This window comes from Piliocolobus tephrosceles, chromosome 6 (assembly GCF_002776525.5).
Source record: "Piliocolobus tephrosceles isolate RC106 chromosome 6, ASM277652v3, whole genome shotgun sequence".
NCBI lineage: Eukaryota > Metazoa > Chordata > Mammalia > Primates > Cercopithecidae > Piliocolobus > Piliocolobus tephrosceles.
This window is the reverse complement of record NC_045439.1, coordinates 31,578,790-31,719,563: the sequence shown is the minus strand read 5'-3', so window position 1 is coordinate 31,719,563 and position 140,774 is coordinate 31,578,790. Positions and strand designations below refer to the sequence as shown.

The following is a 140,774-nucleotide window of genomic DNA, read 5'->3' as shown; positions in this document are numbered from 1 at the left end:
AGATGCAGAATTGAAATCTTTTACTATTGGAGTCTATTCCGAGAGTAAAAGATTCTTGGAGAATATATTAACCAAGGGTTAAGAGCAAGTTTCACACCAACCACTCAGACCATTTAAATGGAATTATCAGTAAACCTTGCATTTTCCACTCTGCACTTATTAATATAGCTGGGTGAAATCCAAAGTTTTGCTGGTAAAGATAATCCTTTGTAGGGGATCATTGGTATGATAGTTTGCCGCCTTTAGTGCTTCAGTGAACCTAAATAGATAAAATTTATAAATATATTATTCCAGCGATGCTTAGTTTTCAGATGATTTTTAAGATGTAACTTGTCTTCGGTACTTTTAGCACTATCACTTCAGCATAGCTTTGTCTTGGTTTGTTCTAAAAAATGTATTTGGAAAATATATAATTTATAATCCAAAATACTACCTAGTAAGTTGAAATTGAATTATTAGTTCTGGCTGATAGACTAGAAATGTATGAAACCCATAGGATTATGCTCTAGTAAACTCTTACACAGAAGCGATCATCATGAAATCTTCAAAATGCTTTGTGACTTACTTGACCTGTGTGTCAGTTTGTTTCATGAACATTACCAACAGTAGAGAGATAGATTGATTCATAAAAGAAGATGCTGACACCTTTGATGAATCTGTCCTATTTACTAGATTCCAATATTAACATTTCTGTATGTTAGATCTAATGGAAAACAATCTAAATGAAGGTAAAGGGGAATCATGATAAATCACATGGTAAAAGCATATACTTGCTAGGTGAATAAACAGAAATGATTACTGCATAGCTCAATAGGCACATTGGGAAATTTGAAAATCTTTTGGGAGTGAGTTCGAAATAAGCCACCCAGTTATCTTATGAAATATAAGATGTAAGTTGCCAGTGTAGATTTCTGGTTTTCCATGTGATAGGATAACATAATTTTTAAAAACATCAGAAATAATAATCTAGTTTTCAACTAATAAAAATGTTCTGAATTTGATTCAGTAAAATTAGCCTTTGTATGCTCTAACTGGTAAATGAATTGAGTCATTTTAAAATGAAGTTGAACTTCCTAATCGGGTAATTGGGTTAAGTGCTACCAATTCTTTTCCTTTCTTTTGAGTACTTGAAATTACTGAAATATAAAGTAACTATCTTGAAGAACACTTTTTGGACCTTATGGCTACTATCAGTTGATAATAGCAGTTATATTTAGAAGATAACCTAGCTAGTATTACAAATTATCTGATACTCTGAATAATATTAATATTAGCACAGTAACTACCTGTACGTTCTTACCATATTTGCTATACAGCTGTTGTTCAGACTACAGTTGTGAGTCCTGAACTGTAGCTGCCTCAGAGCGCCTTCATGATACTATTCTGAAGTGACTACTCTGAAATGTGGACAGTGCAGTTTGGTGAATTTGATCATTTAGTTTCTTCAAAGATAATGAGATTGTGTTTCCCCTAAGGATGTATTTACAGCTAGTCAGTGGAAACTGAATCCATTCCCAGTTTTAATGCTTTTCCAGTTCAAACGTGATATGCATGTATGTGTCTCTTTCTAACCCTTCGAGCTTCTCTCTGTGTACGATTTAGGGTTACATTCCGAAAAGCAAATGGGAGATGGACACATCTGAGGCAAAGCTAGGTGGGTATTTCCTTTTTCCTGTTTTTATATGTGATACCTGATGGTAATGGTCATAGATCTTTTCTGCTATAAGAGGAACAAATTTCCTAAAACTTCTACTTGAACAGAGATTTCTGGCCTACCTTATATCCTCCAATCTATTTTGTTAGCTTTTATATCTTGTGACAAAGTCATAAGTATTTTAAAAGAACTGCTTTCAATACTATTTAAAGTTTTTAGAGTCAACAGAAATATTTGATAATTCAGCAACAAAATATTGTCACTTATAAAATCTATTCTTTTATATTAATCAGAAATGTTGGTGCTGATGAGATTTCTTTTTTAAAGAATATTTAAGTGCAGTCCAAAGTTAAACCTGATGATGAATACTTTAGATAATAAAAATAATATAAAGTTTAAAATTAATTAAAAGGCATTTATTCTCCTTGTATAATAAATGAGAGTTTCTGAGTAGAGAGAAGCAGATATGTAATTCAGGTTTTTGAGGAGCCTGCTTTATAAAATTCAGTTTAAATTTTTCTTCAAATTGTTAATGCCAGATTCCAAGATAAACCAGTTTAAATGATTGTCTAAATCAGAATTTGAAGTTGCTTAATGTGAAGTTATCTGTCAAACAAAAAAGTCATACATACCCAATGGATTCCCTCTAGTATTTGTTGGTGAAAACTGCAAAATATTTTTTCAGTTTTACTTCGTTTAAAGAGAACCATTTAACATGTTGATTAAGATGTATTAATAAAAATCTAAAACAATGTGCTATAAGGACTTTTTGAGATCAGCCTTACTGATGTATGAGGTATGACTGTCAGTTTATGTTTCTTTTCCTGGTATTATACTCCAAAACTAAAGGAACCATCTAAGTATCTTAAATTGATACAGGAAGTTTGAGTCATTTAGCTGCTTCATTGCTTGGGACATGTGTTTCTAACATCAAAGGAGTGCATTTTACATGCAATTACATAAGCTATGCCTTTAATTTGCCCCAACTACTTGTGTTAGCAGTTGGTATTGACCAGGTCCTGTGTTAAAAGACAGTTCCGCGAACTGTATTATTACATTACTGGTATAGGTGCTTTGTTGTCAAGTCTAAAAGATTTTTTTTAGTTTATGTCATGTGAAGATTTTATGTGGTTTTTGACATATTCTTCTAGTCGTCTTCCCTCTGTGGGAAATCTTAATAATAACTAATTGTCATCTTCCAGAGACCCTTAAAGCACTTATGTGTTTAAATGCAATTAAATATGTAGGAAAATAAAAATTACAAAATACTTTAAAAATAATAACAATGCTTTAGTTCTGCTTATTTCGACGTTAGATTAACTCTCTGTGAAGTTCTGTACATTAGAATGACCCATAATATGCTAAGATCTTTTCTCTCTTCTGGTTTCTAAATATTGATTATCTTTTGGGGCAAAGAGAGATCATAAAGACAGTTAAGGGGGATGTAAAAGTGATAAATATTAGCTTAACGTGTAATCTTTAGAGGCCTCATGTAATACATGATCTGGGGTAATGCTGTTTTAAACTCAAACCAGTCCATCTTTTACTTTTCTGTTTTTAAAAGGAAAAGGGAATTTAGTTGTTATGATTATTCAAGCATAGATATTAATATTGGTATTTCTTGGAATTTCTGGAAAAAATTCTGGCCCGTCTACCATTTGCTTCTCAGAAAATACATTTTATACAAATTTTCAGTTTTAAAGACAGAATAGTAGATAATGAATTCCAGAAATGGATTTTTTTAAATAAACCATTTCAATGAAAGGCACTGAAGATCTGGTAATAAATCTAGGAAATAAATTTTAACATATTTGCAGTCGGGTTTTATTTTTTAACAAGTGTGACAGTAATGTTATATATAAGGACTTGTATCTTTGCACCACTGTATTGAGAGCTAATCCTACCACAGAGGAAGGCAAATGAGTGTGCATTCTTGAAAGTGCTTACTACTTCGAGGTTGGTCCATTGACCCAACTGAGAAGATTCTTCTCTAAAACATGAGGATCTTGTGTCAGATCTTGTAGCCTATATATGTTGCCTTCCTTACCATAACAAATTTAATATAATTTGAGTACAATTTATTTGTCTGAGTACTTTACCAACGTTCCCCAATTACTCTTGGAAAATGATTATACTGGGTGGAAATGTATTACGTTTTAGCAGTGTCACATGTTGAGCGAAAACAGTTGAATCTGAAACAGAGGAATTTTGATTCGCAAAATGAGTCTGCCAGTGAGAACATACTTACCTATATAGTCTTTCAAGCAGCTGGTTAGATCTTATTGCAGATTCTTGATCTATGCTCATTAAGTATAGTACACAGTTCAGCCTGTGCCTGAATGTTAAATTGAAAGTGATGTGATTTTAGAACAGTTCACAACAGGCCTGAGCTACCTCTGGCATGGAGTTGTTGAAGGCTGCCTGTGGCCCACCTTCAGTCCCACCAGACTGGTTCTTCCCTGCTGGGACACAGGCATCCTAATGCAAGGGCAGGTTACTTGCCACATCAGGTGCTGGGATTCAGCATTGAAGCTACTTAAACTCCAGTGACATGATTTTAGTTTCTCATACTGTGAAGCTAGAATATTTGAGACTGTTATCATCCTAATTTAGGTTTCTTCATATAAAGTACTTTTGCTTTTCTCATCTCAGTGTCATTTGTCTCTACTCATGAGTTGTATATTGGTTTTCTACGTGTCAGACAGATTCATCTCTTCGGAGTTGGAATATAATTATTATTTGTATAGGTGCGTAATCTTGTATGTTTACTTTGAACAGATTTTCAGAAATACCATTTACATTTAGAAAATACATAGCTGTATCTAAGGAATTTTTCTGTTGTGCTATAATACATACTGTTTCAAATATGTGGTAAAATTCTGTGACCTGCCAAGTTGGATTTAAAACCTCATCTTCATCTTAAAACTTCATCTTTTGAAATCTCTGAAAATCATTAGTGTGCATGGATTGAACACCAGTCTTTCTGTAATTAACAACCCCAGATTTCTCTCCCCTCACCTTATGCCATCCATCTGTGTGTTTGGTTTCCAGTATGCCATGTGGAAGAGGTGTGAGCCTTTCTTCAGCCCAAGAAAGAAACTTTAAACATATTTGCACAATAAAATTTCAAATTAAACATTTCAACAAGGGTGCTCAGACTAGAAATACATGCTCTTCTGAAATTCCATGTTGCAACTGTAACTCCTGTCATATATACCCAGTGTATGAGGAAAATTTCTTGCAGTTTTCACACTGCCCTTCTGTATTGCTGCCTGGCTGTGCTCTGTTGTTGGAATTGAAATATGAAATTTTTACTTTTAAGTATGTTAATGTCAAAGTTGATCGTATTAAGTTTGGAAATCCTTTGAGGTTTATATAATAAGTGTGTTGGAGCTTCTTTCTCTTCTGGTAATACTGTACACTGTTGAACCGAGAACAGTTTTATTGTTTGTGGGACTTTGTTGGTTTTCTAATACCATAACCTGTGTCCCTGTGCAGTCAGGGGGTCACTTCTTTAAGATCATGTATAATATGGCCCATCATATACACGTAGATAGAGCCATTTGGTACAGCATGTGATTCCAGAGATTAGACGACTGGATCTCTTGAATCCATACATGTTAAAATTTTGCCAAAATGAGATGATTAAAATTTTTGTGAGTTTTATAAACTGTTGCAGTTTGCCTTACTGATTTTTCAATGATAATCACTTTTATGGGAAAGGGGCTTAGGAACAAAAAACTTTGCCATGAATGCAAAATCTTACTGGTTTTTAAAGCTTGTAACAGTTAGTTGTGTGTAAAACTTTTATATTTGAAACATAAACTCACCCTTTCTGCCACTGCTTTCATTGCACTTTTCATACCAAGTTCTCTCCAAGGTGGTGTCTAAAAGATTTTTATTATATACACTCTTTATGGAATTCAATGAAGTGTGGTTATGCTGTGTTTCTGAAGTTTTTAGGCTTTTCTTCATTGGCCTGCCTAGTACTAGTGTGTTTATATGACTTCAGATGATTCAGAAGTTTAGTGCTTCATTGTAGCAAAAAATGTATATAACTCATAATATCCTACATGTAGCATTCAAAATCAATTATTAATAACCAATAAAAGACTCAAGACATTTTCATTGTGTGTTCTTCTTTAAGACACCTAAACTCATATCTCATAATTTCTGAATCTGCAATCCCTATTCATTAATTGATTATAGTTTTTGAGTTGTTGGAAAGCCTAGCCCTCTCAGATTCAGGGTTCAGAAAGAATTATCAGGTCTGGTAAAATTGTCTGACTAGCCCTTAGCCTCAGAATGGTCAACTTCATAGTATGAGCAAAGAAAGTGGTGATCTCATATAGTCAGCTTATTCATGAACATTAATTCATGGTGAATGCACTCACAGCAACCAAAAAAAAAAAAACAAAAACAAAAACTGTTCATCTAAAACCTTAAACATTAGCTTGGCTCATTAAGTTCTTGGTACTACCTGCTTTTCATATGACACAGTATCAAACATGATTGCAGATGAAATGGGTGGTGTTAATATTGTGTTAAAGAAAAAAGAATGGAAGACACTGTCTGGAAAAGCCCAACTTTGCATTTGTCATCAGAACATGAGAGCTATGGTGGGTGGGAGGACAAGGAGACCAAGGCCAAGTGCCTTTTCTTGCCTTGCCCATATTTGCTCTTAAACCAACATCATAAACATAATGGCTACCAGAGTGAATACCAAACAATGGAAATTCTGGCACAGAACTTGATATTATCTCAGCCAAGAAGATAGTTTGGATCTGCAAGTGATGCTGCACTCAAAAATGTGGATATGCCCTCTGAAAGTGTTCCAGCCTTCTTTTCCCCTGTGTGTGTGTCGTGTGCAAACTCACACTCTTCCTTAATGCTACGGCTCTGTGTTTGTCCCTCAGACAAGTTGGATGGCTTGAGGACTGGTACTAAAAGGAAACGTGACTGGGAGGCCATTGCCAGCAGAATGGAGGATTATCTTCAGCTCCCCGATGATTATGATACTCGTGCTTCTGAGCCTGGGAAGAAGAGGGTAAGAGACTTTGTCAATAACTGCCAACAAATGAAGGGCCCATTTAGGCATCTGGTTTTAGGAAGTTACAGGCAGATAATCACATGAATGCTATTTTTAAAATGATTTAGTTTACGCTATGTCATGTTACACTTCCCAAAAAGGAGTCATACCTTATAAATTATCTCATCAAAATGTACAAGTAACTTAAAAAATTGGAGAACAGAACCTCACATGGCTAGTGCATTGTCAACCTTAAAGGCATTGGGAGTGGCCAGTCACTTGTGCCATTTTGTCATGGGGCAAAAGAAGCCAAGTACAGAGTAGGGTATTGAAGAGAACCTGTGGAACTTCTTAATAGATGGAGTGTGGAGGGTCCAAAGGTAGATAGAATCAAGGGTGACCCCTTGGTACTCTGGCCATGAGCACTGCGTGTATGTGGTGCCATTTAGTGAGAGAGAGAAAACTGAGGGAGTCATAGGTCATGATTTTTGGAACTGAGAGAAATAATTTAAGTTCTGTGAGAGAAATTTTAATTTTTCTTCTAATTAAGTTAGAAGTGTAAGTGAAAATGTCAAAAAGACTTGGATTTATTAGTACAAAATTCACCAGGGAGATCAGACTGAACTAACAAATTTCAGGAAATGGTATTTAAAAGCATGGGACTGAATGATCTTGCCCAAGGAAAAAGTATAAATGGAAAAGGCAATAGGACGCCAGACTCCAAAATGTAGTTCAGATAGAGCTAAGTGTTTCAAGAAGAAAAGAGTGTAGTCAGTTTTTAAATGATGCAGAAAAGACAAGTAAGTTTGGAACAGATAAATGACTGCTAGATGTGGCAACATGGAGGTCACTGATGATTGTAGTTTGTCATCAGTCTACAGTGATGAGGGGGCAGAAACCAGTTTGGAGCAGATTAAAGAATGAATAAGAAATGATGAAGTACAGTACAGCATATGTAGGCAACTTTTTGAAGTTTTGCTATGAAAAGGAATAGAGAAATGAAGCTAGGGCATTAGATAGGTCTTTACATAAATGTTGAATTCAGTAAAAGTGATAGATGTGTATATCCTTTAAAACAAAATAACAAAGCAAAGGGATCATATATACTGTTCTGTACAAGTCTTTTTCAGCTATTCCATCTTGATCTTTCTATATAAGCATATACAGACCTACCATTCTTTTTAAAGGACTCCTTAGTGTGCCATTCTTTGGTTGTACAATCAGTTATTTAACTAGTCCCTTTGTATTAGTCTGTTTGCGTAGCTATAAAGGAATATGGGAGATTGGGTAATTCATAAAGAAAAAAGATTTATTTTGGCTCATTGTTCTGCAGGCTGTACAGGAAGCTTGGTGCTAGCATCAGCTCCTGGTGAGGCCTCAGGAAATCTTCAATTATGATGGAAGACAAAGGAGGAGCCAGCGTGGCAAGAGAGGAACCAAGGGGAGGGGGTCCCAACTCTTTTTAACAACCAGATCTCATATGAACTCAGAGTGAGAACTCACTCATTACCATTAGGAGGGCACCAAGACGTTCATGAGGGATCCTCCTCCATGACCCAAACACCTTCAGTATTGGGGATTACCATTCAACATGAGATTTGAAGGGGACAAACATCCAAACCATAATATGAGATTTGAAGGGGACAGACATCCAAACCGTAATATCTTTATTGATGGATGCTTACAGTGTTTCCATTTATTGCCAGTACAGACGTGAAGGTTGTGGTGTGTATGTCTCTCTTTAAATACCTACATGCAAGTAATTGCCTGTTTTTCTACACTTCGACCAGCAGTGCTGTTATCAAACTCTTTAACTTTTGATAATCTGATAGGTGAAAAAAAATAGTATCTCATTTTTCATTTATTAAGAATGAGGTTGTGCATCATTTACCTCTATGCATCATTTCTTTGTATTTGTTTCTTAATGAATTTTCTCAGTGCCTTAGTGTACTTAGTGTACTTTGTAATGGACACTATTACAAAGAATCCAGGTTTCAAAACTTTTTAAAATACTGCAGATACTCCAAAGCCTGCCCTTGTCTGTGTAACTTCAAGGGATGGGGAAGGGAGAGCCCACTGCCGTTTGCACCCAGCCTCACCAAAGAACTACTTGTAGTGATACCTCTTACTCAAGTTTTAAGACTGGAGCCAACAGAGGCAGAAGTGGCCCTTCCTTGCAAATAATAAAGTGTAGTTCTGGTAACAATTAGTAATCTAAAATGAGAAATATTTTCTCATTTGTTAGGTTGGGTGACCAAAGAGAACTGAATGGTGCACATTCTAGTTCTTTAAAGTTACTCCTCTTTAACTCTCCTCCCCTGCCTTATACCTTGACTTCAGATAGTTTTTAACTCTTGAACTACTCACCAAAATCAACATTAGGGCACAAGGAGATCCTACAGGTAGTAAAGAATACAGAATGCTGTACATTACTCATTCCTTTTCTGGGTTTTTTTTTGTTTCTGTGATCCAGCTTTTTACAGATACCAGGTGGGTTCTTGGGATTAACTTCTTCTATAACGAAAAGGTGGTTCTGTAGAGTGTTATATTAGAATTTTGCCTAAATGGCTAGGCTTTAAAATATAATTTACTTTTAAAATGTTTGCTTGCTTGGGTATAAAATGGTAGCTTACTTGGACTTTAATTTGTTATTTCTTTGATGACTATGAAAGGCGAACATTTCCCTTGTTTGTTTGCTGAATTTGTGTATTTTAGAAATATTTATAGTGACAGTGGATGAAATATAAGGACCTCAAACCTTTGAGTGCTAGTCGACATTTTTCTGTATTATAACAGTTTTATTTTTACAGGAAAAAACAACAGCAAAAATGTTGTCAGTCTCAAAAGTACCTCTAGGAAAATTAAAAGGGATACTGACATTTAAGAAGCCATTTCAAGCTGAAAGTCATTATTCTGCTTCTTATATTTTTAGTGGTTCGGTAATCATTTATTCATTCCATATGTTGAATGTCTTTGTATGAAGTCTATGAATGAGTCCTGTTAAGGAGCTGACATCCAATGGAGGAATTCAACATGTAAATAAATAATTTTACTATAGCATCAGTATAAATTAGAGATATTAACAAAATACAGTAGTTTCCAAAATATTTTAATTCCAACTTCATTTGTTGTTGGTTTTTTTTTTTTTTTTTTTTTCTGAGACGGGGTCTCACTCTGTTGCCAGGCTGGAGTGCAGTGGCGTGATTTTGGCTCACTGCAAACTCTGCCTCTCAGTTCAAGCCGTTCTCATGCCTCAGCCTCCTGAGTAGCTGGGATTACATACAGGTGCCCACCACCACACCTGGCTAATTTTGTTTGTATTTTTAGTAGAGATGGGGTTTCGCCATGTTGGCCGGGCTGGTCTCAAACTCCTGCCCTCAGGTGATCTGTCTGCCTCAGCTTCCCAAAGTGCTGAGATTACAGGCATGAGCCACTGTGCCTGGCCGAATTCCAATGTTAAAATCTTGGGCATTTATTCGCAAACATACTACTCATTTCAAAAACAACTACACACTTTTTCTTCTAATCCTACCATATAAGGGGCAAACTGTGGCCACTGAACAAAAAAAAGTAACCAGCCCACAGCAAATTTAAATCCATTCCCATGGCATCCTCAGCACAGTAGTGTGTTTTCACATAAATGCCCAAAACTTAGTTCGTAATGACCTTTCGCTAAAATGTGTATCCTTGATCCTAGGTGGAACTGAGAGAGTATATATGAATTTTATTTATTTATTTATGTATTTATTTTTGAGGTAGGGTCTCTCTGTCACCCAGGCTGGAGTGCAGTGGTGTGATCTTGGCTCACTGTCACTTCTGCCTCCCAGGCTCAAGCAATTCTCCCACCTTATCCTTGTTAGTAGCTAGGACTTCAGACACCCACCACACCACCATGCCCAGGAAATTTTTGTATTTTTAGTAGAGACACGGTTTCGCCATGTTACCCATGCTGGTCTCGAACACCTGGGCTGAAGTGATCTGCTGGCCTCGGCCTCCCAAAGTGCTGGAATTACAGGTGTAAGCCACTGTGCCTGGCTGTATATATGAATTAATCAAAATAGGTACTTCAGCGTTGATGGGCAGAATGCCCAAAGATTTTTCTATATGGAAGCCCACATTATTTATTAGGCCCATGAAAGACATTGAGCCATAGGTTTTCTATATACTAAAAACCTACTTTCTGGGAAGTCAGGTGTTATCAGTTTCTTCCTACTGCTATTACTGTGACTCCTCTCTTTGACCAGGTGATACTGTTAGAAGCCTAGTTATTTCATTGCCAGTCATGCAAATAGTAATTTGTGTACGTTAGAGCAATAATGCATTTCCAGGTCCAGTGTGAAGAGCATGGTGTTTCCATGCTCTGGTTCCCTCTCCTTGTCACAGATAATAAATCACAAGCCATGTTTAAAATACATTATCTGCAGACTTTGGTACCATGTAGTGCAAGCAACAGATTCATAGTTTCTTTTTAAGAATCTGAACTTTTACAGAGTATGTATATCTCCATATACTTTTAAAAACATCTTAACATAATATGTGGCTGGGCATGGTGGCTCATGCTTATGATCATAGCACTTTGGGAGGCCAAGGCAGGAGGATTGCTTGAGCCCAGCAGTTTGAGACCAGCCTGGGCAACATAGTGAGACTCTGACTCTAAAAAAAAAAAAAATTACAAAAATTTTTAAAAATCATGTGTAAGAATATATGTATTTTAAAAATCAGAATACCAATAGGAAATATCCCTGATCCATGTATTTGTAGTTGTAATCTTGCCATGGATATCAGCTGAGTCTGTTTCTTGGTCTCTTTATCTCATGAATAAAAGTAGTAATACCAGCTTACTGTTTTCTCTAAGATTAAATTTCAATAAATATTTTTGTGTAGAGATAAATAAAATTCAGTTACTGATCTAGGGTGTTGATAGTCTGTTAGGGAAGACAGATCTATAAGTGGATAATTACAGTACAGTGTGGAAGTTCAAAAGCAGACATATCAAAATCCAGAAGTTAACTGTGGGAAGCAGTGATGATTTGATTGGCAAAGGAAAAAGGGATAAGTCAGGGAGGGATGACTGGACTCATGCCAAGTGGATAAGGTTAGGGAAAAGACATTTCAGGAAGAATGACTAGTACTTATATGCAGAGTTACAGAGACATGAAATGGTGCAATGCGCTCTAAGTGCTAGAAGGAAGTCTGTATTGTTTGTATAAAATGCCATAGGCACTGGCCAGAGATGTTGCAGGAAAGTAGTTGGGGCCAGATCAAGAGGGACCTGAGTTCTTGGACTTTACCTGGTAGGTAGGGGAAGGAGTTAAAGCAAATGAGTCACAACTGTGTGTTTTAGGAAGCTCACTCTGACAGCATGAATCTGGAGGGGGTGAGTACAGACAGGAAGACTAGGTAGAGATTAGTGCTTTGCTTTCAGGTGAAAAAAAAAAAATGAGGTCAGTGAATTATTAAATAAAAAGGAATGGCAGAGGAGAAAGCGAGGACAGGATTGAGCTGAACTGTTCAGGAGCTGGAATGGTTAGGACTTGGATTGGCCAGAGAATTTTCTATCTGTGACTTAAAATATATGACTTTTCCCAATTTTCCTGGGTTAGTTTTTAATTTTTTAAGCTTGCGGTTTCAGATGAGTCATTCTACCCCTTAGACTGTCCAGAGAGGGAGGGGGCTCTTTGCATATTTATTTTTCCTAAAGCTCAGCCTAATGCTGTGTTCTTTTTAGGTCAGATGGGCAGACCTGGAAGAGAAGAAGGATGCAGATAGGAAAAGGGCCATAGGTTTTGTGGTCGGACAGACTGATTGGGAGAAGATCACAGATGAAAGTGGTCACCTGGCTGAAAAAGCCCTCAATCGAACCAAATATATATGAGACTTAGTTTTTGAACGGAGTCATTATTCCTCTAAGGTAAGAGTACACAGTCATATAAATAGCCTACTGTGTGGTTGCTTCAAAGGGTTTGAGATAAAGAAGACAGCATGCTTTGCTAAAAATGCTCTCTTCTTGTGTTATTTTATAGTTCTGAAAGAGTAAGTATGTGCTAGTTGTTAACATTTACAATACTATTAGAAAAGGAAGCCATTTTCTACAACCTGGCTCACTTACAAAAATAAAAACCTTGAGAAAAACTTGAATTCGATAGATTTGGAAAGGAGTGAAATGATGTTATATTAAGGGTTACTGAACCTTTTGCCTGTTCTTTCCAGGTGTGACAGCCTTGTCTTTTCTTTCCAGGTGGTTCGCTTTGAGGTGATCTGAAGCCAAGGCCTCACGGAGCTTCTTTGTGTGTCACCTTGCTTCCACGTTTCAGTTATTGTTTTGTTTCTACTGCTTTAGTTTTTTTAAAGTTCTCCAGTGTCCCCAAGAGGTATTAGAATCTTGCTGTACCCAAGCAAGACGTTAATTTTTCTTTTAACTGTTTTGGGGAGGGAGGGAGTGATAGCTTAACTGCTGAAGCCAGGTGGGGGTCCGCTGGAGGATTCCAACAGAGAATATTTCCTCCACTGTACAATGTCACAGACTATCTCTATCATCATTGCTTTGTGGCTGTTTCTGTTTTTTACTGTATGTAACTGGTAGCTGATTGTACTAGGATTAAAAACAATAAACTTTCATGATAAAGCCAATGAGATTCATGGGCTATACAGCATGGGCCCTCTTGTTTTCTTAATTTTATTTTTATTGCTTTTTAAATATGGTATGTCCTAATTAAATGCTAGCTGAACATCCCAAAACCTCTTTTTAATTGAATATTATGTGGCTCAATGATTCCGTAGCACATGTTGTAAAACACAAGGTTCAAATGATGTTCAGAACACTCATCTTTGTTTTATAGCTGATTTATTTCTCTTTGTGTCTTGAAGACTGATGAACCTTAAGTTCAAATATTCATCAGTTCCCTGGAGCATATCCATTCTGTAACATGATGTTTTATTTAAAAAAATTTTTTTTCCGCTCTGTTCTTCCCTCTCTTCTTTCCTTTCTTCCTTTTTTCACTTTCTCCCTTTACACTCTGTTAGGTTTTTATTTTTTCCTGATCTGGCTTTGAATCCTGGTAGACAGAACTGATGTATTCCATGGAACTCAAGCTTGTTGCCTTACTTTGAACTTGAATTGCAGATTTTTAAATGAAGATTGCAGGGAAAGAGTGATAAAGATGCAGAGCACTCTGGCATGTAACCTTTAAGCCTGTCAGGTTTTCAAGTTCTTGCCAGATTGTTCATTACTGGAAAGCATGGCCTTCTGCACAGAATTTCCTCTCTTGTGGTTAATACCAGGTGGAACCCAGAAACATACAGAGATAAAACCCAAATATTATTTCTATTTAAACATCCTGCAAAGAAAAAAGTCATCTTTTAGCATGAAAGAAGATGAGCCTTCTTCCTCAAGCATCATTTCCATTTTGTAATCCAACTCAGCAATTTGTAAATGTGTTCACTGAATACTTCAATATTTTGAAATATTCTCTTTCAGGCCACAGATGAAAATCCTTTAGTTTTATGACCTACATTAAAGACTGTATGAATAGAGCTAATATTTAGTAGCATTTGAACAGTATCTCTTTGGGTTCAACAAATTGATATTATAGTACTGAATACCCCAATTTAATGGAAATTCTAACAACTTTCTGTACTTTTATCTTCCCTGAAAATCTGAATTTTTAAGCAAAAGAGACTTTAAGTTCATTAAAAGTCAATACTGAATGTATAAATTGCTACATTAAATAACTTCCACTGTTTGCAGTATTTAATAAGCTATTTTGATTGCTTATTGGCCTACAATATATTTCTGTGTACTGACCTTTCTCAACCGCCTTTTTTATGTTGAGTGAAGATATGTCGCAAAATAGCCAAATAGAATTATTGTTTGTACAGAGACTCATTTACTACTTTCTAAAGCCACCCAATGCCTATTCTCATCAAAAACAAAACTTCTAGAATGTGTTCTCTAGTTCAGACGAAATGGAGGCCGATATGTTCTTCTGTAGGATGCTTTATTTCAGTTGTCCTTAACCTTGTGATGTTCTGACAGTAGTCAGAATGCCAGTGAAATGAGTGGTGATTACCCGTGAATCACTTAAGAATCATGGGTAATTTTGCGTGTGTGTGTTTTCACCTTACAGCCATGGCTTTATGTCTGTTCTGTTGTACCAGGGCAGGGTGGGGAGCTGCGGAAGAGTTAACAGAGTCAGAAAGGACCTCTGCCAGTTTTCAGAAGATATCGATTACATGACCTTAGAGAATGAACATAGAGTGCTCCTACTTTAGAAAATAGGTATAACAACCTTCATGCAAGGGGATTAATGAAAAAAGATTTGGCACCAAAAAGAGTAATGGAGACAGCCAGTTGATAATTGATTTTGCTAGTCCAGTGTGGGGCTTAACAAAATTCTTGCACTTACATTACTACTAGAAGCAGAATAGAATAGGAAGTCCAAGGTATCTTGAAGAAGAAATTTGCTGTGGGTAGAAACTGCCTTGATAATACAAATATTATTTTAAGTTTGTTAAGAGGTGCTCTGGAAATGCAGAGGACCAATCTTGGGTTCCATTATTTGCTAGCATTTAATTTTAATTTTATTAACATTGTTTTTCTTCTCTTAGAAAGTTGCTGATTTTAGTCATATGAGTTTTATTTTAAATCTTTTGTGGTGTCATGTTACTTAAAATAATCTTATGTTGGCGAAGGTTTCTGATACCTTGGTGGGTATTTCAGCTTTTTTTTTTTGGTCAGCTCTGTAAAGATGATTTCAGACATTTTAAACTAAAAGTGAAATCTCTTGCTTAAGTAATCCACCTTTACTTGTAAACTTCCTGTATGAGGAAGATGAGACCCAGAAATTTTTCTGTTTGAGAATATTTAGGGTTAAGTGCTGTATTTGAAATATTCAGGGACTGATTACAGAAATCAGAAGCCATTAATAATAATACACAGGTAGTCTATTGACAGCTGATTCATATAATTTTCTAGAAGTTTGAGTTTGATTCAGATATCAGTGTTTAATCCAGAAGTTTATTGACAAAGATAAAATCTTAAATTTTCTGGTTGGATGTATTTTCCTTGTGAAAGAGTTTTGATCATTGAGCAAACCAAAGTAGGTGCCATCTCATCTAGAGATCAACTATTAAATTTTTTATTAGATTGACTAAGAGTCTCAACTTCGGCTTTCTTATTTTGGAGCCCCATCAGTTTTTGTGTTAAGTATTGTATCCTGGCCGGGCGCGGTGGCTCAAGCCTGTAATCCCAGCACTTTGGGAGGCCGAGACGGGCGGATCACGAGGTCAGGAGATCGAGACCATCCTGGCTAACACGGTGAAACCCCGTCTCTACTGAAAAAAAATACAAAAAACTAGCCGGGCGAGGTGGCGGGCGCCTGTAGTCCCCACTACTCAGGAGGCTGAGGCAGGAGAATGGCGTGAACCCGGGAGGCAGAGCTTGCAGTGAGCTGAGATCCGGCCACTGCACTCCAGCCTGGGCGATAGAGCGAGACTCCGTCTCAAAAAAAAAAAAAAAAACAAAAAAAAAAACAGTATTGTATCCTGCTAACTGCAAGTTGCAGATATTTTGATAATAGGTTTCTAGAGCCTAGCTTAATTACTAGGATCATAAAAGCAACAGATTCTTAGCTGAGGTAAGTTTTACTAAGCTATAGAAGGAAAATGATTTCTCATTTTTAGTATTGACAGACCCTAGTACAAGTTCACGTTCTTCTCTTAGAAGCTGTATGACCTTAAGCAACTTTTGTTATTTTTATTTTTATTTTTATTTTTATTTTTTTGGAGACAAGGTCTTACTCTGTTACTCAGGCTGGAGTGCAGTGATGCTAGATATAGCTCACTGCAACTTCAACTTCCCAGGCTCAAGTGATTCTCCCATCTCAGCCTCCCAGGTAGCTGGGACTAGAAGTGTGCACCACCACACCCAGCCTTTTTTTTTTTTTTTTTTTTTTTAAAGACATGGGTTTTTGCCATGTTTCCCAGGCTGGTCTCGAACTCCTGGGTACAAGTGATTGCCCACCTCAGCCTCCCAAAGTGCTGGGATTATAAGTGTGAGCCACCATGCCCAGATGAAGTATGTAACCTATCTGAGCTTCAGTTTCCTGCCTATAAAATGAAAATAACACAACACACCTATTAAACATTGAGATAATGTATGTAAGCTACTTGGCACAGTACTGAGCACATAGTAAAAGCTCAAAAATCAGTAGTCGTCCTCATCGTTACTTTTTGATTTGTTCTCACATGTTCTTTTTGAAATTCAAAATATCCAGCTGGCTCGAAGATAGTTGTCATGTTTTATAGTCAGCTATCATAAACTGAGCTATGTCATGTGTAATAGTACAGTGTGTTGAAAGAGTAATTACTCAGAAGCATTTTCAGATAACCAGTGACATTGATTTTCAGAACTAGTATGGAGGCTTGAGAGGCTTGGGTGCAGAAGGTAATTTAGTACTTACAGGGGGTTGAGTAGTAACAGAAAGCAGTTGCCAGACCACAGGTATGAACAAAGGTGAGGGCACAGAATCGTTGATTTGCCTTGATTTCCACATATGCAAGAAGAAAGTAATTTTGTGAATAAAGGTATAAAATTCAGGAGGTTCAGGCGTCCCATCCATGTTAACCCTCAGCCTCCCATGACTCCATCTGTAGAGGCAACCAGTGTTAATTGAGAAAAATTGTGTGGATAAGCATTAAGTATTAATGTTTTTACCTGGTTTTTGTACACACACAACCTTATTTTTCCTTTACCAGTATGTTTTAGAGTTCATTCAGATCATATATAAAATATTCCCATTTTCTTTCCCCTCCCCACCTCCCTCTTTAGTTTTCCAAAGGTACCTTCATAATAGAAAGAGGTTTACTGAAAATTTTCAGAAATTGTTTCAGGAGCATCTCTGTTCTTTTCATGGCATGGAATATATGGTATGGGTATATTTGTATACAATTCTTTCATATATGTAGGTTGGTGTAACCACCCTCTACCTTTCTCCTATTCCCCCAATCCCACCATCTCTAACCCTTGGCAGCCACTAATCTGTTCTCCATTTTTATAATCTTGTCATTTAAAGAATGTTATAAATATGAAGTCATATAGTATGTAACCTTTTGGGATTGGCATTTTGGTTTTTTTCATTCAGCGTAATTTTCTTGAGATTCATTTAAATTGTTATGTGTGTCAATAGCTTATTCCTTTTTATTGCTGAGTAACTTTCCAGCTCCTTCTTTTTTGCAGCTGCAGAACATTTTATGTCTTTACTATCATTTAACTTACAAGGTCTCTATTAATGGGTATTCATGCTTTCGTTTGCTGTTATAAATTATGAATTTCATATATACTCAATCGTTCTGCGGCTTCCTGTACTTGCCTGATTTCTAGCAATGAAGGAAAATACCAATGGCATCATTTCATAGACATACTGAAAGGATGACAAGCACTTAACGACCAGCACAGCACAATGGTGAACTACTATCAAGACAGTATGACAGTAATGAGATGAAGAAGACACATCTTGTTTCCTGGAAAATCCTGCATGATAGGAGTCTGACAAAGCAAAGAACCATGTGTCTTAGAGAACCAGAATGGCCAGAGACTCTGCTGATCCCCTGGTCCACACATGACTGAGAGTTAATACCTTAGGTCACTGTTCTCAGAACCTGGATATTTATATGCACGTGCACCTCAGTGGCTGATCAGATCTCACTTTTCAGGTCCGTTGCTTTCACGTTTGAAATAATAAAGGAGCATCCTTATGGGGCTGAGTTTCTGCATTCATCAACAGCCTTCTGCCTGCCGGCAGTGCCTTGCATTTGTGATCTACAAAGAGCCTGTGGACTTAATTGTTTATAGGGAAAGGCTTGACTTTGTGTCTTCTACTTAAGAAGCTTGAACTTTTTACCTAATATTCATACTCCTTTTCCTGAAAATACTGATCTAGGCTGCAGATCAATCTCTTACCATATTTGAAAAATTGAAATAATATCTTCTGCCATAACTTGAAATTCCACTCTCAAATCTGTTATTTCTGACAGTGAGTTTGTATTTCTCAAGTAGATATGTCTGATGCTTATTTCTTTTACAGCATCTGGCTCAGTGCGTGGCTCATATAGCTGTAGAGTGAGTAAATACAGGGAATGTTTCCTATGTGTATGGCAAGGGTCACAGACTCAGGCAGGTAACAAATGAGCAAGGCAGAGGGTGGAGACTGATAAACTAGACACTAGATAGGTCAGGTCAGTTGGGGGCAGCACCTGCTCTGCCATAGCAGATTGTGGCCATGTGGGGGTGTAGGTCTCATATTGCCACATTCCCTGGGTTTTCAAGAAAAAGTGAAAAATCTGTATTTTTATGTGAGATCTTTCAGTGTTTCAGCATGAGGTTCTTTTTGTTTGTGAGTGCTTTGGCCCGCACAGCCTGCCTGCCACATCTGACTTGTGGGCTGCCAGCTTGAAACTTTTGATATTTAGGGAAGTGGTTAGACCTTAGAGTTTGTTCTGGTGAGATCCTTCTTGTTTTACAGGTGAGGTTTCTGAGACTGAAAGAAGGGAAGTGACTTACTCAAAGTCTCACTGTTACTCAGTGGCAAAACAAGACTAGAATTTGGGTTTCCTGGTCCATAACCTGGTACTTTCTTTTTTCTTAAATACAATACTTCCTTTATGAAGACCTTCATAAATTCTAGGATGGTGAGTTCTCCTTTATCGTGTGTGTCGTGTGTTAAGTGCCCATATGTGTATTTACTAAACTCTGTGGACCTGGAAATACATTCTGATATGACTATCAGGAACGATGTGATTACTTCTGAACCAACTTCCTTAAACTCTCATAAGTATAAGGTAGCTATATACCTAGGATCCCTCTTAAACGCTTACTGCTTAGTTGAGTAATTCTCATTAATAATAGAAGCTTGAAAATTAACAAAGAATATTGGATTCAATGATCGTACAAGAGCAGTGGAGTTTTCTCCACAAAGTAGAGAAAATCGTGTATTGTTATGCAAATAGCTTACAGAAGTATTAATTATTTTGTTTAATTTGTAATTTCTTATGTAACTAGTCCATTTGCTTTCACTCCAGTGATGAGCATCTTACCTGCTTCACTTGGTAGTGCCCCATTCCTCATCTTTTTAAGAACAAATTCATCAACTTGGTGTTAAAGTCTATCAGTAACATGATCCCAGTTACTTCTCCAGCTTCCTTTTGCCTGTCCTTACTTCATGTGCACTACACTGCAGCTACACTGTGTGACTTATTCCCCAGGGTTTCTGTTGTTTCTGCCTTGCTTTTCTCATCCTTTAGATATTATCACTATCGGCTGGGCACGGTGGCTCACACTTGTAATCCTAGCACTTTGGGAGGCCGAGGCAGGCAGATCGCTTGAGCCCAGGAATTTGAGACCAGCCTGGGCACCAAAAATCTCGGCTGCAGTGAGCCGATACTGCTCTCCAGCCTGGGTGACAGGGTGAGACCCCATCCTAAAAAAAAAAAAAAAAAAAAAAAAGCCAAACATGGTGACTCATGCTTATAATCCCAGCACTTTGGGAGGCCAAGGTAGGTGGATCACTTGAGGTCAGGAGTTTGAGACCAACCTGAACAACATGGTGAAACCCCATCTCTACTAAAGCTATAAAAATTTTCAGCTACTTGGGAGGCCGAGCCAGGAGAATCACTTGAACCCAGGAGGCAGTGACCCAAGATTGTGCCACTGCACTCCAACCTGGGTGACAGAGCAAGACTCCATCTCAAAAAAAATATTGGTGGTGGGGAAAACTATCCCAAGGCCCAGCTCACATGGTGCTGCCTCCCTGAATCTGTTCCTCATCTTGTTCCCTCCCAGCTCTCAGGCGTTGTTTGTGCGTGTCCTATCGTCTTCTCTTAATTTGCCTTTCTAGTAGAGTAACTTATATATCTATCTTTCTCCCCAATCCCTACCCACTTACATGCAAGTTCCTAGAAGGTGAGAACTATGTTTTACTCATCTTCCATCCTTGTAACACATAATATGCAGTGTCTGTTACATATAGTTGCTACTCAATAAGTGTATTTAGAATTGATGACCTGGTGAATTTTAAGTATAAAATTAATGTAGGTTCATATATGTATAATTTATAAAACCAATTCTTGTGTTTGCTTTTTCCCTACCTCTGTATCTTCCAGCTGGTGGCATATCCGTATTTAAGGCATAGCAAATTCCAATCCCTTCAAAGGACAGGAAGATACTGCAAATGAGAGAATTGGCCAGTAATTTCATAATATATTTAGTTGTATTCTTTCAACAGAAACATAGTTTGTTTGCAGATTAGACATGAAATAGTCTTCAGTCTTATGGAAAAATACTCCTTCTCATTCTCGGAACTTCTGGCACTCTCTTAGTTTTCCCGCCTTTGGTAGAGATGTAAGTACAGTATTATTTTTTCTTTATTGTGAGAAAAACAACAGCAGAAGCAGAATAAAACAGGGTACTTGACCCTCTCAGCCTCGGGGTTCAGGAAGCAGTAGGGTATGGTGGAGGCTGGGATGGTGCAGAGTGCTTGTCCTTTCTCAGTGGACAGTTCTCCAACCAGTGGTTGGAATGAAGAAAGGTAGACCCAGTGTTACTAGATGAAGATGAAGTGGAAGTCTGGATTTTTATGTGAAATAGTCACAGTAGAAACATCACATCTGGAAGCCACATGTTACCAATAGGCTGTCATTTTGGGACTTTTCTGACATTAAAGGATGATGACAAGTCTGAAAGACAGTTATGGCAAAGAAGATACAGGAAAGGAAACATCAGGTTATATTACATATAAATATTTTGAGCAGCACCTTTTTACTGGTATTTTGGAAAAGTGTTTCTGTCTTCATTGAGCCAAGTGGCAATACATATGTAATATACTGATGCTGAATTTGCAGTGGGTTGATTTTTGTCCATTGCTGGCTTTCACATGGAAGCATGAATATTGTCTCCGTGCTACCCCTTTTGAGTGACATCCTTCCAGTGCTTCCGTTTCTCAAGTTGCAGGTAAGCACCTTGTGTGTATACAGTTACATAGTGGGCACACACCTATCCCAGGAAAAGAAGACAGTGAGAATTCCCTTTGGTTAAGTGGAACAGCTGAATGGCCATACCTGGATGCAAATTTGATCAGAATTTTCTGCTCTAAACCCTCCACTGCTTTCTACTATTTCCACTGAGGAAAGACGATGTGTGTCACTAAAGCTTTGTTGGCACCTGTCACAGTTAAGGTGGGTATAATTATGTTTAATTTCTTAAAGTGTTTCTGGGCATCATCTTTTTCGGATTCATTTATTCTAGCCAGAAGATGTGAATTCATTTTCATTATTAAAAAATGAAATATTACAGATAAAGCTCAACACTCCCCTCTTCCCTATAAGCACAAATACCTTGAATCTGAGAGGTAATTACTGTTATTATTTTGGAGTGTGGCTTTTTCTAACCTTTTTGTGTGTATTGTATACATATGTACTTGCCTATAAAAATATAGTTTTACTGTTTTTTACATGACCGATATTCTTTACATACTGTTCTGCAGACCCACTGTGTCTTGGATACACACACATATGCAGGTGTGTGTGCGTATATATATCTGTAAATATAGGTAAATATATATACATGCGTACATGTTTGTATATATTCCGTGATATGTGTATAATGGATTACTTTTTCCTTTGTGAGTGTTTCATTGTCATACCAGTGTTGCATTGAACAGCCTTATAAATGCCTTTTTCAGGCTTATTTTCAAAATTTCCCTAGGGAAAATACAGAAGAATTGAATTACTGGGCTACAGAGAAACCATTTCTCCTTTTATGTTCTCCTAATAATTATCTATATGTGTGTTTTAGAAACAGTCTTAATTTAACATTGGGGGTTTCAAAAAAATTTGTTTTCTCATTATTTTAAAATTCCAGCTTTATATGCTGCCCTCATTTGAATTCTGCCTTTTGAATCTAGATTTGGAATTGATATAGCGATAGTTCATAACCAATACGCTTTTGGAATAGATGCTGTTTCAGTCTTGGGGAAAGTAAAATGTCAATTGAGAAAATAATCTTTAATCATGAAGTTCTTTTTTCCAAGTCATTCTCTGCTCCCTTTGGAATTATGACAACTTGGATCCAGAGGTGCTGTGAAAATATTTTCTTACATCATACCTCTTCTTTTCATACAAGTTTGAATGATCCTGGAAAATACAGTTATAGGCTCTGTGCCCCTTTCAAAAAAAAAAAAATGAAGTCTGGAACACCCACTTTTCTTAATAGGATGTAGTTTGTTTGGGTATTAAAGCTTTGATTAAAAAGGACATACTTTGAGGATTTTCTGTTTCTCACCTGAGCCTTCTGTTTTCACTAGATATGAAACTGAGTGCATTGACAGGGCCTCTCCTAGACCTGAAAGGCAGCATTCCCAGTGTTTATTTTCAGGGCCAGAGGGAAGGCTGGCATTAACTCCTGGATTGATAAGGTTCTGGTGGAATAATTGCGTAGATTCCAAAAGACTCGAATAGATGATAACTCCTTTCTCTATGTATGCATTTTTGGAAGAATGATGAAATATGATAAGTGTGAAGAGTTGTGCACTCATGTGGTTGTTTTGACCTGGGGAGATTTTAAAACTCCCAAAGCTCAGGCTACACATCATAGCAATTAAATCAGAATCTAGGAGTGGGACCCAGGCCCTGGTAATTTTTTAAAAGGCCACCACGTCATTCTAATATGCAGCCAACTTTGAGAACTGGTGGGGTAAAGGGGATTTTAAATTTTATTTCATCTCTAGCTGATGATAGGTTCATTACACAAAATTTTCGAACGCCCTGGTCTGTTGGTTAACTTTGCAGGTGTGAAAGATACAGTTGTTGGAAGGATACTTGTTAATAAAACTCTTTAAATGTGCAAAAGAAAATCCACCTAGCCTGAAAGAGTTTATGCAGCTTCCAAAGGTGCTTGATAGCCAAGGGAACAGCTTAGGCATAGGGACAGTTTGGCTTCTTGGGAGCTCATTTAAAGCTTAGATTTAAATGAGATTTAAAATGCCTTTTAATCTAAAACATATGTTTGCCCGTGGGCCTGAAAACAAGCCTAGGCGTTTTCTGTTGTGAAGTTTCCTCACGATAGACAGACATGAGTTGTGGTCCAGTGTTATTTAAACTTGAGAGCTTAGAGGAGAAATCTGGTGTGTGGAGGAGGTTGTAGATGGGAGAAGAGAAGTGCAGTGGGCGGGCAGAACAAATTATTTTTCTGTGGCTTGTCCTTTCTGATTTTAAGGAGAGCAGAACTAGTTTGTAGTTCCAGTTATCAAAGACAAAATGGAACAAACCTCAACAAAATGAGAATTGCTATTTTCAGTAAGCTAGATTGTATCTCTCTAAATTAATCTGCTTTGATACCTAAGATAATTAATCTCTATTTGTGGCGTAAGTGTCCTTATAAATACACTCTATGGTGGTGTGGACTTTTTTGGGTCTTCTTTAGAGTACATCACTCCTTCAGTAGAACTTTTCCCCAAAGATTCTGATTTCTCATTTAAAAAAAAATTTGTTTTGAAATAGTTACAGATTCATAGGAAGTTGCAGAAAAAATGTGCAGAGAAGTCCTAGTGTTTTCTTCAACCAGCCATCTCCAATGATAACATTTTATACAATGAGAAGTATGTGTCAAAACTTTTAAAAGCCAAGAAGTTGATGTTGATACACTCCACAGAGCTTATTCGGATTTTACCAGTTTTACAAGCACTCATGTGTGTGTGTTTTGTTCTGTGCAGTTTTATCTCATGTAGCTTCATGTATTTGTGTTTGGTTCTGTGCAGTTTTATCTCATGTAGCTTCATGTAATCACCGCCACCATAATCAAGATTCAGAACTCCATGTGGGAATGTGAAGAACTGTTAAGAGAATGAGTATAGAATGAGTCACTTTGCTTGTAGTCCCACCATGACTTAAATTCAGACTTTATATAGTTGGGGACTACCTCTTTGAGGGGGTAAGTAGCATAGCTTTTGCAACATGAAGTGGCTTTTTAGTCTTTTTTTTTTTTTTTCATGAGGTCATCAATATTGGTGCTTTTCTCAGTAACTATGCTTTTGAGTAGTTAAAGCATGGTCACTTGCTTTATTTGAAGGGAGTAAAATGAGAAGTATACACCCCAGAGCGTCAGAATCTGTTACTGATCTTAATTTTGGTACAGATTGAATACTAGGAAGTTCTTTTTCTGCCACACTTCAGAACATTTGAGACCTACTCCATAAATAGTCATTATATCTTTTTAGTCCTAAAACAGGAAGAAGACGATTGGCCTCCCAGAGAAATGCCCTGATGTGTTTGAATTGAATAGGCATGGCTTTATAATGAAGAAATAGAAACAGTCACTTTAAATAGCATTTTCTAAGCATTGAGTCAACCTGTCAAACCCTGCCTCACATTTTTTAGGTGATTACTGTCTCCACAGCATAAGGATACATAATCATGTCTACCATTCACATGGCATGAGGATTTAAATTATCTTTGCAACTAGTATATCAAAATTAAAGTGTTTAGGAAAGTCTAGTGTTATTAAACTTTCTGTTCCCAGGACTTGCTGATAAATTACAATCAACAAAACAGTTTGCATTTGTGTTCTGTTCTTGTACCCACATCCCACTGTCTACCTTAGAAATTCTTTTTTGGGGCACCATTTTTGGCAAGAATTCTATAGGAAATAAGAGTTTCTGGAGTTTGTTCTGATTGGTTCAGAGTCAGCAAGCTCAGCTCTAATGAAGTAATAGTATGTGTGAAAAGAAGTATCTAAATGCCAAGATAGGAATCTTGAGCAAAAGCAACTTTGGGGTATTTATCAAAAATGCATTTTGCCTGATGTAATTGTGGTTTTTTGTTAGAAATTTAATACAGTAGAAGTCAGCAAAACTTCATTGACAATCCCATTGTCTCATAAAGCTTGATTTGAAAAAGACAACGTAGAAACAGACTAGCCAGAAGACATTTTAGAGCGTTAAATATTCTGATAATCACCATCCCACACTCATGAAAGAGCAGAGGAGAAGATAATCAACATTAATGACTATAAATGAAAAGAACCAGAAAGGAGGCTGGATTACTTTCATTCAAAAAAAGCAGGTTGGGTGTGGTGCCGCACACCTATAATCCCAGCGCTGGGAGGCTGAGGTGGGTGGATCTCTTGAGCCCAGGAGTTCCACACCAAACTGGGCAATGTGGTGAGACCCCATGTCTACAAAAAATAGCCAGGCGTGGTGGTGCATGCCTGTAGTCTCAGCTACTCAGGAGGTTGAGGTGGGAGGATCCCTTGAGCTCGGGAGGTGGTGGAGGAGCTCAGTGACCCAAGATTTTGCCACCGCACTCCAGCCTGGGTGACAGAGCAAGATCCTGTATCAAAAAAAAAAAAAAAAAAAAAAAACCTGATCTTTTTGAAAAAATAATCCTGAATATAGATTTAACTGTTAAGGGTGGGGGGGAACCAGGATTCCAGTTATGTTTCCCTCCCCACCCCTCACCAAGTCAAGAAAGCAGTGAACCAGCCCCTTTTAACAAGTGGAACAACTACAGAGATGTTTTGAGTAACTGTACAGAAGTTAAGAAAATATTCAAGCCAAAACTAGTCTACTCAGTGGACATAGATACAGCCCCAAGAAGCAGTGGTTAGAGATGGCAAGTTGCATAATTTTAGAAATATCACATTAGTCACTGAGCTTTTAATTAAGAGGATGTCTGCAGTGTAGGCCAGGTGCAGTGGCTCACTCTTGTAATCCCAGCACTTTGGGAGGCAGAGGTGGGTGGATCACAAGGTCAGGAGTTCAAGACCAGCCTGACCAATATGGTGAAACCCCGTCTCTACTAAAAATACAAAAATTAGCCAGGCGTGGTGGCGTGCACCTATAGTCCCAGCTACTCAGGAGGCTGAGCAGAAGAATCACTTGAACCTGGGAGGCAGAGCTTGCAGTGAGCCAAGATTGCACCACTGCACTCCAGCCTGGGCCACAGAGCAAGACTCCGTCTCAAAAAAAAAAAAAAAAAAAAAATGCAGTGTATCCCCCTGTGTAAGGAAAAAGCAGGTCAGTGTCTGAGCAACCAACCAAGAAACAGCAATAGTCGTCATGCCATTTGTCAAGTAAACATGTCAACATGGGGTTGTAGTTAAAAAGTAAATGAGGAAATGCATATAAACTTCATAGCACAAAGCTTTGTAGCTGGGTTTTCTTCTCAAACTATATTAACATAGTTTAAAGCTAAGTTTTATGGTTGCATCAGTGTTACACGTCAGTGATGTTCTTAAGCTAAGAATTCTTTTTCACTGTGAAGCAGTACAAATTCATGACTTTACTAACAATTTATGACTGCTGAGCAGTAATACAGCTAACATTTACTGAGCACATACTATGCTCTAGAAGTGTGTTGAGCATTTCACATGTATTGTTTTACCTGAACCTGAGAACAGTATTATGAGGTAGGTGCTATATTATTATCTCTGTTTTACAGATGACCAAGCTGAGGCCAAGAAGAATAAATAATTTAGAGATCTGTAGCTGATAGGTGGTTGAGCCAGGATGAAAAGACACTCCAAAGCCCGTGCACCTAACAAACTACTCGACTTGGGAAAGGTATTAGGTGAGGTGGAAAGCAAATGGGGTGGGGAAAGCAGCGTCAGGTCAGATACCTGATGATAAAGTGGGGAAAAGGTAAAGGGAGGAAAAACATTCTTGCTGACAGCTGAAGCTCCAGTCCAGAAGCAGTTACTGAGAGCATGGAAGTCAGAGCCACAGAAATCAGTAAGTAGGGGAAAGAGAAAGGTTCTCCTAAGGGAAGAAAAGGAACTGACATTTGTTTGAGGTGTGACTGGAGAATTGGAAATGGCAAAACAAGAGTTTCTGAGTGTGAAGGGGTGAGATGGTGAGAAATGAAATCACCCTGAAAAACTCTTAGTGAAAGAAAAGCAGACCCGTAGTGAGCAGATGGACATGTAAAACTGGTGACGTTTTGGGTTGTTCCTTTACTGTGTTCATTGTCCACCTGCCTTCAGCAGTTCATCAAACACTCCCTTCCTCTGAAGGCTAGCATCTGTTTTGCTTTTTTTTTTTTTTGTTTTAATAGGACTGAGCATTCAACTCTTAGGCAGTTGGTTATATATACTACTTAGGTCATTGCAAAGAAGGCGAGGTGCGGTGGCTCACGCCTGTAATCTCAGCACTTTAGGAGGCAAAGGCGGGCTGATCACCTGAGGTCAGGAGTTCAAGACCAGCCTGCCAACATGGCAAGACCCCGTCTCTACTAAAAATACAAATATTAGCCAGGCATGGTGGCGTGCACCTGTAATCCCAGCTACTCGGGAGACTGAGGCACAAGAATCGCTTGAACCCGGAAGGTAAAGGCTGCAGTGAGCCGAGATCGTGTCACCGCACTCCAGCCTGGGTGACAGAGCAAAACTCCATCTTAAAAAAAAAAAAAAAGCTTTGTGTAGGAATTGTCTAATCCTGAAAAATACTTTTTCATGAATCATCTTCTTCCACAGGTGAGTGCTTAGTAACTCTTTGTAAATGTAGATACCATGATCTACCTCAGAGGTACAGCACGTATTATTAATACTCTCAAGTAGATCATCTGAACTTATACCTTACAGGTGTATATGTGTATATTTGTGGTAAATCTGACCACGAATATTGTATACAATACTTTCATGAAACGCATTATATTTGCCATATTGTCACAAGTTCATTTCCCGCCACCCCAAACCTTCAATCCCTGAAGCAGTTAAGACTTACACAGAACTCAAATTCAAATGTATAAAATCCTCAGCCTGATAGAGCTATATTGTTCTAGCTAAAGTATTCAGTATCTCTTTCGTGCCTGTCACTGTTTCATTATCTTGTCTGATGATGTTGCTTTATGTGAAATTTGTGCAATACTTAACAGTTTGTGTAAAAACATCAAAGGATTTTTTAAATTTCTGTTTTGTTTTGATTGTATATATTATCAAACTATGATCTGCTTTACAGAGCAAAGGATCAAAACTGTAAATAAAAGGACTAGAATCAATTATTATGAAAATCTAGACTATATAGGACTTCAGAAAACTGGTTACCAAAATTTTGGCTAATTTTGTAAGGACTTTTTTCTTTTCTTGAGACAGAGTTTCACTCTTGTTGCCCAGGCTGGAGTGCAATGGCGCAATCTCAGCTCACTGCAACCTCTGCCTCCTGGGCTCAAGCGATTCTCCTGTCTCAGCCTCTGAAGTAGCTGGGATTACAGGCACACACCACCACTTCTGGCTAATTTTGTATTTTTACAAAAAATACAAAATCGGAGAGACGGTGTTTCTCCGTATTGGTCAGGCTAATCTCGAACTCCCAACATCAGGTGATCTACCCGCCTTGGCCTTCCAAAGTGCTGGGATTACAGGCGTGAGCCACTGCGTCCGGCCTTTAGGACTTTTAAAAGAAATAATTTTTATCTTTTCTTTTTCTTTCTTTCTTTTCTTTTGTTTCTTTTTTCTTTCTTTCTTTCTTTTTTTTTAGGCAAGGTCTCACTCTGTTGCCCAGGGCTGTGCAGTAGCATGATTGCCAGCTCACTGCAAGCTCAACCTCCTAGGCTAAAATGATCCTCACCTTAGCCTCCCAAGTAGCTGGGACTACAAGCACACGCCATGATGCTGGCTAATTTTTGTATTTTCTTTTTTGGTAGAGATGGGGTCTCACCACATTGCCCAGGCTGGTCTCAAAACCCTGGGCTCAAGCGATCCTCCCACCTCAGCCTTCCAAAGTGCTGGGATTACAGGAATGAGCTACCGTGTGCAGCCAAAAATATATTTTCAAGACACTTGTAAAATTAGGTTAGGGAAGTGCAATTTTAAATTATTTTCTTCTGAGGATTCTATATTTTGTCATTGAGAGCAAAGACAATCTTTTAAAAGTGGACCTATGTAAGAGGGCTGGGTGTTAGAGCTTTATTAAAGAGTGCTATGCTATCTGTTTGCCGTTTATGCTTTGCTCGTTCTCTGATGGAAAATAAATTGTTTAGGTACGCCTTACATGTCCAGGAGATGCCTTCAGCCTCTCACCGTTTGAGTCTGGTTTGGGATTTGTATACTGTATGAAACCGTGTTTGAAATAAAGGTACCTAATGAACATTTTCCTCCATGGGATACCAATCAACTGCCTGCTTTTAATTGATAATTGGGCATTGACTCCTCAGTAGTGCCATCATCATAAACCACAGTGCAGACCCTGTAGTCCACCATTGAAAAATTAGACAATTATGCAGTATTTGAACATGTCTAATCTAGGAGAGAGTAGCACCCAAAGCTGGGCACGGTGGCTCATGCCTATAATTCTGGCACTTTGGGAGGCTGAGGTGGGAGAATTGCTTGAGTCCAGCAGTTCAAGACTAGCCTGGGTAACATAGTGAGACCCCCATCTCTACAGAAAAATTTTAAAAAATTAGTTGGGCATGGTGACATGTGCTTGTAGTCCTACCTACTTGAGAGGCAGAGGTGGGAGGATCACTTAAACCTGGGAGATCGAGGCTACTGTGATCGTGGCACTGTGCTCCAGCCTGAATGACAGAGTGAGACCCTGTCTCAAAAAAATAAAATAGCGCCCTCATATACCTTAATGGAAAGAATGACCAGATCTTTGGCAAAGTGTGATTGCTAAAAGAACATAATAACCCACTCAGCTTACACTCCATGTGTTTCCAAGAGAGAGGGATACACACTTGGTAGAAACAGAAAATTATAATCAAATAGAATTCTTCTGTTGGCAGAGCATATGTATTTATACATTCTTCTGTGTTTAGCTCAGTGGTTAGAGAACACTTCCTGGAAAGAGTGCAACACACAAATGTTTTCAATTTGAGCTTGTACATTTCATCTAATTGGTCCCTGAGACAACGTTCACTGCCCTGGAGGTGACTTGGCTCAGCCTTTAAACACACACTAATGAATTTCAGGTTTGGGACAGAAGAAGGGCTGCTCTCAGTTGGACAATCATGTGAACTTGTTTCCCCTGTGTGTCTAACTTAGGTATGTAATGTCACTCTGGATAGAGGGTTCTTCTACTGTCTCCAGACACAGAAAACTGATTGCCCGTGCTCAGAGCACTCCATGCTTGCCTGTGTTTAAAACTTAGGTTTGGCAGATTCCTTCATTTTTGTGAAAATAGGGCAAAGATCTTCTGAGTGCAGTTGGATGTATTGGAGGGCACTTAATAACCTTTAGCCTATAAAGACGGGTTTGGGCTAAGTCTGTTTTGTTTTTCCTTTCAGCTGTTTGAAGAGAAAATGTGAAGGAAAATTCATCTTTCATACCTTTTTATGCTGATAGTTCTAGTAATAGTTTAGGGATTTTATCTCATCTGCTCCAGCAGCGCCCCAACAGAAAAATCATGGAAGTTGAGTAGCCAAATATGAAACTTGTTTTATATAGATAGGAAAGAAGCTAATGAACTCACAGACACCCCTAATCAGGACTACAAAGCCCGAGCTATGTATTACCCCCACCCAACCCCGCGTACCTTTGGCAGTGCTTACAAAGACTTGATCCTGACTAGCTTAGAAGACAGATGCAGTTACTCAGCTTTGTACGTGTCTCGCCTGTATGCTCAAGAGTGGGTCACAATTTGTGTTGGGCCAGCAGTGGGGTAAATGTTGATTTCATGAATTCCATCATCAGTGGAAGGTCAGCCATGGACTGTAATTTTGTTACAGAGTGGGAGAATTTCCATTTCTGTGTGATGCTGCATTTGTCCCAGTTATGCCATTTATCATCTGCAAGGCTGTGCACAGCCTGTGCAAGCCTCCTGTCTGGACCACAGTTCTTCCTTCCTAATTTAAGCAGCGTGGGCCAGATGATCTCCTAAGGCCCTTTCTACCTTTCACAGTCTGAAGTTCAGCTTCTGCATATATGAGGTTGGGGCACCAATTGCAATGGTCAACTGGAGACTATTTGCATGATCCAGCTGATAAACTCTTCCAGCAGACAAATGTGAATAAACAGCAACACTGAAGTCCTGCAGAAAGTTTGTCTTGAGTTTGCTGAAATGATCAGCAAAAATCTTGGGCGGTGAAGTGCTCCTAAGTGCTGAGCAGGAGTTGTCAGGTGATGGTGCCCTGTCAGCGCTGGATGCTTACTAGGGGTGGGGTCCTGCCTGAGATCCTGAGTTAACTGCAGGAGATGGGTCCAGCACGCAGTCGGGCATCAGAAAGTCTTGGTTCCTCCAGGCTTCTGACTGTCCCTATCAACCCAGATGCCCTGGCCTCATAGGCTTTGGCGAGTTACTTTGCAGTTCTAAAGTTTCTGTTTGGTCATTTTTTAAATGATGATAATAACTACTTTTCAGGGTGAAAAGCTTAAAGATAAAGTATGTGAAAGCATCTAGCAAATAGATGGCGCTTTATAAGTAGGAGACTAAAAACAGCAATTTGTAAAAACCCCAAATAAGATAACCTTATCTGAAAGAGGGGTTCAAAAAACTAACATTTGTGTGTGAATAACGTTGCATAGGACATACTGTCCTTTAATCCTTAACAACCTCATTTTACAGATGCAGAGATACCAGGAAGTTCCCAGGGTCACAACACCTGGAAACAATGGAGTTGAGCTTCAAGTCTTCTGATTGAAAACTTGTGTTCCTTTTACAATATACTACCAATACAGTTAGTCCATTTTATAGTAAAATTTCAATTTCTGATGATTCTGGAAAGGGAAATAAATGATCAAAATGGTAATAGTACCTATTTTGGTAGAGGAGATTTCCTTGTGCCCTTTTTATATGACTACAGCTATATTGCCATTTAAGACAAACCCAGGAAACGCTAGCCAGTCACTCCTCACATTGTGAGATCTTAACCCCGAAACAGCTACTGGGGATAGCTGGAAGATTTGAATATCTCTGGGATGTCACTGTCCAGTTTAGAAATAATTTTATAAATGGGTTTCTTCCAGGAAGGATCTGAGTCTCTCCCTGCGGAGACAGCCCTGAAGAATTCCTGTAACGTCAAGCTGGCGATTTCCAAGAAGCAATCTGGAACCTGCATTTCCAAAGAGACCCACAAGAAAGAAAAGACGTGAGGTTGGGGAGCACTGGTGCCAGAGCCCTCACTAGCGGACGCTGCCTGTTTCTTGGGAAGTGGGCTAGGAGCATCCCTGCTCTACCGGCCCCTGATTCTGCAACCCTAGGAATCCTCTGCTCCCTCATCAGACACAAACCTTGATATGACAGCTCCAATGAGAAAGTCCTGGGAGAAGGTGAATTAAGGACATTTCCTTTGTAAGAGAAGCTGATCCCGCTAATGGGTGACTTTTTACTAAGTAGGTCAGAAAATCTTACTGAAAGTAAATCTGTGGCTCAAAGAGACTTTGGTATTCTTTTCCCTAGTACTAACTGTGGAAGGAGTGCCCCCAAGCTTCTGACTGTCATACCTCATTCCACTGCCTTTTAGGGCTGGGTCTGAAAAGCTTACACTCCTGCTGTCAGAGCTGGTTGACAGGGGTGCTGTTCTAGAATCCTGACGCAGACTGGCACCATGTATGATCGGTCGCTGCACCGCCAAGCTCCAGACCCAGCTTGGCTTGGGGCTTGCCACCACTGCAGGCCAAATAACCACCCTCTGTGGAAAGATGCGGCAGTGCTGCCTGTCCCATACTGGCCCTGACCCCTTGAGCCTCAGAAAGGGAGACATGGACAATTTTCCCCACAGGTAGCCTTAGCTTTCCAAACGTATTCTGACTGACCAGTCAACCAGTGGATGACCACAGTTCTTGTATTTCTTGGAGGTATCAATAAACCACTCTTGGTGATCACAGTCAAGGGAGAAAGCAAGAAGAGGGAAGTGTAATCTGTGACCAGATATACCCAGCACCTGCAGAATCGGATGCAGCGCAACAGAGCTGTCGGCCGTGCATGAGGCAACACGCGTCTCTTGATTAGGAATGTGCACCACTGACACTAGGCTCACCCTTCACTGATGCTTTACCTCTGAGGTGCCACCAGTGTGCCTTCATAGGGATCCCCGAGGGACTGCGCTTGAGTGTTGTTTATTGTTATTTCCAGAAAGGATTTGAGGTGACTTGAGGGGCCTTCCATAGAAGGCCCACAGATACACTTTCAAGGGAAAATACAGATAAGAACCAAATCCTGAAAAGCATAGAAATTGTTGAAAAAACCTAGGCCAAGACTAGGTGTCACAACTGAGCTCAGGATTCTGTCCTGAGCCTCCTGGCACTAAGGCAAAAAGGTCAGTAAGTGATGTAACTTGATAACGACAGGGTGTTCAGTCTAAGATGGTGTAACACCTGGCATACCTCTCCCTAAGCTTCAGAATGAAGACTGGCTGTAGACTCAGTTTGCTGCTTCCACCTGTTGCCCGAGTGAAGATGTTGAGGCTGTGATCTTTGTGGATGATACAGCGATTGGCCCAGGCTGCCCTGGCTGTCAGTAACTTAAGGAGACACAGAAGGGGGATCTTTCCTAAAACCCGAATCATGTAGGGAAGACACTCATTAGACTTCATGGGACCCCAGTACATGGTCTTACCTCAAAGTCATTTCCCTTGTTATAGTGCATATTGAGAGCTCGAAAAAGTTCTGAATTGCGGAGAACCACCAGCATTTTGGGATTTGTGACACCATCTGAAATTGCTTGCCGGGCAGATTTTTCCATTTGGATGTAATAAAACTCACGAAAGTTGCTGAACCATTTGATCATCTGGGAGGTAATGCAGCGGTTGAACTGTACAAACAAGAGGTCCATCCAGTGAGACATTTGCCATGAGGTGCTCAGAATTAGAACCGTCTGCTTCCAGCTCAGTATAGGGGTTCATATACATGGCTTTAACCAGCATTAACAGGGGCTTCCTTTAAGAAAACAAGTGAAGCCACCGCTGTTTTCCAAGCCTATTCAGTTATACTCAGAAAAATCTAAATTGGCTTCAGTACCCGTTATAACAATTTTTTTTTTTTTTTTTTGATATGCTAGATTCATGAGGGTTGTTTTACCCATTGAAAAGCTTTATGTGGTGTTTGAGTGGGACTTAGGGGTCAAGATCAGTGTGGTGCCAGATTTTGCTGCACCCAGGTGGATTGCATGGCAGGCCTGGGGCCTTCTGCCTAGATAAAGGGCCAAGGGAAGGGCAAGGTATAGGTCAGGGAGCAGTTTATTAGCAACTTTGAATTGTGGAATGAATTGAAATCAAAATCAGAGGTTGCTTCAGGGATCAACCAACTGAATACGAGGGAAAGAAAAGCTTGAATGATGTAGGCCGAAAGTATTAACAGCCCCTAACCCAACACCCAAGGTAAAGGAGGCCCTCAGAAACCTTTTATGGGAAAAGGAGAGGTCTGGTCCCAACAATTAGTTTGATTTTCCTTATTGTCACACTTCATCTGTATGTACTTTCACTCAGTTTTGAACTATAGCAACTTGAACATAAATTTGACAGTGACACACACACACACTCTCTCTCTCCATATATATATATATATATATATAGGTTTTTGTTTTTTGTGTTTTTTTTTGAGATGGAGGCTCGCTCTGTCGCCCAGGCTGGAGTGCAGTGGCGTGATCTCTGTTCACTGCAACCTCTGCCTCCCGGGTTCAAATGCTTCTCCTTCTCCTGCCTCAGCCTCCGAGTAGCTGGGATTACAGGTGCCCACCACCACGCCAGCTAGTTTTTGTGTTTTCAGTAGAGACGGGGTTTCACCATGTTGGTCAGGCTGGTCTCCAACTCCTGACCTCAGGTCATTTGCCCACCTCAGCCTCCCAAAGTGTTGGGATTACAGGCGTGAGCTACTGCACCCAGCCTATTTTTTCTTTTTCATAGTGTCCCCAGCCAAGGCAGAAAACTAGCCAAAAAGGCCACTAACTAGTGTTTCTCTTTCCTGCTACTTTTCCTGCCCATGTGTTTCTGTTTGGGGGGATTATCTACAGCTCAGTAGCTTAAGAATTTAGACAGCCAACCTTTCTAGCCTAAAGTTATTCATGATTATTTGGGTAGAGTCTCAGCCCAGAACTGGACATTGCACCAATTCCATCAACAACACTAAGGGGAGCTTGAAGAGCACATATGATGACTTAGGACTTGCCTCACACCAGGCGAAACACACTGTCACGTGGGAGTTCTGCAGAAGCTGCAATTTAGTTGAGTGACTTTACCTGAACATCAGGAAAATAAGCCTTCAGGAGGTTGGAGCTGGGATATCGTGCAAAGAAAAACATTAGTTTGGCCTTCTTCAAGTGACCAGGGTTTAGACCTTCTTGGATTTATCTCAGTGTCAAGGAAAATGAACACTTTAAAATGCCAGTTTATCAATTAACTAGTGAATTCCTTGTTCCTGTGGTTTCTGTTTGATTTCGTTTTGTTTTTCTGATTGGAATTGTGTATTTCCTCCATTTTTCTGTCTCTGGAAGCTCTGGTCAAATAAGCTGAATGCCATATGTGCACAGTTAAGTCACAGGATGTGAAAACCATCTCGATGTGGAAAAGTTATGTACCATACATGATGTCAAATACAGTTTGGTGTATTTTGTGTATGTGTGTGTGTGTGTGTGGTGTCCCAGTGGGATGGGAAGAGAGGGCAGTTCTGTCCCAGATAAATGATTTCAAAGCCCCAAGCGGAGATTTACTTCCCCCTCTGCCTCAGTTTCCTCAGCTGTAAAACGAGAAGAATAAGCTAGGTGGTCCCCATTCTGGCTGTCACTCTTATCATTGCCTTTGTAGTGTTGCCTTTATAACCAGCAAACATCTAAGCAGGCTTAGTACCAGCTCACATTTTGTTCTTGCTCAAGAAGCTTAAATGGTTGGGCAGCACCCACTCTCCATTTGCCTGGCAGAACTGTCCTTCATCTTTCAGGTCTCAGCTGAGAAGCTCCCGCCTCTGTTAAACCCTTCCTTGCCAAATTAGGCCTTCCTTACCCTGGGCTATGAAGACCCTTTGTACAAACTGTGTCAGCAATGACCTTACTGGAATTTTTACTGCATGTTTGTCTCCTTGTTTAGACTGTGAGCTCCTTGAGAGTGAGGACCTTATCTTTTCATCTTTGTGCCTAGCCCTGTTCTAGGAACGTAGTAGGTGCTCAATAAATATTTGTTGTGTGAAGGAGTGAGTGAACGGTCAACCTTAATCCATACACATATATGGAAATTATATTCCGAACTATACCTTACTTTGGGAACAGACAGATTCCTTCTCCTTTAACAAGAGTTGGAGAATTGTGATGTGACTGCCGAGCACTGGAGCAGGACAGAAATGAAAAAAAGATTCTTACACAAATACATCTTGCATTTTCAGGGACACTCCTTAGGCTAGGTGAGAAGCATTACACAGAGTAACTTGGGATCTCAGATCTGAGAGCTGTAGTTTAAGACAATCAAGACTTCCACATAGGATTAATCTATTTAACCAAAAGAAACCAGACTAACTGACTAGTTATAGGTGGCCCAGGCACCTGGTTGCTGCACAGAAGACCCCTCCCTGCTACCCCATCAGCCCTGCTTATCCTTCCTACAGATCCACAAATGCTGTGGAAAGAATCCTGGATTGGGATTCCAAAGACCCAGTTTCAGACACTGATTTTACCACCTATTAGCTGTGTGACCTTGGGCCAGCCACTTAACTACTCTAAGCCTCATTGCTAAGATGTGCAGTATAGTGGTTAAAGCTTGTACTTGGCCATCAGATCCCGGGTTTGAATCCTGGTTGCTCATTAGTGTGGGGCTTTGGGCAAGTTAGCTCCCTTCTCTGTCTCTGTTTCTTGGATACCCAGTCTTAGAGTGGATGCTTGAGAACAGTGAGATAATACAGGTCTAAACCCCTTATCTGAAATGCTGGGCCAAATGGAGTTCGGGTTTCAGAATTTGTTAGCTTATAAAGATAATAGGATGTGTGTACCACACATTAATATCCACAGCTGAGACAGTCTATAATCCAATACATTCACATTTCTGCAGCAAAATGTATGACTTACTAAGTGGGATAAAATCTATAAATAGCCTCCAGTCAGCGCAGGCCAGGTTTTGCTACCGAAAAAAAGATTGTATCAGTCTTAGGTGGGGGAAAAATCATAGGGCTTTATGGGTTTCAGAATGTAGCTAAGTGGTGGTGGACACATATGTGTGAAATGCTGGTAGCAATGCCTGCCACGGAGAAAGTGTTCTGTCAGTGCTTCCCTCATGATCTTCACATCTGCCCTACCTATGTCACAGGATGTCATGTGAACGTAAACGTTCTTTTTATGCTGTAAAGCAGCTTGCTCTCAGGTGGTTTTCGTGGTCCACAGGAATAAATCTCTGGTCTTGGAATATAGGCAGCAGGAATGGGGGAAGAGTTGAGGGGCCAGGGTGCTGCCAGGTGGCCCCAAGTCATTCCAGAGATAGTCAAGTACTTCACCCATGAAGCCAGTCCTGGCTTAGGTATTTCTTAGGATAGGCCCCAAACCTCCAGAAGCTCTCTGAGCCCAATCCCCAATTTGGGGGACCAGCAACAGGCACATGTAGGTGCTCAACAAATAGCAAATTCTGGGGGACCATCTGCCTGAGGTGTTTTTGCAGCTGTCTGTATTTAATGGAGAGTCAACTAGTGGTTATCAAAGGCCCAGACAGTTAGCCTTTCTTATAAAGAAAATCTGTCTATGGTGGAATCTCTGCCTCCAAGAGTGGTGGCAAGTGAAGTGTTCTCAGCGTTGCTTTTACAGTTGCTCGCTGACTTCCAGGTTAACTTTGGGGTGTTTCCAACAGCTTTGACCGGCAGGGGGCGCTCGTGGCATTTAGGACACAAAGGCAGGTTCTGGCATGGTAATGAGCTGGTCCCACCCCATCCCGCTGCCCGCACAGCAGCTGCCAGACAAAGGACACGACTGTTCCCACCTGGATATGCAACTCCACAGACTCATCAGCCTCTGGAGATTCGCCTCAAAGCTGCCCACGAGAAGCAGCAACGTGAGCACAGCTAGCTTAAAAAGCAACATCCAAAATATATTCTCAAGAACTCAAGTTCTGCAAGACACTTGTTAGAAGTGGATTATTCTATGGGTCATATGGCTTTGGGGCTGTATACATTCTCCTCTTAGAGCTTCCACTTATTCATGTTAAAGGCTCGGAGAATTCCTGCAGAAAATAAACGATCTCAGTATTTCTCCAAGGTACTTTTTCTCCTAACTCAACAATTATTTCTATCCCAAGGGTTACTCTGGGAAATACATTAAGAGAGTAGCGTTTGCTTAGGGGTTGCAAAGATGATGCAATAAGATCCAGACCCCTGCCCATCAGCCTGGGCCACTCAGGCCTCCTCATGGGGAGCCTCCTCTCCCTTCATATGCCCAGCCCCTAGTCTCCAGGCACTCCATTGCAGCTTGGAAGTTGTTCCTTAAACTGAAGACTTCTGGCCATTTCCAGCTGCCTCTCTGGGTTTAATCCCCGAGGAAAACTTTTCCATCTGGCCCAGAAGTGTCTGGTCCCTCATGTGCTCCCCATGAATTATCTACACAATACAGAATTTTTGCTTGTAGAGTTATGGGGTTGGGGAGGCCATACCTCAGATGAGGTCATTCCTTTGACCTTCTCCTCCTGAGTGTATGGGCAGCTGACAACCAAATTATGAGGTTCTTTCTTCCGTTGGGTATTTGTTGTATTTCGGAAGCCTATTTGAGTCTCAAAACAAAACCCTTTACACCCAAAGGAATAAGTCAAGTGGCAGAACCCGATGGGTCATAGAAGAAGGTAAGTAAACCTTCTTCTCAAATCTATTTTTTGAGACATTTTTTCTCTCTGTTGCACAGCTAGAGCGCAGTGGTGCAATCATAGCTCACTGTAACCTCGAACTCCCAAGCTCAAGCAATCCTCCTGCCTCAGCCTCCTGAGTAGCTAGGACTACAGGCATGCACCATCATGTGCAGATAATTTTTTACTTTTAGAGATGGGATCTAGCTATGTTGTCCAGGCTAGTCTTGAATACCTGTCCTCAAGTAATCCTCCCACCTTGGCCTCCCAAAGCACTGGGATTATAAGCATGAGCCACTGCACCTAGCCAACAATGAGAACTTCAATTGCTATTAAAGGATATGTGGACCGAAGAGAAAGGCAGTGCCTCAGTGACGGTATGCAGGCCTCCCTGTTCCATCTTCACCGAGGGAAGAAGGTGCAGACTTTCCAGATGGGCAGAGGTGAAAGGCAGCGGACACTGCTGCTGGCTCAGGACCAATGGTTGCGGTTTAGTAGTTCTCCAAGGTCGTAGGGCGGGCTCTGAGGAGGGGTGCCTCTGGGAAGATGAGTCCTGGGGAGGACTGCTACTCCAATGGCCTTTGTTGCATCCATAACCCAGTAGCTCGCTAAGAATCTGATTTTCCTGGATGTGGGAAGGTGCAGTGAAGGGACAGTTTGCTGGGAGATCCTGACAGCGTTTGGGGATCATTCTTGGAGGGATAGGGTACCTAGGAGAATCTAGAGGCTTGGCCAGTGACAAGTTTCCTACTGGGACCCCAGCTTGTAGCTGGACCCTCCTGGGCAAGGCAGCCAAAGCAAGTGGATCTTCACAGGCCTCTCCCACAGGAGGTGAGGGCTCGCTTCTACCCTCTGGCACCTGCCCCTGGAAACTTCTGCCCAGATGAGTCAGGCGGCCTGGTGGATCCAACAGTACCTTTTGAAATACTGAATCCACAGCCCGGGACACTGCCCTGGTCAGCTCTTTCCTCAGAATCTCCAGTGAATCTGGTGCTCCAGATGGAAGGAACCTGGGCTCCTCAGACTGTTGGTGTTTTTCTGCCCCAGAGAGGTCCTTGCTGGAACCCTGCTGGTGGTCACCATCTGCAGCCCAGGGGCGAGGCCCACAGCCATTCCCCTGCTTTGCACTCAGAGGGCCTTTCCCGGTGCCACAGCCTCCTGACCCCTGAGCTGTGTCCCTGGGCTTGGCGGCCTGTAGGATGTGCTCTTGCAGATGTCTTAGCTGTTGCTTCAGCAGGTGAAGTTGTTCTCTCACACGAGGGCCCCCCTTCCTGTTGCCCTGGTCCCAGGCAGGGGGTGGCATCAGGAGGCCTTGCTGTGTGGGAAGGCTCTGCTTCCTCTTCCTCTCTCGGGCCTTTTCTGGGCAGCGTGGGCTGTCCCCAGCTTGTGCACTGCCTGGTACCAGAGGATTCGGGGAGAGACACATGCCTCGGACGATGGTTTCCACTCTGGCCCTCTTTGCCTGGATGTGCTTATCACCAAACCATTCGGGGTCTGAAGGGCTGCAGCTGGGGACCTGGCTCCAGGGAAACTGGGAGTCTCTACCCAGCTCTGGAGGAGATGAGTTTCTCTCACCTTCCATACAGGCTTCTGCCAGGTGGGAGCAGATCTGGGGCTGAGGAGAAAGCAAGATGGAGTTTGGATCCATCCCAGGCACTTGTTTGGGGCTTCAGGAATTCCTCCTTATTTCCTCAGCTGGAAGTGCACCCAGAATGAGCTGGGCTTCCTCCTCTGCACTTAGAAGGGTGAAGAGCCACTGTCACTAAGGAAGGATTCAGATTCTGGGATGCCACGGCTCATGAACCTTCTGGGCAGACTCCTAAAATTAGAGACAGGAAGAAAACAGTACATGTGACTTTGAACAGTCCTTTTAAAATTTGAATGTGCAAACATTCAATGCGATCTTGTTAAAGTGCAGATTTCAATTCAGTAGATCTGGGGTGGGGCAGAGATTCTCCATTTTAAACCAGCCCTCAGGTAATGCTGATGCTGCTGGTCTCAGAACCCTACTTTAAGGAGATTCTCAGAGTGATCTTACAGGGAGAAAAATCTTCTCCTGCTTGGCATAACAATAAAATAATAATAATAATAATATCATAGTGGCAGCCACCTGAACAAGTGGCATTATGCCAAGAACTCTACATCCATTACTTAATTTAATTAATTTGTCATAACAGCTCCATGAGAATGTGGTCATGCCTATTGTCTACAGATAAGGAAACAAGATCAGAGAAGAAGCTACTTCCCTATGGTCATGCAGTTAGAAGTGACAGACTGGGGTCAAACCAAGCTTTGTTTGATTCGGAGTGACTTTTCTAGTGACTAAGGGCAACAGAATTACCCAAGGCACTTTTTAGAAATAGCAAATTCGGCAGGGCACGGTGGCTCACGCCCGTAATCCCAGCACTTTGGGAGGCCGAGGGGGGCGGATCACCTGAGGTCGGGAGTTTGAGACCAGCCTGACCAACATGGAGAAACCCTGTCTCTACTAAAAGTACAAAATTAGCTGGGCGTGGTGGTGGGTGCCTGTAATCCCAGCTACTTGGGAGGCTGAGGCAGGAGAACCGCTTGATCCCGGGAGGTAGAGATTGCCATGAGCCGAGATCGCCCCACTGCACTCCAGCCTGGGTGTCAGAGCGAGACTCCTTCTCAAAAAAAAAAAAAAAGGCAAATTCTGACCGGGCACGGTATCTCACGCCTGTGATCCCAGCACTTGGGGAGGCCAGGGTGGATGGATCTCCTGAGATCAAGAGTTTGAGACCAGCCTGGCCAACATGGTGAAACCCCATCTCTACTAAAAATACAAAAAATTAGCTGGGCGTGGTGGCACGCACCTGTAGTCCCAGCGACTCGGGAGGCTGAGGCAGGAGAATTGCTTGAACCTGGGAGGCAGAGGTTGCAGTGAGCCGAGATTGCACCATTGCACTCTAGCCTGGGCAACAGAGTGAAACTCTGTCTTAAAAATAAAAAGAAAAAGAAAAAGAAAAAAAAAACCATTGTCGTCCTAACTCTCGGAAAAATCAGATTACGTATTCAATGTTCAACTATTTATTGAACAACTATTTAAAGAGCACCTGCTGTGTGTCGGGCCTTCTTCTGGGCACATGGAGTGAGCAAGATCAGTATAGTCTGCCCTCCTGGAACAGGCCGTCTGGTAGGAAAAGCAGAGAATAAACAAATATATTTTCAGTGTGTGATACCTGCCGTGAAGAGAAAGCACAATAAAGGGTTGGAAACTGGAGAGAGCGGTTGGGGAGAAGGAGGGAGCTATTTCAGGAAAGGCTGCCTAGAGCTGTTTTATTCCCACAAAGCATCAAAGTACACTATACTCCAACTATGTCACTTGCTTTCTAACTAATAATCATCATTAAACTGAGCTGGGCACGGTGGCTCACACCTGTAATCTCAGCACTTTGGGAGGCTGAGTTGGGCGGATCACGAGGTCAGGAGATGGAGACCATCCTGGCCAACACAGTGAAACCCCATCTCTACTAAAAATACAAAAAATGTCCGGGCGCTGTGGCTCAAGCCTGTAATCCCAGCACTTTGGGAGGCTGAGACGGGCGGCTCACGAGGTCAGGAGATTGAGACCATCCTGGCTAACACGGTGAAACCCCGTCTCTACTAAAAAATACAAAAAACTAGCCGAGCGAGGTGGCGGGCGCCTGTAGTCCCAGCTACTAGGGAGGCTGAGGCAGGAGAATGGCGTAAACCCGGGAGGCGGAGCTTGCAGTGAGCTGAGATCCGGCCACTGCGCTCCAGCCTGGGCGACAGAGCCAGACTCCATCTCAAAAAAAAAAAAAAAAAAAAAATACAAAAAATTAGCCGGGCGTGGTGGCGGGTGCCTGTAGTCCCAGCTACTCGGGAGGCTGAGGCAGGAGAATGGGGTGAACTCAGGGGGCGGAGCTTGCAGTGAGCCGAGATCGCACCCCTGCACTCCAGCCTGGGCAGCAGAGGGAGACTCCGTCTAAAAGTAGTCATAATCACAATCATAATCATTAAACTGGCAGAACTGATATTTTAACCAACAGGGACCCTACAACGATACCCTGGACATGTTAAATTTGATATAAGTACTAGACAGACATCTAAATGTCAAGATGTCAAGAAAGCAATTGGAGGCCGGGTGCGGAGGCTCATGCCTGTAATCCCAGCACTTTGGGATGCAGAGGTGGGTGGATCACAAGGTCAGGAGTTCAAGACCAGCCTGGCCAACATAGTGAAACCTTGTCTCTACTAAGAAAAAAAAATACAAAAATTAGCCAGGCGTGGTGGCACTCACCTGTAGTCCCAGCTACTTGGGAGGCTGAGGCAGGAGAACTGCTTGAATCCGGGAGGTGGAGGTTGCAGTGAGCCAAGATCACACCACTGCACTCCATCCTGGGTGACACAGCAAGACTCCATCTCAAAAAAAAAAAAGAAAAGAAAAGAAAAGAAAACCAGAAAACAATTGGAGAAATAAGACTGGGGTTAAGTCGGGGAGCTCTGGGCTAGAAATATAAAATTGTGGGTCAGCCAGGTGCGGTGGCTCATGCCTGTAATCCTAGCACTTTGGGAGGCCAACGTGGGCGGATCACAAGTTTGGAAGATCAAGACCATCATGGCTAACATGGTGAAACTCCGTCTCTACTAAAAATACAAAAAATTAGCCAGGCGTGGTGGCGGGCGCCTGTAGTCCCAGCTATTCCAGAGGCTGAGGCAGGAGAATGGTGTGAACCCAGGAGGCGGAGCTTGCAGTGAGCCGAGATGGCACCACTGCACTCCAGACTGGGCGACAGAGCGAGACTCCGTCTCAAAAAAAAAAATTGAGAGTGGTCAGCATGTGGCTGGATGAGGTCACGAAGGGAGTGAACGTAGACAGAGAAGGGGAGGAGGGCCAAGGTCCAAATCCTGGGACACAGGGACATGAAGAGGCTCGGGGCACGAGCTGGAATCGACAAAGGCAACTGAGAAGGAACAGTCAGAGAGGCAGAAACCTAGGGGTGTGCGAGGTCCTGGGAACCAAGTGAAGTGTTTCTAGGAGGAGGGAGAGGCCAAGTCACAAAGGGATTGTAAATTGACCATTTGAATTAGTAATGTGGAGTCACTGGGAATTTTGATCAACAGTTTTGGTGGAGTACAGGGAGAAAAAGCCTGACTGAAGTGGATTTAAGGGAGAGGACAAGAAGAGGAGTAGGTGACACTGAATTTGACAACTCTTTCGAGGAGTTTTGTAAAGAGGACAGAAATGGGACAGTGCTAGAAGAGAAAATAGGGTCAAGAGAGAGTTTTTCAAGACAGGCAGAATAACAGCATATTTGTAGGCTGATGACAATGATGCTGCAGAAAGATGAAATATGTTAATGTAGGCAAGAGGGGGAGAATTTCTGGAGCCATGTGCTTGAGTAGGAAGGAGGGGAAGAGCTCTAGCGCACACACGGAGAGATTGACTTTAGACAAAGGAACGCTCAGTTCATCCATGCAGCAAGAGGAAGAACAGTGGATGTACACCAGTGCAGGCAGGTGGATAAATGCGATGGGAATTGGTGGAAGTTTTCTTTTTTTTTTTTTTTTTTTGAGACGGAGTCTCGCTCTGTCGCCCAGGCTGGAGTGCAGTGGCCGGATCTCAGCTCACTGCAAACTCCGCCTCCCGGGTTCACGCCATTCTCCTGCCTCAGCCTCCCGAGTAGCTGGGACTACAGGCGCCTGCCACCTCGCCCGGCTAGTTTTTTGTATTTTTAGTAGAGACGGGGTTTCACCGTGTTAGCCAGGATGGTCTCAATCTCCTGACCTCATGATTCGCCCGTCTCGGCCTCCCAAAGTGCTGGGATTACAGGCTTGAGCCACCGCGCCCGGCCGGAAGTTTTCTTTTGATTGTTTCCCTTTTCTCAATGACATTGTCACTGGTATTAATCCTCTAAAATGTAGCTCTGCTTATGCCCCTCTATGGAATCAAAGTCTTTGCTAGCTTCCTGTGGACTAGAAGGTTTAGGTATCTCAGCTCTTCACAAACATGGTCTTGATCTAACTCCTTTTGAGCCACTACCCTCAACACTTGCCTGTGTCCAGCTGTCCCAGACTTTGCGTTCACGGAACAGGCCAAGCTCCTTCCAGCCTCCGTGTCTTTGTGTTTACATTCTCTTGGCCCGACCAGCCCTTCTCCCACTTTTCCACTGACAAACTCGTATTCCTCCTCCAAAATCCAACTGAAATGTCACTTCCTCTCTGAAGTGATCAATGCATCTTCCCCTTCAGACTGTGAGCTCCCTCTTTGCGTCCCCAAGTAGTGCCTGACTGCCAGATGTCACCAAACAGATGTTTGCTAACTTCATTGAATCAATTGTCCTTGAATACTTCATTTATACTGATTTTGTCTCCTCAATAGACAATACTTTATTTCAGATCTCTCCAGCACCTAGCGTGGAGACTTGTGCATGGAACAAAATCAATGCAGACAGAAAGACAGATGGTAGATAGAGTCATTGATTAGAAGAGCATAGAACCACTACCACTGCTGAATCTCCCTTCTGGGTTATTCAAGGTATTGTTTCTGAGGTTCCGTGTAGTCTGTGTGCTCCAGAAGACAGATCTACTAGCATAACAGATGGGACCAGTGTGTTTAATGAAGCAACAATGAACAGAAATATCTTGAGGCCAGAAACTGGAAATCCAGCCAGACTCCACTGTGGTTGGGTGCCCAGAGATGTTTACTCCCATGCAATCATGGAAACTCTGCCTCTGGCTGCTGAGAAACAGGAAACCTCTGTGCTGAGGCCGGCGTGCTGCCCACAGCCCTTTATCTGGGTACGTCTGCATGAAGCAGTGATGCTTTCTGTTTGAAAATTAGCTAGTAGCACTCTCATGTTCACTGATGGAGGTAGCAATTGTCACAATCCTTTAAAAATAGCTTTATTGCACCTCTTAGATGATGAAAGTAGTGTAGGATCATTTTACTTCCCAAATACAGAAATGTATTAAGAGGAAAAGAAAGACACTCTAATGCTGCTCTAAGAGAAAATCAGTTAAAATTTTGGTGTTCATCATTTTTGCCAAACTCTTTTCTCCATGTACAGAGAAGTTTATAATTTCTTGTAGTTATATACATATATAGAAAAAAACAAAAATAGTATTATGTAGTTTTATGCCTCCATTTTTTAATCTTTCATGTGGATGAATATCAATCTACGGCAACATTGTGAAAGCTGATACTATTCCATTGTATGGATGTACCCTAATTTAGTTAACAAGTTCCCTTTTGATAGATTCCTTCTTATATTTTCACTATTATAGAAGCATAGACAAGATAGTACGAAGATGGAGAACATAGACCCACAAGTCAGACTGGCTAGACTTGAATCCCTAGAGCCACTTAGCTAGCTTTGTGACCTCTCTGTACCTCAGTTTTCTCATCAGTAAAATGGGCATAACCATAATATCTATGGTTATTGTGGGATTCATGTCCGGATCCAATAAGTTAACTAATGTTATATTTTTAGAACAGTTCCTGGCACTTAGTTATTGCTGATAAGTTGTAGCTATTGTTATTATGAATAATATTGGGATTAGCACTCCTGCATAGATCTTTGGGAGGCTGGAAGGAGCTTGGCCTGTTCCGTGAACGCAAAGTCCGGGACAGCTGGACACAGGCAAGTGTTGAGGGTAGTGGCTCAAAAGGAGTTAGATCAAGACCATGTTTGTGAAGAGCTGAGACGCCTAAACCTTCTAGTCCACAGGAAGCTAGCAAAGACTTTGATTCCATAGAGGGGCATAAGCAGAGCTACATTTTAGAGGATTAATACCAGTGACAATGTCATTGAGAAAAGGGAAACAATCAAAAGAAAACTTCCACCAATTCCCATCGCATTTATCCACCTTCTAGAAGTGAAAATATCACATCAAAGGCTAAGACTATGTTAAACTGTTCTACTTCTTTTCTAACTGTCCTCCAGAAATGTACCAACTGAATGGGGGTGGAGAGGAGGGACTGAAGGAGAACGTTCAACTTTTTTTTTTTTTTTTTTTTTTTTTGAGATGCAGTTTCGCTTTTGTTGCCCAGGCTGGAGTGCAATGGCATGATCTTGGTTTACTGCAACCTCTGCCTCCCGGGTTCAAGCGATTCTCCTGCCTTAGCCTCTCAAGTAGCTGAGATTACAGGCATGTGCCACCACACCTGGCTAATTTTGTATTTTTAGTAGAGATGGGGTTTCTGCATGGTGGTCAGGCTGGTCTCGAGCTCCCGACCTTAGGTGATCCGCCCACCTTGGCCTCCCAAAGTGCTGGGATTACAAGCGTGAGCCACCATGCCCAGCCTCAACTTTTACTCTGCATATTTCTATATTAATTGAATTTTTATACGAATATATTCACGTGTTACTTGTATATATATACTTTTAAATAGCCAATTTGTGCTCCTACCAATGTATCTATAAAAGGACATAAATCTCCTTATCTTTATCAACACTGGGCATTGTCTTTTAAATCTTTGCCATTATAATAGGTGACAATGTTACCTCATTATGTGTATTTCTTTGATTCTCAGTAATCTTGCTTAGTTTTCATATATTTTTTGGAAACATTCATGGATTATATATTAGGAAACTTAAAAATGTTTATACCATTTGAATCAGTGAGTCTATGTCTATGAAGTTAAGCCAAAAAAATGATGGCTAGACTCATAAATTTATGTCAAAGATGGCCATCCAAGTATTATTAATAAGAGTAGGCACTGGTTAAAGTATGGTATAATCTAAATGATGCCATATTATGCAACCATTTTGAAAAATAGTGTTTAAGTAAAGTTTATGTAACATTATTTTATAAAACTGGAGTGGGGGGTATAAGAGAAAATTAGATATTAAAAATACAAAGAAAAATATGAGGCCAGGTGTGTTGGCCCATGCCTGTAATCCTAGCACTTTGGGAGGCTAAGGTGGGAGGATTGCTTGAGCTCAGGAGTTTGAGAGTAGCTCAGGCAACATGGTGAAACCCTGTCTCTCTGAAAAAAAATCAGCTGCGTGTGGTGGTTTGTGCCTGTAGTCTCATCTACTAGGGAGGCTGAGGCAGGAGGATCACTGAGACCAAGAAGCTGAGGCTGCAGTGAGCTCTGATTGTGCCACTGCACTCTAGGTGGGCAACAGAGTGAAAGCCTGCCAAAAAAAAAAAAAAAAATATATATATATATATATATATATATATATATATATACACACACACACACACATATAAATTATAGAGAAAGAAATATATCAAAATGTTGTTGGCCGGGCGCGGTGGCTCAAGCCTGTAATCCCAGCACTTTGGGAGGCTGAGACGGGCGGATCACGAGGTCAGGAGATCGAGACCATCCTGGCTAACCCGGTGAAACCCCGTCTCTACTAAAAAATACAAAAAACTAGCCGGGTGAGGTGGCGGGGCACCTGTAGTCCCAGCTACTCGGGAGGCTGAGGCAGGAGAATGGCGTAAACCCAGGAGGCGGAGCTTGCAGTGAGCTGAGATCCGGCCACTGCACTCCAGCCTGGGCGACAGAGCGAGACTCTGTCTCAAAAAAAAAAAAAAATGTTGTTTATGGGTGATAGAATCACAGATAATTTTTTTCTCTATTTTTTATTTTTATTTTTCTGTGTTTTCTATATTTTTAATGGATATGTTTTCAGTTTTGTAATGAAAAAAGGCAATCTTGCCTTTGTTAATTAAAATTTTGCATGTATGGAGAAGGCTATGCATGTCGAAGGCAGGGGATATATGGAAAATCTCTGTCTGTACTTTCCATTCAATTTTGCTGTGAACCTAAAACCACTCTAAAAAATAAAGCCTAGGTCAGGCGCGGGGGCTCACGCCTGTAATCCCAGCACTTTGGGAGGCCAAGGGGAGCGGATTGTCTGAGGTCAGGAGTTTGAGACCAGTCTGGCCAACATGGTAAAACCCTGTCTCTACTAAAAATACAAAAAAATTAGCCTGGCATGGTGGTGGGTGCCTGTAATCCCAGCTACTTGGGAGGCTGAGGCAGGGGAATTGCTTGAACCAGTGGGGTGGAGGTTGCCATGAGCCAAGAGCAAGCCACTGCACTCCAGCCTGCGGGACAGAGCGAGACTCCATCTCAAATAAATAAATAAATAAATGAATAAATAAATAAATAAATAAATAAATAAATAAATAAAGTCTAGACAGATGTGGTGGTGCTTGCCTATAGTCTCAGCTACTCAGGAAGCTGAGGTGGGAGGACTGCTTGAGCCCAGGAGTTCAAAGCTGTAGTGTGCTATGATCACACCTGTGAATAGCCACTGCACTCCAGCCTGGGCAACAAAGTGAGACCCTGTCTCTAAAAACATAAAATAAAATAAGTAAAGTCTATTTTTCTAAAAAAACTGCATTTTTTTCTCATTGACTGTTTTCGAGATACATATTCCTGGGTACCAGAAATAAAAAACCCCACTGGAGAAGCAAATTTAGCTACAAACACAAACATAGAACACAGGGCTCATAAGATAACTGTGAAGGTACATAGGATTTTATAGCTGGAAAATGTAAAATGAGGGTGAGTTTGAATTTCAAGTATATAATGGACGACATAAAGCTAGAAGTGGTAGCTCATGCCTGTAATCCCAGCGCTTTGGGAGGCCAAGGCTCAAAGATCGCCTGAGCCCAGGAGTTCGAGACCAGCCTGGACAACATATCAGATCCCATCTCTGCAAAAAATAAAAAAAATTAACAGGTGTGGTGGCACCCGTCTGTGGTTCCAGCTACTTGGGAGGCAGAGGTGGGAGGACCTCTTGAGCCTAGGAGGTCGAGGCTGTAGTGAGCCATGATAGCACCACTGCACTCAGCCTGGGCCACAGAGCAAGACCCTGTCACAAACAAACAAACAAGAACCTACGAGAGAAGTTGTGTGTTGTCTCCTTTCAGCTTTGTGTTAGAGCACCTGGACATGAGCTGAAAAGGAATAGCCAGTGTCTGTGGCATCATCACCTGCACAGATCACCTCCTACATGGCAGCCTTTCTCCCTGTGGATCTGTGCCCTTCCATGGAATATCCCTGGAGAGCTCCCAAAGCTCTGCCCAAGTGGGACAAAGGGGGAAGGGCTGCCTATGGGGCCAGCTGAGGTGAGACTGGCAGCTCACAGGTCATGTCTCCCCTTCTGTAATGTGTACACATTTAGGGAACAGCAAACACCTTTGATGCACTTCAGCTGGGTCATGGGAGAACCAATCAATAAGGCAAGGTGGGCTATGGAGAGTCCTTAGGTAAAAGGTACCTCGTGAAGCCCAAGAGATGCTAACTCATTCTTATCACTGTCATTGAAGCTCAAATCAGATTTATACAAGAAGTTTTATTGTTATTTCCTTGATAAAATTCCTGCGTGGTTTTTGATGGGAAAATACGTTTTTCTTTGCAGGATTTTGTTCATTCATTTCTTAGATTCAGGTGGATTCCAACTAGACCAGCCTTGTGCTTAGTAGATGACCACCCAACATGATTGGAATGGTATGGAGGAAAATGCCTTATCCTGAAACAACTGCTTTTACCTTCATCAACACTTATCATGGGATCTAAGGGCCCACCACTGGCATTTCATAATAATGATGACTTAATCACACCTATATATGAATACATTTTTGCCTTATCCACTGTACTCCTGAACAGCCTCCCATCCAAATACTTGCCAGACAGAGCTAACTTTAGCTACTGATGAAGACTTGTTTAGGGTAGCACATCTCAAAGTCACATAGCGTTTGTATGCTTTACAAAGGCATTTTCACATACAGCCTTGTCCTGTTTCATTCTCTATGATGAGAGGCCCCCTGCACTGTCCCCACTCTGCTGCAGATCGGAGGCCACCCATCCATCTCTGGTCCAGCCCTGAGCAGCTCTGTTCACTGCACTGGCTGATGACAGAAATGAGGAGGGGGATCAGACTGACAGGCCCAGGCCACACAGCCCTGTCCATCACAGACATAGACACAATGGAGTCAGAAGCCCTGGCAGTCTGCATCAATGACGGCTGTGCACTATGGAATGATCTACCAGGTATTAGACCTGGGGGGGAATTGTTACCTATTCTTTTTCTTTTGAGACGGAGTCTCGCTGTGTCACCCAGGCTGGAGTGCAGTGGTGATCTCGACTTACTGCAACCTCCACCTCCTGGGTTCAAGCAATTCTCCTGCCTCAGCCTCCCGAGTAGCTGGGACTACAGGCATGTACCACCACGCCCAGCAACTTTTTTGTATTTTTAGTAGAGGCGGGGTTTCACGATGTTAGCTAGGATGGTCTCGATCTCCTGACCTCATGATCTGCCTGCCTCGGCCTCCCAAAATGCTGGGATTACAGTCGTGATTACCGCATCCGGCCTGTTGTTAGCTCTTATGTGAACTTACACAAATTAACTTTGCCTTTTTCCCTTCAGTTTCTCTGGCCATAAAATGGGGTTGATAACAGCCACTCTCCTAGGATTGTGGTGGGGAGGATCACATGTGATGGGCCCTGCATTCTCTGGTGCTGGAAATAGGCACTCCTTAAACTGGTTTCCTTTCCTCCTAGGGCGGGTTTAGGAGCCCCCACAGCCATAGAACTCTAGAGCTGGAAAGGGCTTAGGAGCATCTGGTACAGTGACTGGTCTCCAGATTTTTATATTTTTAGATTTCAACCATTAATTAAATGAAGAGGTCTTCTGGCTCCGGCCAAGGTGCCGGTCGCCTCCTGAGATTCTGTGCCTTCAAACCCTGAGAGTCCATATTTTTAAAAAAACAGAATGAAGGAATTAAGGCTTAAGGAACTAGAGAATTGCCTGCAATAAGTGGATAGATTCGAAAAGGCCAAGCTACTTCTAAAACAGTATCCCACCAAGCTTCACATTGCAGCATGTATGCTCTATGCAATCCGTAACCCTTACGATGAAAATGAAGTTTTTGCAGATCTAGGGTGTAGTTGTGGAATGCTTAACATCGGAACTGCAGTGTTAGGAGCAAGGTTGTGTGTTGGATTTGACAGAGATGAAGACGTATTGGAAATATTTAACAGGACTGTGGAAGAGCTTGAGTTAACAAATATTGACATGGTTCAATGTGATGTGTGCCTGTTACCTAACAGGATGTCAAGTCATTTGATACAGTAATTATGAATCTTCCTTTTGGGACCAAAAATAATAAAGGGATAGATATGGCTTTTCTAAAGACTGCTTTGGAAATGGCAAGAACAGCAGTATATTCTTTATACAAATCCTCAGAGAACATGTTGAAAAGAAAGCTGCAAAAAGGGAAATCAAGATAGATATGATTTCAGAGCTTCAGGATGACCTGCCAGCATCATACAAGTTTCTTCTTTTTTTTTGAGATGGAGTCTCACTCTATTGCCAGGCTGCAGTGCAGTGGCATGATCTTGGCTCACTGCAACCTCTGCCTCCCGGGTTCAAGCGATTCTTCTGACTCAGCCTCCCACGTAGCTGGGATTACAGGCGCCCACTACCGCACCAGGCTAATTTTTGTATTTGTAGTAGGGACAGGGTTTCACTATCTTGGCAAGGCTGGTCTCGAACTCCTGACCTCGTAATCTACCCGCCTCGGCCTCCCAAAGTGCTGGGATTACAGGCATGAGCCACTGCACCCAGCCCATACAAATTTCATAAAAATAAATCAGTGGACATTGGAGTGGACCTAAATCAGTTTTCATTTTAAAAGCCCCCCCAAAACAAAAGTAGTTTAAAACTTATTTAAAATGAATAAAACATTCGTTTACAAAAAATAAAAAATGAAACGAAGAGGAAAGATATTGGACCAGTTTGAGAGTTACTGACATTTTATTTTGCAGGTAAAGGCACAAAAAATTAGTATACAAAAGACTCTATCTACCATCACTTTTATTTCCTTTTAAAAATTTTTTCATCTCCCTTCACTGACACATGATTTTTAATTCTTAAAGAATCTTGGCCGGGCGGGGTGGCTCACGCCTGTTATCCCAGCACTTTGGGAGGCTGAGGCAGGTGGATCACCTGAGGTCAGGAGTTCAAGACCATCCTGGCCAACATGGTGAAACTCCGTCTCTACTAAAAATACAAAAATTAGCTGGGCATGGTGGCATGTGCCTGTAATCCCAGCTACTCAGGAGGCTGAGGCTGGGAGACTTGCTTGAACCCGGGAGGTTGAGGTTGCAGTGAGCTAAGACGTGCCATTGCACTCCAGCCTGGGCGACAGAGCAAGACTCCATCTCAAAAAAAAAAAAAAAAGAATCTTAACCACCTTGTTTTTAAAAGAATAAAATGGGGAAAGGCATAATATACAAATAAGTTTAGCTTTGTGAAAAACTCTTTACAATGTCTTCTCATTTTTCTAAAAACCAAGGGAAATATCACAGACTAGCGTTAGGGATCCTGGGATCTTCATGACATGCCTTTACTTTATGGATGAGGAACCAGGAGCCCAGAGAGGTAAGGTGACAAGCCCAAGGTCACACAGAGCTGCAATGCCTCCTTGCTCTCTAGGAAAACACCCCTGGGCATTAGAGATCCTTTCATGTGGCTGTCCAAGCACTTGGGCTGGGAGTTAGGAGGTCTGGGCTCTACTCCCAGCGATTGGCCCTAAAGTCGCACTTTCTGCATTCCAGCTTTTATAAAACGGAGATGATAATCACCCCTTCATTCAGAACTTGGGTGAAAATCTAATGAAAGAAGAGCTTCGAAAGGGCTCCGGAGATGCATACACGGTATTATAGAGTGAGGAATTAGGGAGTGAAATGTCTCCATGTCTATAATTTGCCTGAAAGTATTTCAGCCAACAAAAATAAGCAAATACATATGAACAATTGTTAAATCTAGGTGATGAATACAGGGGTGGGTATTGCTATGCTACTCTGTCTACTTCTCTGCATATTTGACAATGTTCATAATCTTCCATAATTTTGTAAAAAGTACTCTGGGAAGGTAAATGGAAAGGATGATGTTACTCACAGGGAAGAGGTCCTCCGGGAGGTCTTTGTCTTGGGCTCTGTGGCCAGCTGGGGCCAACCACCCTAGAAGACGAAGCACTCTTCACCAGCCTTGGACAGACAGAGCCATGGTCAGGAAGTGCTTCTGGTTTCCCTGCTTCCTCTCCAGGCAGGCCGGGTGCCGGTGGCTGAGTAAGGGGAGCCTCTGGTCCCTTCTTAGCACAAGGCACTGTCTGACAGACCCAGTCTGGCTGCAGCCGCTAACTCTGGGGAGAGTGGGGGCTGCTTAGTGCAGCCAACCAGCATGGGGGGCTTATGAATATGCAAATAGAGGCCAGCTGGTTGGCTGCTCCCCATGCCATTTCTCATCGCCACCCCAACTCAGGTGCCCAGAAAAGCCAGCTCAGAGAGGACCTTCCTGAAATTCCATCTCTTCTGTCCTTGCCTATGGACCACAGAGCCCTTTGAAAACTTGGGGACTGAATCACCCAGCTTCTCTCATTGCTCTGGCCTCCAGCGGGAAGCTCCTCACTTCTGCTTTCAAATTCCCCAGAGAGGCAGCTCCAACATGACCATCCTTCTCCCTGTCCCTCAAGCATCCTGAGAAGACTGGAATCAGCCCAACAGCAAACCATGGTATCTCAGATCTGCAGGAAGGAGGGGTTGCGTGGTCCCTCCCTCCCGCAGAGGCCTGAACACTGCTGAGGAAGCTGTCGCTGGGCCAAAAGCACCCATCCCTGACACATCTGGGAGAACTCACTGGCCAAACCCACCTACTCCCGAATGTAACCCAAATTTTGCCATCCCCTCTTCCTTCAGCTTGGGATGTGGAGGGGATGTTGTGAAATATAGCAATGAAAATTAGTAAACTACAGCTCCAGTCATTAACATGGATAAATCCTCAAAATACAGTGTTGACCAAAAGAAGTAAGTCACAGAGGCTGGGCTCGGTGGCTCACGCCTGTCATTCCAGCACTTTGGGAGGCTGAGGCGGCAGATCACTTGAGCCCAGCGTTCAAGACCAACCTGGGCAACCTAGAGAGATCGCATCTCTACCAAAAATATATATATATAAAAAAAGAAAGAAAAAAGAAAAAAGAATCCCAGCACTTTGGGAGGCTGAGAGGGGCAGATCACGAGGTCAGGAGATCCAGACCATCCTGGCTAACACGGTGAAACCCCGTCTCTACTAAAAAATGCAAAAAACTAGCCACGCGACGAGGCGGGCGCCTGTACTCCCAGCTACTCGGGAGGCTGAGGCAGGAGAATGGCCTAAACCCGGGAGGCGGAGCTTGCAGTGAGCTGAGATCCGGCCACTGCACTCCAGCCTGGGCGGCAGAGCGAGACTCCGTCTCAAAAAAAAAAAAAAAAAAAAAAGAAAAAAGAAAAAAGAAAAAAAAATTAGCCAGGTGTAGTGTCATGAGCTTTTGGTCCTAGCTACTCGGGAGGCTGAGGCAGGAGAATGGCGTGAACCCAGGAGGCAGAGCTTGCAGTGAGCCGAGATCGTGCCACTGCACTCCGGCCTGGGCAACAGAGCGAGACTCTGTCTCAAAAAAAAAAAAAACAAAAAAAAGTGAGTTATAGAATGATTCAGGCACTGTGATTCCATTTCTACTAAGTTAAAAAATAGACCAGGGCCAGGCGCGGTGGCTCACGCCTGTAATCCCAGCACTTTGGGAGGCCAAGGTGGGTGGATCACGAGGTCAGGGGTTCGAGACCAGCCTGACCAACATGGTGAAACCCTGTCTCTACTAAAAATACAAAAATTAGCTGGACGTGGTGGTGGGTGCCTGTGATCCCAGCTACTCAGGAGGCTGAGGCAGGAGAACTGCTTGAACCTAGGAGGCGGAAGTTGCAGTGAGCCAACACAGCGAGACTCTGTCTCAAAAAAAAAAAAAAAAAAAAAGGACCAAAAAAATGCCCACACAAAAACATGTCTAGATTTCCATTGTGTATTCATCTGTCCATTATTTTGAATTACAACTGAAAGAAGAGATAGACAGATAGATGGAATCTAGGTATCACAGGTAATATGGAGTGAATATAGGGCATAGTCCCTATTTTAAGGAGCCCAAAGATGGAAGCATAGGCTATAGCCCCATCTACTATCTGGCCAATAATATTCATAAATACGTAGGCAAGGATATGAATGTATGGTTCAGAGCACACATAAGAAAACCAGGGGGCCGGGCGCGGTGGCTCAAGCCTGTAATCCCAGCACTTTGGGAGGCCGAGACGGGCGGATCACGAGGTCAGGAGATCGAGACCATCCTGGCTAATACGGTGAAACCCCGTCTCTACTAAAAATACAAAAAACTAGCCGGGCAAGGTGGCGGGCGCCTGTAGTCCCAAGCTACTTGGGAGGCTGAGGCAGGAGAATGGCGTAAACCTGGGGGACGGAGCTTGCAGTGAGCTGAGATCCAGCCACTGCACTCCAGCCTGGGCGACAGAGCGAGACTCCGTCTCAAAAAAAAAAAAGAAAGAAAAAAAAGAAAACCAGGGGATTTGAGGTAAATGAGCTACTTAATCCTTTCTAAAAACACACCTTTTTTCTTATTTAGTTTGAAAGTAAATACATCTTTCATTTTCATTTTTTATTTTTTTCTATATCAGGCCACAGTGGCTGGAGACATCTTTTTCTTAATTTAAAAACATAGGCAAAAACGTGTATAGTTTAAAACATAAGCATATTGAAGCTATAATGAAAACAAAGGGATGGTTAATATATAATTCAGTATAGTAGTGGCTAACTGGGTGTGATAATGGAGGAGGCCACAGGGAACTTTTTCATTTCTTCAGCTGGGCAGCAAGTATGGGAATTCCTTTTATTATTTTTCTTTTAAACGGAACACATAGATTTTTATATCCTTTTTAGTATGTATTTTATAATGAAAATGTTTTTAAAAATTATCTTTTGGGCCAGGCGTGGCGCCTCACGCCTGTAAGCCCAACACTTTGGGAGGCCAAGGTGGGGGGATCACAAAGTCAAGAGATCAAGACCATCCTGGCCAACATGGTGAAACCCCATCTCTACTAAAAATACAGAAATTAGCCAGGCGTGGTGGTGTGTGCCTGTAGTCCCAGCTACTCATGAGGCTAAGGCAGGAGAATCTCTTGAACCTGGGAGGCGGAGGTTGCAGTGAGCCAAGATGGCGCCACTGCACTCCAGTCCGGCGATAGAGTGAGATTCCATCTCAAAAAAAAAAAAAAAAAAAAATTCTCTTTTGAGCCCTGCCACAATTTATATTCATAAACTCTGGCTCTAGTAGATAGTGCTGTGTCTTAGAAGGCTCTAAATGAAGAAGAGTGCACTAGCTTATTGGGTTGCAGCTTGGAGTCCATGGAAGCTCACATGTTAATCTCAAGGAAATCAATTTCAACTCTTACCCTCTGAAAGGGATTTTGTATGAAACCATGCTCGAGTGTGTGTGTGCATGTGGTGTCTTAAGACAGTAATATCTAAGTATACTAAGTATAAGTAATACTAAGTAAAATCTAAGATTAACTTGGGTGATCACTAAAACTCCAAAAGTGCTTTGCCACATTATAAGCAGGTTTGAAGCCTTGAAGCCTCTACATCTTTTTTTTTTTTTTTTTTTTGAGACGGAGTCTCGCTCTGTCGTCCAGGCTGGAGTGCAGTGACACGATCTTGGCTCACTGCAAGCTCCACCTCCCAGGTTCATGCCATTCTCCTGCCTCAGCCTCCGGAGTAGCTGGGACTACAGGCACTCGCCACCATACCCGGCTAATTTTTTGTATTTTTAGTAGAGACGGGGTTTCACCGTGTTAGTCAGGATGGTCTTGCTCTCTTGACCTCGTGGTCCACCCGCCTTGGCTTCCCAAAGTGCTGGGATTAAAGGCGTGAGCCACCGTGCCTGGCCTGAAGCCTCTACACCTTCTATAAGAATCTCAAAAATTGTTAAAGACCGTGAAAGCCTGTAATCCCAGCACTTTGGGAGGCCAAGGCAGGCGGATCATGAGGTCAAGATATGGAGACCATCCCGGTCAACATGGTGAAACCTCGTCTCTACTAAAAATACAGAAATTAGCTGGGCATGGTAGAACGCGCCTGTAGTCCCAGCTACTTGGGAGGCTGGGGCAGGAGAATCACTTGAACCCCGGTGGCAGAGGTTGCAGTGAGCCAAGACGAGATCACGCCACTGCACTCCAGCCTGGGCAGCTGAGCAAGACTCCGTCTCAAAAAAAAAAAAAAAAAAAAAAAAGACTGTGAAAGAACTGAGTAGTTCTCTAAAAAAAACATTAACAGCAATGCTGGCAAGAAATTGCCATAGCCCCTGACTACTATTCTTGGATTCTTCAGCTGTGTCCACCAATGTTGTAAACATGGAAGTATTTAGTCATTCCACAAATATTTATTGAGTACCTACAGAGTCCCAGGAACTCTGGTGTTCCAGGTGTTGAGTTTGGAGGATTCATCTCTTTCCACCTGCTGCTGTATGCAGCATGGGAGACAGACAGGTAAACAGGCCATAATAATACAATGCAATGTAGAGACCCAGACACAGGGCTTGAAAGCATAGAAAATTTATCTGTTAACTCTGCCAGAGGGGTTAGGAAGGAATTCAGAAGGAGATTCAAAGGATGACTAGGAGTCCCCAGGCAAATAGGAGGAGGGAACAACCCATGCAAATAGCTCAGTGAGGCTATGGCCAGTAGTGTGGTTTGACTAAAGCTCACAATCTGTGAGAATGTGGGGGAGAGAATCAGAATATAATCAGAAGCCTGATTACCAGGTGCCTGGTCAAGTTGAGGAGTTTGTACTTTATCCTCAGTGCAATATCCTTGTGCAATTCTCTTGCCTCAGCCTCCCGAGTAGCTGGGATTACAGGCATTCACTACCACACCCAGCTAATTTTTGTATTTTTAGTAGAGACGGGGTTTCACCATGTTGGCCAGGCAGGTCTCAAACTCCTGATCTCAAGTGATCCACCTGCCTCAGCCTCCCAAAGTGCTGGGATTACAGGTGTGAGCCACCGCACCAGGCTCAGAAGGATCTTTGACACAGATACAAAGGATAATGGGCTAGAGAAAGCGAGAGTGGAGGCTTAGAACTGCTTAGGGAGCTTTTCAAATAATTCAGGTGAAAGCTACTGAGGAGTCAATTGTGAGTAGCAGCAGGGCAGAGCTGTTTTCTCTATTTCTAGTTAGGACTTTGGCCCATCCTTCCAGAATTCTAGTGGCAGTGCTTTCAGGGTTCAGGTGAGTGAAGGCACTGTAAAGGTCCTGATGGAGTTTGAGGCAATATAAGAGATCCCGTCTCAATTTATATTAAAACATAAATTAATTAGAAAAATAAAGGTCCTGAGGGCCAGGCAAAATGCCTCCGATAAAGAAACCATCATGAACAGGCACCAAGTGGTTATTTTTTCATTCGTACATTTATGTGTTACTAATTCAGCCAGAGGTTTAAAGAACATCTTTTTTATTAGGAAGTGAGCCTTAAAGGTGAATACTCATGCTATGTGCTTTCACTTCAAGTCAGCGGGAAGAATGGCACACTTAGAGTGGGGAGGTCACCTTGGCATGGTGGCACCTGTAGTCCCAGCTACTCCAGAGGCTGAGGCAGAGGGATCGCTTGAGCCCAGGGTGTCAAGGCTCCAGTGAACTATGACCTGGTTTCTTTAAAAAAAAAAAAAAAAAAAAAAAAAAAAAAAAAAACCTGGGAGTTTATATTCTAGGGATAGGGTGACAAACGAACAACTTCCAAAATGCACAAGATGTATGGGGAACAATTAGTTTGGCTGGAATTTGCGTAGGGGGAAATCAGAAGCTGTTGAGAAGTAAGGCTATAGTTGGTGAAGATATGCGGCTCGTAAAAAGGCAATGGGAGCCCTTTAGAAATTCCTGGGATTCTGTTTCTTTGACTCGGGGTTAGAAAGACAGGGAAGTAACAAGTGCTTTTTTGTTTTTTTGTTTTTTTTAATAGTTAAGGAACCTGATGCTGGAGGTGGGGGGCAATGTCATCTGCCCGAGGCCACACAAGTGTAAGATCAGGCACGCATGTCTGACAAGGTTTCAATTCAAAGTCTGTGCCTCTCCTTCGCTCTCTTCCCAAGGTACAGAGGAGGAACGGCGCGGTGCCATTGGGTCCCGAAAGAGAAGGGCGCCAAGCTCAGAGCCAGTTCTGTGGAAGGGTAGGGGGAGGCCTGACTCCGGGGGCAATCTGGTGGCGGGACAGTCGTAGACACCTTCAGGAGAACCAGCTCAGGCTGACAGGCAGTGCAGAGGGTCCCGAGAGCGCCTTAGGGTTGCCTGCTCCAGAGAGCAGGACTCCTGGGCTGCAGCGCTGGCAACTGGGCGCAGCCTTGCGCCCTCCCCCTGCCAGTGGTTCGCTCCGAACACCCCTCGTCGGGCAGCGGGTACTGCGGCCCGCCTCACTTCCGGTTGTTGCCGGGCCCTATATCCGGTGTCCGCCCGCCCTCGGCTCCGCCGCCGCGATGCTGTCGCGGTCCCGCTGTGTGTCCCGGGCGTTCAGCCGCTCGCTTTCTGCCTTCCAGAAGGTACGGTCTGGCCGAGCCGGGGCCCCGACGGGTGAGGAGTCTGTTGGCGGGCGGACAGAAGGCCTGGAAGGCAGGGGCGCGGCGCGCCGGCCAGACCGGGCACCAAGGGCACTGGGACGCGGAGGCCGCGCGGGCTGGGCGGCCCGGGGCCGTGGTTACCCTCGGGACCGTTTTGCGGAGCCCAGCGGCCCCCTGCCTTCTCCAGGCAGCCCGCGGGGAACGTTTCCTGCTGTACCCCACCCTCCGCTCTGGAGCTGGGGAGCCGCGCCCGTCCAGTTACTCGACTCAGAGTTAGGGAGGAGGCGCGGCGGAGTCCTTTGGCGGGATTCGGCGCCCGTCTTCTCTTGCTCTGCTAATATCAGTGGGTATTAGTGAGTCCCATTGGGAAGTTGAGATAGTTTGGCAGGCCCAGCGTGTTGATTGGGACTGCCAGCACGGTGTGTTGCATTCACCTTCGGAGTTACGAGATTCACCTGTCACCACCACTGGTACAGCTTTGAGCGTGTACTTTAAAAGCTGGGTGTTTTTTTTTGTTTTTTGTTTTTTTTTTCATCTTGGGTGACGTCGATAATGTCTTCTTTCTCAACAGGGGAACTGCCCTCTAGGGAGACGTTCCCTGCCTGGTAAGTTCTGCCCTTGCCGTCACCTAAAATGCTCTGCTCCTGGACAGAGCAGTTTGTGAGGAACTCGGGAGTGCCTGTGTTTGTCGTAATACCTAAAGACAGTTCGGTTCAGAGAGTAGTGAGACACAATGCTACATAATCATGAGCTATCGTTTATTCATTTAGCTCGTAGTTGTTGAGTTTCTACTGTGTCAGGCACTGTGCTAGACACTAGGGATACAGGAGTGGATACAGAAGTGTACAGTTTTTGCCCTCGTGGAGCTCCTTGGCTAGTTGGATAGTGTCAATTGCTAAACAAGCGAACAAAGGCAAATTTTTGTAACTGCTGAGAAGGAAACATGTGAGGGTGGACAGAAGAGCCCAGAAATTTCTGAGGAGGTGACTTAAAAGTTATGGCCATGGCCGGGCGTGGTGGCTCAGGCCTGTAGTACCAGCACTCTGGGAGGCTGAGGCGGGCGGATCACGAGGTCAGGAGATCGAGACATCTTGGCTTACACGGTGAAACCCCGTCTGTACTAAAAAACACAAAAAATTAGCCGGGCATGGTGGCGGGCGCCTGTAGTCCCAGCTCCTCGGGAGGCAGAGGCAGGAGAATGGTGTGAACCCGGAGGGGCGGAGCTTGCAGTGAGCCGAGATCGCACCATTGCGCTCCAGCCTGGGCAACAGAGCGATACTCTGTCTTAAAAAAAAAAAAAAAAAAAAAGTTATGGCCAGCAGGATGTGACGGAGCTAACCCAGTGAAACCCAGGAGAAAGAGAATGGCATGTACAAAGACCCTGAGGAAGAAAAGAGGTTGGCAGAACTTAAGAACTGGAAAAGTGATTTGGCCAGAGTATTTTGGTTAACGGAGAGAGTGGCATGAGATAGAAGATGGTATAGAGACTTGAAGGAGTTTAGATTTTATCCCACTAGCTAAAAAAAAAAAAGTGTCATCCATAGCTTATTTTCTGTTCTATGCCTAGCCTAAGTATTTGTTGAATGAGTTGATCTTGTGGGCTTTCTTTGTGCCAAGCATTTATATGACTGCTTTCTGTGAATTTTTTGATCATCACAAAACAGTAAAAAGTATTTTTTCTATTTTACAAGTGCATAACCCAAGACGAAAGCTTAAAAGCCTTGGCCATGGTCACACCCGGCTCTCATTTACTCATGGACTCAACAGATATTTATTGAGTGTTTACTATATGCCAGCCACTGTTCTAGGGATACAGATGGACTCTAGCCTCCGGATTTTATGGGCTAGCTGGAGAGAGAGAGCAAGTATACGGTTATGCTCCGACAAGGGCATAATTGTAGTTACTACCAGAGAGGAATAAAGGGTGTGATGAGAGGGTGGGATGATGTAGCCCAGCTTGGGAGGGTTGGAAATGTCAGTAAAGGCTTCCCTGAAGAAGTGACATTTAACTGAGACCTGAGTATAAAAGAGCTAAGAAAATGTATTCCAGGCAAAGAGAATTGCTTGTGCAAAGGTTTTCAGACAGGAAAGGACTTGACCAGTGATAGACATGGGAAGAAATCTGTCTGGCAGGAAAGATAGAGTGGGCTGGACGGTACAGGATCATGTAAAGTGTGTGGACTTTATCCTGAGTTATGAGAACATAAGGCACCTAGCAAAATGTCAGCTTGTAGTGGACTCTCAATAACAAATATATTTTTCGCTGGGCGCGGTGGCTCAAGCCTGTAATCCCAGCACTTAGGGAGGCCAAGGCGGGCGGATCACGAGGTCAGGAGATCAAGACCATCCTGGCTAACACGGTGAAACCCTGTCTCTACTAAAAAATACAAAAAACTAGCCAGGCGCGGTGGCGGGCACCTGTAGTTCCAGCTACTCGGGAGGCTGGGGCAGGAGAATGGCATAAACCCGGGAGGCAGAGCTTGCATTGAGCTGAGATCCGGCCACTGCACTCCAGCCTGGGTGACAGAGCGAGACTCCGTCTCAAAAAAAAAAAAAAAAAAAAGATATATATATGTGTGTGTGTGTGTGTATATATATATATATATATATATATTTTTTTTTTTTTCAAGTGGGAACCCTGAACAATGAGAGTGAACATTTTCTCCACTTTATAGGTGGGCAGGACAATGGAAAGAACCTTGCACTTGGGGATTTGCATTTAGGCTCAGGGATTCACCTTGGGCTAGTCACTTAACCTCCAGAAGTCCTACTTATATGAAATGGGAATAATGGCAGATGGTCGTTCCACTTCAGAGAGTTGTGAGACTGTAAAATCAAAGTGAGGTCATTATGGGAAAGCTTTTTATAAACCCTAAAGCGCTGTACAAATGAAATGTGCTGTAGGATGAACTCTGAATTAGACTCCAGGTTCCCAAAATCAGTGTGGGGCACCAGCTATTCAAGAACATACTATGCTTAGAATTTGCACTGTGTAGTCATTGGCTGCTGGACATAGAGGTGACTGGCTTACCTGTGTTGGGTTGTTTGTGAGGAGGTGGGCATAAGAGAGAGCTAGCTCTCATTTGGTGTCTCTTGAGCCTATGGTTCAGAAAGAATTGTTAATCTGAAAGAAAAAAGATGTAAGAAGGAATTCAGAAGAGGCAGCTGTAGTTACTAGTCATCAGTTGGGGAAATACAGTTAACTATGATAAGGACAGCTGGTGGGCAGAAAGGGGCTTTTACGTTGTTGAGAGTGACCAGGGCGGAAGACTTCAGAATGGCATGGGAAGTCAATACACTGAAAGATGGGGACATGATTCTCTCAGCCCTAGGACAAGCTGGAGACCTTGAACCTAAAGTAGCCAAATCTTTACTACTAGGGTTCGGGTGATAAGATTTCCAACCCAGTCTTTTCAAACCCATACCAAATATCCTCCTTGCTTCTCAAATGGGGTTATGTGTAGTCACAGTATAAGCCATCCCCTGTCTTTCTCAGGCTTCAGTTGTATTTGAAGACTTGGCGAGTAGAGACATTTTATTATGAAAACATACAGGAATAATGAAAAGTTCTGACTTTTTAAGGAAAATGAGATTATATAATTACTTTGGGCTGTGCCATCAAATTTTTTCTCTTTCCTCCCGGGCCAAACACATTCCCACTCAATCTCACATACCCAGTTGCTCTCTGCCACTAAGGCTACTTTGGAAAAGTTTGAGAAGCAGGACTCTGTGATAAAGATTATATCTGTTGCCGTTGATCCTGCTCTGTCTCAGGGTTGGGGGTGAGCAGACCTCTTTTCCATTCCCAGCATGTATCCTTTGTGAGATAAGAGTTGTTGGTTAAGAGTTATTTTGTTTCTTGCAGGGGTCTCCTTATGCCAGGGACCAGGTTACCCTAACAGCAGGAAGCTTGTGTAAGTATCATTGGGGAGTACAGACATGTGGCTACGGGTTATTTATTAAGACATAAAGTTCTAAATTTAACCATCTGAATTCTTCACTGGCCTCCAGACCTAGAAATTGAGGTGATTATGTTGAGTTCTTAGAGTAACCTCGATGTTCACTTTTCCCATGTGATGTTCCTTGAGCATCAGCTCCATGTCAGGTGTTGAACTAGGAGTGTGCCCGCTCTCCACAGGTGTTTAGATTGTAATGAAAGTTAAGTTGGAACCCTCTTTCTATGGGATATAGAAGGGTGCTCCTAGATAATCTATTTGGATGTAAGTGCAGCTGAAAGGCTCGAGGTTACATTTATTGTGGAGATTGAGAGCATCCTCTCAGTAGCATTTTTTAAAAACAGTAAAAGCTTAAAACTAGTTGAGTCCTGGGACTGACTAGTTTGGAGGGAATGCTGTTACTGCATAATGCAGAGTTTGGAGAAAGGCCACCCTAGTGTGTTTTAGATTAACTTCTGCGTATGAATGTTGCTTAAATGCTGCTTTGCATTCCAAATGTTTTCGTGGTAATGCTAAGAGAATGCTCTCTACTTACCTGTTCAACAGCTATCAGGTTGTTTTCTCTACAGGGAGAATCCTCAAAGTGAAGGGGTCAGCGGATGAGCTTCTTACTGTACATCACAATGAGGGTTTTTGTTGTTATTGTTGTTTGTTTTGAGACAGGATCTTGCTCTGCCACTTTGGCTGGAGTGCAGTAGCCTGATCTTGGCTCACGGCATCCTCAGCCTCCTGGGCTCAAGAGATCCTTTCACCTCAGCCTCCTGAGTAGCTGAGACTACAGGCACGTGCCACCATGCCCGGCTGATTTTTGTATGTTTTGTAGAGATGGGATTGTTTCGCCATGATAACCGGGCTGGTGTCAAACTCCTGGGCTCAAGCAATCCATCCACTTGCTTTAGCCTCCCAAAGTGGAGGATACAGGCATGAGCTGCGGTGCCTGGCTGGTTTTTTTAAATTGAGTAAATGTTGCACTCAGTACTAGAAATATGAATTCCTGTGTTATTTTGGAGGACAATTTGATAGTTATAAGTCTTTGAATGTGTGTACCTTTTTTTCTCTTTTTTTTTTTTTTTTTTGAGACGGAGTCTTGCTCTATCGCCCAGGCTGGAGAGCAGTGGCGCGATCTCGGCTCACTGCAGCCTCTGCCTCTCGGATTCCAGCAATTCTCCTGCCTCAGCCTCCTGGGTAGCTGGGATTACAGGCGCACGCCACCACACCTGGCAAATTTTTGTATTTTTACTAGAGACGGGATTTCACCATGTTGGCCAGGCCGGTCTCTAACTCCTGACATCAGGTGATCCGCCCGCCTCAGCCTCCCAAAGTGCTGGGATTACACGTATGAGCCATGGCCTGGCCTGTGTGTACCTTTTCGTCTAGCAATTCCATCTCTAGGAATCTATACTAAAGAACTGGTATAACCAGATTTATCTCAAAATGGCAAAGAGCAAGGGATTGGCTAAACTGTAGCATGTTCACATGTTCACACTATGAAAAGTGGGAAAAAGCAGGTTACAAAATGATTTCATTTTCTACTGTGTGGTATGATCTCATTGTAAGTATTCTTTTTGCTATTTCTAATATTCTGCACTGAACATCTAGTTATTTAGATATTCAAAATGTATTACTCATCTGCAATTAAATGAAAATCGGGACAATCATGAATCTCTACCATAAATACACTAAATATTTGAAAGTAAATAATGAGGAAAAAGTGAACTGTGTGTGGGATCACCCCAATCATGTCACCCTATTCCAGTATCTTTATGTGTGTTGTGCCTTTTCTGTGAATAAGGTACCCACTTTATTTAAGAAATCTTTTATTGTAAAACAATTTTTGGTTTTATGTTTTTACTTAATAGTATTATATTTACATGGTTAAAAATTCAAAAAGTAAAAAGGGTGTCCATGAGAAGACTTTTTTATCCTTGTTCTCTAGCCCCCTGAATGCCTCTTGGTAGTGGTGGCCACCGCTCTGGGTTCCTGGATGACTTGCAGAGCAGTCTCTGCACTTGCATGTTACCCGTTAGTTCTTGCCTGTAGTCATGTACTTTACATGGTCACAAACTATATGTAGAACATTTTGTATTCTGTAGTTTTTAAATATCTTCATTTTTTTCTTGGTTATACATAGATCTTACAGTTATTTTGACATTATGAAAGTAAAAATACCTAAAGGCAACTTAAATCTATTTTACTGTTCTATTATAAAAATGCTTGTTGTAGAATATTCAAACAATCCTGAAGTGTAAAAAGTGAAAGTCCCCATCAATCCAAATCTTTCTCCCAAATGGTGTAAGTGTGCAACACATAACCAGAGATACCATGTATGTCTACATCTCTCACCCCTCAGAGGTAACCACTGTTAATGGCTTTGTGCATACAGGGTGAGTTCATTCTCCAGTTTCTGTTATTTACTGTAAAGGCCATATTAGTAAATGCCTTGGTCTTTGAGGTTCGTTTTGAATGAGTCCAGAATGTATTGATGTGCTGCTTTCTAGCAAGAGAACCGAGTAGGAGATACCATATGGAGTTTGTGGTTTTTTTGTTTTTGGGTTTTTTGTTGTTTTTTTTTTTTTTTTCCGCATAACACCTTGTTTTACTCCTGAGATAGCCTTGTTAATCTTGCTGCCTTATCTGATCTGAATCTGTTATCTTGAAGGCAGAAATTCCATTGTACCTTGCACAATGGCTTGTACCCTGGGCAAGCCATATATCTATCCTGGATTTAGTTAAGAAAGAGACCTGGCTGGACATGGTGACTCACTCTTGTAATCCCAGCACTTTGGGCAGGATCTTGGAGACCCATCTGGGCAATGAAGTCCACAGTCTACAAAGAGTAATTTAAAAAAATTAGCTGGGTGACATGTGCCTGTAGTCCCAGTTACTTGGGAGGCAGAGGTGGGAGGATCCCTTAAGTCCAGGAGTTCGAGGTTACAGTGAACTATTATCATGCCACTGCACTCCAGCTTGGGTGACAGAACAAGTCTCTGTCTCTTAAAAAACAAAAAACCAAATCAAGAATCTAAGTCCTTTTGGTCTACAAAGGACCAAGGTGCTTATTTTTTCTTTAAAGAACCAAATGTAAGTCTGTTTTGTGAGAGCTGGCATTGCATTGCAACACAGGGGCCTGGGCATACTTGGGGAGCTCACCGTCTAAGGTACCTGGGTCATTAGGCTCTACTCCAGACCTGCTGAGTCAGAATCCCTGGGGGAGAGGCCTAGACATGTGAACTTTGAAAAAGTTCCTCCCCAAGTGACACTGATGGACACCCCTGGTCAAGAGTCACTGTTTAAGGGAAAGGTGACCCATGGGGCCTTAACTAAAGTGTGAGTGGTTCACCTGCTAAAGGAGTTAACGTGCGTTTCTTTTGTAGCATTAACAACAACAGTGTCTTCAGTGTTCGCTTCTTCAGAATTACAGCTGTATGCAGTAAGTACCTGCCTTCTTGGGAATGGAATTTTATGGGAAAAGCAACAATTGATTGAGTTTAATTAAAGAAAAATAATGAAAAATGAACTACTTGTGATTTTCTTTTTTGCATTTTTCCTAGAGGATGACTTGGTTACAGTCAAAACCCCAGCATTTGCAGAATCTGTCACAGAGGGAGATGTCAGGTGGGAGAAAGGTGAGATTTAGTTCTTTTTTTCTCTCTTTTTCTCTTTTTGTTTTTTGTTTTTTTTTGGAGACAGAGTCTCACTCTGTTCCCAGCCTGGAGTGCAGTGGTATGATCTTGGCTCACTGCAGCCTCCACCTCCCAGGTTCAAGTGATTCTCCTGCCTCAGCCTCCCGAGTAGCTGGGATTACAGGTGCCCACCACCACGCATGGCCAAGTTTTTTTGTATTTTTAGTAGAGATGGGGTTTCACCATGTTGGTCAGGCTGGTCTCAAACTCCTGACCTCAGGTGATCTGCCCACCTTGGCCTGCCACAAAGTGTTGGCGTGAGCCACTGTGCCTGGCTCCTCTCACTTCTTAAGTTTAAGTGCTTTCTAAAATTCTCCCCTCCCCCAAGGATAGTTGTAGAATTTATAGCTCTGCCCTTTTCTTTACATACGTACTTTCTGCTGGCCCTGTAGGAAAGGGTTCTTGTAACATACTGGAGGCTCCCCGCTAACAGGTAGCCTTTGATTGTCTTTTCAGCTGTTGGAGACACTGTTGCAGAGGATGAAGTGGTTTGTGAGATTGAAACTGACAAGGTAGGCTTATCTTATATTACCAGTTTTTCATGGGCTTCCCTTAGTTAACCTAATGAAAGAAACAGGGACTTAACCGTTGTTTAGAGATAATTTTTAACTAGCTCTAACCAAATTATTGGATTCGTTCAATTAAAAAAAAAACTTTTTACATTTAACTTCCTTTTTTTTTTTTTCTGAGACAGAGTCTTGCTCTGTTGCCCAGACTGGAGTGCAGTGGCCTGATTTCAGCTCACTGCAACCTCCACCTCCCGGGTTCAAGCGATTCTCCTGCCTCAGCCTCCCTAGTAGCTGGGATTATAGGCGCATGCCACCACACCCGGCTAATTTTTGTACTTTTTGTAGAGACACAGTTTCGCCAGGCTGGTCTCAAACTCCTCACCTCAGGTGATCTGCCTGCCTCTGCCTCCCAAAGTGTTGGGATTACAGGTGTGAGCCACCGCGCCTGACCTGCATTTAACTTTAAATTGTTTGCTGTGTGTGTACTATGTACTTCATTTAGTAGCTTTAGTCTTGTAGTGTGTGGTGAGGGGGTGAGGAGGGTAAGTAAGCTGTTTCCAGTTTTTCCTGTATCACTTGGAAACCTATTAACTGAATAGTGCCTGAATGTTTCTGAGAAAGGACAGAAAGAGTGAATTTCACAATAGCGTTGACTTGTCATCACCCTTGCTCTGAAATTGTGGCCTTAGGTGTTTGTGTGCAGGGCCTTATATATTGTGTTGCAATTCTTGTGACTCATTGGAGGTTTTTGTTGTTGTTGTTGTTTTGAGATGGCGTTTTGCTCTGTCACCCAGGCTGGAGTACAATGGCGCGATATTGGCTTCACCTGCCAGGTTCAAGCGATTTTTCCTGCCTCAGCCTCCCAAGTAGCTGGGATTACATTTTTGTAATTTTTAGTGGAGATGGGGTTTCACCATGTCGGCCAGGCTGGTCTTGAACTCCTGACCTCAAGTGATCCACCTGCCTTGGCCTCCCAGTGTACTGGGACTACAGGCATGAACCACCGTGCCCGGCTTCGTTGGAGATTCTATACAGCTAATTTTCTAATGCTGGATAAACATTTGGACTTTCTCCATCTGTCTTCCTCTTCCAGACATCTGTGCAGGTTCCATCACCAGCAAATGGCGTGATTGAAGCTCTTTTGGTACCTGATGGGGGAAAAGTCGAAGGAGGCACTCCACTTTTCACACTCAGGAAAACTGGTGGTAAAGAAGTTCTGCTGGTGGTTAAGGTCTCCAGTGTTCCCTCTTGGGATTGGGACTGAGCATAATGTGCTAATTCCCTGATATGTCAAAGACTCTATCATTCCAGCTGCCCTTAGTTGAGGGAATAAGGGGTAAATTTATATATAGTGTGAACTTTAAATGTCAAATTCTAGAAGAAAAGTTTATTTTAAAAAAAATAAACCTTATACTCTGTTCTTTCCATGGGTGTTTCTTAGCAGGAGCTGAGAAACTGAACCTTTTCTTATAGATATACAGATTGAGCATACCTAATCTGAAAACTCAAAATCTGAAATGCTCCAAAACTGAAAATCCAGAATCTGAAATGCTTCAGAACTTTTTGAGCGCTGATGTAATGCTCAAAGGAAATGCTCGTTGTCTGTTATAGGGAATTCAGTGTTGTTTCTTTTCACATCTATTCTCTCATATCTCTAGGAAGGGTTGGTATTTCTTTTGGGAAGAAATGAGAAACAAAATACTTTGTACTAGACCTGATAGGATTAGAGATTAATAACTGTTTATCTGACTCTTAGTGAAATTTCATAACCACTAAAAACTCTATTTCTTTTTCCTAAGCGAGAATCATACTCGTAGACCAACGAGTCACAAATGTCTATTTCTTTTTCATTGTTACACTAATAAGGCAGATCGACCACATGATTGAGGTTAATCAGGCAAGACCAGAAGCTCGCAGTAGAAACCATATATGGTAGAAGGCTAGGAAATAAGGGTAGTCCTCCTGTTGCAGAAGTTTGCCTTAGCACTAACCCTGGATGTAATGTCCAGATGGGTGAAAAATAGAAACAAACATTTCATTTAAAGTTGTGAGATTATTACTTGTCCTCAGTGATTTATGAGTCATCCTGGATGAAGCACTTTCTTAAGCCTAAGTTAGCCCTCGATGAATTTTTTTTTTTAATTTTTATTTATTTATTATTTTTTTTGAGATGGAGTCTTGCTCTGTTGCCCAGGCAGGAGTGCAGTGGCCTGATCTTGACTCACTGCAACCTCTGCCTCCAGAGTTCAAGTGATTCTCTTGCCTCAGCCTGCTGAGTAGTTGGGACTACAGGTGCGTGCCACCACGCCCAGCTAATTTTTGTATTAGTAGGGACGGGGTTTCACCATGTTGGCCAGGATGGTTTTGATCTGTTGACCTCGTGATCCGCCTGCCTTTGCCTCCCAAAGTGCTGGGATTACAGACATGAGCAACTGCACCCAGCCTATTTTTTGGTAGTAGTCTTGCATATATAGTGTTAGAATAGAGGATGGAGAATATCAGTAATTAGAAATACGTTTAGGTATGCATTTCAATATTTTAAATTGCCTAGACTTTTTTTTTTCTCTTGGAAGTTTACATTTTCTTGGGCTTGGTAGGTGCTTTGAAAGTACTTGCTGAATTTATTTAGTAGAAACCTGTGAAATCGAGAAGGGAGCTAAATTGAGCCAGTTATCTGATGGACATTTAGGGACCCTGAGGAATAGCGAATAGTGCCTTATGTCATTGTGTATGTGTCTCATAGTGCCTTGCATATTGCCGATACCCAGTAGACATTTGTTACTTGATTGGAGCTAGAGTTTTTGCCACTAAATTTGGCTTAGTAGCTGTGATTTGGTTGCTTTCCATTTCAGATAGTGCCAGTGGCATCTACTTTTCTTGTTTTTCAGCTGCTCCTGCTAAGGCCAAACCGGCTGAAGCTCCTGCTGCTGCAGCCCCAAAGGCAGAACCTACAGCAGCACCAGTTCCTCCCCCTGCAGCACCCATACCCACTCAGATGCCACCAGTGCCCTCACCCTCACAACCTCCTTCTAGCAAACCTGGTAGGCTTCCAACTCCCACGTGTCATGTGGGAGAACATCTTGTCTAATATGTTCCCTCACAGGGTAAACTCTAAGACTAATCATGGTTCTGAACAGGCCAGGTTGACTGCTTTGTAGAAAAAATTCTAGACTTTGTATCCGAAGTTCTGTTTTGCATCTCAGCTTTCTGTTACTAGCCGTGTGTCTTTAGGCTAGTCACTTAATTTATCTGAACAGATTGTTCATCTGTGAAGTTGGAGTGATACTAATACACCTCAGAATATCTTGAAGGTTAAGTAACAGTACATATGAAAGCACTGGCACAAACTCAGTAGATGTTTCTTTCTTTGTCTGATGCCACTTTATCCTCTCTTCATTTTCAGTGTCTGCAGTGAAACCCACTGCTGCCCCACCACTAGCTGAACCAGGAGCTGGCAAAGGTCTGCGTTCAGAACATCGGGTAAGCCTCTGCGGACCACTTCCAGGAAAGAGGCAGGGGGAAGTGTTGAGATTAGTGGAGTATGGGTGTGGTGGTGCCTACCTTTGAATGGCTGGCAACTCATTCCCTCAACCTTGACAAAGGGAGTTTAGGATATAACTTCTTCATAGTCACATCACCATCAAATGATAGGACTAGAACCCAAGGTCTTCTGAACGCTTGTTCAGTGGCTTTCCTGCTGTATTATGCTACCATTGAAAGCCTTGGGTAAGTTAAATATTTGTAGGGGATGGTAGCTTAGTAACTCACCCCCTTCCTCCCACGATGTCACACACTTCGAGAGGTGGTTTAGTGAGCTCTATTCCTATACTTCCGGGATACGTAGCTGTAGCTAAGGGATAATACTCAGTAGCAATAGCTGTCAGGTGCAGACATAAAACCTCAAGGAAGTATGGTCAAGAGTGTGGTTCCTCTGCCTGAGAATACTTCCTAAAAATATGATAGCTTCAAAAGTTTGTTGCTTATGAAGTTCCGTTCCACAAATAGCTATTGTCATGCAAGTCTTTAGCAATAGAAAGTGCCCTTTTTCTTATGATTCTTATGTTAGTTAGACTGCACTACACTACATTCTTTCATAAATTGGTTTTGGTTTTTAAATCACCGTTTCTGAGCCTTCATTCTTGGTCAAGCTTCAGGCACATCTTAGTGAGTAGTTTTGGCCTGTGTTTGCATGTTTTTGCTTGGAGGAGAAAGGGCCACCACAGGAAAGGGAAGCCTGGAGCTCTTGTTTTACTTAGATACTATAGCCCTTGGCCATCCACTCGTGGCAAGCCATGTTTTTTCTGACTACATGGGGAATGCTTGACCCAGAGAGATCAGATTGTCAATGCTTGTTCCACTCTCGCTTTCAGGAGAAAATGAACAGGATGCGGCAGCGCATTGCTCAGCGTCTGAAGGAGGCCCAGAATACATGTGCAATGCTGACCACTTTTAACGAGATTGACATGAGGTAGTGTCTCTAGCCCCTCTTATCCCCTAAGCCCTTTTTTGTTAGAGAACACTTGAACTTGCCCCGTCCTTATCTCCTTATGTAGTGCTGATTCTAAAACTAACTTGTCAGGGAAGAGGTATTTCTTTGCTTTGTTTATTGTTTTTTTTGTTGTTGTTTTGTTTTTTGAGACGGAGTCTCGCTGTCTCCCAGGCTAGAGTGCAGTGGGGCGATCTCGTCTCACTGCAAGCTCCACCTCCCGGGTTCACGCCATTGTCCGAGTTCACGCCATTGTCCTGCCTCAGCCTCCTGAGTAGCTGGGACTACAGGCGCCTGCCACCACGCCCGGCTAATTTTTTATATTTTTTTAGTAGAGACGGAATTTCACCATGTTAGCCAGGATAGTCTCAATCTCCTAACCTCGTGATCCACCCGCCTCGGCCTCCCAAAGTGCTGGGATTACAGTTGTGAGCCACTGCGCCCGGCCTGTTTATTGTTAACTTTCACAGAGCAACCCACTGGCTTCTTCTCTAATTGGCTTTCCTGATACTATGCCTGCCTTTTCCATGACCTTAACCTTAGCCTTGGCTAGGTGTAGTGGCTCACACCTATAATCCTGGCACTTTGGGAGGCCAAGGCAGGCAGATTGCTTGAGTCCAGGAGTTCAAGACCAGCTGGGTAACAAGGTGAAACCCCACCTCGACAAAAAATACAAAAATTAGCCAGGTGTGGTGGTGCACACCTGTAGCCCCAGCTACTTGGGAGGCTGAGATGGGAGGATCATTTGAGCCCAGGAGGTTGAGGGTACAGTGAGCTGAGATCATGCCACTGCACCCCAGCCTGGGTGACAGACTGAGACCCTGTCTCAAGAAAAACCCAACAACTTAGCATTTTAGACTTTTAAACCTGAATCTTGTGATTTCTGATAAATGAGAGTAGTCATAGTTGTACACTCTGACTAGTGTCAGGTTGCCAAACAGTGATGGGACAACCAGGCCAACATGGTTTATGCAGAGGTCTCCCACTCGGGGTGAAGAAGCCTTGACAGCATGCCAAGAGCCCGGTCACCACACCCTACTTCTTTCACACAGGGGTTGCTCCTTACATGTTTTCCTAAGTGATTCAGAATCGGGTAGATGAAAAGGCAAAGATAGGCTAGGCTTATCTTTCATTTTACCCAGTTTTGATAGTGAAATGGAAAACAAGTTGTGTTTTTAAATAACCTTAGAATGTTAACTAAAGGTACTAATTCACTGGGTATGCCCATTTCTATAGTGAGCTAATTGTTGACTCACCTGTTTTCGTCAAGATTTTTATGTGTTCAGGTATCAGCACTGTCAGGAAGAGAAATTTGACAAACATGTTTTGAGTGTGTACTGTATATAGAGTACTGTACTGTGGAATTCAGTGGGGTTATAGACTGGGCGCCATGGCTCGTGCCTGTAATCCCAGAGCTTTGGGAGGGCAAGGAAGGAGGATCGCTTGAGCTTAGGAGTTGGAAACCAGCCTGGGCAACATAGTGAGACTGTCTCTACATAAAATTTTAAAATTAGCCAAGTGAGGGCTGGGTGCAGTGGCTCGCACTTGTAATCCCAACACATTGGGAGGCTGAGGTGGTTGGATCACATGAGGCCAGGCCAGGAGTTCGAGACCAGCCTAGCCAACATGGTGAAACTCTGCCTCTAGTAAAAATACAGAAATTACCCAGGCATGGTGGCGCATGCCTATAATCCCAGCTAATGGGAAGGCTGAGGCACGAGAATTGCTTGAACCCAGGAGGAGGTTGCAGTGGCAGAGATTGTGCCACTGCAGTCCAGCCTGGGCAACAGAAGAGACTCTATCTCAAAAAAAAAAAACAATGAAACAATGAGGTATGGTGGCGTGGACCTATAGTCTCAGCTACTTGGGAGGCTCAAGTGATCCTCCTGCCTCAGCCTCCCAAATGACTGGGACCACTGGGAACACAGGCGTGTGCCACCAGGCTTGGCCAATTTTTTTAGTTTTTGTAGAGACAAGATCTTGCTATGTTGCCCAGGCTAGTCTCCTGAACTTCTAGGGTCAGGCCATCCTGCCTTGGTCTCCCACTGGGATTATAGGCATGAGCCACCATGCCTGGCCAGAAAAGAATTTTTAAACAGGTCTTCAAGAATGGCTAGCATTTTGTCAGCCTTGTGGAGAAAGGTCATTCCAGACGATGTTAACAGTGTAGACCATGAGATGGGAAAGTAGAAGACACATTTGAGAAATTGTCAAAAATCATTTCTGTTGTGAGGATTATGTATAGCAAAGAATGGTAAAGAAGGTTGGATCCTTATTTCAGAATGTTTTGAATGCCAGGGGTAGGAGTTTATATTTAAGTCAGGAAGCAAATCAAGTCTCAGGTCATCTCTTTGTTTCTTTTTGTCCTGAGGGTTTAGTCTGCAAATCTACTTTTCATTAGAGAAATTTGCTTTTCTTTGGAAAGAGTTTGAAAAATAGGGAGAAGGGAGTGTTTTCTTGATAGTGTGCTGTGGCATTGTTTAGAGTAGGGCTCTGTGACCTGTTTTACTAGATGTCATCCATTCTATTGGGAAACTTTCTGAAGAGACTGGATGACGTTCAAGCCAAAGATTTCTCTCTTGTTCATAGGATGTAGGGGAAGGACCTTGACTAATGAATCACAAAGGCTGCAGCTTATGTTTCAGTGCATTAGGGCCAAATTGTACACAAATTGAATTGGACTCTGAAATTCTACCCAATTTCTTAAGACAAAACATGTAAATATTTGTGGCCCTGAAAGATGCAGTTGGCCCAACAGCTTTGATTGGAAAGTAAGCATAATAGCTGGATCTCCTTTCAGCAGCTAATCAAGGTGTCACTTAACAATGGCTTGCAGTCTTGCTGCAGCCTAATTTGGTTTAGATCGAGTGCCCTTTGGGTCTTCTGCTGATCAGCTAACCCATAAGGGACCTTTCTGAGACCTTCTCCCTTCCCCTATTGTCCCAGCCTTTCCCTCCAAGGGCAGAGCTCTGAAATAGAAACTACTTAATGACCAGACAATAACATTTGGGCAGGTTTGAGAGCAGAGATGTTTATCACATCTCTTTCCCTCTTCTGCAGCTCTTGTGTCTTGGGAACCAGTAATGTGTTTAGGGTGGTAATCCTAGCACTAAATAAGGTTAGAATCAGGAAAACAAGCATTTTAAACCCAATCAGTCCCCCTTGGAAAAACTTCCTTTTTCAAAAACAAAAGATTTGAAGGGGGCTGTTAAAATTGTACCACATCTTACCTTTCATGCTAATGTCTAATTAGGCCATTAGAGGGAGAAAGGGAGAACTGAGCATTTGGCCCTGAGATAAAGTTAAATTCAATTTTCATCGTAGAACTGCATTATTGCATTCCGATAAATACTGAGGTTTCTGCAGCAAAGTGATGGGAAAGCCATTTCCCACTAACTCTGCAATGTGTCTTTGAAAAAAACCAGTCCCAAAAGAATAAAGGCTGTTCATGTTGTTAAGGCTTTTCAGAAGACTTGCCGCTTCATCTGAAGGGGAGCAGCCTAAACCACAGGTGGCCACTTTTCTAAATATCAAGAAATCACAGCCATTAAACTAATCTTAAGGGCAAGAGCTATGTCTTAATTAGCTTTGTATCTTGGTGCCTGGCCCTGACCCTCACATGTAGTAGGTGTTAGTGCCTGTTTCAAAGAATAAGTGGATGGAACTGCTAACTCTGGAAAGATGAAGAATGAGTATGACTTTCCATGAGTCTGAAAGAACACTGGGTTATACCCTTCGGTGCATAGTCATGACTGCTTTTTCCTACATGGAGCCTCATGTACCTGTGAAGTGTTTATTTTAGTCTCCACTAATCAAGAGATAGGAGGAGTATCACATGGGAGTTATACTCAGATTTGGTGGGTTTTTTTTTTTGTATTCTAACAATAAATAAAAAGAATATTGCTTATTTTGTAGATTTTGTTTATACTTTAAAACAACATCCTTCAGGGGAAGGATGTTGGTGTGCTGTGTGATCTCTTGTTCATATGACGTGTCACTGAAATCTGACTTCTAGACCATGAAGGAGCCCTGTAAAGAGCTCAACCCACCTTAAAGACAGATTGGGCCTGATTCCTTTATATTTCTTTGTAAAAGAACAGAGTTACTGTGTTAACCTCAGGTAGACTATTTCAAAACTTAAACTAAGGTAATGGTCCAGAGTGAGGGAAAAGCTCTCACCTGATTGTGTATATGGAGTGAGAAACCTGTGTGAAAGTCAAAATACAGGCTTTGTGGTCAGTTTGTTTTGTAATGTTTTCACAGTAACATCCAGGAGATGAGGGCTCGGCACAAAGAGGCTTTTTTGAAGAAACATAACCTCAAACTAGGCTTCATGTCGGCATTTGTGAAGGCCTCAGCCTTTGCCTTACAGGAACAGCCTGTTGTAAATGCAGGTGAGTTGCTTGTGGCCATAATTGGAGAGGTCCTGGGAGGTAGATGTATGAGCACAGAACTGCTCCCACATGCAGAGGATCAACAGACCAAGGCTTTTTATTTGCTACCTATAGAAATATGAGTATCTTCCCCAAGGATTTCTTGGTTCACTTCCTTGAAGCAGCATCATGATTACTTTCTCCCCACCAGCTGGGCAGAACAGTTTCTCTTCCCAGTGTACTGCTTGGCAGCTGCTCAGGCAACAGACAGTTCTGGGATAGCCCAGCTCTCCAGGCTGTCTCCTGTCAAGGTGGAAGCTCGTGTTCTGGCTTCCTCCCCTTCCCCAGCTCCACAGGCCCTGTTACCTTGGGGCCTGACTTTCACACTTGGTGTAGGCTCCTGGCTGACCTTCGATCTCAGGTCAATGGGCCTCACTGGGAGCTTGGGCTTGGCCTCTCTTTCATGGACTTGGTGCTCATTTTCTTTCCTTTTTACTCACCGATGTCATTGTAGTGTGGACCTAACAAGCACTTTGCTTTCCTGTTGACACACTTCTCTGTTCCTTGGGAGATTGGAGAGGGGGCAGTGATACTTTTGCCATCCTCAGCAATGTCAGGGGCCCTAAAGGTCTAGAAGCAGAAGCCCTAGTCCCTCCTGTTGAATAGTGTGCTCTAAGGAGGTAGAAGGCCGTCTTTGTTTTGCCCATATGTATACCTCTTCTTGTTTTTCCCATTCTTCTTATGCCTCCCTGACTGATGCTGTCTTTTTCAGTGGCCCCCTTCTGCTTGCCCACACATGTAGGCGGCTCTCAAAAGTTCTCATGGCCTCTTTTTCACGTTACATGCTTCCTCTGGATGTCTTTTTTTTTTTTTTTTTGAGATGGAGTCTTGCTTTGTCGCCCAGGCTGGAGTGCAGTGGCCGGATCTCAGCTCACTGCAAGTTCCGCCTCCCGGGTTCACGCCATTCTTCTGCCTCAGCCTCCCGAGTAACTGGGACTACAGGCGCCCACCACCTCGCCTGGCTAGTTTTTTGTATTTTTTTTAGTAGAGATGGGGTTTCACCGTGTTAGCCAGGATGGTCTCGATCTCCTGACCTCGTGATCCACCCATCTCGGCCTCCCAAAGTGCTGGGATTACAGGCTTGAATCACCGCGCCCGGCCTCCTCTGGATGTCTTATCTAACAATACAACGTGGACTTTCTGTGGAAATGATTCCCAAGCCTTTATTTTCCCATTAGTGCTAGGTGTACATTTTCAGATGCTGGTTTGCCATCTCTCAAGGTAGCATATTTCAAAGCCAGATCACCCCGCTTACTCTTGGATCTCCCCCCTTCCTCTTGTTGAGAGTCGGAAGCAGAGAATGTGTAGCATCTCTGTACCCCTTTTCCTTTCCGAATTTGCCCTTTTTTGGAACATTTGTTAACCTTAGTCATTCTCTGCAAAGGGAGAGCTTGAATAGAGCTACTTAACGAGAATTTAGTGCATACCTATCCTATGTAAGCCAGTGTGTTGAGCCCTTCTTAGGGCTGCCAAAGAAATGGATGCTCCTCTGCCCAGGCTCAGTCAGGGGACTTGGGAGATACTACGCTTGGTTGGGATGGAGTAAGTGGAATGCCAGCTGCCTTGCATAATGCAATGGTGTTCATGGTGGTTGGTCCGCCCACACTGTATCAGGCTCTGCAGATTTTTACTCTGTTAATGCAGATATTACCTCATTAGCCTTGGCCTGCCTGGGGAGTTGTGTGTAACATGTATTTTCTCTCTCATAGTGATTGACGATACAACCAAAGAGGTGGTGTATAGGGATTATATTGACATCAGTGTTGCAGTGGCCACCCCACGGGTATGTTGGGGCAGGAGATGGGGAATGCTGGTCTTAGACCCTCACCTTATCTGTGTGAAGAAGGAGATCACACAAGAGAAATCATTTCTTTAATTCTGTATTTTTAGGAAGGAGTTAGTAACTTTTTTTCTTTTAAACCATGCCACATTCTTTTATCTTAAGACTTTCTGTTAATCACATTGAGTAATGAAGGTATTCTAGGGAGGGGATACCACTGGTTGAATCAAGGGAGTTGTAACTATAAAAGGTAATGTTAATTTGCAACTGAAAACAGTTCTTCACCCTCTTCAGGGTCTAGTGGTTCCAGTCATCAGGAATGTGGAAGCTATGAATTATGCAGATATTGAACGGACCATCACTGAACTGGGAGAGAAGGTAAAGTAGAAAGATGTATACAAGCTGCTGAGCAGGCGAGGGAAGAGAGCCTTCGGAAGGCTGGGCTCGCCAGCGAGCAGTGCTCATGGAACGTCAAGTGCATAGCCCCTGAGAAAAGCAGTGGCCCATGAGAGCTAAGTATTTTATCTATCTGGTGGAGTTCACCGTGCTCTGGTAACTAAAATCTCATCAGATGAGACCTGCTAGAAAAGATCTTCTTTGAAGTCGTCAGCTCTATGAAGTTGTGCCTTTTCTCTGGTGGAGCCCTGGTCATAGACGCCTCAGCCGGACAACTGTCACACGGAAGCTGGCGCTTGTGCCATCAATCTCATGATACAAGCTTTCTGGACTTCCTTCGCTTTTTTGTTTTTAGAGGCAGGGTCTCACTGTGTTGCCCAGGCTGGAGTAGAGTGGTAGAGTCATAGCTTACTGCAGCCTTGCACTCCTGGGCTCAAGCGATTCTCCTGCCCCAGCTTCCTGAGTAGCTGGGACTACAGGTGTGCACCACCACGCCTAGCTAATGAAGTTTTTTGTAGAGGTGGGGTCTCACTGTGTTGCCCAGGTTGACCTTGAACTGGCCTCAAGCAGTCCTCCTGCCTCAGCCTCCCAAAGTGCTGGGATTATGGACTGACTTTAGATGAAGGAAGCTGGGTTGGCTTAATATTTCAATTACGAAATCTGTTTTTAGGCCCGAAAGAATGAACTTGCCATTGAAGATATGGATGGCGGTACCTTCACCATTAGCAATGGAGGCGTTTTTGGCTCGCTCTTTGGAACACCCATTATCAACCCCCCTCAGTCTGCCATCCTGGGGATGCATGCCATCTTTGACAGGCCAGTGGCTGTAGGAGGCAAGGTAGGAACTCACTTCTAAGATCCTAGTGGCTAGGTCTTGATGAAGGGGAAATCCAACTAAATGCTAATTGCAAAACATTAACTATAATTTCAGGCCTAAGTTCCATTTCTTAGTTTCTAATAGCTAAGGCACTGATTATCAAATTGTGGTCTGGATCAGCATCATCTGGGACCTTGTTAGAGATGCATATTCTTAGACCCCATCCCAGACTTAAGAAGTGCAGATGATCCTGATACATATTCAAGTTTGAGAACCACTGAGCTGAGAAGGCTTGTTTGCTTCTATGGAGTGGGAGATATAGTTGGAGACGTGGTCCCTTGCCCCTGGGAAACAGATGACATTTATGCATGTCAGTCTACGAGCTGGCAAGTTGTATGATAAAGCTTGGAAGTTTCCCGGGAGTTCAGAGAATTAAGTATTAAAGGGGCTTGAGCTGGCCCTTAGAAGATATGTTGATATCAAAAAGCTTTCTGGGAGCTCCTGTGTTTAGAATCCTTTTGGGTTACTGACTCCTGTGTGAAACCAAAATCCGTAGCTCTTCCTGGAAAATGTCCATACACCCAACTACACATATAATTCCAGAATTTGTAGACCCCAGCTTATTTTTTTTTTTTTTTAATTCTAACCCCAGAGAAGCAAGTACAGGCAGCCAGAACTGAAGGGAAAACTTTCCTTGTAGGCAGCAGATGCATTAGAGGGCAGAGTATGTTTTTAAAAAATAAAAGACAGTTGTGAGAGGACAGTTTTCTTGGCAAACTTTGTTTCTGAGTGGGGAAGCTTTGCACTGAGGGTAAGGCCTGGTCTTTGAAAATACTGTAAATATGCAGAGGCAACATCAATAGGAAAGGCTCTGGAAATAGGAACTTTCTTATGGGCCGTGCTGAATCTCCTCCTTCAGCAAGGCTGGCTGTGGCTTGCTGGGGACAAACCTATTGACCTTTCCTCTCTGTAGGTGGAGGTGCGGCCCATGATGTACGTGGCACTGACCTACGACCACCGGCTGATTGACGGCAGAGAGGCTGTGACTTTCCTCCGCAAAATCAAGGCAGCGGTAGAGGATCCCAGAGTCCTCCTCCTGGATCTTTAGGAGGAACCCACACACCCTATAAATTGATCATGCAGGAACTGAAAATCAGTCTTCTCCCTGTCCCGTCATGGGTCCCGGGTTAGCCCGGTGACAGGCAGGCACATGCTGTTGGCCTCAAGCAAGGAAGCAGAGCACTATGTAACCAGCAGTCACAGGTCTTTTCTTGGTGTTCCTGCCAGGCTCTCTCCCTCTCTGCACCTGTCTCATACCCTCGAATATCTTAATTCCTTAGGCTTGAGAGAGAGAGCCTTAATGGATGCTCATCCATATTCCTGCCTTTCTTCCATCAACCCTCTGCAGAGATGATTTTGCTTCTCCCTAGTGCTGGTATACTATAGAGAAATCCCTGGGGACCATGTTATTAAGTTCCTATCTTTTGAAAGTTTGTTCTGCAGAGATGTTTAGGAGGATGCTGTGCCTCCCAAGCTCAGAGCAGCCTCTGTCCTGGCTGTGCACATTCTCCCTTGATTCCACTTGTGTGGAGGGATTGAACACAGGCAAAGAGGTGCTGCTTTGCTTCTTCAGTGGCACCTTCATTCTCTGTCGTCATTGACTTCAAGATGCCTCTTCTACCTCTTCCAGGAAGCACAGGCCAGGGGATCTGGGTGTGTGAGTGGGAGGAGAGGGCAGAGGTCCCCTGAGGTCACATGTTGTAATCACCATAGGGGAGCCCGGGCCGACGCTCTCCATCATAGGCTTACACCAGGAAGACTCGTCTTGGCACAATCTCACACAGATGGGGCTGTAGCAACCCTTTCCAAACCCTTTCCTGGTTGCTGGGCCTCATTCTAGCACCTTGTTCTTAGAGCAGATTCTAGCACATCATGGCAGTGGGACCGAGCGTGGTCCCGAGGAAGGGCCGGAGCCTGGTAGAGACTAGGGAAGGGAGGTCTCCTCTAGACTGACTCAGATCGACTTGAGCTTTTCAATTAAGTTGCTGTAAGCACATGGGCTGAGGAGGCAGTTCTTATTCCTTCCTGCGTTATAGTGGGGCCTTGTCTCTTCCTCTGCAGGACACAGATCTGGGGGACATGGACTGGGCTAGGAAACCACCCTGAGGGTGTTAGTACATAGTAGTGAAATGGATGAGGTCATTTCTAAGGTGTGTTGCCCGTGGATCTGGGCACAATCATTGGAATTCCTTGGAGCATGGTTAAATGCGAGTGAAAGCTACTGGGATTCATGGCTATGTATCCAACTGCATCCAGGCCTGAGGCTGCTGACATTTGACACCAGGGCCAGTAGAGAGTGCCCTTTTGTATCTTGAGCCAAGAAGTGGGGGTGGGGGAGGGGGAAGGGGTGGGAGCCAATACTGAGTGCCTGCAGCATCTACTACTCTGTCTTCACTATTCAGAACTTGTAACTAAAGTATTTAAAGAAACTGATTTTAAATGCAAATTAAAGGGCAGATGTTCTCAAACAGGGTTCCTGTATGTGTGTTCCTTTTGGCTACCGAGGTGGTGCAAGTCCCCAGCACTGTTGCACTGACATCATTGAAAACCACTTAAGGTCCTGTTGCTTACCTTGTGGAATCAGAAATCCCTTATGTGGAAGTTAACACTGTCCTAATTTGACAGAAGGTAGAATCCTGACTGCCAGCCAGGAAAGTGTTGCCAAAAAGAGTCAACCTCTGTAAAATATTTGAAGAGATTTATTCTGAGCCAAATGTGAGTGACTGATGGTCTGTGACACAACCTTTAGGAGATCCTGAGAATGTGTTCAAGGTGGTCTGGCTCCAACTTAGTTTTACACATTTAATACATTTTAGTGAGACATGACACCAGTCAATACAGGTAAGATGTACAGTGGTTTGGTCTGTAGAGGGGGGACAGCTCAAGGCCTAGGGGTGTTGTCATAGGCAGAATCAAAGATTTTCTGATTGGCAATTTGTTGAAAGAGTTACTATCTAAAGACCTGGAATCAATAGAAAGTAATGTCTGGGTTACAATAAGGGGTTGTGGAGACCAAGGTTTTACACAGATGAAGCCTCCAGCCAGCAGGCTTCAGAGAAAATAGATTAAATGCTTCTCATCAGACTTAAGGAGCCTGTTACAGGTTATAATGAGGTATGGCTGGCTCCCTCTTCCCAGCATGGCCCAAACTAGCTTTTCAGGTTAACTTGGAATGCCCTTGACTGAGAGGAGGGGTCCATACAGATGGTTGGGGGGCTTAGGATTTTATTTTTTTTTGAAGTTTTCAAAAGCATCATAGTCTCTTAGTGCCCCAGCTTCCTTGAGCCCGTCAAGCCATACTCTAGAGAATTTGGGGTCACCATCTTTGTGAAGCCCTTTCAAAACACCAGTAGACTTGCATTTTTTGTGGGGGCTTACATTATTTCAGTGATGGATTTGGGAGGGGTGGGAGCATCTCATTTCATTTGGATTTGATTACCTCGTGTACCAAGATGCTCAAGGTCAATACACACGAACAGGTGAGCGTTGATGACCTAGGAGCAGTGGTCAGTGAGGGTGAGTATACAGGGTTGGTAGCTAACCTAGACTGCAGGTGGCAGGTGTGATGGATTCCAGGCTTAAACACAGCCTTGCCTTTCCACAGTCCCTGTCTGCTGAGCTCTCTTGCAGGGAGGCCATCCCTCTGTGAAGGTCTCACGGGAGGGAAGTGGGTCCCAGAGGATAAAAACAGAGCTCTAGTAGATAGACAAACAAATTAGGTTGAATGAAAGGAAGAACCGGACTTGGTGTTAGAAGCTTTAATATACCTGGTAAACCTGCAATATAGGCATTGCTTGCCCCATTCTATCGAAAGGAGGTTGACTGTTAAGAGCTGGGACCCACAGTATTCTAAACTCAGGGCCCAACAAGGTAACAGACATGTAGCGTTGGGTGGATGAAGCACAGAAGTTCCAGAAGTGACTTGTGTTTCATGAAGCAGTGGTTGGAAGTGGTCTAGCCTGACTTAGGGAGAGTAGCAGAAGTAACTTGCAACTCTGGCTAGGTTGTGTCCTTAACCTCTTTGAGCTTCAGTTTTCTCATGAGCTACCATCTGTTGCAAGGGGGTCACTGTGAGGATGAAACTGGTATTCCCCCAGGCACCATGAGCCTCTTCCAAGGCTGCTTCATCCTCTTCCCCACAGAGCCTGGTCCTCCTCCTGACCCCACCACTTCCCCTGCGGCCCAGGGCACAGGTGGCATGCTGCTCACCACCAGCCCTGCATCCTACTTCCTGGCAGCCCCCAAGATCACTCTTGACTTCACTCTGGAGGTTCTATGGGGGAGCCTTCCAACCTGCCCCAATGAGCCGCGGTCATTGCATGGAAGAAGAACGAACACCGTAGACCAGAGCAGGCTTTATTGGGGCTAGGTAAACCCCAGGGAGAGGCAGGTTGTGAACCGCGGAGAGTCATATACAGGCTGCGCTTTCGCTTGTCCTCTCTGTCTCAGTCTCCTGAAGAGCCCGAGGAAGTCAGGTCTCCCCATCATGAGTGACAGGAGTCTGGCCTGACAGAGTTGGGCCTTCAGAGCCAGACAGGTGGACCATGTAGGAAGCGCCACCTGGTGGTGACTGGGATGCTGGCGGGGAGGAGCTGGGGGCAAAAGTCTAGTGGAAGTTTCCCAGGTCCCACGCCCCGGTGACAGGGTGAACCCTGAGAGGAGCCCCCAAACTGGGGGCGATTGTCTTTGGGACAACCACTCACTCCAGTTTTTCAGAGACCAGAAGCAAGACGTTTCTGGCTAAGAGCCATGGATAGTTGTTCCATGCGTTTTGTGGTTTCTTATCCCAAAAGGACGTGAAGTCACAGTAGGCAGTGACATGGTAAACAGCCAAAGCCTGAGAGGGGATCCTTATGGGCATATCTTGTCTCAGCTGCTTTGGCCTGGAGGCTGAATTGCTGTCCTCTTGCACCCCTGGGGCAGGCTGCCCCCCTCCCCCCACACAGCTGGCCCCACCGGGGAGGAGGGCTCTTGATTCTGGTTTCAGACTTGCTCTAAGGGGCAGAGCCGTGCATTCCTTCCTCCCCCCATTCCTCTTATTTTCTTCCCCTCCCTTTTGCTCTCCCAAGTCTGAAATCACAAGATGGGGGCATGGTCATGAATGGGGGGGGGTCTTCCTGTCCCGTACCGCATCCCTCCCCACACTACAGATGGCATCCTTGCTTCTGAGCCTCCCCAGCTGCAGTAACAGCTTCTGGTGGAAGAGGCCCACTCGTTGTATGACTAAGAGGACTAGCCAGGACAGTCTGGTTTGGGTCCACTGAGCCAGTGGATCAGTGTCCTGAGATGAGTCTCCAGAGATGTCCTGAGTAGGGCACAACATGGCAGTGAGTGAGTCACAGCACCTCACAGTAGGGTGCAGCAGGTGGTCAAGAGCTCCGCGCCAGTGCCACAGAAGGCAGCCTTTAACATGGCGAGTCCACATGCTCAACAGGTCTGTTGACTGATGGGTGGAAGGTTCAAGCTGCTTAGCAGAGCAAGCCTTGACTGTGCCCACCTCCAGCTTTTCCAGGAGCTGGCCCTTCCTGGGTGGTGGCCATAATTCTGAGGTCCCAGTGGGAGCCCAGTAGGACAGGCAGTGCCCTCCATTCCTCGCCCGAAGCCCGCTGATAGAGGACCAGCCCTGGGTGTCAGGCAAGGAGGAGAGGCGATCCAGACCAGGCCAGCTGCTTCCGTCACCCGCTCTACCCTCTTACCCCACCAGTTTGCTCCACTGGATGGTACTGAAAAAGGGATGGGACTTGAGTTTGCTGACACCACCTTCTCCCACGCCCAGGCGCCGGGTAGGCTCGAACTGCAGCAGCTGCAGAGAGAGGCTCAGTCAGCTGGCCTGCCCCACTCCGGCTGCGAAGGCATGAGGTGACCTCCAGGGACTCCAACCACTATAGCCCCTAGGGGGCCTGCTCCCTGGCAACCTGGCCCGTGGAACCCACATTTTACCCTGGGGACATTAGTGGTGGTTGGCCACCAACATGTAGAAATGTGTTGACCCTACTGTCCTCTGCATCCACATCAGACACTGAGCACGAAGCACACGTGGTGCAGACACAGTTCCGTGCCCCTCCCAGCACCTTCCTCAGGCTAGGCAGCTGCTTCCTCTGGCCGGGCTACACCTCACCTCAGTCAGCAGAGAGGCCGCCGGATGACTGAGCCACTCGGGCAGCTGGAGCTGGGTGTGGGCCTGGATTCCTGAAGGGTGGCTCTGGGACAGTGCCTGGGAGGACACAGGGAAGGGCCTCTGAGGAGGCGACCCCAGGACTGTCTACATTACAGTGGCAGCTAGGATTTTTTTTCCCCATGGCACATCCCATGAGGATGATGACAATAATTATAGTTGCTAGGGCCAGACACTGCCTGATGGCTAAGCAATGCCTTTACGTTATCCACGAAAGGCAAGAGACAGGCCCAGAGAGGTAAAGGGACTTGTGCCGAGTTCAGGGTTTGAACCTAGGTCTTGGCTCCAAGCTTGCTAGAAGCAACTATCTTGGGTTGCAATCAGGGCAGGCACTCTTGAGAACAGTGATGGAACTTTTCTCCTTATTTAAAAAATCCACGGCCGGGATCGGTGGCTCAAGCCTGTAATCCCAGCACTTTGGGAGGCCGAGACGGGCGGATCACGAGGTCAGGAGATCGAGACCATCCTGGCTAACACAGTGAAACCCCGTCTCTACTAAAAAAACAAAAAACTAGCCGGGCGAGGTGGCGGCGCCTGTAATCCCAGCTACTCAGGAGGCTGAGGCAGGAGAATGGTGTAAACCCGGGAGGCGGAGCTTGCAGTGAGCTGAGATCCAGCCGCTGCACTCCAGCCTGGGCGATAGAGCGAGACTCCGTCTCAAAAAAAAAAAAAAAAAAAAAAAAATCCACATGGGCTATTCATTTGGCAGCAGGTCACAGCATGCTATCATCGGGGCCAAGGCAGGGGCGTGGCAATAAAATAAAACAGGACCTCTCCACACCCCAGAAAGGCACAGCTTTGGGGAGCAGAGGGTCTGTCTGGAGGGAAGTATGGACTTCCAGGAACCCCTAGGAGGAAGGCCAGGAGCTCTGGGCTGGAGAAGTGAGAGAAGACAAGAAGGAGAGAGCCACTCTGGGGGAAACTGCAACCAGGACTCTCAGGGGCCCTGCGCCATGGGACGAAAGCAGGAGGGAGCCCGGATGGACTGGTCAGATCTGGACTTCAGTTCACACTGCATCCATTCTGGCTATTTCCTGCTCAAATGCACTCTGGCCTCTCCCTTGTTGCCTATAAAACTGGTCTCCGTTGTAGTGCTGAGCTCATGAGTGAGGAGGATAGAAGGCAGAGCCATCTACTGTTCCCAAGAGTGCCTGCCCTGATTGCAACCTGCAAACACAGGTTCCTGGAGTGTTTGCAGGGGGATCTTTTGAGCTCTTGGCTGACCCAGGCTGGACAGGGCAGCTGCTTGCCTGGGTGAAAGCGCCCCTCTCTCCCATCCTCCAGCTAAGGTCTGGGAGTGACAGCCCACGAGGGCATGGCTGGGAGAAGTGAACAGTGGGCTCAGGAGGATTGAACAGACTTCCAGGGAAGAAGGGCTGTGTCACATTTTGCGCTTCCTCCAAATCTGACACCACCTGGGCCCAGGCTCTCTCTGGCAGAAACCTTCCCTGACCACCCCACTCTACTCTCATTCACAGAAGTTGACAGTCTCCTTAGCTACAGCCAACTAATGTGTTGGGAGTGCTAAGTGTGTCCCCGGCTTTGGGGGCAGCTGTGCTGGCAGGACAGCCAGGCAGTCTCTGCCCAGACTGACTGGACTAAGCCTGGCCCATCCCACACTCAGTCGCACCCACCAGAGCACTACACCCAGCCCAGCCACTCACCATTCCTGTCAGCAGTTCATATAGTAGAGACCCAAAGCTCCACCAGTCACAGGCTTCTGTCAGCTCAGAAATCCCACCCACCTCTGCGGAAACAAGAACACAGGTGTCCCAGCCTCACCCAAGAGGGCCTCTTCCGTTCTCCTCAGCCTACCCAGACACCACCCTCCCCCTCTGTCATTCTCAGACTCTGGGCGCAACCCACACAAAGGCACCCAGGTGCTAGGGCCCACCCCGGCCTCCCCGTTCTTGCCTGGGGCACTGTAGAGATTGTCCACGGCCTCCCCGCAGCACTGGGGCTCCACCTCTGACCACTGGCCAAAATATGTGAGCCGGATGTGACCTCCAGTGTGTAGGAGGAAAAAGGAGGGGACAAAGGAGGGGACAAAGATTGAGGACAGCTGACACAGGGGAGGGGGTTCCAGGACATCCCCCAACAGTCATGCGGTGGGAGCCAATGGCCTTGCTGGGCAGAACCTCTGCAGGGGCACAGCACCCTGAGGCCCACAGAGCCCACAGGGTACTCCCAGGAGCCTCGGCCAACAGACTCCGGCCTAGGCCCACTGAAAGGCTGGCTGGGGCCAGGGAGGAGAAGACAACCTTGGAGGTCCCCTCGCCTTTGGGGATCTCTCGTCCTCTGCCTGAGGAGGCTTTGGGGGCTGCCCCCCTGAGGGGTGGGGAGGGCACCTACCTGCCTGGTCCAGGAGCAGGTTCCCGGGGTGGAGGTCCCGGCACAGCACCCCCTGCTCATGCAGTGCCTCCAGTGCCACCAGCGTCTCCGCCGCCCACTGCTTCACCTGCTCCTGTCTCACACTCCAGGTGGCCCTGCCACAGCCCTGGCTGGCCCCATCTGCTGACAGGCAGCTCTGATCCATGCCTCGGCCACAGCCCCCTAGCACCAGGCCGGCCCCCTCGGGAACCCAAGTGAGCCCCTGAGGGGGCCCAGCGTCTGAGTTCTGGCCAGCCCGCCTAGCTTGAAGGTGCAGGTGGCCACCTGGGGCCTTTGGAAGGTCCGAGGAGCCAGAGGTGCTGGTCCTGGCTGTGGGTTCACCTTCAGCCTCCCTCTGGGGTCCGGTGGATGGGGCCTCCCCGGCTAGGGGAAGGCTCGGAGAAGTCCTAGGAGGCTCCAGGGCGATTCTGTCCTGGCCAGGGGTGTGGCCTGAGGGGAGCCTCGCTGGGGTCAGGAGGTTGAGGTGGGGGTTGAGCTGAGCCTTCATCCTCTCCTGGGTAGAGCCAGAGCTGAGCCCAGAATGTCGGGGGTGCGCCTGGGAGAGCAGGTGGGACCAGAGAGTGCCTCCTGGGCCATGCAGAGGGAGCGGTGAGCGTGGGGACAGGGAGAAAAAGAGCAAGGATGCCAGGGCCCGCTCCCACTCCTGCCTCCCCTGTCTTGGGCACAGACTTTCTGCCTCTGGGTGTCCAGGCCTAGTTCAGCCCCTCACCTCTGCTCCCTCCCACCCCTCAGCTTAGAATGCCCTCTGCCCTCCTCTTGACCCACCTAAAGCGGGCCCAGCCTCACAAACTGGCACACCACCGACAGACGTCCAGTACTGCCAGTGTCTGTGGTTTGGGTGGTGGGTTCACTAATGTGAACACTGTTTTTAGGGAGACTGATATAAAGAAATTTAAAGAAGGCCAGGCACAGACTGATGATGACTATGTATCATGACCCCAGATGTGCACCTCACTTTAAAAAGTCATCAATACAATCATAACTTCAGTCACCACCACCGTCTGGCCACTCCCAGGGGATCGGCACAGTCCAGAAAAATGAAAAGAGCCAACGCGGGAGGAAACAGCGACAGAGGAGACAGCTTCAATTCTCACGCCCACCCACGATGTGGGCGTCCTCCCCAGGATGTCCCCTGTCCCCTTGGCACCGCACACAGGCCCACAACAGCCTGACTGGCCTCCAGAAAGGCCGGGTCCCCTGGTCTGTGCTGTACATCTGGTGCAAGTTCCGCCCCTCCCCAGGTCTCAGCTTTTTTTTTTTTTTTTTTTTGAGGCAGAGTCTTGCTTTGTTGCCCAGGCTAGAGTGCAGTGGCATGATCTTGGCTCACTGCAACCTCCACCTCCTAGGTTCAAGCCATTCTCCTGCCTCCGTCTCCCAAGTAGCTGGGATTACAGGCACGCACAAGCACACCTGGCTAGTTTTTGTATTTTTAGTAAAGACAGGGTTTCACCATGTTGGCCAGGCTGGTTTGGAGCTCCTGACTTCAGCTGATCCGCCTGCCTTGGCCTCCCAAAGTGCTGGGATTATAGGCATGAGCCACCACGCCCTGCCAGGGCTCAGCCTTTTAAGAGTTGACAACATATCCCAAAGGCCTGGGGAGCTGACAGGGGTCCCCAGGCCTGCTCACCTTGCACATGCTCCAGGTGCAGGAAGATAGAGTCCTCGCTCACAAAGTACCTGAGCAGCTTCGTCATGTAGGGGACTCCATGTGGGATGATGGTCAGCCGCTCCCGGCTCACCATGTGGCACCTGGGTAGGCTCTGGGAGGGGCAGAGCAGGCAGATCAGCCAGGGACAGGCCAGAGACTGCTGCTGTTAGGGGACTCCTAGCCCTGGCTTCAGGGCCACCCGAATGAGAGTGAGCAAATGCCTCCCTCAGTTCCTGACCTGTCCTTACCCCCGTTGCCCCTGTAGAATCCAGGTCCTCCACCCTCTAGCCAAAGAGGGGGCAGTGTGTGTGTGTGTGTGTGTGTGTATTTGTGTGTATGTGCACGTGTGTCCATCTGGAAAGCTGGGCATGTTCGGGTAGAACAAGCAGCTTTTGGGGGAGGGAGTGCAGGCTTCTAATGCAGGTTCTGGGTAGGAGTTTCCAAGAGCCCTGAGAACGATCCAAGGGGAATGCAGAGTGGCAGGGGCAGGGTGGCACCTGCCTTCACCACGAAGGTCTCTCCGGTTGCCGGGTCCTGGACCAGCTGCACCTGCCAAAGTCCAAGAGGCACTGGTTAAGGCATGTGCTAGCTCCTGGGGCTCTGTGACCCCAGCCTGACCCTCTCCCAGGTTCCTCCACTGAGGCTGGCTCACTCCAGTGGCAGGGCAGGGAGGGTGGGCTTTGGTGGCACTCCTGAAGCAGACATCGATCCTATCCTGCTTATCCACCCCTGCTAGACCTGTGGTCTCAGATGCTGCCTCCTCCAGGAAGCCTTCAAAAGATTACAGGGGCTGGGGTCCCTAATCAGTCTCCGATGCTCTCTTAGTTCACCCTCAGGAGAGCCTCTTCACACTGTCTAATCTGTCTCCCCACTGGACTGTGGGCTCTGTATTCCTGGAGCCCTGCACAGTGCAGGGATGTAGTAGGTGCTGGACACACACACTGCGAGCAGCCCGAGCCTCGGCTCACTGTGTGTGTGGTGGGCATGCGAGAAGAACGCCCTGCCCTCTCCCTGCCCATGCTGAGCCAAGCCTCACACCGCATAAGGGGAGGGCTGAGAAGCCCTGCTCCACCTGGACCCCCAGAGATCAACCCCTCACCCAAGGCCTTGGCCAGAGCCCCACCATCCTGCAGGGTCTGAGGTGTCACGGCTGGAAGGGACCTCAGAGCCAGTCACTTCCTCTGATCTCTTTTTTTTTTTGGAGGCGGAGTCTCGCTCTGTCGCCTAGGCCGGAGTGCAGTGGCTCAATCTCGGCTCACTGTAAGCTCCGCCTCCTGGGTTCACGCCATTCTCCTGCCTCAGCCTCCCAAGCAGCTGGGACTACAGGCACCTGCCACCACGCCCAGCTAATTTTTTGTATTTTTTAGTAGAGACGGGGTTTCACTGTATTAGCCAGGATGGTCTCGATCTCCTGACTTTGTGATCCGCCGGCCTCGGCCTCCCAAAGTGTTGGGATTACAGACATGAGCCACTGCACCCGGCCTCTGATCTCTTGCTTTACAATTGAGGAAGCCACAGCTCTGAGGTGACTCCAGGTCTCCCCAGCGCAGCCACGTTGTGTGGGCTTGGCATGCTGCGTTCAGGTCTCTTCCCCACTCCACTCCACCCCCTTCATTTACACAGACCCCCACGACGCAAGTTTATCTATGTGAAAACCTGCATATGTACTCCTGACTGCAAATAAAAATTATAAACAAATAAGTAAAGTCCTCTCGGGAGGCTTTCCTTGGAGAGCAGCCTCTCCTTCTTGTGTTGGTCTCCATTAGAGGCAGAGGCTGTCAATTGCAAGGTCAGGGCCGTGTTTGGAGTTGGGCCCTTTTCTCATCTGCGTGGTGGACAGGGGCGGGCCCCAGCAGGAGCAGCAGGCACACAGGTACTTCGAGGGCAGGAACAGAGGATTCAGCCCAGGTGAGGGCGTGTGGAGGCAAGGCCTGCACCCTGGGGTTGTGACTCCTTGGCTGCTGACCTGCCCTGCGGACATTCCCCAGGGAGGCTATGGCCAGCCACGGTGGGGGGTGGGAACTGGGCCCTGAGGCCAGGCTACTGGGCAGTGAGGAAGGCCATAGCTTGGGATCAGGGTAGGGGAAGGGGCACTGGGCTTCGATCTTGGGCAAATTGAATTGATTTTCTCATCTACCAACCAGGAATTCCAAATGCCCACCTTCCCTACATCTCTGGATTGTTGAAGCCATACAGAAAGCCCTTGGTGAGGGCCGGGTGTGGTGGCTCAGGCCTGTAATCCCTGCAATTTGGGAGGCCAAGGCTGGTGGATCACCTGAGGTCAGGAGTTCAAAACCAGTCTGGCCAACATGGTAAAACCCCATCTCTACTAAAAATACAAAAATTAGCTGGGCGTGGTGGTGCCCACCTATAATCCCAGCTACCTGGGAAGCTGAAGTAGGAGAATCACTTGAACTCGGGAGGTGGAGTTGCAGTGAGCCTAGATCATGCCACTGCGCTCTATTCTGGGCAACAGAGAGAGACTCCACCTCAAAAACAAAACAAAACAAAACAAAAAACAAAAAACCAAGAAAGCCCTTGGTGAATGGAAAGGCTGTGAGAATGTCAGGGATCACATGTGCCAAGTCACATGGCCTCTCTGAAACTTGCTCCTTTTAAGTACAAAATGGGGTCATAGCAGCACTTCCTTCAGGGGGTCATGAAGAGGATTCTGTTAAAGCAGGCGATTCAGGCACAGCAGCAGCCTGCGCCTGCCACAGAGCACACTCTTGACAACCTGTCGTGATCATTACCAGTGTCATCTGAGGGGAAGCCCACCCTGGCTATAAAGTGCTTACTCTGTGCCAAGCACTTTACATAGGTTAACTTTATCCCCACAATCCTGCCAAAATTCAGGCCTGAGCCTCAGAGAGGTTATGTGGCCTACTGTCCCACTGCTAAAAAGTAGTCAAGTCAGGACTTGAACCCAGGCAGGTTGATCGCAGAGCCCTGCAGACTTTACTGGAACTGGGGGCACAACCAGGTGACCTTGGCAAGGGCATTCCCTCCTGAGCCTGTTTCTCCACCACCAGTGAAAGGAAGGCAGTGGGCTACATGAGCGCCCAGGATCCTTTTAGCAGCAGGAGCAAGGTGTCCTCTCCGACCACCAGAGGTCTCTCCTCCAACAGCCAGAGACTGAGTCCAGCCTGGGCTTGGCTCCCTGATCAAACTTGTGCAATATTTGAAAAAGCAAGGAAGAAAACTCTGGAGTCATTTAGGAGAACAGAGTTTCCCACAAATCCTGACACCCCGGATAATTCCCCACCGTCCCTTGCCAAGTGGGATTCCCCGCCACCTTGTCCTGGGCAAGAGCCTCTAATTGACAGAGTCCAAAAAAACCAGTGAAGGAGGGAAGGCTGAGGAAGCCAGAAATAAACCTTGATCCATACACTGAAAGATTTCTGCTAAAAACATACTAAAACCAACCTCAGTATCCAGAAAGAATTAGACTAAAACATTAACAGTGATTATCTTGGAGGTAGGTAGGATTCAGGGGATTTTTTTTTCTTCTCCTTTTTCTTTCATTATATTTCAAAAGGGCAGCAAAGTACGGGGCATTTTCCCATTCATTCAACCAAACAAGAAACCCCTTTTACTCAGAGGTTTGGGGGATGGAGGACTGTCTAGTCCCTTGACTTCTTTATTTATTTATTTTTATTTATTTATTTATTTTGAGATGGAGTCTCACTCTGTTGCCCAGGCTGGAGTACAGTGGCATGATCTCAGGTCACTGTAACCTCCACCTCCCAGGTTCAAGCAATTCTCCTGCCTCAGCCCCCTAGTAGCTGGGATTACAGGCATGCACCACCATGCCCAGCTAAATTTTGTAGTTTTAGTAGAGACTAAAAATTCTGTATTTTTAGTAGACAGCCTGCCATGTTGGCCAGGCTGGTCTTGAACTCCTGACCTCAGGTGATCCACCTGCCTCAGCCTCCCAAAGTACTGGGATTACAGGCGTGAGCCACCGCGCCCAGTCTACTTCTTTGTTTGTTTATTTATTTTTGAGACGGAGTCTCACTGTCGTTGCCCAGGCTGGAGTGCAGTGGTATGATCTCAGCTCATTGCAATCTCCGCCTCCCAGGTTCAAGCGATTCTCCTGCCACAGCCTCCCGAGTAGCTGGGATTACAGGCATGTGCCACCACGCCCAGCTAATTTTGTATTTTCAGTAGAGACGGGGTTTCACCATGTTGGTCAGGCTGGTCTCGAACTCCTGACCTCCGGTGATCCACCCACCTTAGCTCCCCAAAGTGTTGGGATTACAGGTGTGTGCCACAGAGCCCAGCCCCGTTCACTTCTTTGAACCTCAGTTTAATTCTCTGTAGGACAATTATTAAAATACAGCACTGTCCAATTGAACTTCTTATCATGATGGCAGGATTATATGTCTGCACTGTCCAATATGGAAGCCAGTAGCCACATGGGGCCATTGAACACTTGAAATGTGACTGGTGCAACTGAGACACAGATGACTTCATTTTAATGAATATGAATGCAGAGAGGCTTATGTGGCTAGTGACTACCGTGTCGAACAGCACCATATAAGGCTTCGCTCCCCCATGGTGACTGTGAGGCCACAGCTCTGTGAATTCACAGAGGCCACAGCTCTGTAAATGAGAAGGTTCCCTACAACTGTTGGGTGAGCCTTCCATTTGGGAAGATGGAAGGCAGTTCTGAGTGCTTTCTCTCACCTTTTAAAAAAGAGCAATTGTTGTAAATAAAGAGACCCACTGAATTCTTGGGACAGAGGGACCATTAAAGTTTGGTGAAACATGGTAAACCTCTTCTTTAAATATGCACAAAGTATCAAAATCCCAGGAGGAATCTCCCATGGAACAAACAAGCCTAAAGATTTCAAACAAGTTCTTAAACTCAAAGGCCCACATGGGCCAGGCATGTGAGCAAATGGGCAGGGTGGAGGCACAGACGGGAGGGCTGGTGCCCCGTCTAAAGCAAGCATATCCTCCTTCATTCCCTGCTGCCACAGGGGAATGGGAGCCCAGCATTTCCAGATCTGATTTTTTCAAGAGAAGCAGGAAATCTGGACTTTTATAAGAATCTGCACATTTTTAAATGTTGGTAACAACTAAAAACAAACAAACAAGAAAACACCCTGTGTTTAAGTCAAATAAAAGAAGTGACTTGGATGACCTTCTTTTTCTTCCTCCACCCCATCTCAGAGCCTGGCTCCTGCACGAGGCTCAGCAAACACTGGTGATGTCTCCCTGGCCCCCAGGCTCTGAGGCCAGGCCCTCGGGTATTCTGGCTGCTTACCAAGTCCAGACCCACCCACCTCACTGCTCCCTGCCACCATCTCTTCAGCCCCTATAGTTATCCCAACAGCCAGACACGTTAGGGGTCACTCAAGCATTATCCCGAGCAAGCCCTTTGCTTCCTCCCTGGGCCTGAGGGCTGCTGCAGGCTGGCACTGCCCACCTCCGTGGATCTGTCTGGGCAGAGCTGTGGAATGGAACAAGGGTGACAGTACATCCAAGTCTGGCTGCAGGGACCCAGGCCCAGGGGCAGTAACACCTTTCCTAATTTGGGGAAAGTGATGGCTTGGGCTTGACACAGGGAAAGGAAGTAGGATCTCAGGAGGGACGTGAAGTCCTTAAGTTGAGTACCTGAGACAGGATAAAAAAGAAAACACAGAAGGGCAGTCCTGAAATAGAATGGGGCTGGCCAGTGGCTCATGCCTGTAATCCCGAGCGCTTTGGGAGGCCTAAACGGAGGTGGAGGATCACCTGAGGCAAGGAGTTTGAGACCAGCCTGGGCAACACAGCGAGATTGCTCTACAAAAAACAGAAGAAATTAGCAGGGCTTGAGATCGTGGTCCCAGCTACTCAGGAGGCTGAGGTGGGAGGATTGCTTGAGCCTGGTAGGTCGAGGCTGCAGTGAGCTCAGATCACACCACTGCACTCCAGCCTGAGCTACAGAGCGAGACCCTCTGTCAAAAAAAAAAAAAAAAAAAAAAGAATGGTTGGGCTTGGCCTTAGTTTGTGCTTTCCATCTGCAGGGGCCTGGAAACACCAGATTCCTAAACCACTTTCCTGAGGCTAAGCAAGTTTGGGGAATTCTGTGTCATAGTGTACATCTGCATCTACAAACTCTAAGAACTCCTATCATTAAAAAAACAAAGCAACATAACTTTAACTCATTGTTTTCCTGTCATACTCAGCTCAGAACCCCTCTTGCCATAACACGTATGGTTCAGCAGGATCTTACTGGGAGGCATGGTGTCAGTCACCTCCCAGCCGGTCCCTGGGAGCGGCTGTGCTCAGCCAAGGTTGGGTCATGGCCACTGACACTCGAGCACTGGGGAGGGGACCGTGGCAGATGGAAGCTGGCAGGGCCTGCGCTGACAGTCTGGGGCCTGCCCCAGGGACCCAGGAGAAGCAGCCGGAGTAAGGCCCGGGAACAGGGGCGTGCGTGCCTCCTAGCTCACTCCTGTCACTTGTATTTAGAGCCATCAAACATGTAATCAGTGTCATAGCATGTGCCAGGTCTGTCCCCAAAATTGTTTTACCTCCCAGATCACCCCATAGACAGAGAATTCTCATCTCACTTTCCAGAGGACGAAACCACAGCTCAGAGAGCAGGGGGCTTGCCTGTGGCCACCCGGGGTGGTGGCCAGCATGGGGCCTTCCCTCAGGCAGCATGTCATCCTCTTGCCTGTGGGAAGCACAGGACTGTCTCCTTTTCTCTGCGGGCCCCTAGATCCACCAAATCACCCAGCGAGTATGTTAAATAACAGATTCTTGGGCATCTGTATTTTTAGGAAGCTCTCCATTTAGCCAGCTTGGTAAAGAACTTCTTGGGTGACTATTCCAGGGTTCAGGGAAGAGGGGAACCTCATGCTGGCTGGACTCTCATTTGACCTCATGCTCTGTCCTTCTGATTTCCTCACTCTAACAATGAGTGTCCCGAGTAAGGGTTGAGACGTCGTCTCCTATCTTCTTGTCTGCCCTGAATAAGGCAAAGCACGCGAGATGGGATTGAGACAGGGTAAAGTTACAGTTAGGTCAGGAGAGTAAAAAAGGGTAGATTTGCCAAGGCCCTGGGCAAGGAAGGGCCAGCGCGGGCCCTCTCTGGACAGGTTTCTGGAGTTGAGCACGTCCCAGCCGCAGGAAGTCCCCAGCTGTGCTCGGTGGAGTGCCTTGGCTGCAGCCCTGGGGTTCAGGGTGAGTGTGGTGGGGGTGCTGTGGGAAGCGGGAAGTGGGCGTGAGCACGGCCTCGAGGGCTGGCAGAGCGCCCTGGGCACAGCTCCTTGCTCCTCCTGCAGTTTCTGTCCCAACTCTCCCAAGGAGCAGGTTTTCTGGGTCTGAGCTGCAGGGCTGTGGAAAGGGCCTGTCTGCCCTCTTTTTACATTTTATTTTATTTTAATTTTATATTTTATTTTATTTGAGATGGGGTCTTGTTATGTTGCCCTGGCTGGCCTCTAACTCCTGGGCTCAAGCAGTCCTCTTGCCTTGGCCTCCCAAAGTGCTGGGATTCAAGGTGTGAGCCACTGTGCCTGGCCAGTTGGCCTCTTCTCGTTCCCTGTATTTTCCTCTCCAGGACCCAGGACCAGAGTCATGTGTGTTGGGGATGGGGGAGAGGTGGGAACTGCTGGACGCAACTGCACTCCCCTCTGACCCTGCCCACCTCCTCTGGAGGAGTGGGGGCCACTGCTACAACCTGCTTTCAGCACGTCACATCTCTCCCCACTACCACCCCAAATTGCATACCCTGTTTCCCTCCTGCAGGGCGAGTGTCCACTCACTCACCTTCTCGATGACCCCGACCACCCTGCAGCCCCTCAGCTGCTCCACAGCAGAGCTCAGCGTGCGGATGGGCCGGAGCCTCAGGCTGCTGAAACCCTGCAGAGGAGGGAGACAGGCCACACGCAGCCTCAGGGCCGAGCCCTCCTTGGCCATGGCCTTCTCACCAGGCATCAAGCAGGAGCTTCTGGATGCAAGGAGAGCAGTAGGGAGGGCAGGGGTACAGGCAGGCCCCACCCCACAGGGGCAGGCTGGGTGGAAAAGCTGGCCTCGACTAACAGGTACCCCTACTGGTCCAGGGTGGTCAAGCCGACTTGCCTGCTCAGCCCGCCCAAGGGCCATGAAGTTCTCTGGGCTTTAGAAGTCCCCTCTCAAAAGCCCCATCTAGGCCAGGTGCAGTGGCTCACAACTGTAATCCCAGCACTTTGGGAGGCCGAGGCGGGCAGATCACTTGAGGTCAGGAGTTTGAGATCGGCCTGGCCAACATGGTGAAACCCCATCTCTACTAAAAATAGAAAAGTTAGCCGGGTGTGGTGGCACCTGCCTGTAATCCCAGCTACTTGGGAGGCTGAGGCAGGAGAATCGCTTGAACCCAGGAGGTGGAGGTTTGCAGTGAGCAAAGATCATGCCACCGTACTACAGCCTGGGTGACAAAGCGAGACTCCATCTCAAAAAATGCAGAAGCTCCCAAGGGGGGGATAGGGAAATAACCTGGGAACTTGTGAGCCTCACAGAACATGCCTTGTAGACCAAGCACCTACTTTGGGGAAAGGCAGCCGTACGAGATGCAGTGAGCCAGGAGGGTTGTGTGAGTGCAAGCGTCCATGGGGTAAGAAGTGCACGTGCATTTTCCACCCTCACTGAGCACTTACTGCTTTAGAGAAAGCCATGTGGGGAGAGTGTGCGTGCACATACACACAACACAGACGTGTGTGTGTGTGCACACGTGGGTGTCAGGGTCTGTTCCAAATTGCACGCCAGTTCACGAGAGACAGAATCAGGAGACTCTGAGTGTGGACACACATAAGCGTGTAAATTGAACTGTGTGCAAGGCTGGCAGATGTATATGTGCACGCATCGCAAGTGCTCTGTGAGGGAGGCAGACTGGACTGGAGATGATTCAGTGAGTTGTTTGAAAATGAATGAGCCATGAGGCACGGGAGAGAGAGGAAGCCAGGAGGAGAAGATGATGGGCCTCCCTGGCGCACTCCAGCCCAACTAACGATCTCCACTGCCAGCCTCTGCCCTGCAGCCCAGGGCGGGCCTGTGGGTGTCGGGGCCTCCGCAGTCTCCTCTCAGAGCCCTTCTCCTGCTCAGGCCTTTGGGCGGGGGGTCTCCTCACCGTGCTGGGGCTGGCTCCACTGCCCAGCGGCCGCTGCAGGTGGCAGTTGAAGATCTCCTCTGCCCGCCGCAGGTACTTGGTAATTTTCAGCTTCACAGCCTCACGTCGCTCCTTGTTGGGGTCAACTGTGGGGGACGAGGGTCACCAGGGTCCCCAGCCACGGCCTCAGAGAACTGGAGTTCCAGCTCCCATTGCCTGCCCTCTGCTCTCCCGAGGAGGGAGCTCCTGTTTCTAAACCTGGTTTGGCAGATTCTGCCCCCAGATTGCTTCGTGAGCCCCTCCTCTGGGGTGGGGGACCAGCCAGGAAGGAGGAAGGGAACTGGCAGGAGGAGGTTAGGAACCAGGGTCACTCCTCAGCAGACAACACTTCACCGTTAGCACCCACCGCCCTGCTGGCAGCTGTCACGCCCTGGAAAGGGACAGGGTGGGGATTTCCCCATCCAGTTTTTTCAGAGGAGGGGACAGAAGATTCCAGAGAACATTGCTTCTTCCATCTCTGATGCCCAGTGTGAAGAAGGCTAGGGTGGGGACCAGGATAAAGGAATTGACTGGACAGACTGGAAGCCCAGGCTGGCCACCAGGGCCCATAGGCGTCTCGAACTGGCCTCAGCACCAGCCTCTCCCCTGGCATGGAAGTTCCTCATGCTGCCCTGGAGGGACCTCCCCTCTCACCTCTAGGCCTTGACTGTTCTCTCTCTGGAACTCTAGCCAGTCCTTCAGCTGGATAATGCACCTACCATTCTCCAGTGCTCAGATTAGAGATCTAACATCTAGAAAATGCTCTAGGCCAGCCCAGTCTGACCTCAGTTTCCCTCTTTCCTCTCTTCACTTCCCCCCTCATCCTCTTCCTACCTGAGACTATAATGATCCAAATCAACTCATCAGTCTCCCCCAACTAGAATGCAAACTCCCAGAGGGCAGGAGCCTAGCCCAGCTCCAGGGACAGACAGGTGTGGAAGGCCAAGTACACAGCCTGTGAAGTCAAACCCCAGCTCTGCCACTTGATAGCTGTGGAAGCTTGAGCGAGCTATTGAACTGCCCCATGCCTCAGCTTCCTCATCTGGAACACGAGAATTTAAAAAATGGCTCCTGGCCGGGCGCGGTGGCTCAAGCCTGTAATCCCAGCACTTTGGGAGGCCGAGACGGGCGGATCACGAGGTCAGGAGATCGAGACCATCCTGGCTAACACGGTGAAACCCCGTCTCTACCAAAAATACAAAAAACTAGCCGGGCGAGGTGGCGGGCGCCTGTAGTCCCAGCTACTCTGGAAGCTGAGGCAGGAGAATGGCGTAAACCCGGGAGGCGGAGCTTGCAGTGAGCTGAGATCTGGCCACTGCACTCCAGCTCGGGTGACAGAGCAAGACTCCGTCTCAAAAAAAAAAACAAAAAAAAAACAAAAAAAAAAAAAAAATGGCTCCGTGTACTTGGAACGACATACAACAACATATACGGTAATTTCTATTACTCTGACGCTCAGATGAATGAATCTACATGAAGCCCCTTAGAATGGTGCCTGGCACGTAGGAACAGCTTAATAAGTGCCAACTATCACTGTCCTTCACGGAGGCCCTGCAGGCCAGCATAGTGCCCTGCTCACCCAGTACAAATGGACAGAGGACAGAACAGATGGATGACAGGAGGACCCCTGCACTGGCCGTTCCCCACTCACCCCAGCCCCGCCCAGCCCCAGTCCTCACCGTGTATGCCACGGAGCAGCACGTCCACGCCATTCTGATAGTGGTTGAAGGCCGCTTCATAGTCCTCACCAACGTCGCGCTCCAGGGCCAGCCGGATCTGCGTGGCCGCATCCACCAGATAGTCACGCTTTGTCATGTCAGGCGCCCCCAGAGCCACCCTGTTGCGAATCTGCTCTAGGTACACGCGAGCCTGGGACCGTGCTCGTGAGCAAGGCTCAGGCTCCAGGCCGGGGCTGGGCAGGCACTCGTAGGCCACCAGGCTCATGGCTGCCCTGCAGCTGGGACCTGGAATGGGCAAATGCATTAGGGAGGACCTAGCTGGGCGCAACACCTCTATCCGCACCCCAGTTTCCTCCACTGAATATCAGGGAGACTAATATTCACCTCCAAAGACTGAAGGGGTCAGAGCTAAAGTGGGTAAGGTCTTTTCATGGATCCAGGTCCTTCATAAGTGGTGGTAATGATAGAATCATAACCAGCTTGGGACTCTGTTTTCTTCCTTTTTTTTTTGAGTCAGAGTCTCGCTTTGTCACCCAGGCTGGATTGCAGTGGTGTGATCTCGGCTCACTGCAACCTCCACTTCCTGGGTTCAAGCAATTCTCCTGCCTCAGCATCCCAAGTAGCTGGGATTACAGGCACTTGCCTACCACGCCCGGTTATTTTTTGTATTTTTAGTAGAGAAAGGGTTTCACCATGTTGGCCAGGCTGATCTTGAACTGACCTCAAGTGATCTGCCTGCCTCAGCCTCCCACTGTGCTGAGATTACAGGCGTGAGCCACTGCGCGGACCTGGGGTTCTGTTTTCCTTTCCAATCAAATTCAGCAAACATTTCTGGAGTATCTGGTACTGTGTTGAGCTCTGGAGAGAGCTGAGGATATCTGTGATCCACAGCCACCTCCACAGGGCCTCCATGCAGCAAGCCTGGTATCTAGTACGCATTCAGCACGTGGAGGCCACACACGCTGATCTCAAATGCTGTTCCTCATGCTGTTCCCTCCACCCTGCCTGTTCTCCCCTCCCTGCTCCTCCTGTGGGAATCTAATTTACCCTTTGGGGTTTAGCACTTCTCCGTGGACAGGACGGATTGCCCCTGCTGTGTTTTTTCCCTTGGTCCTGAGGTCGGTGTGGTCAGCGAGTGAGGACCCCTCCTGGAGCCAGCAGAGAGCTAAGCACAGAGCTGGGCTGTAAGACCTGTTGGCAGACAGAATGACTGAATGGCAGACTCGGTGCCACGCTGGATGGGGATAGAAGAGGGCAGGGTGACCCAGCCCCAGAGAGGGTCTCTCTGTCCTCCTGGCTTTACTTTTGAGAAGGCCATGTGGCCTCCAAGGATCTGACAGCAGCTTCTCCCTGAGCAATGTGTGGCCCAGGCGGCCAAAGGGATGAGAGCCGTGGCTGCGGGAAAGGAATGGGCTCAGAGAGAGGCCCACGAAGCTGCCCCGCCTTTGCTCTCCCAGGTCTCACTGGGAATGGGCAGGGCCCAGAACTTACAACCTGAGGTCTTTTGCAGAGAGAGAGAGAAGGATGGGCGGTGGGGCGGGGAGGGAGACCCACAGCCTCAGCCGGCGGGGAGCTGAACCCGGGCCAGGATGCGGCCAGGAGGCGGAGGGAGGCCGCACCATCCCTGCTCGGCCAAGCCCAGGGGGAACTTGAGGCTATGAGGCCTTGCTTTCGGGAGTGTCCGGGTGGGACTGACTTCAGGGGCCACCCCGCCGGCCCGGGTCCTGCCGGGCAGAGCCGCTGGCCCCGCCTGGACACAGAAAGCGGCGCGTGCAACCCGCGGGGCCTCAGCCGCAAGGTGCACGGTCCCAGGGTGGAGGGACGGCCGAGGGGGCCCCTCGCCTGGGAGGGTAGAGGAGGGGCCGGACAAAACACCGTACCTGCCCGAGCTGGGAGCCCGGTCCGCGGGCCAGGCCTCCCCCTGACGCCACTGGCCCTTCACGCCAGAGCGCGCCGCCGCCGAGGCTTTCCGGCATCCAGCGTGCTGGGCCAGCCGGTGCAGCGCGGCCATTGGCTGCGGATGAGGTCATCCTTGATCCTTAGAATAAACCACCAATCACCGCCCGGCTCGGCTCCTGCCGGCCTTAAAGCCACAGGGTCTGCACTGCGGAGCTGTCGGGGGCGGGGAGGGGGCGGGGAGGGGGCGGGGAGGGGACGGGGAGGGGGCGGGGAGGGGGCGGGGGGGGGGAGGGTAGCCGCGGAGGGGGAGCGGAGGGGGGCGGCGGGGGGGGGGGGGGGGGGGGAGGGGGGGGGGGGGGGGAGAGCAGGTCTAGAATCATCCAGGGATGCGGAAAGGGCTGCTTCAGAAATCTAGACCGTGCCACTTCTAGTACTTTTCTCATTCATTACTTCATTCCTTTATTCAACGATTCAATGCTATGTATTGAGAGTCTGCCATGCATGAGGAGCTGGGTGTTGAGATACAGCCGTGAACTAGACAGCGCTGTTCACATCTGCATGGGGCTTACAGTCTAGTGAGGGCTACCGAGAGTAAAGGATCCAGCAATAGAAGGCTTTTGATGTCGGAACCGAGCTGAAAATTCAAGACATAGGCCGGGTGCGGTGGCTCATGCCTGTAATCTCTGCACTATGGAAGGCTGAGGTGGGAGGATCATTTGAACCCAGGAGTTCAAGACCAGCCTGGGCAACATAGGTAGACCCAATCTCTATACAAATTACAAAATTTAGCCGGGCATGGTGGCGTGTGCCTGTGTTCCCAGTTACTCAGGAGGCTGAGGTGGGAGGATGGATTGAGTTCAGGAGGTTGAGGCTGCAGTGAGCCGAGATCATGCCACAGCACTCCAGGCTGGGTGATGGGGCAAGACCCTGTGACACAGATCTCATCTGCAGGTTCAGTGCTGACTGGTTTCACCCTGTTCCCCGGATGCACTTGCTCTACCCTAGACACCCTTTCATACTTTCCCCCTCTGGCTCCCAACCGTGCCCCCATCCTCACTCTCAGCCAGCGCTGTTGCTTCATCCTTCCCTTGACAACAGTGGCGCACAGATTCCCACAGGCTTGCTCTGGGCTCGCGAGCGGGGCTGTGCCCACACTCTGCTTCCAACCTTTTTCCACAGGTCACTGTCTGTGCCCCATGGAAGGCCACCCTTCCAGGTGGGCATCAGTCCCATGCCATCACCTTAGCGACACCACTCCAGCGATTCTCCCGTCTCTCCCACTAGATCATTCCCTTCTGATACAAACATAATGCTGTTTCTCCCCTCTTAAAAACAAAACAAGAAAACAAATCAAAATACATTCTAGGCCTCACTTCTTCCTTTATCTACCACCCTAGGTTTGCAGTACGCCTAATTTTCTTTCTTTTTTTTTTTTTTTTAGTAGAGATGGGGTTTCACCATATCACCCAAGCTGGTCTCAAACTCCTGAGTTCAGGTGATCCACCCACCTTAGCCTCTCAAAGTGTTGAGATTACAAACGTGAGCCATGACGCCTGGCCCAAAAGTAAACTTTTAAAATATATCCTATAGAATGGGAGAAAAATACTTGGAAATCATATATCTGGTAAGGGTCTAGTATCTAGAATATATAAAGGACTCAAATTCAACAATAAAATGACAACCCATTTTAAAAATGGGCAAGTAATTTGAATAGATATTTCTCCAAAGAAAATATGCAAATGCATGCCATAAGCACATAAGAAGATGCTCTACATCATTAGTTATTACAGGAATACAAATTAAAATCACAAGGAGAGACCACTTCTCACCCACTGGGATGACCACAACAAAAAAAGACAATAATAACAAGTGTTGGCAAGGATCTGGAGAAAATTGCATATTGCTGATGAGAATGTAAAATGGAACAGATGCTTTGGAAAGCAATTTGGCAGTTCCTCAAAAAGTTAAATATAGAGTTACCGCATAACCCAGCAATCTACTTCTAGGTGTATACTTAAGAGTATTGAACACATATGTTCACATAAAAACTTGCATATGAATGTTGATAGCAGCATTATTCATAATAGCCAAAAAGTGGCAGCAACCCAATGTCCATCACCTGATGCATGCATAAAATGTGATGTATCTGTATAATGGAATATTATTCAGTCATAAAAAAGAGTGAAGTGCTGATACATGCTACAACACAGGTGAACCTTTAAAACATTATACTAAATGAAAGAAGCCAATCACAAAAGGACACATATTGTATTCTTCCATTTATGTGAAGTTTCCAGAGACAGAAAATTCACGTCAGGGAGGGGACAATGTATATGGGGTTTCTTTTTGGGGTCATCAAATGTTATACAATTAGACAGTGGTAAGAGTTGTACAACTTAGTGAATAATACTAAGGACCACTAAATTGTATATTTTTAAAAAGTAAATTTTGGCCAGGTGCGGTGGCTCATGCCTGTAATCCCAGCACTTTGGGAGGCTGAGGCGGGTGGATCACCTGAAGTCTCCGGAGCTGGAGACCAGCCTGACCAACATGGATAAATCCTGTCTCTACTAAAAATACAAAAAATTAGCTGGGCGTGGTGGTGCATGCCTATAATCCCAGCTACACAGGAGGCTGAGGCAGGAGAATTGCTTGAACCCGGGAGGTGGAGGTTGCAGTGAGCTGAGATCGCACCCATTGCACTCCAGCCTGGGCAACAAGAGTGAAACTCCATCTCAAAAACAAAAAAATAAAAATAAAAATGAAATGGTAAATTTTATGGTATGTGAATTGTATCTCAATAAAAAAAATTACAATAAAAAAGAAAGAAAAAACAATGCCTGAACTCTTGATCCTGCCCTGAAACCTTTTCCACCTGAAGCCTTTCCCAGCCCATTCTGATGATCTGCCCATCCTGTTGTTGCTCAGGCCAAACATTTTGGAACCATCCCTATTTCTCTTATTTTCTCGCACAGCCCCTTGCCCCTCTCCATTCTTTTTCACCAACCTCACTCACTCCACTGCAACTCCTGGGATACACCAGGCAGCTCTCACCCCAGGGGCTTTGCCCAGCAGCTGCCTTCTGGCTGAAATCGTCTGCCACCAGGTATCTGTCTGGTTTTCCCCGCCCCTGGCTTTTTTTTATGTTGTTCTTTTTTCGAGACCAAGTCTCGCTCTTTTGCCCAGACTGGAGTGCAATGGTGTGATATCGGTTCACTGCAACCTTCACCTGACAGGTTCAAGCGATTCTCCTGCCTCAGCATCCCATGTAGCTGGTATTACAGGTGCCCACCATCACGCCTGGCTAATTCTTGTATTTTTAGTAGAGATGGAGTTTCACCACGTTGGCCAGGCTGGTCTCGAACTCCGACCTCAAGTGATCCACCCGTGTAGGCATCCCAAAGTACTGGGATTACGGGCATGAGCCAGCACACCTGGCCCCTGTTCTGAGGCGTTGCCCTGATGTGACTTTCTTGTGAGACCTACTCTGACCATACATCACCCACAACACCTTCATTCCCCCTCATTCCCTCTGCTCTGCTTCTTTTCCATTGCACTTAACACTGTTAGCTACATAACTTACTATTGATGCTATATAATTTACTTGTTTTTTTCTTTGACATGGTGTCTTACTCTTTTACCCAGCTGGAGTACGGTGGTACAATCACAGCTCACTGCAGTCTCAACCTCCTGGGCTCAAGCAATCCTTCCACCTCAGCCTCTTGAGTAGCTGGGAGTATGGGCACATGCCATCGTGTCAGCTAATTTATTTTTATTTATTTTTATTTTTTGGTAGAGATGGGAGTCTCACTATGTTGCCCAGGCTGGTCTTGAACTCCTGGGCTCAAGCAATCCTCCTGCTTTGGCCTAGATGGTGCTAGGATGACAGGAATGATCCACCACGCCCAGCCTGTTTTTATGTTTCTTTCATTTCCTACCCCCAGTGTAAGATCCACATGGGCAAGGGGTTTTTTTGTCTGCTTTGTTCATCACTGTATCCCAAGTGCCTGGAACAGCATCTGGCACATAGTATTATTCAATAAATATTTGCTGAATGAGTGAGTGAACACTAAAGAATGATAAGGAATTAACCAGGAAAAGTGGTTACAGAGGACAGTGGAAGGAAATGCTCAGGGAGGTGAAACAATATGTATAAATGTTTTAACAAACTAAACGAGAAAAAAAATAACATTTGCTCATCAAACAGATGGCATAAAGTCATTTGATAAAAGTCAACATGCGTTCGTGATAAAGACAACCTCTTAACTTGCTTAACAAACTAAACAAACTCATGAATGTACTTCTTAACTTGATGAAGTGTTATCTACCAGAAACTTAAAGCAAACACCATATGTAATGGTGCAGCATTGGAAACATTGCCACAGTCCAACTATTTTTCTGGTGTCTAGAAGGATCCTGCTCCTCTACCCCTTTAGAAGTTAGGCTTGGCCATGGCCCTTGCTTTGAAATGCTAGTGAACAGAAGAATATGTGTTGCTTTAGGGTGGAAGCTTCCAAAGCCAGTGCATAATTCATCTCGCTCCTTCCTCCTGCCTTAGTGATCCTGGAAGCAGCTGGCCATGGAGGTGCAGAGCCTCAATTAGCCTGGATCCCTGAGAAACAACAATAAGGGGACTCCTCCTCGGCCCTATAACTTATGTTGGACCCGAAATGTGAATGAGAAATAAATTTCTATTGTGTTAAGCCACTAGATTTTGGGATCATTTTTTACTGTAATATACCTTGACCTATTCTGAATGTTACATCTAGTGTAGTCAGAAATGAACCAATGCTTCTACTCTTCTGCAATGTACTGGAAGTTACAACTAATGCAATAAAACTTTAAAGACAAACAAGAGGTTTAAGGATTGGAAAGGAAGAAGCCAAATTGTCATAGCTTCTGGTGATGTGATCATCCACCTGGAAAACTCAACAGCAACAACTGGTGAGGCCAGTGATTCTCTTGCCTTGGCCTCCCAAAGTGCTGGGATTACAGGTGGTCCTTAAGTGTTTTGACTGCAACCCATCACATAAGGTTAAGTGTGGAATTCTTCACTGGTGGTGTCATGTCTGTGCTCAAAATATTTCAGATTTTTGAACATTTTGGGTTTTGGATTTTCAGATTAGGGATGCTCAACCTGTACACATAATCTATCAATTCTATTTCTAGATATTTAATCTAGGAAAATGCTTGTCCAGATACATAAGAATATATGTTGATATTTATGGCAACATTGCTAGCAATATTAAGAAATGGAATAAATTCCTAATACAATACCATAAGTAATATCAATATGAAATGAATAACGTGGGATATTCATATATTAAATTATTATTTTCAGCATTTTAAAAGAATGAAACTGAACCAAATCTATGTGCATGAATATGTACAGATCTCAAAAGCATATTCCCGAGTAAAAACAGTCAGCTCCTAAGTGCCACCTACAATATAATGCCATTTATATTTATATCTATACTTTAAAAATTGTTTTATTCTTTTATGAATCATTATGCCAATGTAAACATCATATTATTATTATTTTTGAGATAGAGTCTTGCTCTTGTCGCCCAGGCTAGAGTGCAATGGCCTGGTCTCAGCTCGCTACAACCTCTGCCTCCCGGGTTCAAGCGATTCTCCTGCCTCAGCCTCCCAAGTAGCTGGGATTACAGGCTCCCACCACCATGCCCAGCTAAGTTTTGTATTATTTTTAGTAGAGATGGGGTTTCACCATATTGGCCAGGCTGGTCTCAAACTCCTGACCTCAGGTGATCCATCCGCCTCGGCCTCCCAAAGTGCTGGGATTACAGACCTGAGCCACCGCACCCGGCCTGTATTATTTTATATATACGAAATATTTCATAACAAAACAAACTAAAAAGGAGAATAAATGTAAGTTAAAAATATCCAGACCCTCTAAAGGGTGTGCAGGAAAGTCTGTATCCTATTCTGTGCCTTCAGGACCCACTACCAGGTGTAGTTATCGGTTTACTGGGGCTCAGTCAATGAATTCTTCCCGTTTTTCCTGGGCATATTATACACTGTGTTGAACCTTGCTTTTTCTCATTAAACAATATATCTACCCAAAGGAAACTTGTATGCTCAATGGCAACAAATCCAAACTGTGTCAGTGAAACATACGATGTGTGTTGAAAACCCAGGAAACCAAACACAGAGATGACAGGAAATAAAGCTGCATCTCATGCCCCAGCACAACTGCAGGGCGTGGAAGCAGCAGGAAGAGCAAATGCCCCGTGTCTGTGGGTGCAGGAAGCGTGTTTGAGCGTGTGGGTGTTAGGTCCAGAAATGCAGGATTTGTGGGTTTTGGTTTTGTTTTGTTTTGTTTTTGAGACAAGTTCTTGCTTTGTCGTCCAGGCTGGAGTGCAATGGCGCAATCTCAGTTCATTGCAGCCTCAACCTCCTGGGCTCAAGTCATCCTCCCACCTCAGCCTCCAGAGTAGCTGGGACTATGCTTAGCTAGTTTTTAAACTTCTTAGTAGAGATGGGGGTCTCATGATGTACCCAAGCTGGTCTCATACTCCCGGGCTCAAGTGTTCCTCCTCACTTTAGAGTTCCACCACTCCTGAAGTGGTGAGATGACAGGCGTGAGCCACTGTACCTGGCCGCCATTCACATTTTCATGTTTCTGATCTGCTGGTTGGACTGGCTGTCAGGACAGTGCAGCACTAATGTCCATGCAGCTGTGTTGCCGCTGCATTTGCATATCCTACTAGAACAGCTGAAATAATTTCACCATTTCTCTTTTCTTTACAAAGTACTTGCTTGACACCAGAATTTTAAACAGACTTTCTGACTAAGTGATCTTAGACATTCCATGGCCCCCTTTCTTAGTGTCCGGGTAATAGAAGAATTGTCAAAATCAAACGAAGTTTAAAATGCTTCATGGTTTTTAGAAAATACTTCAGGAAGGGAAGGCAGAATGTTTAAAAAATCTAATAATTAAATTTGAAGGACAACCTAAAAGGATCTACAAATTCATAGCCTAACTGGCCTAAGACTCAGTGAGCCATCGCACACTGTGGGCACCACGGCACAACCCCGACAACTCACGAGGAATTTCCTTCCCCATGTCACAGAGAGCTTTGTGACAGGGACTGGCAGAAAACCATGGTCCCACCTAGTAAGATTCTGAGACGTTTACCACTCTTTTTTTTTTTTTTTTTGAGACAGAGTCTCGCTCTGTCGCCCAGGCTGGAGTGCAGTGGCGTGATCTCCGTTCACTGCAAGCTCCGCCTCCCGGGTTCCCATCATTCTCCTGCCTCAGTCTCCTGAGCAGCTGGGATTACAGGCGTGGGCCACCACACCCTGCTAAATTTTGTATTTTTAGTATTGATATTTACTGTATTAGAAATTATAAAAGACACTTAAGGGTATTTCGTTATTAAAAAATAACAAGACATCCAACATATGGTAACATAAATGTTTTATAAAAATATTTTAAAAGTATTTGGTGACAGGAGTAGAATTGTTTTCCTTTTTGAAAACCTCTTTAATGCTGACCTTAGGGATAGAAGACCGCTGTGCCCTCATGTCTGCTTCTGTGTTCAGTCTACTATGATGAGTTGTTCTGGTTGAAGCAGGTGAAGAAAATCTGGCCTCACACAGAGATGTGGCTGGATAAGGGAGGAGTTTCTTAACAGCCACTTCAGACGTTCTGGGTGTGTATTTTGTTTTGCTTTGTTTGAGACAGAGTCTGGAGTCTTTGTTTGCCCAGGCTGGAGTGCAGTGGCATGATCTCGGCTCACTGTAACCTCTGCCTCCCAGGTTTAAGAGATTCTCCTGCCTCAGCCTCCTGAGTAGCTGGGATTACAGGCATGTGCCACTACACCCGGCTAATTTTTGTATTTTTAGTAGAGACAGGGTTTTGCCATGTTGCCCAGGCTGGTCTCAAGCTCCTCGCCTCAAGCAATTCACCTGCCTCAGCCCCCTAAACTGCTGGGATTACAGACGTGAGCCACGGTGCCTGGCTTTACTGAAATCCTAAAACCACACTATTAGTTATTATTATTAATGTTTACAGATGATAAAACTGAGGCACTGGGAGATTAAGTAACTAGCTTAAGCTTACACAGCTAGGAATTGGGAGCACTAGGAATCTAACCCTGGCAGTTTGGCTGCGGAACCCAAGTTCGGACCGCTATACTGATTACATTAAGCCCATAACAGTGGAGTTCTGCAGGGAGTAGGGGAAGGGACCTCTTGGGGAAGAGAGTGGGCAGCAGTCAAACAGAGCTTTATAACACCTGTAGTTGTTCTATGCTTTTAAACAAGAAATATATTGGCATGAAATTCATAATGTTAAAATTACTTTAAAAAAATTATACATGGAATAGTTAGGTATGGTGGTGCAAACCTGTAGTCCCAGCTACTTGAGAGGCTGAGGTGAGAGGCTGAGGCGGGAGGACGAGGCAAGAGGCTGAGGTGGGAGGCTGAGGTGGGAGGATCTCTTGAGTCCAGGAGTTTGAATTCAGCTTGGGCAATGTAGCAAGCCCTTGTTTGTCTTTCTTTCTTTCTTTCTTTCTTTCTTTCTTTCTTTCTTTCTTTCTTTCTTTCTTTCTTTCTTTCTTTCTTTTTCTCTCTCTCTCTCTCCCCCCCTTTCTCTCTCTCTCTCTCTTCTTTCTTTCTCTCTTTCTCTTTCTTTTTGACAGAATCTCGCTCTGTCACCCAGGCTGGAGTGCAATGGTGTGATCTCGGCTCACTGGAACCTTTGCTTCCTGAATTCAAGCAATTCTCCTGCCTCAGGCTCCCCAGTAGCTGGGATTACAGGTATGTGACACCACGCCTGGCTGATTTTTGTATTTTTAGTAGAGACAGGATTTTGCCATGTTGGCCAGGCTGGTCTCGAACTCCTGATCTCAAGTGATCCACCCACCTCGGCCTCCCAAAGTGCTGGGTTTATAGGCATGAGCCACCACGCCCAGCCTGTAAAACCTTGTTTTCTTTTTTTAAAAAAATTGAATATATTTTTGGGATTATATACTTATTTTTCATGATATAGTTAAGAGAGCTGTACGGGAGTAGACAGAGTTCCCTGAGTCTCTAGTGGTGGAGCAGACCCACCGTGATGTGGAGGAGTGTTTGGAGGCTTTCCTGGGGAAGCACCTTTTAGTTGAGTTCCAGATGATGTGTGTCTGTTAGTCAACAGAGTTGAGGGATTGGGTGTGGGACGGGGAAGGGATTTCCGGGCAGAGGAAACAGTGTGAGCAAAGGTCCTGAGGGGCACTACAGATTCCAGAAACTGAGAAAAAGACAAGTGTGTTGGCCCTTAGTGAAAGAGGGGGCATGGCAAGAGACGGGGCTGCAAAGGAGGATGGGGACCAGACTTCATGGAGTCTTCCAGGCTGAGGAAAGGACTGGGAGCATATTCGAAGAGCCACACGTGCTGCTGAGTAAGATGAAAACGGAAACTGCTGATCGGCACCAGGGAGGTCCCTAGAGTCACTTTAGCAGGGGCTGTGTTACAGTAGGGACTGGAGCTGCCAACAAAGAGACTGAAAGTGTACACATCTCTTTCAAAACGTGTTGCTCTAAAGCACAAGCTCGGGATAGAGAGGCACCTGGAGGGAGAATGTGTAATTGAAGGATGGGTTTGATTTTTTTGCTACCGTTCCTATTTCTGTGATGGGAAAAACCTCTTCACACAGAGACATATCCACGAGGATGTTTATCACAGCATTATTTATTAAAACAACACAAAAAAAGAGGACCTACATATCCAACAATAGATCCTTTAATCAAATTATGGAATATCCAAATGATGCAGTACAACTCAAGACTTAAAAATCATATTGTAGCAGAAGGGAAATACGACTCCATATGTATGAGACAGAATTTGGCTCTTCTTGCCCAGGCTGGAGTGCAGTGGCGCAATTTCAACTCACTGCAACCTCCGCCTCCCAGGTTCAAGCGACTCTCCTGCCTCAGCCTCCCGAGTAGCTGGGATTACAGGCACCTGCCACCACACCCGGCTAATTTTTTTTTTTTTTTTTTAGTAGAGATTGGGAGGGTCTTACCATGTTGGCCAGGCTGGTCTTGAACTCCTGACCTCAGGTGATCCACCCACCTTGGCCTCCCAAAGTGCTGGGATTACAGGCATGAGCCACCGCACCCGGCCAGTGTACCATATATTAAGTTTAGAAAGCAAGTTATAAAATAACAAATCTATTACGATCTCAATTTGGTATGGGAAGCTGAGTATATGTGACAGGGTGTCTCCTTCACCTCTTCCTTTCTTCCCTGTCCTTATCCCTGGTGGTGATGGTGGTAGTGGGGTCTTTGAAAATAATGCACCGTAATAAAAATTATGCCAAGAGATGTGATCCACTTTATCAAAAGGGAATTGTATTGTTTTTTGGTGCTCCACGTGGGGACACACGAGGGTCCACCACAATCTCCCAGGAGCGAGCTGGGTCCTGGGAGGAGGGCAGAGGGATCAGAGACAGGGAGACCGGGGAAGGAGTTTCCGGCCCCAATTTTGTACCAAAGCTGGAAAAAAGTGTTGCTCATTCTTTGGATTTTGGAAAATTTGTGATAGATTATAAGAAAGTTTTTTGGGGGATATTGAAGAAAGGTGTAACCACTCATTATCCGAAACAAGAGGCTGAATTTATTGCATGCTTAAGCAAGGGACAGCTGTACTTGCAAGGCACAGCATCTCTGAGCAAAGCAGAGGATTGATCCCATATAGGTTTGGGAAGTGTGGGGTTCAAGGATGGGTCAACGTGTGCTGGTTGATCTTTGGCACAGTCATTGATTGGCATGTGGCTGTTGCCGACTGGTTATTTTCAGAAGCGTGGGGCTAGTCCTGACTGAGTGCATGGTTTCAGCAGCATAGTTACTGAAACACATGGCCATATCAACCAGGTTTATAATTGGTTCTAAGAGTCACTTGGTATCACAGCCACATACCAATTAGTCTTTTCCTGAGAGGGTGGGCATGTTTTATTCTAGGGGGAAGAAGGGGAAGTCAGATAGCTCTACACACACACAAAGAGGACGGTCTCAGCAAAGCAGCCTGTGTGTCTCCTCCGCTGCTGGAGCTCACCTTAACTGGCCAGGGCTGGTTCCTAGGAAGGATCCCACAGGCACCCGGAGCCTCCTGGGTTTGGATGTGAGAGGAAAGTCCTGTGACCTGCTTTTCCTCCCCCATGTCTGGAGAGAAGCTATATTTCCAGCTAATCCAGGAGCGACAGCTCCAGGGTGCACCCTGGGTTCTGACTTGGGGACCTGCATGACCCCCTGGGTCGGACCTTGATGTGCCTGACATCACCTGTGAACCCTAGACCTCAACTTCGGCTTCTCTGCACGGCAGCCGTGGCCAGCTGTCAGCCGCCACCTCCTCCCAGACGCTGGAATTCCTCGGGCAGATTTCTCACCCTCGCAGGACTTCCTTCCAGCGGGTCTGGGAAGTGAGAGGGCTTCGCAGGCCCCAGGAGAGGCTTGTGGCAGAGAGGGCTTTGAAAGGGAGAGGAGGAGGGAGAATATCGCTGTTCCAGCCTAAGCCTCAGGCCCCCCGCTGTGGGCGTCAGGTGGCCCATGTCTGGAAACACCCAGCGCTGTGGCCCACGTGGTGACTCCTGGGTGGCCCAGGCTGGGCGTGCGGGGGCAGGGCCTCAGAGAAGAGAGAAGGAGAAGGGGAAGACCGAGGGCTGGGGGTGGCAGTGGAGAGGCCACTGAGGACAGGGAGTGGAACAATCTTGCACAGAGCGGTGCAGGGAGGTTACTAGAATGGCAGCACTCTCTCCCGCCACCCAGGCGACACCTCTCGGGGTACCCACCTGTGCCAGGGAGCCCTCAACTTCCTCCTGGCCTGACCTGCCTGCCTGAGGGTTTCCAAGGTCACAAGGTTACCTCAGGGACTAGAAAAGAACCATCTTTTTGGCCTGGAGCCTCTGAGGTGGGGCATCCTCGGCCTCAGTCACAGCCAAGGTCAGGGGAAGGAGAGCGCCCCAGGCTTCCCTCAGGAAAAGGAAGGGTCCGGCTTCTTTAGGGAAACAGCTGCTGGGATCTGGTGCTGACAGACGGCCATCTTTCCACACCAAGGCTCTGGCCTGTCACCGCCCTGTCTGGAGCCTCGAGTTCCCACCAGAGTTTTCAGAGGGGCCTCTTCTGCTGACCCACCCAATCCACCCGCAGATGGTCTGGCCTGCCTCTCAGACTGGGAGCGGCCCCAGCTCACTTCCCTACCGCCCCAGCTCCGCTTCTCGCCCTCCATCCTCAGGAGGAGGTGAGGTGGTGATGGCGGTGAGCACAGGCTTCGGATTCAATTCCACCCCAGTCACTTGTGGTACATTTTTAAATTCTGACTCACTTAACTTACATGACTTTGGACCAGCCTGGGCCTCAGCTCCTTCATTTGTAAGATGAGAAGGTGGAATGGATTATTTGTAAATTTTCTTTCAACCCTAAATTCCATGATCATATCACATTAATGTTTAATTTCTAATTTTTTTTTTTTTTTGAGAGACAGGGTCTTACTCTGTTGTCCAGGCTGGAGTGCAGTGGCATGATCATAGCTCTCTGCAGCCTCAAATTCCTGGGATCAAGCAATCCTCCTGCCTCAGTCTCCCAAGCAGCTGGGACTACAGGTGTGCACCACCATACCTGGCTAATTTTTTTTTAAATTTTAAGATGGAGTCTCACTCTGTCACCCAAGCCAGAGTGTAGTGGTGTGATCTCAGCTCAGTGCAACCTCCACCTCCCAGGCTCAAGAGATTCTCCAGCCTCAGCCTCCTGAGTAGCTGGGACTACAGGCCTGTGCCACCACACCTAGCTAATGTTTGCATTTCTTGTAGAGAAGGAATTTCACCATGTTCCCCAGGCCGGTCTGAAACTCCGGGGCTCAAGTGATTCACCTGCCTCGGCCTCCCAAAGTGCTGGGATTACAGGTGTGAGCCACCATGCTCAGCCATAATTTTAAATTTTTTTGTAAAGACCTCGATTGCCAAAGCAATCCTCTTGCTTTGGCCTCCCAAAGTGTTGAGATTACAGGCGTGAGCCACTGTGCCCGGCCACATTATTGTTTAAAAAATATGCCTCTTGCAGCCTAGCACAGCCCTAACTCCCCAGCATGGCACCTGGGGCCCAGCCTGCCTCCCAGCCTTAGCCGTCACCCTCTGCTTTGCCTGCCTTAAGCGTCGGCCAAACTGAACCATGGGAGAGTCCCTGTACAGGTTGGGGTTTTGCCAGCTCTGGGGTCTTTGCTAACGGGTTGCCTCCACCTAGAATGGCTTCCCCAGTCATCTTCCCAGACCCAAATCTTGCCTACTCTTCAAGTCACAGCTTAAATACCACCAGCTTTGCAAAGTCAGTTCTGATTTTCCCCAGCTGCAGGTCATCTCAGGTGTCTTTAGCAGCGCTTCAGCTGCATTCGTTTAACTACATGGCCTGCTTTCCTTCTATTCTAATCACCCGTGTATATCTGATTCTGCTGACAAACTTTTTAAGGTCAGCGACAATGTCTTATTTCTCTCTGTGTAACCCTAGCTAATTGAGGTGCTCCCCTGGGTTCAGTCTCTGTCTAGTGTCTCACTGAGTGGGCATATCTCAAAGAACATTCGGGCCTGCAATGTTAGGGAGCATGACAGTGCACCCTCAAAGCCCTTCTTCCACTCCCCAAACTGTCTTATATAGACTCCACAGCAAAACCCCAAACTCCTTCTCTAGTCCCAGCCCCAAGGCCTTTTATTTCTCTCTGCCTGCCTGCTTGCTTTCTCTTTCCTAGCTCTTAGACCAACTTAGCCTCTCCAGCTATGATCTGTCTCCTTATTCTCCTTATTTATTGCAGAATAGAATTTTCTTTAGTAGGTAGGGAAGACTTTTGCATGCTAATATACTTTGCCCTGTCATACATGTGTTTTCTACAAAATACCCAGGCCTTGTAGGCTCAAAAAATGCTCATGAGTGAATAAATGATCAGGGTTACCGGCCCACATGCATAATCAAGACCAAACAATCTTACTTCTCTCTATCCTCATTACTTCTCCCTAGACCAAACCACCATAATTGGTTGCCTGGCTTCTCCACAGCCTTCGAAGTGGTATTTGTACTCTGAGTTTTGCACTCTTAGAGACCATTTTCCACATAGTGGGCAGAGTGATTGTTCAAAAATGTACCTAATGACTGGATGTGGTGGCTCATACCTGTAATCCCAACACTTTGGGAGGCTGAGATGAGCGGATCACTTGAGGTCAGGAGTTCGAGACCAGCCTGGCCAACATGGCAAAACTCTGTCTCTACTAAAAATACAAAAATTAGCCGGGTGTGGTGGTGTGCACCTTTAGTCCCAGCTACTCAGGAGGCTGAGGCATGAGAATTGCTTGAACCCAGCAGGTGGAGGCTGCAGTGAGTGGCGATTGTGCCACTGCACTCCAGCATGGGTGACAGAGTGAGACCCTGGTCTCAAAAAGAAAAAAATGTACCTAATGTCATTTAATTCCCCTGTTTGAAACTCTGCAGTGGTTTATCTCACATTATAACAATATTTGAACTCCTTACTCTGACTTGCAAAAGCCCTTTATGGTCTGGCCCCTGGTTACTTCCAGCATCACATCCCATATCCCCGCTCCCTGCCCATCATGCTCCAGCCACACTGGGGTTCCTTCCAGCACTTTCCACCAACTGTGCCCTCTGGAGTGCTCTTATCCCTGATCTTCACATGATCAACTCCTTCTTGTCCTTCAAACTTTACCATTAATGTCATCTCTACAGATATACCATCCACAACCTCCTGACCTAGAGTACCTTCCCCGCAACGCTCTCTCTTCACCTTTCCTTATTTTCTGTTCTGGTTTCCTATTGCTGCACAACAAACTATCTCAAAACAATTTGTTATTATAGTATTTCATGATTCTGTGCATCAAGGAAATCAAACGGCACAGTGGATACAGCTTATCTTTGCTCCGTAAGATAACTGTAATGACTGGGAGTTGGAATAGCTTGGGGTTGGCCGAGTCTCTCTCTCTTGCTCTCTCTCTTCTTCCACATCTCTATATGACCAGCTTGAGCTTCCTTCCAACATGGTGACCTCAGGGTAGTTGGACTTCTTACATGATAGCATAGGGTTCCAACAGACCAAGGCAGAAGCTGCCAGTCCTCTTGAAAGCCAGACTTGAAACAAGTATAGGATCTCTTCTGCGATAGTCTACTGAGCAAAGCAGACCCAGGCCGATTCAGATTCAAAGAGAGGGAAGAGACTTCACCTCTTAAGGGAAAAAATGTAAAATAATTCAAGAGCATCTCTAATATGAGAGAACACATTTTGGCAGCAAGACATTTTCTTATTATTATTTGTTTATATGGGTGACTTGCTTATTGAGCAAGCTTTTTCCCCCCTTCCATCATTGCTTCTGGATGAACTATGTTGGTTCTCCTTTTTCTGTCCCGTAACAGTATCTTGGGCAGATCTTCTCGTGTTCCTGTTGCTTTAGCTTATTAAAGGCCCAGCCCCATCTAGGCTGGTCCCTCTAACCAAGACTAACCCTTTCCCTTCCCCAGGCAGGGTCTGGATTTGGCCCAGGGGAGTGGGGAGGGGTGCAGTTTGCCCCTGTACCCCCACTCCTCTCTCTTTCCTCCTCCTCCTCTTCTCTCCCCTTTTCTCTTCTTTCACACAGATGGGGAGGGAGAGCTTTCAGGAAAGTCCCTGTCAGCTGTGGCCATTTCTTCTCTGGCTATGAATGTTCCTGACATGATGGTGTTCAGATGCTAACTCTCTTGTGGGTTCACCACAGGGCCACCCCGTACCACTGTTCCCTGATGTGAGAGGTCCCTTCTGCTCTATTGCTCTGTATCTCTCACCCCACCACTCAGCTACCGCCCCAACCTCCACCCCACAGCCTACCGACTGTGGGTGTGCACAGCTGCAGGCCTCCCTCTTGGGAAGACATGGACAAGACAGCTCAAGGACATTCGCCTTCCGCCATGTCCACCTGACCCATGGGCAATGACTGCTGGGTGCCCCAAGGAGTCCCTGCCCTGTCCGTCTCTGCCTCTTCGATCTTGCCCTCCGCCAACCTCCCTGTCCAGACAGCGTGTGGGCTGATCTCAACAGCAAATCCAGATCCAGGGAGAGGAGGGGAGGGAGCCAGCACCCCAGGACTCCAGTGACCCCATCTCCCTCTCTCTTCCTTCCCCTTTCCCAGTCTTCTGCTTACGGAGACTGAGGAAGGGGGCGCTGGGAGATTTGGGGGCATGGCAGAATTGCTTTAACCATCTCTTAATAAATCCTGTAGGCAAATACGCCTAGTCCCAAATGGTTCCTTTGTTTTAGAATATGGGGTACTCAAGGCCCTTTTTCCTTAGCTCTGAGTCTGGCCACCAATGCGAGCAGCAGAAAAGGCCCACCCAGTACCCTCTGGCACTAGAGCATGGACTGTCTCTCCCCTTGCATGTGTGGTCCACGAGAGCAGGGTCCTGTGTGTCTGTCCCCACCGGATCCTCAATGCCTAGGCAGTGTCTAGGACATAGAGGGTGCTCCACAAATAGATGACAAGCAAATCCCTCTAGGACCTAAATGGCTGGAACGGCTGCCAATACAGCCAAGTGGGCCAGCTGGCTCCTTCCTACCCGTTCCTGCTGCGAGGCTCCTGCCCGCGGATGTGGAGTTTTGCTTCAGGTTTCCAGGAGCTTTTCTGGTTTCTGTCTTGCTCTCTACAGGGGTCACTGGCCTGGGTTGGGAGGCTGCCCGCCATGTGGGTGACCTCATGGAGTCAAAAGCCTTGAAGATGCTACCAGGACTGGGTTGGGGTCCTCAGGGCTGAGCTAGAGGCCTGGCCAGTGGGAGGGGATAGGTGCTCTTCTCAGTTCACAGTGGGTCAAAGGCAATAGCTTAGAACAGCTGCAGCCAAAGAGAGGAGAGGCAGGAGAGGAAGTGCATTTCTTTGGCGAAGCATGTCTCTTGGGGCTGACTCACACCCGTCTATGACCACAGCCAGAAGCACATTCTGACCAGCGTGTCCTGCAGGGTTCCCAGGCCTTGGTGAACAGGGCACCAAGGACAGCTGCCTCAGCAGGGCCACCCCACTCTGCTGGACATCCCAGCTCCCCTCCAAGCCCCAGGCAGGCCCCTGTCCCCCTGGGTCCCTGTGGGTTTCTCCTCAGCAGCCTCAGATGAGGAAGTGAGGCTGAGGGGAGAATGGGGGAACTTCTCTTCCCCCAGTACATATAACAACATATAAGATCAAAGACACACACACACACACAATACACACACACACATACATACACATACACACAATACACACACATACACACACACAGATACACACACACAGATACACACACACACCTCTTGCAGGTCAGAAGCAGAGAGAAGTTTGATAGTAAGTGGTTTGGATTTAAAAAAATAGGCCTGACATGGTGGCTCATGCCTGTCATCCCAGCACTTTGGGAGGCTGAGGCGGGCGGGTCACCTGAGGTCAGGAGTTCAAGACCAGTTTGGTCAACATGGTGAAACCCTGTCTTTACTAAAAATACAAAAGTAGCTGGGCATGGTAGCACATGCCTGTAATCCCAGCTACTCAGAAGGCTGAGGCAGGCGAATCACTTGAACCTGGGAGGTGGAGATTGCAGTGAGCTGAGATTGTGGCACTGCACTCCAGCCTGAGTGATAGAAGGAGACTCTGCCTCCAAAAAAAATTAAAAAATAAAAAAAATAAAAAAATAAAAGATTTATTTAAATCTAGGCAGCATCTGCTGGTCCCTGCGTCTGTCAGGCAGCCCGAGCAGGCTGTAGGGGCTGCCGTTCAGAGCCCTGAGACCCAGCCCAGGATGCCTCTCAGGAGGGCCGGAGGAGTTTGGGAGCCCTTGTAGCATTGGGCTGGGGCAGCCCTAAGACCTGGGAGAGAAGGAGGAGATTGTGCTCTTGATGCTGTTAAAAAACGGCTGGGACCACCCTCTCCTCAACTTTGGAACCGAAACTACGTCTTGGGAGCTCCTCGTTAGGGGAGGGTCGACCCCAGGGTGCTGTAGGAGCAGGCTAGGCAACCTCGGGGGCAGCCTTGAAGTGGCCTCCACAGGAACAGTCTCCAGTGACCACCCAGGGCCACTGAGACTTGAGACTGGGCCTCAATAGAAACGTGTCAAAGCCAGAAGAACCACCCAGTCAGGCCCCTCAGGTCAGAGATGAAACGTGAAGGCAGAGGGAAGCCCAGTGCCACTCGGTGAGTTACAAACAAAGCCAGGCCTCTGAACCCCGCTTCAGTCTCAACTTTCTATCAGCCATTTCACCTTCTTGGGCCTAAGTGTCCTCAGCTGTCAAAGGGAGGAAGGAAGGAGCAAGCTATCATGTTGTCGTGAGCTGTGACATGCCCTCTTGTTGCCTGAGCAAGGCTTTTGAGATAAGAAAACTGAGGCTCGGAGAAGGTGCTGTGCTCTTCCTGGTACACCCCCATCCCTGGGTCTGTGTGGCTTCCGTTTCCAGCTGACGCTCACTGCCCCGGCAGACACACCCCCTAGATCAGCGTTTCCACACTAGAATACTTTATTCAAGAGAATCTGGCTTGGCAGTCAGATGACCCTGCAGGGACAGCTTGTGGGGGTGCCAGGGCCCTCGGGAAACCTGCTCCCCTGCCACTGCCTTCAGCTGGGACACACAGGCTCCTCCCCTGGTGACTTCATCCCCACTGACTGAGCTGTTTCTCATCCAGGCAGCTCTTTGTCCAGCCCGGGGCCCACTCTGCATGTGTCTCTTAGAGGGGACAGGGTGGTGGTACCTTGGCTGGAAAGAACAATGTCCCAGCACAAGCAGATGGCAAAGTGTGAGGGGAGATCACGGGGCACCAGGAGTGGCAAAAGTCCCCAGGCAACCACTGTTCTCCAGAGCTGAACGTTCTGATCTTCAGAAGAAGAGAGGGAAGTGGCTGCATCCCCTCCGCCCGCTGCTGGCCTTCCCACCAGCCAGGCCGTGGCGGCCCCAGCAGGCTCCTCATCCCTACTTTGGACAGGAGCTCCGAAAGCAAGGGCTGCTTGTCTGTGCAGAGCCTGAGGCCCAAGAATAGGCGGCAGGGCCCCCTTCTTTCCTTCTCCAGGCCCCTGGAGACCTCCAGGGCCTCTGGGGCCTAGCTTGCCCCTCGCGAGGCCATGTGTCTTGCTTCTTCCGAAGCAGAAGCTCCCAAGGGTCTGTGGCTGGCTTCTCTCTTTCTCTCACGTTGTTGAAGGCACTGAATTCCTGACGGTCCTGTCCCTCCCTGCCCCTCGTCTTGGAGGGAGCGAGGCATTCAGCAGGGAAACAGTTGGCTAATAAATAGAGGGCAGGTACCAGCAGGAGTCACTGAGAGTGTGACGGTAATAAATACACGAGCCGGGGGTGCGGGGTCTCTCTCCTCCAAGGGGCTGGTTACCTCCGGGGAACAGCATCGCCGCACCTGCCAGAGACCAAGCACAGATGGGGCGGGTATCAGCATGCTGTGGAGGGCGCAGTCTCCTCCTATGGAGGAGGGGGCAGGGCCAGAGGAGGAGCTTGGGCAGGGAGCATGGGGAGGGCCCAGCACTCCTGAGTTCCTGCTTGCCCCAAGCTGAGGAGAAGCTGGGAGCTACCCTTCACCAAGCACTTACCCAGGTGCCCAGCCCTGTGCCAAGCACTGTCTTCTTAACCCTCAACAACCTTCCATGAGGAAGGCACCCTGATTATTCTTGCGAAGATTAGGAAACTGAGACCCAGAGAGGTGAAGAAGCTTGCCTGTGGTCACATGGCCAGTTGGTGACAGAGCCACATGTGAACCTAATCACACTCCAAGCAATCATGCCTCTGATTACCCTAAGACAGCAGTCTCCAAACAGGGGAACGGGTAACCACTAGACGCACGTGAGGACTGAGTACCGATGGATTTAAAGAAATCCATTTTCAGCCTCCAGGTCTACATTGCCTTAAAATTATTTTTGTGAGACAGTGGCTGAGATCTGCTTCTCTAGCCACAACACATCTTGCTCAGTGTAAATCCTTATAAAGTGCTTTGCTGCCAGGTAAAAGTATTCTGGGGACATGAAAAAAAGAACGATTTGAGATATTGGTGTAGGTCTTGAGAAAGAAAATATGGCTAATGACTGGGTAATCAAGGCTTTCGACAAAACTGAAGAACAGCTTAACCAAATTGTCAGCCAGGATATCATGAGAAGTAATCTGTTCTTAGCAGAGCACCTTGAGATTTCTGGCAAATAACTTGGAAGGAGTTCAAGTAACTGAGTGACATCTAGTCTCATTTACTTATTTATGTGAACATGGTTTCTCAACCTTCTCATCAATAAAAAAATGATAAACAGGAATTAAATTAATGCAGAATTCTGTCTCAGTCTGGCAGGAAGTAACATTCATTAATGGATTCATTTACTAATTGAAACGAGGTAGCCACATCCATCTCATTGAGATGCATTCCCAATCAAACTGATCGTATTTTTACATTGAGCATTTATTAAAACAGGACATATTTGTGCTGTTTTGACCAAATGGTGCTACTAAGAATTATTTTGATAATTTATTTCAGGAGAAAATTTAATTTAGGTTTATGCTCACAGGAAATTTAAAATAATTCAAACTCATATATCATTTTTTGTGGCAGAGAAATATGACAAGGTAATCAATAAAAGCCTTCTGAAAATTAAAAGTACTATTACACTAGGCTGAAATTCTGGGGAGTGGGGAGTGAAATGGAAATACAAGTTCCAGGAAAAAAGAAACAATGTAAATATACAAAGGGTTATGAAAGGAGGTGTTCGTGTATTTTTTTTTTTTTTTTTTGCTTGTTCATTTTCTTAAAAGTGGATGATGGTAAGTATAACATTAAAATGGCATATTTAATAGGATACACCTGGAGAGTGTTATATAATAGCTTTGTATTAAAATATTGATATTTATAATATGCCAGAGAGTGTATCCTTTGTAATGACTTATACTTTTTTTTTTTTTTTTTTGAGACAGGTTCTTGCTCTGTCACCCAGGCTGAAGTGCAGTGGATCGATCCCAGCTCACTGCAGCCTTGACCTCCCAGGCTCAGGTGATCCTCCCACCTCAGCCTCCTGAGTAGTTGGGACTACAGGCACATGGCACCACGTCCATTTAGTTTTTTGTATTTTTTTGTAGAGACGAGGTTTCACCATGTTGCCCAGGCTGGTCTTGAATTCCTGGCCTCAAGCAATCCACTTGCCTTGGCCTCCCAAACTGCTGGAATTACAGGCATGAGCTACTGAGCCTGGCTTGACTTACAATTCTGATGAAAATGTTCAATGTCAACTTAAAAATGGGCAAGGGAGCACATGAGCTTTTGGAATTCTTTTTTTTGAGATGGAGTCTCACTCTGTCACCCAGCCTGGAGTGCAGTGGCATGATCTCGGCTCACTGCAACCTCCGCCTCCTGGGTTCAAGCGATTCTCCTGCCTCAGCCTCACAAGTAGCTGAGATTACAGACGTGCACCAACACATCCAGCTAATTTTGTAGTTTTAGTAGAGATGGGGTTTCACCATGTTGGTCAGGCTGGTCTCAAACTCCTGACCTCAAGTGATCCACCTACCTTGGCCTCCCAAAGTGCTGGGATTACAGGCATGAGCCACCGCGCCCGGCCACTTTTGAAATTCTTTCAGGAGATTCCCTATTGAAATGTCTGAAGACTGCTGCCTTGGGAATTGGAGCCATGGGACACTTTCTACCTCGGGGTGCCAGCTGGTAACGCGGACCTGGATGGACTTCACTGCCAGCTTGTTCCCCAAATTGCTGCATGAGCCCAGAAAAGAGAGGAGAGCATACACCCTAGGGGGCACATTCCCCAGGATCCCTGTCTTCATGGAGTGGGGCTCATGGGGTCAGGACTTGGGTCAACTCCACTCCATAGCACGAAATAACTTCCTGGAGGCATGTGCGTGGGGGAGGCTTAGCCCCTAGAGGAGAGCCCCCGTGTGACTAATGGACTATGCATGTGAAATATTTTATTTTTTCTATTTACTGTCACAGATTTGGGTTTTCCTTTCTCTTATCCTTCTCTCCCAGCCACACGCAGGCCTGGGGTTCCATTCTGCTGCCCACCAGGTATGAAGTGGGTTAGAAGAATCAAGGGGACCCGAAGGCCGCAATACTCCCGGGAGCCAGTGGCAAGGGGCACATGTTCCCCAGGGCTACTAGGAAGTCGCCCCAGATAACATCTCAGCTGATGACAGACTTCTCATCACTAGAAGGGAAACTCTAAAGTGCAGGAATCCTGTTTGTTTGCTCACAGATGTACCTGACACACAGGAAGTGCTCAGTAAATGTTTGTAGAGTGACTAAATGTTTGCTGGACCTCCTGCCCCTCATTCTACACAGAGAAAAGCTAGGCTCACAAAGGTGAAATGATTTGTCCAAGGTCAATGGAAACCTAGGGCTAAGCCGGGACAAAAACCAAGGTCCACTGATGCTTCCTGGGCCCTAGAGTCTGGAAGAGGTGAGGCTCCCTGTCCTGCCCCCAAGACTGGCCTCAGTCCTGCCTCTCCCGCTCCCCAGCCTGACCCTGGCGGCAGGGCGGGGCTCCCCTCGGGCCCAGCCTCCTTGCCATCCCTGGGACCCCGCGCACTCACAGGTGGCAGTCTGTGGGCCTCTGCTTCTCTCTCCTCCTCTTCCCCCTGCCCTTGGGTCTCCTCCTGCAATAAGCCAAGCGTCAGGACAAGGTGGCTGGGGACCCCGATGCTAGGACAGAGGCTGGCAGGCCCGAGAATAGCCCCGAGCCCCAGCCAAACCACTTACCTTTCTGGCTTCATCTTCTCCCGCAGAGGCCTAGGGAAACAGACAGAGAGAGGGGCAGAGGACCGTTAGGAAAGCAGTAAGTGGGGCTCCCTGCCCCCCGGGATAGGTCCCCTCTGACATCCCAAGTCCTGGTCCTGCAGCTGACACTGAGGCCACTAGGGGGTAGCATGGAGCTGGCAAGGGAGAGGTGGCCAGAGCCCGGGGCTTCGCTCCCACTCCAGGCTCCAGTGACCTCACCACGAGAGGGACAAATCAACCTCCTGGGGACCCCTGCCACCCGCTTCTGCACTTCTCAGCCTCTTGGCATCAAATGTGGGGTCGTTTCTGTCTGTTCTCTGCTGCTTTTTCTTTCTCACTTTCTTTGTCTGCTTTTTTCCCTTCCTTCCAGGGTGCATTCTGGGAATTTCCTCAGGGACAGGACATGATGGCCAGGCAGTGGACTGGTTGCCTGTCAGGGCACAGCCCCCACTCCACCCGGAACAACATGGGGAGTGAGCGACGGGGTGGGAGGGAGGGAGGGGGCATCAGTCCTGAAGTCACCAGGCATGTCTGGGCTCTGCCTCCCAGGGCTATGGCTGTTGGCCCAGAAGCAAGAAGAAAGGTGTCCCTGTTGCCTGGCTCCTGGCAGGGGACAGGGCCTCAGTCTTTCCTGGGAACAGTCTTTCCATGGGCCAGCATGGTAGTAGTCAGCTTTGGGGCCAGGACATGCTATCCTCAGCTGGTTCCTCCCTTGGGAGCCACGGCAAGGTACCAGGGCCTCTTGGGACTGTCTGGTTGTACCTCTCCATATTGGGCAAGTGAGAGACACTCTTGGAACCTCAGTCTCTTCCTCTGCCTGTCCCAAAAGAGTGGCTGTCAGGGTAAAGGGGATGTAGAAGGTGACTTTGGGTCACCAGCCAGCATTGCACCCAGGAGGGTTCATTACCGAGCTATTATATGGATAAGCTCTGGCTCGGAGGGACGGGTGGAAACAAGTTGAGGCAGGGCCTCCAACACTCCAACAAAAGGGGCAGCCATAACCCTGCCCAGGAGGCAAGGTTAAGCCTGGGGGCTATTAGAAAAGTGGTCACGGCCATGAGAGGCAGCACGAAGGCTTAGGATTTAGGTCAGGGCTCAGAATCCCTCCTCCCACACTCACTAGCTGTGATAAATCATGAAACTGTATTGAGCCTTGATTTTCTCATCTATAAAACGGGGATGACAATAGGATCTACCTCCTAGGGTTGCTATGAGAGCAGGGACCTTGCCCACCACTGCATCCCATCTAGGACAATGCCCGGCACGCAGTAGGTGCTCAATAAATGTATGTGACTAAATGAGAAACATTCAAGTGCCTCCTGCAGGGCTAGGCACAAAATGGGTACACAATAAGTGGCAGTCTTCCCTCCTCCTGCCCCTGGCTAGGGCTCTGGACTTCTAGTCTGGTGCCTTCATCCATGGCTCAGTGGTACCAGGAGCAACAGCTCAGCCCATTTCTCTCTTCCCTGAACCTCGTTGGCAGTGCCAGGCCTGTTGCTCCTGCTAACCAATGTTCCAAGTGCCCCGGCACAGGCAGCAAGACTGGTGCTGGTCAGAGGCTCTGCGGATTGGGAGGGACTGTAGCGGGGTGCTGTATCATCAAGGAAGCCACAGTGCCACCCTTCTTCTGCCCCCATTCTCCTACCCGAGCTTTTCCTTCTTGCTGCTTCTCAGCCCGGTTTGCCCCCTCCTGTGGGCATGCAGCTTGGCCCAGAACTAAGTTCAGACTTGCAATGTCTTTGCCTCCAGGCACCTCTTTCAGAGGCCCGTGGCAGCTGCCTCCTGTCCCAGAGAAGGGGAATGACACACACCAAACCCCAGCGAGGCTGGGAGGGACCCACGCGCTCTCTTCCCTTGCAGTATGTCAACAGCTGTACCCCAGCTGCTGGGACCAGCTCCCTCGGCAAAACTGGCTGGTAGGGGGACAAAATGAATGGCAGCCACCCCTGCCTGGTTCTGCCCTCTTGGTCTCCCTCAGCCTGGAAAAAAGTACAGCCTGCAGCAAGGATGGGCAGCCTTTGCCTCCGCCCTGGGACCCATCTTTGCTGAGGGTGCCAAGAGCACGGGGGCCTTTCCCTGCTACCCGCCCCACCCCGGAGACCTACCGGCACTCGCAACGCACGTGCTGAGAGAACGTCAGCTCCACGTAGGAGGGCCGGTCCCCAGAGCGGATCTTTAGGAGCTGAAGGAAGAAAGAGTTGATGCCTGGATTGGGGAGTGGCCCATGAGTTTCCCGTACTCTTCTCTCTCTCTTTGTAAGGAGAACCCGACTCTGTTTCCTGTAGCCTGTGGACTATAGGCCCTCACTCCACTCTCAGCGTGAGGCAAATAGCTCTCTCAGCTGCGTGGGGACCTGAGGGAGGCCCCTGTCCCTCCCTACCCAGGGGGCACTAGCACAGCAATAGCGCAGGAAGGGGGCCCATGTTTTGGAGTCAGAGAGACCCGTGTTCAGATCTTGACTCTTTTACCTGCTGAACAAGTGAAATAACATCTCTGAACCTCGAGTTCCCCATCTGTGAAATGGGAATGACACCAGCCTTGAAGGACTGAATGATGTACCACTTGTGGCACGCCTAGGACAGGCTTGACATTACTCAGTAAGTGCTCAATAAACCACTGCGTGTGTGACATGTAAGCTGCACTTGCTTGAAAAGGCACTAAATGCTCCTGGTGTCAACACGGACTTTAATACAAGCAGATTTCTTTCCAGCTTTAACTAGACACCCTGAGTCTTGGGATAGGGCTCAGCATAAGGCTGAGAAAACTGGTGGGGGTGGAGGTGAGTGGTCTCAGAGCCATCGGGGGGCTCAGGAAGGAGGGGCCCTGGGCTGGGGTAGCAGAAGCACCGGCCTGGGAGTCAGGCTCCAGTCCTGGGACCTGGGCCTATCTTCTTCCCTCTCCAGGTCCCTTCTAGTGGACAGATTCGGTGGCCCCCTGGGCTGGGTGTGGACCTACCTGCATGGTGACATTGACCGTCTCCACCGGCACACAGTGCAGGTTCTCATCGCCACAGCAGCCGGTGCAGCGCAGCAGGGAGACACAGGATGGGCTGAACATGTGCTCCACCTCGCTGGGGTACTCGGACACGATGTCCACCAGCCTCTCCAGCGCCCGGCAGTAGCTGCGGCCCCACACTTCCTGGAAGGGCACCACTGCGAGGAGGGAAGGGGGCTGGGTCAGGCCAGCAGAGACCTGCCCCTCGAAGCCCTAAACCTGGCTCCCAAGGCCCTGCTGGCCTTCCAGGTTCAGCCCCCAGCCCCGTCTGAACTCCCTCAACTCTGATTTCCTAATGTAATCCCTCCGAAATGCCTGTGGGCCCCTTAGCTCATCTGCTGGATGGAAACCCCCTTGGAACAGAATCTCTCAGGACCCCAAGCTTTGCTCTGTCCTCAACTCAGGCACTCACATCTGCCTTGGCTCCCTGGAGCTTTGAGGACTGTAGCCCCGGCAGCTGCCCAGGCCCTCTGGATCTTTCTCAAGCCCGACCGGTGCTTCCTCCACCTCGGAGAACTCGCAGAAAACAGTCATTTCTGGAGTCACACAGGGAGGGTTGGCCTTCCCTTACTCCTCTGCTCAAACACCTTCCACGGCCCCCTCATTTCCTGCTCCACTCTGTGCCAGCTCCTCTGCCTGGCAACCAAGACCACATCCAGCAACGTAGCCCGACCCTCCTCTCCATTGAGTCCAACCAGCACTCACACTGAGTCACGGCAGCACCGCATTCACTCCCAGCTCTGGGCTTGTGCACTCTGCAGCCCCTACAGCTGCTCTTCTTCCCCCTCCTCTCATTTCTATCCAAATAAATAAAGCCCACTCGCCATTTTCCAAGGCTGCCTCCCCACCTCCTCTTTGAAGCCTTCCCCAGCACTTCCAGTGTGCACCGATGAGCCTCCCTTGAGCACGGCCTGGCCCCAAGGGGTTGTCTTATCTCTGTCACTGGTGGCTCTTATCTCCTTTACAACCAACCCGAGGCTCTATGAGGGCAGAGACGGATGTGCCGTAAACACAGGCTAAGTCATTCCTGGTGGATTAGATGACAGTTCACCGAGGATCGTCCGGGACATCCCTGACCCCCATGATGTCCTGGTGATCGTGATGGGATCTTTTGAGGGCTGATCTGGAATCCCTCAAAAGATGCCGCTCTTTTGGGGGAAGGCCTGGGACCAGGCCCCAAATAGAGGCTCACAGAGAGTGGCCAGAATCAGACACCTGGCTTCCAGTCCCAGCCCTACGCTGGCTGTGTGACCTTGGGGAGATCTATTAACCTTTCTGGGTAGATCAGTTTCCTCGGGTGGGAAAAAAGAAGGTTGGGAATAAATGGTTGCTAAGGTCTTTCCCTCTCTGACCAACCGCCTGTGAATCAGTGCCTGCAACCCAGCCCAGCCCGGAGACCATGGACAGAGAAACACCCCCGGGGCTGGGTCATCCTGCTCTGCATCTGATGGTCATCATCAGCTAGTTGGAAAGAATCAGGAGCTGGCTCACCGGGGCCCTGCAGCCTCTGCCATGGAACAATGGCCTCTCCCAGCAACCCCTCATTTCTTCCAGGCCTCTGCCTAGGAGGCAGAAGGGGCCAAAGTCCATTCCACTGAGCCTATGAGGACATGCACCTCCTGGTAATCTCAGAAGAAAAATAAACTTCAGTCCTAGCAGAGGCCCTCGGGAAAGGCTGCAAACTGGTGGAAAATACCCAGAGGCGGTGTGTCCATGTGGAGCTGGCTAGGCAGTCATAGAGGCAATAAACAGTGTTATCTGCTTGTTTGCTGCTCCATTCTACTGTCTCTGCTTAGAGGGCACTAGGGCTGGGCTAGGGGCTGGCGGTGGGGGGAATCCATAGGCCTCCCCAGACTCTACCACTCCATGCCACTGGGTACTGCCCCGGAACCCAGTGGGAAACAAGGCCTCTCGCCCCAAAGGTGCCCACAGTGCAGGGAAGCCCGCCTTTGCAGTCCAGGGTCAGAAAGCACCTCCCTATCACCAGCTCCTTGAGCTGGGTCTTTAGTTTAAAATCTTCATGAGCACTACGTGACTCTGAATGTTTAATCTCCACCTTGGAAAACATAAATAACAGCAGAAGAATAACGAACTGCCAAAACAACACAGAAGATTCAGGTTCCTGCCTTGGAACCAGTCATCAGCGAGGGGACAGCAGCAGAGAAGGGGCACCCCAGCCCCCTCCCATCCTGCAAACAGATGTCCACCCAGCTGGGCTGTGGGGCCATGGCCACCTTTGGCAGAACTGGCTGGGCCTGGGCGGCGGCAGAAGGGATTTCCTTTGCTCACCCCACATCCCACCATGCAGACTGCGGGTCCCTGAAACCCTGGAATCTGCCAATTTCCCGGCCCCGTGGCTGAACCACGTTGCCGGAGGGCTGAGAAGGAGGTGGGCTGGAGCCTGATTTACCTGGCAGCCACCAGGAAAGAGGGCAATTCATCCCTGAAGGCCCCGGTATGGGTGTGTGGGAGAAATAAAAGGGGCTGGGTGAGGGGCCAGGCTGAGGGAGTGTGCAGTGACCGTTCCCAGATGTGGGCCATGTCCCTCAGGAAAGAACTCTGCTCAGCTGTCCCTGAGAGCACTTCCGCTGGCCCCAGACCTGCTCTGGGAGGGGGTGGGGGTAAGAGCAATGGGAAGCTGTGGCCCCCTCAGGCACTGCCAGGGCTGGGTGGTCCCCAGGGCTGCTCCTGAGGCCATGAGTGGGCCCTCAGCTCTCTTGCCAGCCCTGAGAGTGAGCCTCCCACCTGCCTGCCACCACCTGGGATGGGGGAGACTCAAGAAGAGAAATGCTTAATCCTGAGAGCAAGTTTCTGTGGAGGGCACTGGGGATGAGCCACAGGGCTGGGCAGAGCCACACCAAGCCCACAGGTGTCCTCTCCATGGTCACTGGCAGGGCACACAGACAGCCTGCCACAAGGGACACCCTGCTCATGCCTGCTCAGCCACGGAGCTGTTGGGAGGCTTGGGGCGACCCCCAAGGCCTCTCTGAGCCTCAGGTCCTGCATCTGTAAAAATGGAGTACAACGCCTTCCTACTTCACAGCCTGTGGTCAAAACAGAATGACAGAAAATGCCTAACACTGTTCCTGTGAATAGTAATAGTAAAAAATCAACGCCTATGGCTGGCCATGCTGTTTCTTGCTCTGGTGTTAATAGGTGGGATGACATTTTCAGATTTGGAGAGCTGGAGTGCAAAGCTCATTGTACTTCACCTGGTCAGATTGCAGACTCCCTGACTGATAAGTGTGACAGGAGAGCTGACCTAACGAATCTATACTTCCAGGCCTCCTCACCTCGAATCCTGGGTGATATGTACACCCATTTCTCCTCCCTGGAGTTAGAGAACAGGTCCCTTTTTCAATCTCGGAAAAAGAAGAAACCATAGACATCACATAGTCTAAGGCTCCCATTTTACAGATGAGGAAACTGAGGCTAAGGCATCTTTGGTAGCTGTGGCCTGACCTACACTAAAAGCACCAAAAAAGGGACAGTGTGGAGGTAGGGGATGGGTCGTTCCCCAAATCCCAAGGAGCATAATGTCGTGCTGGTTCCAGAGGCACAGCAAGGGAGGCATCCATGAAATCAAGGGCAGCTGCCTCCTCTACCTGCTCAGGGGTCTAGGGGCCTGAGCCTCAGGTGTCAGAGTACGGCCAGGCCCGGGAGAGGCGGGCTGCCAGGCAGGCAGGCCAGCAGAGGGTGTTCCCAGCACGCAGATGGCTATCACGCGTGTGCGTGTGCATGTCCCTACATGCCCCCTCTCCCATGGCGCAGGGGAAGCCTCAGCGGTGGTGTGTGGCCGCTCTGCACGTCGTGGAGAGGCAGGAAGGGAGGAGCGAGGTAGGGGGCCTGGCATGGGCCTCCTGCCTTCTGCACGTATGTCTCTTTGGCAAACGTCTTGTTGCCCTTTGAAGATTCCTTCTTGAGGCAACCGGGGCGGGGAGTGGAGGGGCCAGGGAGGGCACGATTCATGTTCTGTCTGTTTATAATCAATGGAAAGGCATGGTCAGATCCGGGCAGTTCCACCAGGGCTGGGCTGCTGGGGAGGGCCCCTCACCCATTCCTGATCCTCTTGACTGCCCACTGCATCCAGCTCCCAGACCCCTATTCTGGCCCCTGGCACTTACTCCCCACTCTGTCTTCCAAGACCCCATCCATATGCTTAAATCATGCTGGGGAAGGGCTCTGAGCCAGCTCGATGAACCCTGGCTATACTGGCCCCAGTCCCACTCTCCGTGTGCTGGTGACCCCAGCCCACACCTCTCTAGTCTCTGGGTCACCATGAGGGGATCTCTTAGGCCCTGCCAAAGTCATCAGCCAGGATATCTAGCTCGTAGGCTCTCCCCAACTTTTATCAACCTGCACCCACGCTTTATGCCATGCCTGGGCTTGGGAGAAAGGAAGAGAGGGGCTTGGGGATCATGCAAACTCCCAGCCTGGCCAGCTTACCTTCCACCTCTGACGAGCCGTTCCCAGCAGACAAGGCCCACTGCTGTGGACAGAAAGGTAGAGAGATGAGCCAGGGACACCTTGGGGCTCTGTACTCTTGGGCCAAATGTGATGGTAGGAAGGTAGGGGCCCCTCTGGATTCCTTCCCACTTGCTGCACAGGCTCTGCCCTGTCTCAGAGCAGCCTGAGCACAACTAAAAACTCACTGGACCCTAGATAGGTTAGGTCCCACTCCTCTCTGGCCTCAGTTTTCCTCATTTGGAAAAGGATGGGAGGCTAGAAGCTTTTGGAGACCCTTGGCCTGCTGCGTCCCAAAGATCTTCCAATTCTGTGGGTCTCCCTTCTACCCAGCCCCCCAGTTCAACCCTGCTGGGCCCTGTACAGCCTGCCTTGGCTGGGTGCCAGAGCCCGGGGGAGGTGATCAGCTGGTGGGAGCTGAGGGGCTGGAGCGGGTGGCGCCATGAGCTGGTGCAGCCGGTAACGTTACACCTCTGGCCAGCCCTGCAGCAGGCAGGCGGGTGGCTGGGCTGCTCGGGCTCCTCAGGGACTGCCCAGCCCACTCCTACTCTTGGGCTGGGGCTGGGGACTCCCAGGGCAGTGGGACAACGCAGTGGGAAGGGAGCTCATTGGCTTTGTCAGGATTTCACTGCCCAAGCTGGCTCCCAGCCAGACTCACCCGGCTCCTGGGAAAAGGGCTCTGCTCACTTCCCCAGGCCCTGCACTCAGGACCTCCGGCCACCCACCCAGGAGAAAAGGCACAGCGAGACCCCTTGTCTCATCTCCAGCCCACCCAGGAGCCCACGGCTCAGTCCTGAGACCTGGTGGGGGCAGGGCCCAGCCTTCCCACCATCAGCCTCTTCAGCTGGCTCCTCTGCCACCCCCACCGGGCCAGGTCAGAGGTCCTGGGGACGCCTGGTTGGCCATGGGGCCTCGACCCTGACCACAAGGCCAGGGACCCGCCTGGGATTAGTGGACAGATGCTTTTAGCAAAGCCACCAGGGCTCTAGGGGCCAGACAGAAAACCTCCCTCTCTCCCTCCCTGTGGCTTCCCTGCCCCCACTAAGATAGCCCCCAGGACCTGGGGGACAGCCAGCCTGAGGTCTCTTCCCAAACGAAAGAAGTCCAGCCTGGCCTTTAGGAAGTGTGTGGACATCCTTGGATTTGCTGCTCCCTGGAGTGGGTCTGTGATTTCAGAGTCCCCTGCTTCCAGTGCTGGGATAGGGAGGTCAGAGGAGCCGGGCTAGGTGGGGGTAGCTCTTACCTGGGGGGGCACAGCAGGCAGCGCCAGCCCAGCTAGGAGCTGCAGGAAGCAAGGGAACAGCCTCATGGCCGGCATCTTCTCAGACGTCCCGAGCCAGGGGGCTCCGAGGGAAAACCACCATGCTCATCCCCCGGGGAGCCCCTGGCACAGGAGCAGAAGAGCTGAGTGGGCGGCTGGACGCGCCCCTCACTGCTGCCCCGAGACCCCGGCCGGTGGTTCGAGCATCTTCTGGAAGCCGTGGGGAGTCAGGAGCCCGCAGGTAAGGCTATGGCTGGGGAGCCCGACCGGGAGCGGTCCGGCGGGGCGGGGCGCCGAGGGGCAGGCGGGTCCCAGGGAGGGTCCGTCGGGCGCCCAGTGCCACCCCAGGTCCTCCCGCAGCTGGGCGGCCGTCCGAAGATACAGTTTCTTCCGCAGACAGCAGCTCCCTTCTGGGACTGCAGCCGGCCCGCGCCTGGGTTTCAGGGGCTGAGCTGGGGCGGGGCTCCGGGCCTGCCCCGCCCACAGCAGAAGAGGTTCCCGAGCCGAGTTCCCGCAGCGCCCGGCCAGCCCGCAGCGCCCGGCCAGCCCGCAGCGCCGGAGCCCGCAGTGCTTGCGAGGGGCGTTCGGCAGATCCACACGCCTCGCCGAACCCAGCCCGCAGCTCCCCGGGCCACGCCGCGCCCGCCCACAGAGCCCACAGCCCCGCTTCGGCTCTCCGGGCAGTCACCTGGGATGGGAGCATCCAGGTGTGGAGCCCAGCGCCAGCCGTCAAGGCTCTTGTCCTAGCGGCCTCTGCAGGAAGGGTCGTCCCGGATCCCTGGGGAGGCAGCCATGCCCACACACCTCGGGGGCCAAGGGATTCCTAGCCCCGTTTTATAGATGAAGAAACCGAGGCTCCGAGAGCACCCCTGCCTGCTGCGTATGTCGAATGGACATAGGCATTCTTGGAAAGTGTGTGTGTGTGTGTTGTGTGTGTGCGCGCATCTGTGTGTCCGAGGAACTGGCAGAGACAAAACCCAAGCCCTACCTGACTCCAGAACCGTCTCTCACCCGACCCACCATCCTCCTAGCCAGGTATGGACACAGTGGGCGGCCCACAGGAAACCCCTCAGGGCACCTGACTGGAGGATCAGGCCTGCTGCCTCCTTGGGAAACAGTCTTCTCAGACCCTCCCTGTGGCCTTACCCAGGCATCTCCTCCTGGTCCCTGGTCGAGGAGGAACTGTTCGCTGTGCGGTGGTCCGCGTGCATCTGCACATGTGCACGGGCATTTGCGGGTCTGTGAATATCCACGTGTGCTGTGTGTCCGAGCCTCTGTGTGGTCTGAGTGCATGTGACTACTGTACATCCAAACACGACTCTGTATTTGTGTGTGGGGGTCAGGTCTCTGTATCTCTGTATTCTTGTGTGATTTGTACGTATCCGCTGTGTGTCTGGGTGTGTTTGGAAGTGTCTGAATGTGTATCTTTCAATGGGACTGTGAGTCTGCATGCCTGCCTGTGTATATCTGTCTCTGTGGGTGAAGACCGTGCCTCTCTCTGTGCTTTTGTGTGTGCCCTCCCTTGGTTCTGGATCTTTCTTTACCACCACCCCTCTCACTGCCTTCTGTGTCCAGCTCCCAAGCTGCAGGAACCTGGCAGGATTGGGAGTCACGAGTTGGGCTGGGCCTGGGGCTGGTGGGTGGCTGTGGGGGAGGAGAGAGGCCTGGGAAGTGGCCCCTACAGCTCACATTCCAGCCAGGAGCAGGGAGGCCAGGGCAGCCCCAGCTCTCACCCCAGTGACCTCTGTGTCCGCTGCCTGCCTGCCTGCCCACCCACGAGGGGCTGCCAGAGGTGCAGCCTGCCTGCCTAGCCGGCCCTAAGCCTGGAGGTTCAGGAGGTGGAGGCCAGTCACCAGCCGGCTAAGCGGGGTCTGCAAGGAATGTTCTGACGAGCTTCAAACAAGCTGGGGTTCTTGGGGTAGACAAACTCCTTCCTGGGCCCAGGGTCATTGTGGAGGGTCACTGTGCATGTGTATGCAGGTGAGTAGGTGTGTGTTTGTGCATATCTGTATTGTATATGTTGCCCATAACATCTTTGTGTACATATGCATGTGTTTGTGTGTGTCTTTAGTTTGGGTATGGATTTGTGTATGTGGGCACAAGTGTGTATTGTGCACAACTGTGTGTGCATGTGCTTAAGTATCTTCATTGTATATGCTTATCTATAACTGAATGTTTCTAGCATGTATGCATGGGATGTGTCTTTTTTTTTTTTTTTTTTTTTTTTTTTTTTTTTTTTTTTTTTTTTTTTGAGACGGAGTCTTGCTCTGTCGCCCGGACTGGAGTGCAGTGGCCAGATCTCAGCTCACTGCAAGCTCCGCCTCCTGGGTTTAGGCCATTCTCCTGACTCAGCCTCCCGAGTAGCTGAGACTACAGGCGCCCGCCACCTCGCCCGGCTAGTTTTTGTATTTTTAGTAGAGACGGGGTTTCACCGTGTTAGCCAGGATGGTCTCGATCTCCTGACCTCGTGATCCGCCCGTCTCGGCCTCCCAAAGTGCTGGGATTACAGGCTTGAGCCACCGCACCCGGCCGGGATGTGTCTTTTGTGTATGAGTTTGTATTTTTTTTTTCTGGGGCAGAGTCTTGCTCTGTTGCCTAGGCTGGTGGACAATGGTGCAATCTTGGCTCACTGCAACATCTGCCTCATGGGTTCAAGCGATTCTTATGCCTCAGCCTCCCAAGTAGCTGGGATTCTAGGTGTACACCACCATGCCTGGCTAATTTCTGTATTTTTAGTAGAGACGGGTTTTTGTCATGTTGGCCAGACACACCCAGCCTGTATTCATTAATTTGTTTTTTCATTTGGCAAGTGTTGCCTGAGCCCTACTATGCTCCAGGCACTGTTCTAGGTGCTAGGGATATGATATGGAAGGTCTCTCTAAGTTTACGTTAATGGAGTGGGGAGATGCCAATGGCTGGGGATGCCGAAGTTCTCTTTCCTGAGTGAACTCCACACTTTGGGGGAAGTCTGTGGTTCCCACAAGTGCACCTCAGTCCTTCATCACTAAACTGGGGACCATACCCTTCTAAACCCAGCTTCCTGGGTTGTGAGATGAATTAGCCTAGGGTAGGCTCAGTGGCAGAGACCAAGGAGACTCTAACATTTCCACAGATTGAATCAAAGTTTGTTCTTGCTCACATCCAGTGCAGAGCAGCTGTGCTAGTAGTTCTGCTCCCCCTTTTTTAAATAAATTTTTTAAATTTAAATTTAAATTTTTAGAGACAAGGTCTTGCTCTCTCTCCCAGGCTTCAGTGCATTGGTGTGATCACAGCTCAATGCAGCCTCCAACTCCTGGGCTCAAGGGATCCTCCCGCCTCAGCCTCCAGAATAACTGGGACTACAGGTGTGTGTTACCATGCCCAGTTAATTTAAAAACCTTTTTTTTTTTTTTTTGATGTAAAGACAGGGTCTTGCCATCTTGCCTAGGCTGTGCTCCTTTGAACAGTGGCCCCACTATTGACCAGCTACATTGCCTCAAACAACTTCCTTTGTTTTCAGAGCCCCAGCTTCCTCCATCTGTAAGAGTGGGAATAATAACTGTACTTATCTCATAGGGTTGTGCGAGGACTAAGCACCTGTGGTGCAAAAAAATGGTAGCAATTGGGCATGATTTCTAATTTAATTTTTGACTTGTATTAGAGAAATAAAAATACTACAGTTAGACTGAATGCAGTGGCTCACGCCTGTAATCCCAGCACTTTGGGAGGCCGAGGAGGACAGATCACCTGAGGTTAGGAGTTTGAGACCAGCCTGGCAAACATGGTAAAACCCTATCTCTACTTAAAATACAAAAATTAGTGGAGCGTGGTGGGAGGTGCCTGTAATCCCAGCTACTCAGCAGGCTGAGGCAGGAGCATCGCTTGAACTCAGGAGGCAGAGGTTTCAGGGAGCTGAGATCATGCCACTGCACTCCAGTCTGGGTGACAAAGTGGGACTCCGTCTCAAAAAAAAAAAAAAAAAAAAAAAAAACTACAGTTACAGAGCAGAGTCCTGTAGCATGGACATGAGATAGAAAATAAAGAATCTTATGCTTCTGCCTGTGGCAGTGGAGGAAAAAAATGGAGCGATTTGCATAGGTGCACACAAACACTAATTCTCACCATCACAGTGCAGTCTCTCAATCTTCAACTGTCACTGAGGCCCTGGAAGTAGACCCAGGGGCTTAGGGGTGGCAGTCAGTGCCCCCAACTCAACACTTAACTGTTCATCACCACAATCACTTGCTGTTGTTTCAGGGAGAGAAGTAATATTTACTGAACACCTATTATATGCCAAACAGTGTGCCTGGTGCTCTAACCACCTTGACTCATTGAATTCTGATCACAACCCTGTAGTGGTAGGTTTTAATTATTTCCATTTTTAAGATGGAAAGATGGAGGCCCAGGGAGTTTATGTAATTTTCCAACAGTTTTTTAGCTACTAAAAAAGGAACAGCGATGGTGATCAAGCCGAGATCTTTCTCCAAAGGTCTTTCCAGTGAACCTAAGCGTTAGCTCCCAACCTTACTGCAAGGACATTGAAGGTAAGGGCTGAAGTCTTGAGCTGTTTCTGGGTCTTCCCCATGCTGGAGCAGAATGGATGCTTGACAGACTTGGGATGGTTGATGTGTGGAAGGAAGGAGCCCTGATCTCAAGAGCTGACTCTTATATGGGGAGTCGGGCAGATACAGAGAAACATGAGGGGCTGGCTGTAGAAACACTGGGCCACAACAATGTAGTAGACTCTGAGCAGTCATGGCTTCCAGTCTGCAGGCCAGCCCCTGGCCCCCAAGGCGTCCTGCAAACACAGTTTCCCATTCTATTAGTCATGGTCTTGGCCTGAAACACCTGCCCCAACCCATCCCAGCTTGTAGGTTTTCAGCTTCCTGACTCATTTTCCCATTTTCTAGCCATTTTCTTGTTTTCTAGTCTCTTTGTTGTCTTGGCCCTCTGAACGTTTCCCTAGTGATGACTTGTCCTCTCCTAATGACAGTTCAGCACCTGCCTCTGGAGAGATGTCTCAAGTGGTCCTGGGTAAACACCTTCTGCTTCTGACCCTGTTCCTGAGTCCCGGGCTTGGGTTGCTGAGAAGTGTAGCATCCAAGGATTAAAATCTTCCTCGTCCTGGCTGGTAGAAAGGGCAACAGTGGGCAGCTCTGGGCCAAGGGCCTTTTCATTTTATAGACTGAATCTATATTATAGCCAGCAGCTATTCAAAGCTGCCAGCAAGTAGATGCTTGGTTGACCTCCTCTGCCTTCTCCCCCTGCCTCCTGGGCTGCGATTTCCTGTGGACCCACCCCAACCTCCATCCTGGGCTCTTCTTCTCTTTATGCACTTGTTCTAGGCAGGATTCCATGGCTTCCCTGGCCACCAGCACTAGGTAAGACACCCCTGGTCCAGGTTCCCACAGTACCTTGAATTCCCCTCCATCATGGCACCTGGCCTTCAGTATCATAATTGCCCAGTTGCTTATCTG

General features: G+C 46.7%; 5 protein-coding genes and 1 pseudogene across 11 annotated transcripts in view; 3 read left to right on the top strand and 3 right to left on the bottom strand.

Moving 5' to 3' along the window:
• YLPM1 (YLP motif containing 1) overlaps window positions 1-13,336 on the top strand; it is a 73,769-nt gene extending 60,433 nt beyond the window's left edge. The window contains exons 18-21 of the mRNA XM_023230777.2: window positions 1,603-1,654; window positions 6,571-6,701; window positions 12,412-12,594; window positions 12,922-13,336. Of these exons, the coding sequence (XP_023086545.1) occupies window positions 1,603-1,654; window positions 6,571-6,701; window positions 12,412-12,558 (330 nt within the window). The 3' untranslated portion in view covers window positions 12,559-12,594; window positions 12,922-13,336. The remainder of the gene's footprint in view (window positions 1-1,602; window positions 1,655-6,570; window positions 6,702-12,411; window positions 12,595-12,921) is intronic.
• Window positions 13,337-30,238: 16,902 nt separating this feature from the next.
• Window positions 30,239-41,046, bottom strand: PROX2 (prospero homeobox 2). 2 transcript variants are annotated; one of them, XM_023184043.3, is made up of 4 exons: window positions 39,742-41,046; window positions 35,837-35,944; window positions 34,220-34,414; window positions 30,239-32,714 (listed from the first exon to the last, which is right to left on the bottom strand). In XM_023184043.3, the coding sequence occupies exons 1-4, from the start codon at window positions 41,044-41,046 to the stop codon at window positions 32,544-32,546; spliced, it is 1,779 nt and encodes a 592-aa protein (XP_023039811.1). In that variant the 3' UTR covers window positions 30,239-32,543. The 2 variants fall into 2 exon arrangements, with proteins under 2 accessions (XP_023039811.1, XP_023039817.1); XM_023184049.3 differs by lacking the exon at window positions 35,837-35,944 and having other exon boundaries at window positions 40,315-41,046.
• An 11,077-nt stretch (window positions 41,047-52,123) lies between these two features.
• LOC111554732 lies at window positions 52,124-53,045 on the top strand (annotated as a pseudogene).
• A 7,645-nt stretch (window positions 53,046-60,690) lies between these two features.
• On the top strand, window positions 60,691-83,418 carry DLST (dihydrolipoamide S-succinyltransferase). The gene is made up of 15 exons (XM_023184087.2): window positions 60,691-60,812; window positions 61,402-61,435; window positions 64,696-64,744; window positions 68,161-68,216; window positions 68,338-68,412; window positions 68,926-68,981; window positions 70,072-70,183; window positions 71,867-72,019; window positions 72,382-72,458; window positions 73,349-73,446; window positions 77,728-77,858; window positions 79,607-79,680; window positions 79,972-80,055; window positions 80,744-80,911; window positions 81,864-83,418. The coding sequence occupies exons 1-15, from the start codon at window positions 60,750-60,752 to the stop codon at window positions 81,996-81,998; spliced, it is 1,365 nt and encodes a 454-aa protein (XP_023039855.1). The 5' UTR covers window positions 60,691-60,749; the 3' UTR covers window positions 81,999-83,418.
• A 1,275-nt stretch (window positions 83,419-84,693) lies between these two features.
• RPS6KL1 (ribosomal protein S6 kinase like 1) lies at window positions 84,694-103,973 on the bottom strand. 4 transcript variants are annotated; one of them, XR_004228988.1, is made up of 12 exons: window positions 103,842-103,973; window positions 103,009-103,152; window positions 101,962-102,246; window positions 100,265-100,389; window positions 98,929-99,021; window positions 91,666-91,713; window positions 91,144-91,276; window positions 89,478-90,083; window positions 89,040-89,129; window positions 88,790-88,872; window positions 86,891-87,164; window positions 84,694-86,753 (listed from the first exon to the last, which is right to left on the bottom strand). XR_004228988.1 is itself a non-coding variant. In XM_023184062.1 (12 exons), exons 3-12 carry the CDS (start codon window positions 102,224-102,226, stop codon window positions 86,643-86,645), a joined length of 1,650 nt encoding a protein of 549 aa, XP_023039830.1. In that variant the 5' UTR covers window positions 102,227-102,246; window positions 103,009-103,152; window positions 103,842-103,973; the 3' UTR covers window positions 84,694-86,642. The 4 variants fall into 4 exon arrangements, 3 of the variants coding, with proteins under 3 accessions (XP_023039830.1, XP_023039843.1, XP_023039836.1); XM_023184062.1 differs by having other exon boundaries at window positions 87,069-87,164; XM_023184075.1 differs by lacking the exon at window positions 86,891-87,164.
• Window positions 103,974-122,338: 18,365 nt separating this feature from the next.
• Window positions 122,339-135,897, bottom strand: PGF (placental growth factor). 3 transcript variants are annotated; one of them, XM_023184100.1, is made up of 7 exons: window positions 135,301-135,897; window positions 134,040-134,082; window positions 129,555-129,751; window positions 128,705-128,781; window positions 126,582-126,611; window positions 126,416-126,478; window positions 122,339-123,239 (listed from the first exon to the last, which is right to left on the bottom strand). In XM_023184100.1, exons 1-7 carry the CDS (start codon window positions 135,373-135,375, stop codon window positions 123,212-123,214), a joined length of 513 nt encoding a protein of 170 aa, XP_023039868.1. In that variant the 5' UTR covers window positions 135,376-135,897; the 3' UTR covers window positions 122,339-123,211. The 3 variants fall into 3 exon arrangements, with proteins under 3 accessions (XP_023039868.1, XP_023039879.1, XP_023039882.1); XM_023184111.1 differs by having other exon boundaries at window positions 134,040-134,079; XM_023184114.1 differs by lacking the exon at window positions 126,416-126,478.
• Window positions 135,898-140,774: the final 4,877 nt, after the last annotated feature.

Bases quoted from the DNA above. Each gene is read 5' to 3' on its own strand.
- PROX2 (XM_023184043.3), bottom strand. From the start codon at position 41,046: ATGGATCCAAACTCCATCTTGCTTTCTCCTCAGCCCCAGATCTGCTCC. The intron at 35,945-39,741 runs ATATCCTTTAAT...ACACTGAGATAA, and splicing joins TGCCTTTCTCTTCGGTCCAC to ATCCAAGAAGGTCTAAACCC. The intron at 34,415-35,836 runs GTAAAGTCACTC...TTGTTTGTACAG, and splicing joins CTTATTTTCCTGATGTTCAG to TTCAACCGCTGCATTACCTC.
- DLST (XM_023184087.2), top strand. From the start codon at position 60,750: ATGCTGTCGCGGTCCCGCTGTGTGTCCCGGGCGTTCAGCCGCTCGCTT. The intron at 64,745-68,160 runs GTAAGTATCATT...TTTCTTTTGTAG, and splicing joins CCTAACAGCAGGAAGCTTGT to CATTAACAACAACAGTGTCT. The intron at 70,184-71,866 runs GTAAAGAAGTTC...CTTGTTTTTCAG, and splicing joins CACACTCAGGAAAACTGGTG to CTGCTCCTGCTAAGGCCAAA.
- RPS6KL1 (XM_023184062.1), bottom strand. From the start codon at position 102,226: ATGAGCCTGGTGGCCTACGAGTGCCTGCCCAGCCCCGGCCTGGAGCCT. The intron at 99,022-100,264 runs GTGAGGAGACCC...CCTCCTCTGCAG, and splicing joins GTGGAGCCAGCCCCAGCACG to GGTTTCAGCAGCCTGAGGCT. The intron at 90,084-91,143 runs GTGAGCAGGCCT...TGCATGGCCCAG, and splicing joins GCACCTGGAGCATGTGCAAG to GAGGCACTCTCTGGTCCCAC.
- PGF (XM_023184100.1), bottom strand. From the start codon at position 135,375: ATGCCGGCCATGAGGCTGTTCCCTTGCTTCCTGCAGCTCCTAGCTGGG. The intron at 128,782-129,554 runs GTAGGTCCACAC...TTCTTCCTTCAG, and splicing joins CGGTCAATGTCACCATGCAG to CTCCTAAAGATCCGCTCTGG. The intron at 123,240-126,415 runs GTGAGTGCGCGG...GGTCTCTGGCAG, and splicing joins AGGCCCACAGACTGCCACCT to GTGCGGCGATGCTGTTCCCC.